A 132,772-nucleotide genomic window follows, 5' to 3' on the forward strand; every position below is an offset into this window, starting at 1 on the left:
CAAATATTAAGGAATTTGATAATCATCAGTTATGGCGCACACTTTTATAATTTTAATTGAGATATTAGTGACAGTGCCCCTTTCAGATATATTTGAACATGCAAGCAGCCCAAATTCAAATCCCATAACAGTGGATAGCTGATGATAGCTAAATAGCTTGAAATAGATGTATACTAGTCTCCCTTTATTTCTTTATCAGAAAAAATTTACCTACACACACACACACACACATTCAATTGCCAAGAGTTATACAGGTAGTCCTCAACTTAGCACAGTTCATTTAGTGACCATTCTGACTGTAGACAAAGTGACTACTGCAATGCTCTCTACATGGGGCTTCCTTTGAAAAGTGTTCGGAAACTTCAGATCGTGCAGAATGCGGCCGCAAGAGCAATCGTGGGGCTTTCAAGATCTGTCCACATTTTGCCGACAATCCGTGGCCTGCACTGGTTGCCAATCAGTTTCTGGTCACAATTCAAAGTGCTAGTAATGACCTATAAAGCCATGACCTACATTGCATCGGACCAGAATCCCAGTGGGGATTGCATCTGTCGCATGAATCCCAGTGGCCAATCAGGTCCCACAGAGTTGGCCTTCTCTGGGTCCTGTTGACCAAACAATGCCATTTGGTGGGACCCAGGGGAAGAGCCTTCTCTGTGGTGGCCCCGACCCTCTGGAATCAACTCCCCCCAAAGATTCGAATTGCCCCTACTTTTCCCGCCTTCCGCAAGATGTTGAAGACCTATCTATGTCACCAGACATGGGGGGAATAACTATCTTGTCCCCCCAGCACCACCTTTTTTCTGACTGTAATATAGGAGAATGATGTGATTGTGTAGTAATGATCGTTTTTTAATATTTATGGGTTTTAAATTGCTTTTAATTTATATTGGATTTAGCAGATCAAAGGAAAAGAGGAGTAGCAATGTATGTTGAGAGTTCTATAAATTCCAAACAATTATTTAGTGATGACGAAGGTAGAATTTTGATTGTCCAAGTTAATATTGAACCTAGACCTCTTGCTATTGTTTCTATATATGCCTCAAATGATGACCAAATCACATTTTATAAAAAATTACATCAAAAAATTATAGATTTAAATTTGGAAAATATGTTAATTATTGGAGATTTTAATGCAATAACAAATAGACAATTAGATCACTCGGGGGAGAGAAAAAATAGTAAACAGAAAAAAAAGAATTTATTACCCTCCACTTTTCAGAAAATGAAAGCAGAATTACTATTGAATGATATCTGGAGGGAAAGACACCCCAAAAAAAGGCAATATACTTTCTATTCAAACCCCCACAAAATTTGGACTAGAATAGATATGGTGTGGGCTCCCAAAATAACGGCAGAATATATACAAGAGGTGGAAATAGATGTTAACACATGGGCGGATCATAACCCAGTTATAGTCTATATGAGAAATAGTAAAAAGCATTACAATTGGCAAATGAATAGAAACATTTTGAAAGAGAAAGAATACAAAGAATGGATTGAGAAGAAATTAAAAACATTCTTTGAAATTAATAAAAATACAGATACTACTCCCCAAAACTTATGGGATGCAACTAAAGCGTACATAAGAGGATTAACAATATCTTACACAGCAAAATACAATAAAGAAAAGAAAAGAAAATATGAACAATTAACTAATGAATTAAAACAACTAGAATTTATATCACAACAAAATATGAAAAATAAGGATTTGGGGAAAAAAATAAATTTAATTAAACATAAAATTAGACTGGAAGAACAGAATCAAATGCTGGAAAAAATAAAAAGAGCTAAGCAACAATATTTTGAACATGCCAGGTAGATGGTTAGCATATAAACTGAGAAAACAGAGACAATCTAAATTAATTAAACAATTAGAAGATAAAGATGGAACAATAAAATATGACACAGAAGGAAAAGCAAATATAGTACAATTTTTTTTTAAAGAATTGTATAAAAATGATAATATAGAGGAAGATGAAGTATTTAAATATCTAGAAAGTTCAGAATTACCCCAATTAACAGAAGAACAACAGGAGAGGATGGAGAGCTCCATAACAATGGAAGAACTCCTTATAACTATTAAGAAGCAAAAAAATAACAAAGCCACAGGACCAGACGCTATTCCGGCAGAGTGGTATAAAATAGAAAATGAAACATTAAGAAATAATATGTTGCAAATCTTTAATGAATGCAGGTTAGATGGCAAAATTCCTAAATCATGGTCTGAATCTTTGATAACTTTAATTCACAAACCGGATACAGCAATGGAAAAAATTAAAAACTATAGACCAATATCATTACTAAACGTTGATTATAAAATATTTATTGCAATATATGCAGATAGGTTGAAAACAGTTATAAATAGTAAAATTCATTCAGACCAGAATGGTTTCCTGCCAGGCAGACAGATTAAAAATAACCTTAGAACAATTATTAATGTATTAGAATATTATGAGCAACATCCAACATGCTCAAAAAGCCTTTGACAACGTTAATTGGATATTTATAAAAATGCAACTAAATAAAATGAGATTTGGCCCTAAATTTGTCAACTTAATAGATGCTATTTATTCAGAGCAAACAACAAAAATCATATTAAACAATGAGCAATTGGAAGCATTTAAAATAAATAAATAAAGGAGTTCCACAAGGATGTCCTATTTCACCCCTCCTGTTCATTATGACCTTAGAAACATTATTAATAAAAATAAGAGCAGATCCAAAGATAAAAGGGTTAACCGTTGGAAAAGAGATATATAAAGTTCAGGCTTTTGCAGATGATCTGACCTTTATAATGGAAGATCCGATAGTTACAGCACCAAGATTAATCCAGACAATAGAACAATATGGTAAGGTAGCAGGTCTGAAAATAAATAAAAATAAAACACAACTTATAACAAAAAACATGAATAAACTACAAGAAGACAGTTTAGAACGTATTTCTGGAATACAAATAGTTAAAAAAGTAAAGTATTTGGGAATATGGTTAACAGCTAAAACGATAACATTAAAAAATGATAATTATATAAAATTAATTAATGAAATTAAAAAAGATTTAGAAATATGGAACAACTTAAAAATATCTTTTCTGGGAAGAATTGCCACAATTAAGATGAACATCCTACCCAAGGTTTTATTTCTATTTCAAGTGATCCCAATAAATCCAGGGGCAAATTTTTTAAAAAATTTAACAAATGTGGTTAGAAAATTTTTATGGCAAGGCAAAAAAGGCTAGAATTAAGATAAATATGTTAGAAGATATAAAAGAGAGGGGAGGTTTTGCCCTCCCAAATTGGAAATTATATTACCAGGCAGCCGCCTTAACATAGATTACAAATTGGATAACCCTAGAGGATAAGAGAACATTAAAATTAGAAGGACATGACCTTATGCTTGGCTGGCATGCCTTTGTATGGTATGATAAAGATAAAAACCATTCTTATTTTAAAAGACATACACTAAGAAAATATTTATTCGATGTATGGAAAGATATAAAGAAAAACCACTTCTTAACAATTCCGGATTGGGTTGCCCCATTAGATGCAATAATACATCCAAACTCTATTAAGGATACAAGAACAATAAGATATAAAGACTTGTTAGATGATCAAATGAAATTAAAAACTAGAATTAAATTACAAGAAGAAGGGATACAAATTGATTGGTGGCACTATGCACAGATTAGATCTAGATACCAGAAAGACAGCATACTTTATATATTTAATAAAAATAAAAATTTGTTAAGTAACTTAATTACTATAAATCAAAACAGAGTAATTGGGAAAATATACAAATACTTGATTGCTCACAAGAATATTGATTTAACTTTAAAAGACAGTATGATACTGTGGTGTAGAAATATAGGCAAAGAAATAGACATAGACACATGGGAGAAAGTTTGGATGCATAACTGGAAAATGACAAAATCAGTTTCTTTAAAAGAAAATCAAATTAAAATGTTCTATAGATGGCATCTCCCACCAAGTAGAATAGCAAAAATGTTTCCCAAGACATCACCTTTGTGTTGGAAATGTAAGAAAGAAATAGGATCCTACTACCACCAATGGTGGACATGTAACAAAGCTAAAATGTATTGGAGAATGATAGAGAAAATGACAAAAGAGATAGTAAAGCAAAACATAGAAATTACCCCGGAGTTCTGCTTACTAGGAATTACTAACCAAAATTACAAAAAAGAAATTTTGTATTTAATTATACATATTTTCACAGCGGCAAGGATTATTTACGCGCAAAACTGGAAAGGGGAAAATATCCCCAAAGAAGAGGAAGTTATTACAAAAATATTAGATTGCGCGGAAACGGATATGATGACAAGACGCTTAAACGATCAAGAAGAAACGAAATTTTATGAAACATGGAACAAAGTTTATGTATGGATAGATAAGGAAAAAAAACAGAAAATTAAAAATAAATATAGATGTTTTGGTTTAAATTTTCCTTTTTCTTTTTAAGAATAATACTAGAATTAGTTTATATACATAGGATTGATAAGACTGTTTGGTTTTATACTAGTTACAACTATTTTTCTTTTTTATAATATCAACTTTTCTATATTAGATATTTTTGTATTAGTAGTATTGAATTATGTATTTAACTAAGTATTCCTTTTTCTGTATCTGCATTTATACTTTTGAGAAAAGCGGGGAAGTTACATCCCCACACTTTATGTTGAATGTTTGTAAGTCTGTGTGTTAATTTTAAGAAAATTAATAAAAAAATATTGAAAAAATAATAATAATTTATATTGGATTTGTACTTTGTATATTGTATTGCCATTGTTGTGAGCCGCCCCGAGTCTTCGGAGAGGGGTGGCATAATAAATCTAATAAAACATAAAACAACATAAAACATTCAAAATTACAATGGCACTGAAAGTTACTTATGACCATGTTTCACACTTACAAACGTTGTAATATGCCCATGATCCTGTGATCAAAATTCAGATGCTTGGCAACTGGTTCATACTTGTTCATACTCCTGTGTCCCAGGATTATGCAACCAGCTTTTGCAACTTTTTGACAAGCAAAAACAATGGAGAAGCCAGATTTACTTAACTACCGTTTTACTAAATGATCAACTGCAATGATTCACTTAAAAACTATGGCAAGAAAGATTATAAAATGGGGCAAAATTCACTTAACAAATGCCTCACTTAACAAAAGAAAGTTTAGCTGAATTGTGGTTGTAAGTTAAGGATGTAAGATGTAACTTTTTTCTGGAGGCATCAATCTTAGCAACATTGATACAAGGTGGAGTTTAACTGGAGCTGTCGCGTGTTAAATATCTGAGCAGGGGTACATACTCACTTCTAAATTCCATCTTAATCCAAAAGGAAATAGCTTTAGAGGCATTGCATTAGATAAATCATGCACTTTATAGGACAAAAAGTAAGAAAATTGAGTTGAGACTAAAGATAAAAATAAATCTGTGTGAATTAAATCTATGAGACTCGTATGATTGATTGATTATATGCCATCAAGTCATTTTTGATTCCTAGCAATTACACAGATAGTATGCCTTATAGGTGCATATATTATTCAGTTTCATCAATTATTCAGCAAATCCATTACAAAAAAAATATTACACATCTGTAGTTAAAGGGATTTGAAGGATTTTTTCTTCAGTATGAACAGTTCTGTATGCTATTTACTAATAAATTACACATTTGTTTTCAAACATTTCAATCTATTTCTTTTGTAACTACTATAGTAATTGGACTGACCTTTCTCACTTTATCAAAGTGCACCTATGAAAAGAAATTAAATTTTCCAACAACTCACCACTCCACAAAATATTCTCAACATAATATTAGTATTTTAAGACTGGGAAACACAGATTCCAAACTGCTAATCTTTCAGTATTGTAAGTACATTTCAGCAAAAGGGAATTTTAGGAAAGAGTACTGAATAGAAGAAAATCATTTTCAAGAGTATTCTACTCAGTTTCTAAGTATGAAAACGATTGTGAGTGGTTTCTATTGTTGTAAGTTACTCTACTAAATTTAGTACTTTTTAAGCAAATAATTCCATAAAGATATTTATCTGAAGCATTTCTCACCAGGTTTTTTTGGACCATCCAATTTCATTTTTAAAATGAAATTTTGTTGCATACAGCTCTCAAAGTGTCTCAATTTCTAATTTACACTACATGCCATATTTTTTTGGATTATAAGATCCACCAGTGTATAAGATGCAGCAGGATTTCAAAAAGGTAAGTAAGAAAAAAAGTTTTTTGTCCTCCCCAGCCCCCAGGGGCAATCTGCAAGCTTTCCAAACCCTCTGCATCCCCCATTTTTTGCATAAATGGGCCTATTTTTCCAAAAACAGGAGCATTTTATTTTATTTGTTTGTTTTGTCAAGTACATTTTGGTGGTATACAAAGATATAATAATATTTATATACATGATACTAGTAAAAGAGAAACATTAGGACAGGGGACGGAAGGCACTCTAGTGCACTTATGCACGCCACTTACTGACCTCTTAGGAATCGGGAGAGGTCAACAGTAGATAGTCTAAGGGTAAAGTTTTGGGGATTAGGTGATGATACTACAGAGCCTGGTAGTGAGTTCCATGCATCAACTACTCAGTTACTAAATCCGTATTTCTTGCAGTCAAGTTTGGAGTGGTTTACTTTAAGTTTGTATCTGTTGTGTGGTTGTGTGTTGTTGTGGTTGAAGCTGAAGTAGTCATTGGCAGGAAGGACATTATAGCAGATGATTTTATGGGCTATGCTTAGGTCATGTTTAAGGTGAGGTAGTTCTAAGCTTTCTAAACCTAGGATTGTACAAATAGTTGTGTAGAGTATTCCCTTGCGAGTGGAGGGCTCTTCTAGTAAAGTATCTCTGGACATTTTCTAGAGTGTTTATGTTTGAAATGTGGTGTGGGTTCCGGACAGATGAGCTGAGGCTTCCCTCGCTGGGAAACCACACCTACAGACTTCTGTTGCCAACGAAGCGCCCGCTTTTGCAATGAGATTCCCCTGCTGGGATTCCCCTGCAGCATCGCAAAAATGTGGAAGTCCGGTGGTGGGGTTTCCCGTGGAGAGGAGCCTCAGGGGAATCCCACCAGTGCAAAAATGGGCGCTTCTGCTGGCAAAAGGGGTGAATTTTGGGCTTGCATGCATTAATCGCTTTTCCATTGATTCCTATGGGAAACATTGTTTCATCTTACGAACTTTTCACCTTACAAACCTCATCCTGGAACCAATTAAGTTTGGAAGAGGAGGTACACTGCAAGAGAAACAAACTTGCGAGTTTACTCCATGGATAGCTTAGGGAACAAAGCTGTTACAGAATCTGAAAGTCCTGCTCGAAATACTTCTAATCCTCTTCCCAGAGGGGAGCAACAGAAACAGACCATGAAGTGGATGTGTTGGATCTCCTACAATCCTTTGAGTTCTAAGCACATAGTGTTATTGCAGTATCCTGGTTGACAGGAAGTGAGCTTTATATAATCTCCTCGGCTGTCCTTACCTCTCTCTGAATGGACTTTCTACCTGAGGCGCTGCTGCTATGAAACCAAACAGTGATGCTGGTTGTTAAAATGCTCTCAATTATGCCTCTGTAAAAAGTGGCCAGGATAGGAGATAGATTTATTTATTAATTTTATTATATTACTATGCTGCCCAACTCCCTAGGGACTCAGGGCTGCTCACAACAAAAATGAACATGAATCAGCATAAAAACATTTCAATTTAAAATAATTACAGCCATTCCATACAGGAGCCGTAAGATGTGCTCTCTTCATCCGACTCAGGAAATGCAGACACTAGTTTGCATGCTTCACAAACATGACGTGTGGAGAGACCAGTTAGATTGTTAGTTATCTGCACCCCCAGATACTTAATACTGAACAAGAAAATGGGAGGGGGGGTGCTTAAGCCATCTTGTAGTTTTAAATCTACAGTACCAATTAAAAGACAAACTGTCTCTCCCAGCATCCAGATAATTAGAGTTTGTGTTCTTATTTGTCAAGAGTCTACTTTGATTAAAGGGCCAATCAGCTGAAAACAAGGACAGATGTGTCTTATATTTCTAAAAAATATGGTAAACATGACTAAATAAATAAATAAATAATGAAGATGCTGCATGAGTTGTCTTCTGCTAGCTGTCAGCGAACAAGAGCATTGCTATTCAAATGATTTATTGGGTGGTGAGATCAGACTCTCACCGGATCACTGAATACATCTGGGCTGGACTGAGAGAAATTATGAAAGGTCCACAAATGTTTTAAGCATGATTCACAAATGCAAGGTCTTGTTTATTGACAGACCATCTATAATAAGTTAAGTAAAACCATCTCAAGACAGAAGGAAGAGTACAGAATTAAAAAATAAAAATAAAACATCATACATACAAGGTACAATGATATAGATTATTCCAAGTGAATGGCCCTTTCTTAACCCAGGTTAAAAGACTGCCATAAGTACTATGATTTTACACTTGCAAAGTCCTCAATAGTTTATTTTCAATATTTAAATCAGTGACATTTTTAATTAATGAAGAGAGTTCAGCTTTCCTCTATCTCTCGGCTTATTTATCTTGGCAGAATACAGCTTTAGTTCTCTCATCCCCATGATGACAAATAGACCTAAGTGGAAATAAAGGGAAACAGGCGAAAGGCAAAATTAATGTGATAAACTTTGGCCTGGTAATGTGAGGGTTAGCCTCATGTCATCATTCAGGATGTTGTGGAAAAATGAAGCATAACATCTCCCATTCACTCCCTTGGTGAGTCTACATGTGCGTTCTCACATGCTTGCTCTTATATGATCAGCATTCAACAATGCATGACTTGGTCAGAACAATAGCTAATGAAAAACATAATATGTGATGCCCTTAATTTAAAAAAGCTGCAGAATAGTCCAACAAAAGCATAGATACTAAAAGGAGTGTGATTTAAATGTGGAAAATTTGTTTATTGTTATTGTTGTTGTTGTTGTTATTATTAATTATTATTATTATTTATTTTACAGAACTAATGTACAACTTGTTTATGAAGATACTCAATTATGGTCATGGTTGTCCCCAGTGGTGGGCTCCTGCCAGCATGCCTAATTGTGCGCAGCTCCGCAGCTCTGGCATGCAAGTGCATATTCGTGGACATTTTTGCTTCTTCCACCTGTGAAGGATGCAAAATCTCACAAGGGGACACGTGTGTGTTTGAGATTTCTGTGAGTTTTTGCTTCTGCATAGAATGTCCCCTTGCAAGATTTTGCTTCCTTCACTGGTCTGTTTCCCCTCTTACTATTCAATTGGGGAAAAACTTGTCTTTTTTAAAAATCAAAAACTATTTTGTCCAATATTCCTTTTTTGTCTTTCTTACCATAATAATAATAAAAAAATATTTAAATTCAGTATCCAACCATCACATCCACAGCTTAGATTTCTTCAGCATCTATTTTCTTCAAGATCTCTAAATATATTTTCCTTCCCAAGATGTCATCCGTGTTTTGCACTGTCAGCCAACCTCCTTCTTTCAATCAATTCCTTTCTCTATCCTTCTCTCTCACATCCTTCTACTATCCTTCTCCAAATCTTTTCTGTAAAATCTTCACTCTTTCTCCTCTTCTTCTTCTTCTCCCTCTTGCACTGTCAAAACACTTTCTCAGTCCCTTCTCGCACCACCCTTTTCTCTAATCATAAAAGTTTACTTTGCTTTTTCCTCTCCCACTATATATTTGCCAATTTTCAATCTTTTCAGAATCTCATTCTTTCACTTGCCTTTCTCAGTTCACTCCCCCCCCCCCCCCCCATCAACACAGAGGATTTTCCCCTTTGAAACTTTCTTTTCCATGGCACGAGCCCTCAATTAAGTTCAAAGATAGGAATTCAGACACACATAGTTGTAAGTCAACAACAATGTTTTTACTGAAAGTAAAAGAGGAGCCACACACACTTTTAGTCAGGCAAAATGCTCACCTTCAAAGCAACCACCTTAAGTGCTGTGAAGAACAATAAACAAACACAAAGCAGATAACAAGCAGCTGTGAAGATGTCACAGCCACTCTCCTTCAAGAATTCGCAAAGTCACAAACTTGACTATGATTTAGTTCAAAAGTCCTGGAAACAGTTCAAAGATAGTCCTTGTAGAATCCTGATACAAAACACACGTCCTCCTTTACTGAATGGATAAACTTCCACACCCAGAGGCCAAAATGCTGACTATTTAACAGCAGCCCCAATTAGTCTCATTACACCCAGCCACAGGTGATCTACTTTATTTCCTGTAGTATTTACGCAGTTGCTCTTTCCTAGACATTGCCCTGTGAATCCAGTGATGATAATGATGATCAACTACCTAAGGGGCTGTCTGCCATTACCCCCTCTGAGGATCCCATTTCACTTCCACTATCTGCTTCAGACACTTCACTGTCAGAAGCAGTCGGCAATAAAACTGGCCTCTGACCCTGGGAGGATTCACCCACATCCACCTCCACAGTCCTTGGGGCAAGAGCTAGCCCAGAGCCAACCACAACACACACCTTGCTGCTTTCTCTCTCTTTTCTTTCTCTTTTACAAGCAGACTTTCATGCCTTCAGATTGGCTATTAACATGCCAATTTCTTTCATGTCTGTTCTGAGGGAACCTCTCACTCTTCCAGAGATCACCTTTCTCCCTTGGCACTGTGAAGTCTCCCATGTCCACCGGTGCTCTCTTCAAGAACTAACTTTTTCCAAACACTACAGATTACATGAAAAACCATGCAAGATGAACAGAGCCTCATCAGCTTGCTCGCACAGGTGTGATGTTACCGCCAGAAGTCTTCAGTTTTTTGTGATGCCTTTATAATTTTTAAAAAGAGCAAACAGATTTGCTATTTTATTTTTGGCTTTTGGTTCAGTATCATACATAATTCCAGGATCATTTTATAGTTTTGGACAAGGACAAGAAAAAAGTTATACTGAACTAAGAATTCAGTTCCAAGAGGGGAAACAGAGCACATTTTACAGCATTTTGGTATATTTGGGAAAGACCCAGTCATTTGTAGGTTGGGGAGAAAAATAATTTAAAAATAAGACCAAGGTTTAGTTGTACATACTTTCCCCCCATTTTTATATTGTTTGTCTTACGACTGTGCCAAAATATTTGTGGTTTTTCAGAAATATCTCTGCAAAAAGAAACTTCTCTATGGTGATTGAAAAATTCTTTCAAATTTCTCTTTAAAGAATGTTTTAGTTTCTTTTATTATTGGAGATGATGCTTACTGATGCTTTTAATGCATCTTCTGTTATTTGAAGCTGCCTTGATCATACATACTCTCCAGCAGTGGTGGGCTCCTGCTGGTATGTCTAATTGCACACAGCTCTGGTGCATGAGTGCATAATCGAGTACAATTTTGCTTCCCACCCCTTTGCAGGTAGCACAATCTCACACGGGGACACACTTGCGCACATTTTTCGGTGAGGTATTTTACTTCCTCATGTGTGCACGTGTCTCCATGTGAGATTTTTCTGCCTGCACAGGTGCAGGAAGCAAAATTACACTCGATCCTGCACTTGTGCGCTAGAGCTGTGGAGCTGCGCGCAATTAGCTATATCGACAGGAGCCACTACTGCTCTCCAGGATGGGGAAGATTGTCTAAAATATGTTTCCTTGGGATTTAGCTTAAGCCAAGGAAACTAAGATTATTATACAGTGAAAAACCTTTCCATCAAATAATACCAATATATCATGGCTGTACTCATATCTGTGAACCTGCTCTCTGAAATGAATTTCAGAAACAAATTCTCTTTCGCATGACAGCAGTATAACAAGTACAGCAGTCAACTTCTTCATGGCACTGGGTTTTTCTAATACAGATTTCTTTTTAAATAATGCATTTTAATTTGTTAGGCTATCCCTATCCCAATTTTCTAGTGACCAGTACAAAAACATATTAAATAAACAGAGTACAGCTTCGCAGGCAAAAGCTTTTAGATTTAATTTTTGACTTTTCTAGTTAAGAAAACAAAGGATCGGGTATTAAGTCATGACATGAAAGATCTTTTCCTCTGACCTTGGCAGTTGACTCTCCTGGGTTGGATAGACAAAATAAGGCCGCTCTTTGTGGTCTGCAATTTTTATTTGCTGGATTATATAGCCTGGGGCAGGTGTGAGGGGTACGGAGAATAGTTAAATTGGTTTCTTGTCTTTTTTGGCAACTTGCCCTAAATGATAATAATTTACAAAAATATAATCAGACAGGTGTGTTTTTAAGATCTCCTGGCAATTTTTACCCTGAAAACAAATTGCCACTTAGTTGATATTATTCCATAAAAGTCTGTCACAGAGTCAATCTAAATATAAAATTGTCAGCTAAAACTCGCATTCTCCTGTTCCAGCTTGTTCTGATATTATTTCCTTTCCTAATATCTTCAGAGGCATTGTGAATTTATGGTTTGTTTTCTTCCACTCCCTTTTTCCCTACCCCAGAAAATAGGAGCCTAGTGAATTTTTTTTAAATTTTAATGGTTCAATGAAGATAGAATAGCCTCATAAGTGTCTCTGATAATGATAAAGAGGGGAAGAGGCTGAGAGGAAGCACAATAATTTTAAAAACATGAAATACACTCGCTCTAAAAATTAGAATCTGCATCTCATATCCTATGTTTAATAGAAAGCTTATCAGAAGATGACTGAGAAAATGGGAATCTTTGAAAAAAAAATCAGTACTAATTGACTATACTGCCTGTAAAATATACATTATGTCTTTATAAGTAATAAAGCAGTGGCTTCTACAGGAACTGCTAAGTTTATGGATTGCTGGAAGGAAATAATAAAACTGTAGGCTACAATCCCTAGGCAGCTGTAACTAAACACACAGCATATTTTGTTGTATTCAAGCAGTTGCCTATCATTAAAACTTACTAATATTGGCTGCATTTCTACACAGCCTATTTAACTCCCATTGAGTTCAACTGAAGCTGTGGTGTTCAGCAGCATTGTGGTTCTGAACTTGTTCCCACAGAGTGGTAAGCATGATCTCATTCCAACCACAGTTAGGATATTCATTCAATGAATATGTTCCGGACTGGGCAGTATTGCAAATGGAGCCAGACATACTGAAATATATCATTTTTTGGACAAAACCTACTGAAATTTGCAGATTATATAACAGTGATTGGTCTCATTTGATGAAACCATATACAGACAGGAGGTTGAACCACTAGCCTTATGGTGCGACCTGAACAATCTGGGCTGAATACTGTTGTAGTTAGCTCTGGCCCAGCTCCTGCCCCAAGGACTGAGGAGGTGGATGAGGGGGAAACATCAACATGTCACAGGCCTGTTTTGCTGTCGACAGAGTCAGACAGTGAAATGTCCTCTCCAGAAGGAAGTGACGGTGAGATGGAGGAGGCCAACTATGTGAGCTCCTATTGGTCCCTGGGAAGTATGCGGTTCCGTAAATAAAGAATTCTGTTCTGTTCTATTCAATATCCCAGCATCTGTAGAACAGCAATATCCCCACCGAGAGGGGAAGCCCTACATGGCATCGGATCAGAATACCTCTGGAACCGCCTGCTGCCGCACGAATCCCAGCAACTGATTAGGTCCCACAGAGTTGGCCTTCTCCGGGTCCCGTCGAGAAAACAATGTCATCTAGTGGGACCCAGGGGAAGAGTCTTCTCTGTGGCTGCCCCAGCCCTCTAGAACCAACTCCTCCCAGAGATTAGGACTTTCCCCACCCTCCTTGCCTTTCGTAAACTCTTGAAAACCCACCTCTGTCGCCACGCATGGGGAAATTGATATACCCCTCAGCTATTATGATTTAAGTATGGTCTATATGGGTTGTATGATTGTTTTTATTATAAGTGTTTTTAAAACTGTTTTAATATTGGATTTATATATGAAGTTTTGCTTGTTGTGAGCCGCTCCGAGTCCTCGGAGAGGGGCGGCATACAAATCTAATAAATAAATAAATATTTGACACTGGTTAGTTCGTCCTGTTATTTACCTATTTCATTCATTAAAAGCCCATGATAGCTGTCAGGACTGAAGCAATCACTTATGAAATAAGAAGAATATAAACAGGCATGGGTTTCCTTCAAGATGTCTGCTTCTCAATTCCTACCCTTGTTTTTGTAAGGTACAGTAGGGGAGGGGAGGGAAAGTAGGGAAGGGAAGGGGAAAATATGCTGTCAAAAATACTAATTTTCTCCCAATTTTTTTATAGAACAATATTGGCATTCTGTAGAACACAAACTAGTATACATTAAATTCCTAGGAATTACCCCGCTTTACTGTTTTTGTCAAAGCTGTCAAAGCAGGGATCATCCGTTCTGTTTACCTTTCATGATATTGCTAATATACATTGTAACATATTGAAGACACTTGTAACAAATGGTATGTTTGCGTGTATGTTTGCTTTTAATAATGGGTTTTTTAGTGTTTTTTAAATTATTAGATTTGTTCTTACATTGTCTTTGTTATTGTTGTGAGCCGCCCCGAGTCTACGGAGAGGGGTGGCATACAAATCTAATAAATAATAATAATAAATAATAATAATAATAAACCCCAGCAACTGCTACAGGATCTAAGCACAGTTGTTATTTTAAAATAATAACCACAACAATAGGTTTGTTAGATTACTACATGCTCACTATATCATTAAAGAGTTTCACAATCTCGAAGCAAGGTACATTTTGATTGTTCCTTCATCTTGAGACTTGATGTCCTAAGACTATGTCGAAGATGAAGATATTATGGAAGACATTGAGTTCTTTGTCTATCTGCAATTCCGATGGTTCAGTCTTAATGTATTTATTTAAAACCAACATAACAAGTATAGGCAAGTCAGAAGCCTGTGGTTTTCAAATGCTTTCCAAGCAGGCAAATGCTTTCCTTTGCAAAAGATGTGTTGTAATAATTCCTCTATCCTGATGTCAGATCAGACAAAGTGCTTCTCTAACTGTTGCTGAACTGAGAGAGTATATATTTTAAAGTGACAGAATTAAAGAGTTGTGGGGTCTTAAATCAAATTAGCAGACAGCTCCTGAGTGGGAGACTCTGTGAAATGAATGGGTTGTCTTTAAAAGGAAAAAAAATATCAACAAGGTAAAGAACAAGTCTAGCATTAACCTAAATGGATGAATAGAGATAAACCCACAAGGTGAAATTTAGGGCTCACTGAAATCTGCAGGGTAGTTGTCACTGATAACAACTGAGTGTTTCATATATACCAACCCTACAGATGGTTCTTTTAAAGCAAAACATCTTAGCATGAAATACAATATGACACAGTTGGGATTAAATTATTATTAACAAAGTCCCAGACAGCCTTAAAAGAAATACAAAAGATTGAGTTTCCAGTGACAAAGTTCAAGCCTGTAAAATTTTGACTGTGTAGATTGAAAAGTATGCATTCATGTCTGTTCACTCTTTTTTGCAATGCAGATGTTCAGTTCAGATCAGTGAGCCTAAAATTTATATGTAGGTATGCATTAACCAGATGTCTGTAAGTAAACAAACTTTAAAACACGAGCTATAAAAATAAAATTTGGATGTTCTGGGATTAAGATAAGTATGTTTATTAAATATATAGCCATAGTCCATTATGCATAATTTACACACAGGAAAATACCAAGCAAGCAAGTTAATCTTCACTATATTACCCAGGATTATTATTATTATTATTTATTAGACTTGTATGCCATCCCTCTCTGGAGGGGATGGTCAGCTTATTATGTGAAATAATGCATTTTAGAATCAATTGCCACACTTTTAGTAGTTGGCTTCAGTGACGGGCTCAGAGAAGGGTTCCACTTACTTTTCCCTACCGGTATGCGATGCTGAGGCTGGCATGAGCATGCATGCACCCGATATGTGTGCATGCGCACCTGTGCAAGATTTCACTGCTGCACATGTGCCCGAAATGATATATCACACGAGGACGCTTGTGCAGCTAAGATTTTGGCAATTTTTGCCCCTATTTTTGCTTCTGCATGTGTGCGCATGCAGTCCTTATGTGAGATTTCGCTTTGGGCACATGCGCAGAAGCAAAATCTCATGCAGAGGCACGCACACACGTCAGGCTGCGCGCAGCTGGCCTGACCTCTGGAACCCATAACCCCCCCCCCCACTGCTAACAGATTGGCGATCCCATCTATAACTGGTGGGACCCATCACTGGACGGGCCGACCACGGTATGAATGGGACTGATGATCCGTTAGGACTTTTTAATGGATTCCAGCTTGGCTGTGTGTGTACCAGAAACTCTTGTACACACACACACACACACACACACACACACATGAGATTTCATTTCTGTGCATGCACCCAAAGTGATATCTCACGCAAGGATGCTCACACGGGTGAGATTTCGGCAATTTTGGTCCTTTTTTTCTTCTGCACAGAAGCAAAAAAGGGGCAAAAATTGCCAAAATCTCCCCTGCATGAGTGTCCTCGCGTGTGATATCACAGAGAAGTGAAATCTGTACCGACCTTGGGATAAAACCGTGATGGTGAACCTTTTTTTCTTCGGGTGCCAAAAAAGCATGGACATGCGCTATCTCATGTGTGAGTGCCCAAACCCATAATTCAATACCTGGGGAGGGTGAAAACTGCTTCCCCACCCCCCAGAGGCCCTCTGGAGGCTGGAAACAGTCCGTTTCCCAACTTCTGGTGATCTCTGTAGTCTCGTGTTTCGTCCTCCCCAGACTCCAAAGGCTTCCTTGGAGCCAGGGGTGTGTAAAAACACCCTCCCCCACCTACCTGGAGGCTCTCTGGAAGCCCAAAACGCCCTCCCAGAGCCTCTGTGCAAGCCAAAAATCAGCTCACTGGCACACATATGCATGTTGGAGCTGAGCTAGGGCAACAGCTCATGTGCCAGCAGATATGGCTCCATGTACTACCTGTGGCACCCGTGCCATAGGTTTGCCATCACTGCACTACAACGTTTCATATCACATCAGGTTAAGCTAAAGTATCTTGCAACTGGGTAGACTTTGTTTTATTTACTACCTAGAACCACAGAATCAAAGTAGTATAAGTTAAGGACCTGAGCTGAGAACAGAAAATTCTGGGTTCAAATCCCCATTTGAACCTTGAGATTGCACGAGTGACTTTCATCAATTAACATACCTTGTGTCCTTTGCCTCCACCTCACAGGTCCTGCTCTGCTCCCATATTATGGTGGGAGAGCAGCTGTTCCTGGGAGGAATGGACAAAGAATGATGAGAGGGCAGTCAAAAGCAGGGTTAGCCAAAGTGTGAGAGTCATCCCAGCTGCCCAATTAAAGCAAGCAGGCACCTACATTGGACAGTAGAGATATAGGAAACTGCCAGAAGCCGATGGTCACTTTAGTAACAATGGCAAAGGCAGAAAGTCATACTGTATGATAGAATACAATGGGAAACTACTTCTGTAATTTCATCAAAAAGAAAAACCCCACATGGATAGAAAATATAAAATGATTGACGATACAGTGCCAGATGATAAGCCCCTCGGGTCAGATGGCACTCAACATGCTACTAAGGAAGAGCTGAGAATCTTTCAGAATGTTATTGATGTTTATGCTAGATTAAAGCCTTCGGGATATCTTGTTGCTGGTGTTGTTATAAAGAAAAACTGAAGCTGCCAAAACAGAATTGCAGTGGGGACATGGAACGTAAGAAGTATGGGAATGTTTAACACCGTAAAAGATGAAATGAAACAACTACCTATTGACATTTTAGGTATTAGCGAATTGAGGTGGCCTGGGATCATACATCTCCAGTCAGAAGACTTCACTTTTCATAAAGCAACATAAAAGTAACATTGCTCCTTCTTTATTTTCCATACCCCAAGTAATGATTCGGATTATGTAAAATAAAGAAGGAGCAAGGTTCCTTTTATAGCATGACAAGACCATACCGGGCTACAGTGCAAACAATGACCAAATATAATTGAATAAACTTTGTGGACAAACCTTTTCTATTTATTATGACAACTATTCAGGTTTCGGCTCCATCTACAACTATTCAGGTTTCGGCTCCATCTACAGATGCAGGAGATTTATGTGTTTTATGATCAAGTTCAATCTAAAATTAACAGAACATACAAGTGTTGCTTGTGGTTGGAGACTAGAATGCTAAACTTGGAAACCTTAAAGATGAAAATGCCATGTGATTTTTCTCTTTTGGGGTACCTTCAAGTTAATGTTGATTCCAGGCAATTGCCAGGACTAATTCCTGTAGATTTCTTGTTAAGATTTCAGAAGTGGTTGCCATTGTTCTCTTCCTACGGCTGAGAGCAAATGACTGGCCTAAGGTTAACCATCCAACTTTTTATGAGGGAGGACTAGAACTCCCAGTCTCCCAGTTCCTAGTCTGTTCTCTTTAATTAGTACACCAAACTGGCTTAGGAATCTGAACCGAAGCAGGAGAATGACTTGTAAATTTCTACTACCACAATCATTTTTTTATTGCTAACTTTGTCTTCCAACAACCAAAATGATGCCTGTATATATAGACATCAACAGATAGAGTACATGGAAATCAAATAGAATATATTATTGCAAAAAGGAGTGGAAAAACTCAATTATGGCATCAAAGACATAGCCGGATGCTGATTGTGGAACATATCATAAATTGCTCATGTGTAAGTTCCAAGTTCCAGATGTTGAAGAAGACTATTAAAAAAGCATGGAATGATATATTGTTGTTGAACAGTTGAGAAAATCAAAGCATACAAAAAGAAAAAAGAAAAGAAAATCCCATCATAAACCAATATGTGTTTCATTGATTACTGTAAGAAAAGGCCTTTGTTTTGATCATGTCAGGCATGGGATATGCTTAGAAGCATCTCCTTTCTCCATGCGAAGCATATACATGATCTTTACTTGTTTATTCATTTTATATGCTGAATATACATTGAAGAAATCTAGATTGGAAGAAGGTTAGTGTGGTTAGTCTGAAAACTCTAGTAGCAGAAATCAAAGAAGATCAGTAGAAAATCAGTAGAAACATAAGACTAAAATGTTCATCAAAGCGGGTGAAATGGCTATGTGCAAAACTATGGTTTTTCTTTATTATAAGGAACCAAATAGAGAAAGATAAATGAAATTTGAATTCAGTGGGAAAAGGTACTTACGAAGTATATGAAATATGAAACAAAAAGAAACAGGATCAAGAATTAATGAGGGATGAATACATATAGAATTGATCCAAAGCAGAGGTGGATTCCTCCCAGTTCAGACCAGTTCGCTCAAACTGGTAATGACCCGTGGAAATGTCACAATGACATCACGGAACTGGTTGATCCATGGGTGCTACCATTTTTTAAAAAAAATTATTAATTTTTTTGAATTTTTTAAATTTATTTTGTCTTCTAAAGCTAAGTTTCTGGAATTCTGCATGTGGTCACTATCTTGTTTTCAGCTCTCTTGGGGGGGATTTTCTGGCATTGTGCATACATGCACACACAAAGTGCATGTGTGCCCATGAGGCATGGCGACATAGAAAAACATGCAATGATATATTGAATGGTGCTGATATACCGCATTTTTCAGATTATAAGGCACACAGGCAGTGAAGGGCTATCAAAATTTTTACTACCACACTGTGGGCGTGGCTTATGCACAATGCCCTGCATTTTCTTTCATCTTTCAAAGCAAATTGGATGCTTTGGAGTGGAGCTCCATTTTCATTACCCCACTGGTTTCCACACCGTCCTGGCAGCAGCCCAACCCTGCACACAGGGGTATAAGAAGCATCAAAAGGGTAATAAGGGGAAAAGGTTTTTGTCCTCCCTGGACCCCAGAAGTACAGTGGTACCTCGTCTTACCAATGCCTCTTCTCACAAACCATTTTCTTTTTACGAACCCTCGCTTCTCTCTCGGCTGATGCAGCTGAAACGGCGTGTCAGAGGAACTTTCCGCAGCCACCCCATCCCGCTGCCAAAATCCCCCTCACCTACTGCTTCCTTCACCCCATCTTGCTTTCAAAATCACGTCTCTAACCACCTCCATTTCCCTTCATTTGGTCCTCTATTCCCAACTTCTCCTCACTGCCTGTGTCCATTCCGTTTGCCTTCGTTTGGTCCTCCATTCCTCTCTATGTGTCATCCAGCCATCACAGAGGATTTCTAAGCTTCCCTCTTCCCCATTTGCTCTCTATGTGTCCTCCAGCTTTCATGGAGAATGGGGAGGAGGAAAGCTTAGAAACCCTCCATGAAAGCTAGATGACACATAGAGAGCAAATGGGTAAGAGGAAAGCTTCCTTCACTTCCTTCGCTGCTCTGGCTTGATGGTGGGCTGGGGTTAAAGGAGCCTTAACCCCGTTAAGGCAGGATTACGGGTAAAGCCGTCCCAGCAGCCTGCTTTGGCTCTTAAGCCCCAGTGGAGTCCGTCAAGGAGGGCAGACCTGTCAATCCCCGCATGTGTCAATCTCCCCATGAGGCAGCCTCCACTGTCTTCTGCCCCCCACCCACTTCCTCCACCCACCCCTGAACAAGAATCAGAATGCCAGCGTTGCTTAAATACAATTCATAGATGGGTTTGTATGCATTATTCGCTTTTACATTGATTCCTATGGGAAAAAATTGCTTCTTCTTACAAACTTTTCTACTTACAAACCTGGTCAGGACACGAATTCAGTTCATAAGACAAGGCACCACTGTACTCTACAATCCTCCCCAACCCTTTGTGGAGGATTTGGGTGGCCTGCAAAGTGCTACTGGCTGGGGGAAGGCAAAAACACTGTTTTTTGCAAAAAAAATTGGGCATTTTCTTTGCAAAAACAGGGATGTTTTTGCTTTCCCCAGCCTCCAGGAGCACTCTGCATGCCTTCCAAACCCTCTGTGCATGCTGGGTTTTTTGCAAAAATGATCCATTTTTCACCCATTGTTTTGCAAAAATGGGGTGTGCAGAGGGTCTGGGAAGTCTGGAGAGTGCTTCCTGGGGCTGAGAAAAGCAAAATACCCCAATTTTTGCAAAAAGAAAAAAAGGCCCATTTTTCACCTTTTTTGCAAAAATGAGGTGTGCAGAGTGCCTGGGAAGTCTGCAGAATGCTTTTAGGGGCTGGAGAAATGCAAAAATACCCATATTTTTGCCAAAAAATGTATGTTTTCACCCTTTTTTGCAAAAACAGGTATGTTTTTGTCTTCCCCCAGCCAAAAGGAGCCCACTGCAGGCCACCCAAATCCTCTGTGCACCCTATTTTGTGAAAAGTGGCCCCATTTTTCACAAGAATGGGATGCAGGAGCGGGGCTATGTTCGGCATATAAGATGCACCGACATTTCCACCCTCTTTTTATGGGGGAAAAGGGTGCATTTTATAGTCTGAAAAATACAGTGTATTAGGCAGCAGTAATTCTTTTGCTTTTAAAATGTTTCAATTTCTTTCATTTCATCTTCCTCTCTGCATAATATGACCCTCGCAAGAAAGAATGCTGTGGGTTGTTCTGCATTGATGTTCTTTCATATTATTAAACTATTTGCCTAGCTCAGTCTATGCTGTTTTCATGGAATATTGTTTGCCTACATTGTAAATAAGAAAAAGGAGTAGTAACAAGTAGCCTGAAAGCTTGAATTAGTTTATACAAGTTTATAATAATATCATTCCCATCTGGACAGCCTGTAAATGTTCTTGCTTTTCTTGCAATTTGTGATTTTACTGAATGGCACCTGAATGTAGTTTTAATTCTCCCTACAAAAAAAATATCCCTGCTTTTCTGCATGCAAAAATGAGAATACGGACACAGCTTTCTCCAGTCTCAAAGATAAACAGAGTATAATGTTTCATGCCCAGCATGGCATATTTTAATCTTAACAAAGATAATTTTGTTAACAAGCTGTGTGAAGCTTTGTGTAAACCTGTAATTGTTTTCCTGATCTAACAATTAAATGAGAAAGATTTACTGCAAGACCTTAAAGTATTTATCTTCGGAAATACCATAGCATGTAAACACCATTTATTCTTATGTCTGTGAAGAAGCAGAACGAACTTTAGGTAATGCAAGATTTGCTTACATTATCAACAAATTCACTTTTCATAGAAGTTGATGATTAATATTTATCGTGAGCAAATAACAGTTTAAGTGTGGCACTTAGAAATTAAATTAACTTACAGTTAAATATACTTACAGTTTAAAACAAACTCAGATTGTGAGTGGTCAAGATAAGATTATTTTATTCTATCAATTATGCTAACAGTTCAACTACAACTTATTTGCAATATGAAAAATTATGAACTGAGTAAAAATTATGGATAAATTATTCTCTGGACAGAAAAAATGATCAGTTCCTAGAAACATAGAAACATAGAAGACTGACGGCAGAAAAAGACCTCATGGTCCATCTAGTCTGCCCTTATACTATTTCCTGTATTTTATCTTACAATGGATATATGTTTATCCCAGGCATGTTTAAATTCAGTTACTGTGGATTTACCAACCACGTGTGCTGGAAGTTTGTTCCAAGGATCTACTACTCTTTCAGTAAAATAATATTTTCTCATGTTGCCTTTGATAGTTCCTGATATATAAATTGAATTTATGCACAAATATTGATTTATTGGATTCTTATTGTAATTGTTAATTAAGCATATCTGTGGTATTACATCATCCACCATTTACCTCAGGCTGCCAATATTTGCTGTCATTCTTGCAGATTCATTGGCCTTAATTCTTCTAGAATTTTCAATAAATCCGGCAACTGAAAGATACTTAGTCCCTGATTCAGGTATTTATTTATTTATTTATTATTTAGATTTGTATGCCGCCCCTCTCCGTGGACTCGGGACGGCTGACAGCAAAATATAACAATCGTAACAAATCCAAATAAATTTAAAATATTTTTAAAAGTTTTTTTAAAAAGAACCCCATTTGGTAACAAGCACACACACAAACATACCATGCATAAATTGTACATGCCCGGGGGAGGTGTATCTTCTCTTAGTTCTTTAGGAAAAGTACAAGTGGGTTAAAGAGCATACCAGGAAATCTAACATAAGAAGTAAAATGAGATCAGCAATCTACTCCTATCAAAAGAAAATGGCAAAACCATACCAGTATAATTGGAGACTGTCTCTGCTCTATCTAGTACCACAGCTCAGACTTTCCCAGTTTTCAGCCTGATGTCTTAACCAATATACCAAACTGGCTCTTTATTTCCATGGTATTGTTGCAACAATTTCAGCAGCAATTGGGAGATGCCAAATTAAGGCTGTCAGAGTTATAATAAACAACTTGAGATTGTGCTGTGCGATAGGGTTGATATTCCTGGAGGCGTCTGTAATATGGTAAGTGATTTAGCTTTACTAGATAAATGGTCAAAGCAATGGAAACTGCAGTTTAATGTTTCCAAATGTAAAATAATGCACTTGGGGAAAAGGAATCCTCAATCTGAGTATTGTATTGGCAGTTCTGTGTTAGCAAAAACTTCAGAAGAAAAGGATTTAGGGGTAGTGATTTCTGACAGTCTCAAAATGGGTGAACAGTGCAGTCAGGTGGTAGGGAAAGCAAGTAGGATGCTTGGCTGCATAGCTAGAGGTATAACAAGCAGGAAGAGGGAGATTATGATCCCGCTATATAGAGTGCTGGTGAGACCACATTTGGAATACTGTGTTCAGTTCTGGAGACCTCACCTACAAAAAGATATTGACAAAATTGAACGGTGTCCAAAGGCGGGCTACAAGAATGGTGGAATGTCTTAAGCATAAAACGTGTCAGGAAAGACTTAATGAACTCCATCTATATAGTCTGGAGGACAGAAAGAAAAGGGGGGACATGATCAAAACATTTAAATATGTTAAAGGGTTAAATAAGGTCCAGGAGGGAAGTGTTTTTAATAGGAAAGTGAACACAAGAACAAGGGGACACAATCTGAAGTTAGTTGGGGGAAAGATCAAAAGCAACATGAGAAAATATTATTTTACTGAAAGAGTAGTAGTTCCTTTGAACAAACTTCCGGCAGACGTGGTAGATAAATCCACAATAACTGAATTTAAACATGCCTGGAATAAACATATATCCATCCTAAGATAAAATACAGAAAATAGTATAAGGGCAGACTAGATGGACCATGAGGTCTTTTTCTGCCATCAGACTTCTATGTTTCTATTGAGAAAACCTAGTGCCATAGTCATATTATATTAAGATTTTGAGTCATTATGTCATACAAGCAGAGAGCTTGAGTTTTGAAGGAAGCTACATGGTAACAAAATAAGTGTTGGTACCAATGAAGGGCTACCAAAATTTTTACTACCACACTGTGGGTGTGGCTTATGCAGGACGCCCTGCATTTTTCTTTCAACATCTTTCAGTGCAAATTGGGTGCTCTGGGGTGGAGCTCCATTTTCGCTACCCCACTGCATTCCCCCTGTCCACCCCTGGTTGGAACACAGGTTGGAGGTCTTCCACTCCAACCCCTGCTCAGGCAGTAGGAGATTCTATAGCAGTGATGGCGACTCTATGGCATGCGTGCCACAAGTGGTACATGGAGCCACATCTGAGGTCACGTGAGGCATTGTTCTATGTCAGATCAAGCATGCATGTGCTGGCCAGCTGATTTTCAGCTGCTTTTGCTGTCCCTAGGCTTCAGGAAAGCCCCCTGAAACCTGGAGACAGCAAAAAAAATGGCTTAAGTTCATTTCTGAACTTCCAGTTGGGCTGTTTTTCATTCTCTCCAGCTTTCCCCTGAGGACAGCGAAAAACGGCCCAACTGACCTACCAGAAGTCTGGAGGCTTCAGTGAGGCCTGAGCACATGCATAGAGGGGCAGTGCAGGGGTTGTGAGCATGCGTGGGGGAGAGGGCATTGCATTATGGGTGTGGGCACGCGGGCTCACTCGCACATGCACCCTTATGGCAAAAAGATTCACCTTCACTGCTCTATAGCATTTTAGACAAGTTGCCCAATCTCTTCTTAAAAATCTCCGGTGATGAAACATCCACAACTACAATCCAAGTGATTGCATTCCATTAATTGTTTTGTCAGGAAATGTTTCTAGGTTGGTCCTCTCCTTAATTGGTTTCCATCCATTATTTCTTGTTCTGCCTTTAAGTGCTTTGGAGAATAGGTTGACACCACCCTTCTTTGTGGCAACACCTTAGTTACTGGGACATTGCTATCATGTCACCCCTAGTCCTTTTTTTCATTAAATTTGATGCATGCAATTACAAACTATAAAGTTTTGTTTGGTGGCCAGGAATGCACCAATACAATTTGAACAGCTTGAAATGAGTTTCAACCTTTTCAAATTTAATTTCAGAGCAGATAGCTGAAACACGTTGATCAGTCTTTTCCAGCTGTGATACTTACTTACTTACTTACTTACTTACTTACTTACTTACTTACTTACTTACTTACTTACTTACTTACTTACTTACTTCTATGCTGCCTAATCCTGAAGGACTCGGGGGGGATTACAATAAACAATATAAATACAAAAACAATTTTAAAAAAGAAGTCGAATATAAAATCTAAAACAATAAAACCCTCATTAAAAACCCATTATAGAACATGCATAGATACTATTAATATGATTTGGCCATGATGGCTGTTAGTTTATGGTCCCCAGGCCTGCCGGTAAAGCCAGGTCTTTGTGGCCTTACGGAAGGCCAGTAGGGTGGGAGCAGTACGGACATGGGGGGGAGTTGATTCCATAGAGCCAGGATGGCAATAGAGAAGGCCCTCCCCCGTGGTCCCGCCAACCTGCATTGCTTAGTTGACGGGACCTGGAGGAGGCCAACTCTTTGTGCTATTATTGATCTCTGGGAGGTATGTGGCAAGAGGCGGTCCCGTAAATAGTCTTGCCTTGAGCCATATAGGGCTTAATAGGTAATAACCAACACCTTGAATTGTGACCGGAGACTAACAGGAAGCCAGTGCTGTTCACGGAGCGTAGGTGTTGGACAAACTATTAGTAAAAGTCTGCACTGGGAAGCACAGATAGATAAGTAGAAAAATCAAATAGATAACTGGATTTTTTTTCCCTTACAGTGCAACACATGTGACTAGAGGTTCAACTATAGCAGAAGTAGCATTTACAGCTGAATGTCTATGGAAATTCTTAATCATCCAGGTCATGGTTGTCCCAAAGGTGCTTATTCAAGAGGCATCTGGACTTTCTTATTTTTCTTTGAAGATGTTTCATTTCTCATCCAAGAAACTTTGGGATTTACCCCTGAAGTAGACATACAAGCAGTTGCTCCACAGCAAGGAATACAATCAAACATATCACACATTCCGGTTTGTAATAACAAATGATATCCAATTTATACAGAAAAAACCATGGCCGTATTTGTAAATACAATGAAAGCTGTGTCTTGGTGGGCAAGGCTATGGCATTATTTGGTGTCTATAAAAAAGTAAGAACAGAAGAAAATCAAGGAAATGCATATATTCCAAGGCCTATAATTGCTCAATCTAAACACATTAGAGATAGGTTGTGTAATGTTCAAATCTACTACCAAATACTTTTAATCTTAGACATCCCTAATGTTTACTTACTAATGGTTGCATATTATTCAGAAGAAACAGACACCTACCCATAAATCTTCAATTTTACATTGCATAATTATTTTTGTTGAATAAGAATTATCCTTGTGAATAGACATAATATTCCACTCCTCTTACATTCAAGGTGTGAGGTAACCAAATATGGAAAGATGTTAAAGGAATTATCACAGCCTTTACATACACCTTTTTTGACCAAATTAAAAGACATATTTTCACTCAGTGACTCAGTAATATCAAGTGACCCTGAAAGGGGGGGGGGAGCTAGAATGCATCTTCCACACTAGCTGTTAGTCATACTGCCTTTCTCCCAAAGAAATATAACTATGAACAATTACAACTAAAATTAACATATGAAGAAATCTCTCTTTGCTTTACTGACAGCCATTACTATAAGTGACATCTGAATTTAATTAAGTGCTGTACACACAGAGAGATACATATTTCATTATTACGTTGTAGCCATTGCTCTCATTTATATCCATGTTTTCTAAAACTACAAAATTAGTTCATCTGTGCTGATACCCTCACAACACTTAATATTATTATTCTGTGTTGGATGCAGTCTCTGTAGCACATCCCGAAGTTGCCTCCAAAATATAATTTTAAAGAAGGGAAAGTGTTACATATGATATGGAAATATTTTGTTGCTACTTTTGAGTGCTGTAAAATGATAATTTAATAATTATCAGGGTAAATTAAACTCACCTGCATACCAGTTCATGATTTGGTATGTGAGTGAACCTGAGCACCCTATTGAAAGTCCACATACTATTTCAGAAAGAGAAACATGTTTCCATTTCAGAACTTGAAAGTAAATGAATTACTTTGGATTATTTTTAAAAAGACAGGAATCTGCCTTTTTTTCATTTACAGTGATACCTTGTCTTACAATCTTAATTGGTTCCGGGACGAGGTTCTTAAGGTGAAAAGTTTGTAAGATGAAACAATGTTTCCCATAGGAATCAATGGAAAAGTGATTAATGAGTGCAAGCCCAAAGTTCACCCATTTTGCCAGCCGAAACGCCCATTTTTGCACTGCTGGCATTCCCCTGAGGCTCCCCTCCATGGGAAACCCCACCTCCGGACTTCCATGTTTTTGCGATGCTGCAGGGGAATCCCAGCAGGAGAATCCCAGCAGTGCAAAAACAGGTGCTTCGCTGGCAACGGAAGTCCGGAGGCGGGGCATTCCAGCAGCGGCAGTGGGTTTGTAAGGTGACAATAGTTTGTAAGAAGAAGCAAAAAAATCTTAAACCCCGGGTTTGTATCTCAAAAAGTTTGTATGACAAGGCGTTTGTAAGACGAGGTATCACTGTACTTAAGAATCATTCTTCTTATCCAAGTTTGACCCTTGTCATGCAGATGCTGGGACTGAATTTCTATACATTTTATCCAGGGATTATCAAATTTCTAACACAGAGAGAGAGATCTCAAATGGTAAAAAACCCTTTCTTCTGGCCACATTCAAATTCCAGTGACTCAAGAGTCATGGAGTTACTAGGATGTGACCAAGTGATGAGTGCCTGGCTAACTCTCTACAGGCTAATTTTCTATGAAACAGCCTCAGATAGCTGAATGGCATTGAGCAACGTTCTGCATCTTTTACTTCAGCAATTCATTGCAAAGAACTATAAAAGGACATGAAAGAGACATGAAGTCTAGGATTTTCTTTCCTAAGAATGTTGTCATTGTAAGAAAGGAATTCTGTTTAGTTATGATGATACTGCTAATTCCAAGTTTTTACTACTGATTTACCAATCTTTCGTTGTCATAGCAGACTTAAATATGCTTGCCTGATTCATGAATACTCATGAAGAACAGTGGATTGGTGAAATATACAGGAAGTAATCTCTCTGATTTTCCAAAAATTTAAATCCTTTCGCCCTTCATCAGACTTCTCGTGGGAAGGTTGCAAAATATGTCTGGTGCAGAAATAGATCCAACAGAATAAAATAATGATGCCAATCCTGAATAATAGGTAAACAGAATCACATACAGTATAAATGCATTAGTCAGAGATCAGCAGGGGGCAGGGGACATGTTTTGGAATTCTGCCTGGTCTCAGATTGAATTTTTGAATTTCTTCAAGTTCATGACTTCAGAATTTCTAGTTTAAATTTGTATGTTAATTTTTGACTCGATGCTGTCATTGCTTTACTTTTTGGTGTTCAACTACTGTACAGCTTGATGAAATTATAGCTAACAGATCTGGATTACAAAAATACAGGTGGCAGCAGACAGACACAAAAAACTGCATTGCTTTGCTCACAGGCAGATTTTTGCTGTCAAAATATGATAGCCCTAAAAGTATAAAATTGTTCTTTATTTCACTGTTCTTTTCTAGGTCTGATTTTAATCTTATTTCTAGAGGGGGAAGCTAAATTAAACAAAAGGCAAAAAAAAGTACATTATGCTTTTGCCAAGTAGATCGTAGGGTTCAGGGGTGGATTCTGGTTTCTCCCGCTGCCGATTCACTCAGGGGTGCACAACTTGTGTGCATAAGTAGTACATTTAAAAAGTACTTTTAAAAAAACAAGGTGGTGGTACCTATGGCACCACCAAGACAACCATCTTGAGGGCATGACAGGCCTGGGTTTCTGCCAGTTCCAGTGACCCAGGCTGCCAAGTTACTACCGGTTCCATAGAACCAGTCCAAACCAGGATGAACCTACCTCTAATAGGGGTGGGAAAAAATAAAAACCAGAAGTAGTCCTACAGTTTGCCGATGTTTGAAATTATGAGGTTACTAATTTTTATATTTTACTCCTTTTTTAAAACACAAATATCTAAATGCAATTACAACCCTTCATAAGGCATACTTATAAAGATCATTGCTCAGTATTTGATTCATTTTTGGAAACTGTAGAACACAACAATTATGTACAAACACATGTCATAAAAATAAATCATGGAGTTCAAGTTAGTTGTGACGACATGCTGAATGAGTACAACTCAAAGGGATTAGCAATATAATCCAAAGAAGCTCAAATATTTGAAACATATTGCTCTGAATCATACAAATGACCATATCTGGAAACACAGAGCAGACTACACTGGTGTGTAGAAAGCACACAATAGTTTGGATATGTGAAATGGTCATCACATGGTGATTCATGACAGTCTTTTAAATGAAAGAATACTTTTGTTTCACAACACTATAATTCATGTGCAATTTTATTTTCAAAGTATTATTTCCCAATTTTGCAAACTTGATAGCCATGTTGAGCTAAAATCTATAACTAATTGAAATATATTATCAAATCAAAGTACTCAGTCTCCCCAGCAAACACCATTTAATTTTGCTTAAACTGTACAATGTTTGAAATTGAGCAATTTTTGTCCTCCCTTTTAAAATGCACTATCCTTTCCTGTAAACTGTTCAGGCCCAGTCTAAAATGAAGTGACCTATAAATCATTTAAATGGATGAACAAATGGATGGCTGGATGGAATAATATTTCTTAACACTGGACCCTAAATTGACTCTTTCAGTGATTAGAGATTAGAATTGCACAAATTATTTAAAAAGGTGCTTCACATTTATAAATGAAAGATCACTTGGATCTGTCCTTCAAACCAATAAAGAAACCACAGCAGCTGTGCAGAGTAGTAAATTGCAGTTTAATTATGTTTACTCAAAACTAAAGTCTTCTAATTTCAATGAGACACTTAGCACAATCTATTGCATGCTTCTTAGAAACATCACAATGGGCAGTACAAAATGTGCTTCACTGTATGTTTATGATCATAGCTTATTTATTAAAATATTGATTTAGTACTTTCCCCATTGTTAAAGTACTTACAATAAAACTGTCAACTGTATACAAAGTATAATTGCTTTAAAAAAAATTAATCAAACTTTTTTTCCTTCCAGGAAAGAGCATTTTGGAGGTAGCTGCCTATATAACAGCCAGAGAATTAACAAATGATCTACTCTTTAATTCTTGGTGATGATGCTCCTCAGTAAAAAATTCCTACAGTAATCTCAAACAAAATTATCCCACTGAAAGTGTATATGTCATACTGTGACCTCTGTGTTACTTTTGTGTGGACATCGGAAGCTCCTGACATGAGAAGCAAGCTGGACTGGTCCTCTTCACAGATCACAAAGACACTATAGATTTCCTATAGAAAAAAATATATTTTCTCAGAAAAAATTGTCCCATATTACTTATAACTTCATAAACCAATCATAATATCTTGAACATGGTTCAGTAGCTAATTAAACATTGCAATGTAGGTATTGTATGTGCATCACTGAGCAATCCAAATGCTTCATCTTTGGATGGCTATAATATCTGAGTTACTCTGTAAAGCAGCAGAGTTCAAACCATCTTATAGTTATCAGCCTTTAGGTTTCCAATGCATAGATCACTCTGGGAAGGCAATCTCCATTTAAAATAATTACTGTATCTACCCTAACCTGTTTTGGAAAATAGTTTGACCCACTCGACTTTGTAGGATCTCCTCAAATATTGGGATGATTACACAATTTCAATATTTTAGAGTCTCCTACAAAGATGAAGGGGTCAAACTGTTTTCCAAAGTACCAACAGGCAAGTCAAGAAACGATGAAAACCAACCAAGGAGAGAAGCAACCTAGAACTAAGAAGAAATTTCCTAATGGTGAGAGAAATTAACTAATGGGATAACTTGCTTTCAGAAGTTGTAGGTGCTCCATCAATGAAGGCTTTTTTAAAAAGACTGGACAACCATTTGTCTGAAAAGATACAGGGTCTCTTGCTCAAGGAGGGTGTTGGACTAGAAGACCACCGAGGTCCCTTTCAACTCTATTCTAACCTCCAAAGCTCACTTAGGCATCTAGTAATGTGTCTTATCAATATCTCCAGGTTGCACACTTATTCGTAACACATGTAGAATGCTGTTATCTGATTCCCAGATTCCAGGAATCGTAGTCTTCAGAACTGTAGTCTTCACTTCAATACAACTATTGTCAAGCGGGTGCAGAAGTTGGTGATAAATCAATGGCTTGCCACACTATCTATAGAAGGCCTGAAGTTTATGGGAACATGGGAGGGGTGATTTTCATGAGGAAACAGATGCAGCCACAAAGCATTCTTTTGAGTGGTTCAAGGCCATCCTATGCCCACCCACCTAGGTGGAAGCGGAAGGACTTGCCACACTGGCACAATCTGATTGGGCAACATGACAAATTTGTGGGTGGGGGACAAGAGATGTGAACTTTCAACTGGGAGGGAAACTCAGATTCAGATTTCCTAGTGTAGGGGCCAGAATAGCTACGGCAATATATTGGAATTTTGAAGAGTACTTTGACTAGGACTCTGATTTAGTTTGGATGCTACCTGGAACCTCGACAACTATCTTCAGTCAATGTGTTATTGTTTTGGGCACTGATCCTAACCATGCTCACTCATAACTGATTGAGCTGGGTTCCACCAGTGCATTGTGAGCAATTCTTCCATCTTGTCTAAAGAGCACATAAAGGCTTTACATAGCTATTAAAACTCTACAGTGATTTGCCTCGCCCAAAGAGAATTTGAGCTATTTTTTTGCTGTCACTATCTTCTTTCCCTCCCTCAACCAGGTTATAGAAGTGATGACAAACCTTTTTTGGTTTGTGTACCAAAGGGGGAGAGTGCAGCGGGATCACATGCACATGTGCCCATACCCATAATTCCATGTGCCTCCGATGCATGCATGACTCCTCCTGCGCACGCCTGTTTGACCCCCCCCCCACCATTCCTGGCACACAATGGCGTGCCTGTTTTTAGCTCTCCCCAGTCTTCAGAGCCTTTGTAGAAGGAGAAGCAGAAAATGGGCTGTTTGCCAACTGTTTGCCAGGTTGGACCGGAAGGACTGTTTCCCCCCCCCCCCCAAGCTTCAGAACTTTGTAGAAGCCTGGGGAGGTCAAAAAGAGCCTCCCCGCCGGAGGCCCTCCAGAGGCCAGAAATGGCCCATTTCCCAACTCCCAAATGGGCCATTTGTGGCCTCCATAAGGCCTCACAGGTGGGGGAAAGGCCGTTTTCACCCTCCCCGGGTTGAGAGGGTTTTGGAGTTTGGGGAGAGCAAAAAAACAGGCCTTCCTCACCCCTCCGGAAGCTGACTCCCAGTGGGCCCTGAAGGCCTTAAAATCAGCACACCCTGGACTTGAACTCGCATGCCCACCGATATGGCTCCTCATGCCAGTTGTGGCACACGTGCCATAGGTTTGCCATCACTGGTTATAGCAACAAGGCTAAGCAATCGAAAATGCCTCCTGTCCTGAGAGACCCAAAGACCCAAACTCAGTATCTAGTAGTGAGGACCATTAAAACTTCTGAAGCCTTCTAATAAACCATAACCTGTATTACTGGAGCTATTCATTCCAGTATGGAATAGCACTGGGGATATTGGAATTAGCATTCTTCCTATTATATATCCTATTTTTTTAGTCCATTCCCATAATTCAGAGGTCCAATAAATGGTCTAACCATCCAAACTCGGAGAGCATCATGGATCCCCCCTATGTTCAACCAATCTATAAATACTGTAAATTTACGAATGGGGGGAAGCTCTGCTACTGCCACCACAATCCTCTCTTGGGGAACAGCCAACAACATGCTGCATCCCATTTTCACAACTCTCTGGATTGATCTGGATAGTCCCTCCCCAGGTCTAAGTAAATCCTGCCAAAACATCCTGTGCCTTGCTAGGTTGCTGCAAGATCAGATAAAATTTAAAAAATATTTCCACAAAACTGGGAAAGACAATTTTGTATATACCGGTACTTCATTATAATCTATATCTCTTGGACTGTTTCCTAGAAACTTATTTAAAACAGGTTAGGAACAAAATGCCACCTTTTATGAAGCTATTTAAACAAATGGAAGGGAGGTGGGGGGGGGGAAATTGGTCTCTTATGTTTTTTTCTCATCCACATGTGAAAGAAATTTGAGAAGGCCCAAACCATGTATTAAAAAGAGAAAATAGTGGGTTTGAGTTAGGGCCTTTCCTTAAAAACATTAATACATAGGCTAGAGATTAGGAAAATAAATTTGTTATCCTGGATTCTGTCCCACCTTTAAAATTTTTAGAAACAAAATGTGTTTTGACTTCATTTTTTCCACCAGAGATAATTGGGATGGGGAATTGTTTATTTAAACAAAAAGAAACAAGTCAATTTGTGGTCTTGGTTACAACATTAAAACATCACTCAACGGAAGTTAATATAAATATCTACAGTCTCCTCTGACCTTTCATTTTAAGATCACAATGATACAAGCTAGTGATTTCAAAATCAGACCTTTTTCCAATTCTTCCTCTGCTTTGTAATGTTCAAATCAATATTCTGAAAAGTTTTACATGTTTGAATTCTGCCAAAATAGACTCCAATGCAATAAGGTTGGCAACCATTCTATTGGCCTTTTAGAAGATCTTTAAAACATGGTTCTATAACTGGTTTGAGGAACCCTTGATGGAGTAGAGTGGGGGTGTAAAACTCAAAGTTCAGGGGCAGGATCTGACCTTTGGGGTTGCCCTGGAAACAGCAAAGGACTGTCGCGTGGCCTTCCTGAGCTCTGTTTGTGCTGGCACAGGGCTGCAGGATGCTGTTGCAGCCAAAAATAAAGCCTGGGATGGCTCTGCCTGCCCCTCCTGAGTTCCATTTTTGATGAAAGAGTGCTAGCAAAACAAACTACTAGCAAAAGTGGCATTTGATAACACAAGTGATATTGAGCTGGCTATGCCCAACCTGGCTTCCCCAGGTCAAAAACAGCCTGTGGTCCTTAATGAAATTGAGCTTAGCACTCCTGGAGTAGAGCCTACTAGATAGCTTTAGGATAGTTAATTAAACACCCTCTCTTCTATGTGTTCCTGCCCTACAGCTTTTTAAATATTCTATCTTATTTAATAGCAGTAGCACTTACATTTATATATTGCTTCATATTGCTTTACAGCCTGCTCTAAGCAGTTTACAGAGTCAGCCTATTGTCCTCAACAATCTGGATCTTCATTTTACGGACCTCGGAAGGATGGAAGGCTGAATCAACCTTGAGCTGGTGAGAATCGAACTGGCGGCAGATAAGCAGAAGTACTGCACTCTAACCACTGCGCCACTACGGCTCTTCTTTAAATTACATTTTTAACTGTTTTTACTTCTATGTGATATAAATAGATAGGCAGATTCCTTGGACAGAACAGGTGACCAATAAGTAAGTACTGTAGCACATTATTCCAAACATATGACTGTCTCTCACTTATTTTGGCCATGTCATTCAGGCGAAGTCACTGCAAAAAGCAAACTATTGTTGGGAAGTGGTAGCGGTAAAACGAATCCAGACCACCAAAGAACACAATGGCAGGACATCATCAAAGCTGACATCAGCCAGAACATAAAGAAACTCAAGCAGTGAAAGTTCAAAAGATGTGGAGAAACCAGACCTATAAAATCACCAAGAGCTGGACCTGACTGAATGGATAACGTCAAGATAGAAAGAAAGACAGATTTTACTTATAATCCACAGAGCTACTTGGGAGCAAGGAAATGTCTGAAAATATTTAAAAATGGCTGCTCTGCAGAGAAAAAAAGAGGATATTTTCCACCTCACGTTGACACTTTATTCTCAGCAAAAGCTAAAAAGCATTCCCATGGCCATGTGATCAAAATTCAGATGCTTGGCAACTGGCTCACATTTTTGATGGTTGTTGCAGTGTCCTGGAATCATGCGAACACGTTTTGCAACCGTCTGACAAGCAAAATCAGTGGGGAAGCCAGATTCACTTAACAACTGCAGTATGTTGTTAATTTGACAATTGCAGAGATTCACTTAATAACTCCGGCAAGAAGAGTCATAAAGTGGGGCAAAACTCATTTAATCAATGTCTTGCTTAGCAACATAAATTTTGGGCTCAATTGCAGTCGTAAATCAAGGACTACTGTAGTTTTTGATGTTTTAATTGTTAAATGACAAGTGTTAACTTGTAACTTTTAAATATGAACAGTCTGTGAGATGGACAGCTATTAAATAAATACATTAGACATTTATTCTCAATAGAAATGATGATTTATTACTATCTGCCTTGCCTCAGCTGTCCTAAATACAGGAATCATTTCATAAATCCTAAGTGCAGGACATTTTATCTGTATAACTTCTCTGCCAAATTCACTTGGCTGAAATATTTGAAAATATTTATATTTTAGCCTAAATATTTTATCTGTAACCACGTACAGATTTACCAAATGAAAACTACACCACGCACGGGATGAAATAGGATGTATAATCTGCATTTCCTACCAGTGTCTCTTAATCCTTCAAAGGCCAAAGGCCCCCTTTCTATTTTTTGCTGCAACAGTCCAAGCATAGCTCCACTTATGGCATAATTCCTGACCAAATATTTTAATGATTTCCCCAAATCATAGATCATCCTTACCCAAACAAGCTTTCCTCAGGCTATTTCCTCCAGTTCCCACTTCGGACGTTTTCTTTTCCCTTTGCATTTTGTTTACCAAAAAGAAAATATGTTACCATGGCTTAAAAATATTTTGGGATTAGATAAAACGTTTGATTAATTCAATGACTTCATCAGTTCCATCGAGATATGGATTTATTTTTGGATTTCAAGATCTAATAATATCCCCAGGTCCGCTCCGCCCCCAGCCCCTTTGCTCTGAATGAATGAACTTGGCTGCTTTAGCACACTATGGTCTCCTGGCCTCCCTTGTGAAAGGCGAAATGGGGATGCGGGAACTTTCGCCCCCCGTGTTCAGACACCACGTGAAACAGATGTAGCAGACGCCTTCCCCAGCTGGAACGCAGCACCACCCCAGCGAGGGTTTTAAAGCAAGCCTTAAGGACCTGAGGCGAATGCTTCTCTTCTCATTGGCTGGAAAAGTTGGAGCCGCTCTCCCGATTGGCTGCGGCGCTGTAAGAGGGAGTTATGGGCTCCAATTATAAAAGGGACTTCGTTCAGGGCGGCGAGGACATTAGCGCTCCTGAGCAGAAAGCAGGATTCGCGGTGTTTGCTGACACCCCGCCAACAGACAAGTTGCTTGTTAATCGCTGCAGCGAGGCGCTATTGCTGGCGGCGGTCCGATTCGGCTCGAAGGAGGGAAGCAAGGAAGTAAGCGAAACCATGGATCTGAGTTCAGGGATTCAAAAAGTAGGTACCTTCCTTGCACCGTTTCTTCTCTCTCTTGCAGCTGGACCTTTCTTGGGGAATTGCCACTACAGAGAAGCGAGATGTACATATTTCGGTTTTTATTTTTCTTTATTTGTCTGTCAAACGTACAAGATAGATAATAGGTATAAGCATAAACCTAAATAGTAAATACCGATGAATGAAGACAGGGATGGTAGGCATGCTGGTGCACTTATGTACGCCCCTTCTAGACCTATTAGGAATGGGGTGAGGTCGTAGTAGACAGTCTAAGGTTAAAGTTTTTGAGTTTTGGGGAAGAAACCACAGAGTCACGTATTCCAGGCACTCTGGCTGAAGTTGTATTTTCTGAAGTCGAGTTTGGAGCGAGTTACATTAAGTTTGTATCTGTTGTGTGCTTGTATATTGTTGTGGTTGAAGCTGAAGTAGTCATTGACAGATAGGACCTTCTGGCAGATAATGTTATGAATTACATTTAGATTGTTTGGAAGGTGAAGTAATTCTAAATTGACTAAGCCCAACATTTCAAGTCTGATGGCATAAGGTATTCTGCTGGGAGTGGATAATTTGTATAATGCACTGTCTTAGATTTTATCTGGAAGATTCAACATGGGTAACCTTAGCTGGTATCTATTCTGCCAGTGTTTTCTTCAAGTTAACTTTTAAAACAACTACCTGAGTTTGTTAGTATAAAACAGTTACCCATGAGTAGATAGAAGCTTGCTAGTCTGCTTACTTCTGGAATTTTGATCTGGTTCCTGGACTCTCGGAGTGCATGTAGAATGTGATCAAGATTACAAACTGTATTATGCAAACAAGCACTTTGGATTATTTCAATATCTCAAGGTCTGTTTTCCTTTGCCATTTATAGGAATAGAATAGTATAGTATGGGGAATAGGAACCCATGAATTTAAACATGGCACAATTATATGCACCCATATATTCACTTTCCCTTTTAAGCAACAATCATCTTTAGGGAAATTCTGCAGGAATGGGCTGCAATGCTGTACACTTTTTAAGTAAATCTCAAACCTTTGGTCTTACTATGATTATTAAGATTTCATTTCTAGGAAATGTGAAGAGAGGGTTTAAGTTTCACACAGGAAATTAATATATGAAAGGCTTTGCAGCTCACTGCTGTGCTTCCTACTTCCTTTTCCTGAGAAATTTCATTTAACACAGCTGATATGTGGAGCGAGAGAGCCTTGACCCCATAGTTCACTTTTTGTAACCACACCCAATAAGAAGCTGTATAAGAGGCATATAAGAGTGTGGGAATGGGGGAAAGTGAAGTGATAGCTGATGAAAGAAAGTTGAGGTTGGTTTGGAACAGTAGTGTGACAGGTGTGGGATAAAATCCAGTAGTGGAATAGGGTATGGTGACAGAAATATCAACTGGGTGGTAAGAGATGGTAATGTAATGGTGGATTAGTGGGAGTTTTAGTGAATAGCCCAAGTCTGTTTCCCAAATAGACAATAAGCTATGGTTCTTGAGAGGACAGAAGCTGATACTAAATAGACCAAAGGACAATGACCCATAACTTGATTTTCTCAAGCAGATTGTAAAAACTAATTCAGCTCAACACTTTTCCCCTGGGAGTTAAAAAGTAACTGCAAAAAAGGAATTTACTTCAAAGTAAATGTGCTTTCTAAAAACACATTCTCAAAGCAGAGAGATTGTAGAGAAGCTTAACTTTTACCAGGGCTCCAATGGAAAAAATAAAAATAAAATTCAAGTAGAGTGAATTTAGTACTCAAAGGAGCTCCAACTTATATTATTGCAAATAATTTTGCCTGGATCACAGTCCAAAAGTCTAGGGCTTGAACTCAAAGGGTAGTAATAGAAATCCAGGGATACAAAATTGTAACATTCAAGAAAAATAGAGTTAGGTTTAGGATGATATTGATAGATGTGAATAAAGATAGAACTAGGCAACAGAAACAAGTTTCCTTGCTAAACCCAAGACTCCTTTTTATATAATAAAACACTCTGCAGTTGAGCAAAATGCAATAAAGTGTCTGTGATTTGTGCCAACTCGAGTTTCTCACAAATGGTGTTAGTATTAGGAATAGGAATGTGTGCATGAAAAAAGCTGTTTCCCAGAGAAATAGCATTTCCTTACTTTAGATAGAAAAAAAATTATAGAATAAAGATACAGTGATCTCTCGATTAGCGCGGGGGTTACGTTCCAAGACCTCCCGCGCTAACCGATTTCCGCGTTATACTGGATGCGGAAGTAAAACCACCATCTGCGCATGTGCGCCATTTTTTTCATGGCCGCACATGCGCAGATGGTGGAGTTTGCGTGTGGGCGGCGGGGAAGACCAAGGGAAGATTCCTTCAGCCGCCCAACAGCTGATCTGCTCCGCAGCGCGGAAGCAGCGAGGAGCCGAAGATGGGGTAAAGGCAAAGGGGAAACCCCATCTTCGGCTCCTCGCTGCTGCCGCGCTGCGGAGCGGATCAGGTGTTGGGCGGCTGAAGGAACCTTCCCTTGGTCTTCCCGCCAGATCACTTGCCGCTTGCCAGTCCACGCCCCCCTGGATGAGCGGCCCCGCATGGCCCCAGCGCCGGACTCCGTTGCCGAACGCCGAAACCGGAAGGGGCGAGGTGGGGGAGAACGGGAGGCTCAGCATTCCGTCAGTCGCAGCGCTGGCTGTCAACTTTTCTTTTTAGCACTGGGGAGGCAAGTCAGCTCCTGCCCAGTTTTAAAAAGAAAAGTTGACAGCCAGCGATTGTTCCACTGCCGCCAGCATGGCCTGGCTGGCAGCGGAAGATGTAACCTTCGCAACCTCGGAGAGCTTCCTGGGCATGAAAGCTCACGAAAACCAGGAAGCTCTCTGAGGTTGCGAAGGAGCCCACGATCACTCGGCTGCAAGCGGGAGGAAGGCGAATCCCACGGGGCTGGGCTCGGTTATCCCCCCGGCTCCCCTCCTACCAGCCCCGCCGCGGAAGGCTCCATTCTGTTCCCTGAATGGAGACCGCGGGCCGCTCAATCGGGTGGCAGGAAAGCGAATGTCACGGGGCTGGGCTCGGCTCCCCCAGCCCCGCCGCGGAACGCTCCATTCTGTTCCCTGCCGGCCCGATTGAGCGGCCCGCGGTCTCCATTCAGGGAACAGAATGGAGCCTTCCGCGGCGGGGCTGGTAGGAGGGGAGCCGGGGGGATAACCGAGCCCAGCCCCGTGGGATTCGCCTTCCTCCTGCTTGCAGCCGAGTGATCGTGGGCTCCTTCGCAACCTCAGAGAGCTTCCTGGTTTTCGTGAGCTTTCATGCCCAGGAAGCTCTCCGAGGTTGCGAAGGAGCCCAGGATCACTCGGCTGCCGGCGGCAGGAAAACGAATGTCACGGGGCTGGGCTCGTCTCCCCCCCCATAGCAGCCCCGCCGCGGAACGCTCCATTCTGTTCCCTGCCGGCCCGATTGAGCGGCCGGCGGTCTCCATTCAGGGAACAGAATGGAGCCTTCCGCGGCGGGGCTGGGGGAGCCGAGCCCAGCCCCGTGACATTCGCTTTCCTGCAGCCGAGTGATCCTGGGCTCCTTCGCAACCTCGGAGAGCTTCCTGGGCATGAAAGCTCACGAAAACCAGGAAGCTCTCTGAGGTTGCGAAGGAGCCCACGATCACTCGGCTGCGGGTGGCAGGAAAGCGAATGTCACGGGGCTGGGCTCGGCTCCCCCAGCCCCGCCGCGGAAGGCTCCATTCTGTTCCCTGCTGGCCCGATTGAGGGAACAGAATAAAAAAAAAAAATTTTTTTTTAATATTTTATAAAAATTTTTTTTTTTTTAATATTTTATTTTTTAAATAATATTTTTTGAAAAACCGCGTTGCAGCGTTTCGCGCTAATCGAGAACGCGCAAGTCGAGGGACCACTGTACTTAAAATAGTGAAGCGTTATATCCAGGCATTATTTATAATATTCTTATTGAAGAGTATAATTACCAGAATAAAAACTAATGCAAACTAAAAAATGAGAAACTGGAAGAAAAGGTGTAGGACAATAGAAAAAAAGAAAAGGGGGAAATATTAAAAAAAGATGTAATCTTCATACTCTTTATACAAATATAAGTAAGTTTAAATTTAATAACTTATCACCTTTTAAAAAACAACAACGTCTTTTTCCCATTTCTTTTATGTATAAATAAATCCAAAATGTACCATTTCAACACAAGTGATGTCATCAAAACTTCTTGTAAGAGTTATAAGAAATAACATCTATTTTAACCTTGATCAAATAAACCAATATTATATCCCTTCCTTTTACTGTTAATCTTAATTTTTAGTCACTTCTAATAATGTATAACTTGACCTCTCTCCATTTTTTCTTTATTCTCACATAATTTTTTTTAAAATTTAACAAGCTGCATTTGTAAATGCAACATAGGAAAATTATCCGGGCCACTCTTTTGTTACTTAAATTATCTGTTTTCATTGTTAAAACAGCCAGTTTTCTTTGTGTCCAATGTAAAAACGTTTATCATTCATGAGGCAAACCAGTTGGTTCCAATCTTATGAAAAAGAATTTGTTTCTTTTCATACCATCTTTTAGACACGGGGTATCTATAAAGGCATCTATAAATTAATTTCAGGATCCAGTGATCAAAAATATCCTTTAATATGTCCAATATTGAAATTTTACTTCATTCTGTAATTGTAAGTTGAATGCAATTGTTCTTTTTAGTTGTAATTTTTGGTTCCTTCCAGTGACCTAATTGTTAATAGAATAGAATCTTATTGGCCAAATGTGATTGGACACACAAGAAATTTGTCTTCTTGCGTATACTCTCAGCGTACATGAAAGATATGTTCATCAAGAATCATAAGGTACAACACTTGATGATAGTCTATGTATGTACAAATAAGCAATCAAGTCATATTAGGAACCAATCAATATAAATTATAAGGAAACAAGCAACAAATTTACAACATACAGTCATTAGTGGCAGGAGATGGGTGATGGGAATGATGAGAAGATTAATAGTGCAGACTTGGTAAATAGTTTTACAGTGTTGAGGGTAATTATTTGTTTAGCAGGGTGATGGCTTCAGGGGAAAATGTTCTTGTGTCTAATTGTTCTAGTTGTTCTAGTGTGCAGTGCTCTATAGCATCATTTTGAAGATAGGAGTTGAAACAGTTTATGTCCAGGATGTGAGGGGGTCTGTAAATATTTTCAAATTTTATTTTTAAAGCACACACACACACACACCACAATTTCCCCACAGGAATGATTCTTTATAAGCAATTTCAAAATCTTATTTCAAATTTATTTGGACTCTTAATCAATTTGTAACTTTCTAAAATCAAAAGTTTTAATCATTTTTATAAATTCTAAGATAAGCCATTAAAGGCCATTATTTTGCAGTCTCCTCACAAGCAGCTGTATGGAAGATTTGTGGGCAATCTCAAGTTTTCTCCTTCTCCTGAGAAGGGTTATCAGAGAGCCTGTCTACTTGTTTGCTCTTTATTCTGCTATCATTGGCTCTTATCTTCACAGAACTGTCTTCATTCTGTTATTTCTTCCCAGAAGTCAACAAGCATAGCTGCATTATTTATAATAATCAAAATGATGTTTTCATCCTGTAACTGGATAAAATATACATGCATGGCCAGGGTAATTCCCTGTTTGATCACCAGAAGGATAACAGTCTCTTTGCATTTGTTATCCATAGTTGTAAGGGGTGGAGGAAACAAAACTTACACCATTATGAGAATAAAATATAAAATCCACAGCCATTTCAAGATTGCATCCACAACTCTCAGGAAGTAAATTGAATGGGTTTAACCTTCAGACGTAAGGAAAAAATGGTCAAGCCAGGTGAAAGCACCCAGGAGAAGATGATAGAAGAATATGGTACTTTATGCAAATACTGTGAGGTCCAATATATTTTTGTATGCATTAACATCGCTCCGAAACAGCTACAAAAATAGTTTCCAGTAGTTTCTGAGGATGATTTACTGCTGGGAAAAGGAAGGAGATACAAGATCCCTACCAGGAACAGCAACATCTAGATTTGTCACCACCTGGTGAAATCTGCAACTCCCAAGGTCACTTTTTAATGGTTCTCCTAAAACCATCAATGTGGAAGAAAGTATAGTGCAAAGATAGCAAACCTTGTTTAGCTTGGGGGCCAAAAGGGGGAGTGAGGACATGCCCTCATAATTCAATGCTCTCCTGCCACGCATAAATGCACAACCTTCCTGCGCTGCTCCCCCCCATGCTTGTGCGTAGGCCTCATTGAAGCCTCTGGACGTCCGATAGGCCTGTTAGGCTGTTTTTGTTCCAGGCTCCCCAGGCTTCAGGAAAGCCCCCAGAGCCTGTGAATGTTGAAAATGTGACCAATGGACCTACCAGAAGTTCATTTCCAAATTTCCAGTAATCCTGTTGGGTCTGTTTTTTCCCATCTACAGGCTCCGGAGGCTTTCCTGAAGCCTAGGGAGAACGAAAGCAGACTCCCCTGCCCTACGGAAGGCTGAAAATCGCCTGGTTTGTGTGCACATGCGTGCTGGAACTCAATGCCTCATGTGCCCTCAGATATGGCTCTGCGTTTGCCATTATGAGTATACAGTAGTCCCTCGATTTTCGTGGGGGATGCGTTCCAAGACCGCCCGCGAAAGTCGAATTTCCCAAAGTAGAGATGCGGAAGTAAATACACTATTTTTGGCTATGAACAGTATCCCAAGCCTTCCCTTAACACTTTAAACCCCTAAATTACAATTTCCCATTCCCTTAGCAACCATTTAGATTATTACTCACCATGTTTATTTATTAAAGTTTATTTTAAAAAATGGTTTTTAAAGGCAGACGAAAGTTTGGCAATGACATATAACGTCATCGGGCGGGAAAACCCGTGGTATAGGGGGGGAAAACGCAAAGTATTTTTTAATTAATATTTTTGAAAAACCGTGGTATAGACGTTCCGTGAAGTTCGAACCCGTGAAAATTGAGGGAACACTGTAGTGTAAAATGTGGCAATTAATGGGGAGGAGGTAAAAATGACCTTTGGACCAAAATACTATACTTTTGTTCTCAGGCAGAGAAAGAAACACTCCTCTAGGGAAGAAGCTCTTAACCCATGAAGGTCACAGCAGAAGCAATGGTTCAAGGCAGAGAAGCATATGAACAGAGCTATTCTAACTCCCTGGGAATTTACTATAGTAATAAATGCTGACTTCATAGCCTGCTGGGAATTCTTAAGTGGAAAGAAACTCCTGTAATAAAAACAACTGAAATAATGAGCAGAATAGTTGAAAAGTGACAGGAAAAAGAAACAGTAACAGTGGATGAGAAGACTGATGTTCAAACTCCCCCCTCTGTATTAAAAGGAATAAACTCATGAAGTAATTTTAAATAGTAGTTTAGTTTTATAGGCACGGAATTGTTTTTTCATCAACATGTGAAAGAAATTTGCGAAAGACAAAACCATGTATTAAAAACTGAAAATAGCTTATTTGGTTTAAGCTTTTTCATATAAACATGATTAATTATAGGCTAGAGAAAAGGAAAAATAGTCATTATCCTGATCTATCTTTAAAGGTCTTTGAAAAACCTATTTTAACTTCATAATAGAAATCCTTACTCTTTATTGTTTGAATTGAGTTCTGTTTCATTGTTTTCTCAGTGTGGTTTCATATTTATTGTAACTTTTATTTATTTTACAAGCCTTGTATGCCGCTCCCATTGAAATCAACACTGAATGTTTTACATACTTAAATGTCTAAAAAAGGATTAAACAATGGAAGAAAAACAAAACAATATACCGTATTTTTCAGTGTATAAGATGCACCTTTATCCTCCCCAAAACAGGCTGACAATTTGCGTCTTATAGGAGAGTGTATAATTACCAATACAGGATTATGTAGCATACATCAAAATGAAGCTGGTCCTCTGTGGATCACATCCCTACTTCTCAATATAGTCACCGTTTCTCTCAATAGCAATGTTCCACCTTTATTTATTTATTTATTTTATTTATTTATTAGATTTGTATGCCGCCCCTCTCCGTAGACTTCGGGGCGGCTCACAGCAATAATAAACAATATATAACAAATCTAATAATTTAAAAGAAACACTAAAAGCCCCATTATTAAAAACAAAGATACACACAAGCATACCATACATAAACTGTATAGGCCCGGGGGAGATGTTTCAATTCCCCATGCCTGACGGCAAAGGTGGGTTTTAAGGAGTTTACGAAAGGCGAGGAGGGTGGGGGCAGTTCTAATCTCAGGGGGGAGCTGGTTCCAGAGGGTCGGGGCCGCCACAGAGAAGGCTCTTCCCCTGGGTCCCGCCAAATGGCATTGTTTAGTTGACGGGACACGGAGAAGGTCAACTCTGTGGGACCTAATCAGTCGCTGGGATTCGTGCAGCAGAGCACGTACTGTATCCCCACCTCGTAAAATTTTGTTGATTGTTCTTTGAGCCACTTCTTCACTGCAGATTTCACTTCCTCATCATTGGAATAACCTTTTCATCATTCAGATGACAGACCCACCTGCATACATTGCTATAATCTAAAGTATTGTCCCCAAACACATTTTGTAATTGTCTGTGAATGTTCACAGGGGTTTCCTCCTTAGCAACAAGGAATTCAATCTCTGCTCTTTGTTTTTGACACAACTCTAAGAGGGAAGCCATTTTGAATTTTCCTTGCAAGTCTATAAACCTGAAAAGTAAGAAACAAAATATTTCAGAACGTAAATGTTATAATCATTCATAACTGGGAAAAACTTCAGGTATTTTTTTTATCAAAAACTTCACCTGAAATAAATAAATGACATTACTTTTTGACTCACCCTCATACTCTGAATTTTTTTGAAGCTTTTTTTAAGCCCTAACTAGGTGCTAACGATCTTCCCAGCTCTTACCTTGAAAATTCTTTCACTGTTACTCTCTGCAAAGAGTGTTTTCCCAGCCCTAAGTCTTTGCAGGCTTTTTTTACTGCTCTACTTGCTCCAACTGTTTCTTTCTAGCCCTAACCAGGTTCTAACGATGTTTCCAGCTCTTACCGGCTTGCAAGGTCTTTCATTGTTACTCTCCCCAAATAACGTTTTCTAAGCCCTAACCAGGAGATAAAATAATGTGCTGAAGCTTACCAGACTAAGGATGTTAGCCAAGTGAATACCTGGTAGGCAGATTTTCTTCCTTATTTTCCTCCACAAACATTAAGGTGTGTGTTATACAGTGATACCTCATCTTACGAACCCCTCGTCATATGAAATTTTAGAGACAGAAAACCGGGGTTAAAGATTTTTTTGCCTCTTCTTCCGAACTATTTTTACCTTACGAACTAACTGAATGAATGAATGAATGAATGAATGAATGAATGAATGAATAAATAAATAGGAAACCCCACCTCTGGATTTTGCGATGCTACAGGGGAATCCCAGCAGGGGAATCCCAGCATCGCGAAAACGGGCACTTCGGCTGGCAACGGAAGTCCGGAAGTGGGGTTTCCCAGCGAAATCGCAGCATTGCAAGCATATTGTAAGGTCAGTGAATTCTCCGGTGTTCAAATGACCTTTTTTTATTTTTGGTACAATTTTCTAAGCATAGCTGCACTCATGTCATAATTCTGGCCAGGTATTTTAATGATTTCTCCAAATCATAAACCATCCTTAGCCAATCTAGGATTAGTCATGCTAGTTCCTCCAGTTCCCATCTCTTGTTCTTTTCTTCTCTTTTTCTTTTCTTGTTACCATGGCTTCATTTTTTTTATTACATAAAACATTTGATTAAAGCAATGACTTCATCTGTTCCACCGATAATAATTTATTTTTGGAATTAAAGATCTAATAATGTTTCTGGCTCCCCATCCACTTTCTTCCCCTTAGACTTAATGAATGAACTTAGCTGTTTCAGCATGTTTATCAGCCAGGTCATGAAAGGTGAAATAGGGATGTGGAAGTTTCAGCCTCCACATTCAGACACTATGTGAAACAGATTTTATTTATTTATTAAATTTATATACTAACCATCTCACTGATAAAATCATTCTAGACACCAGATGTGATAAATGTGTTGCTCATCTGGAATCTAGCATGACCCTGACACCTGCTCAAAAGGATTAAAACAACTCTAAGGACTTGACGATTTGCTTGTCATTGGCTGAAAAAGTTAGACCTACTCATTTGATTGGCTGTGGACTTGTGAGAGGAAGTTCTGGCCTCAAATTTAAAAGGAGTTAACTCAGGTCGTAATATTTTCCAGCACTCACAAGTTGGAAGTGGCTGAATAAGAAAGGGAAACAGAAACATGGATCTAAGCTCAGGGATTCAAAATGTAGGTACCCTGTTCCATTTCTTCCTCCCCTCCCAAGTTTCTCTTTCATTTTCCCTCAAAGCCTCCAAAACTGGTTTTGTCCTTGGAACCTGCTCTTTTATACAGGAAGACCTCTATTTATTATCACAACAGAACCTGGAATTTGGGGTTGTACACCAAATCACCTTATGTTTGGCCTCTATTCTACACCCATTGTTAAAGTGGTTTTTAAGTGAATCAGATAGTCGTAAGTCCAAGTCCAGCTTATCCACTGGGTATTTTTTCCAGCAAACTGCAAAATAGTCAGAAAACATGATATTGAGACCCTGCATAGAGTCATCAATGTAATCCAGTTATCAAGTGTCCAAAAAGCAGTCACATGATCTTGAGGATGGTGGAGTTGTAACTTTTTTCAGTCCATCATAACTTCAAATGATCGTTATGCAACTGGTTTTAGGTCACGCATTGATGTTTGGACATTATGTAACTTAGATACCAAATTTACATAACTACTATAAAACAGTGTTGATGCTTAGAATGCATATTTATATACAGTGTTTAAGTCCTTGGTTTTAACAATATAATTTCATATTTCTTCCATTAATAGCTCATTTTACATTGGCCTAGTACTGTTTTGGAAAGTGGGCATCTTATACATCTGATATTTAGAGGAGGACAATACAAGGTCATCCGTGTGGAAAATAGAACTAGTGTAACCAAAGTGGAAGCTAAGTTGGAATTTTGCTTCCAAAGAGAAGGTGATGATGCCGTAAAATACTGTCTAGAATGTAAATGTAATAGGAGTGTACAACCTTCTTTATCCAAATAAAATGAGAAGCATCCTAAACATCAAATGGCTAGAAAACAGTAATGGGAGTACTTATAAATGTTGGGTTAAAATAAACTGGACTCCACCATAATGGAATGAGAAGCATGGTGAGAGTTGGCTCAATATACTTGTCACAAGGAGTTCTTAAAGTCACTAGCCCGATAGCCAGACTGGAAATGATTATGTCGTAAAATCAGTTCCACAGCTGGCCTTGTGTTGCCTCTTGGACTCATACAAACCCAGCCACAGTCTGAATTTATAACACAGTGGGCTAAAACAGGCACTTTGTGACTCAATGTGTTGTACAGATCATTGTAATTCAGTGAAGCAGGTGTAGGTAACTTTGATTAGTCTGTTGTGCAAGCAGAATGTTGAACTCGGTTTATGAGCTTTAACTATCAACTTGCAAACTGTAATACTTTCAAGGACAATGTGATGTGGTCTGTATGCAGTTAGCTTTAGGAATAGGCTAATTATGTGGCTGCTCTTCATGTCAGCATAACTTTGTGGGTACATTCACTGCAGGAAAGGTTGGCTTATTTCAGCAAAGGAACATTAATATGTATGTCCTAGGGAGGAGAAACCAGATGCTCATCTCCCCTCCCAATCCTTCCATTTGTTCTAATGCCAGTTATTATACCACTATCAATTTGCTTGCCTATGAATATAAAATAGCTTGCATCTTCAAATGGACCCTATTCACATCTTAAAACAGAATTGGTGTGAATCAATAGAGATTGAATCTACTTATTTGGAATGCTAAACGTTTTCCTGGTTGAGAGTAGGTTGGACGTCCAAGTTCCCTTCCAACTCTGTTATTCTATTGTTCTGTTACTCATTAACAAGAGATTGAGGCTTCTTAAATTGTTACTGCAGGAATAGCAACAGAGGAGTGCTATCAATGGCATAGTCTGTTAAAGAAGTTACTGAGAGACATTCCAAATTTAATGGCAAAATTTTCTATATGAATCAAATGTAATAAAATTTGGATTTTCTGCAAAATGCCATGGAATAAAGCTCTGTGGAGTTATTGGTGTAATTGTCAAAATATGTATGTGATTATTAGCCGAGGAAATTCCAAGGCTGTTGGGTACCCTGGAAAGCCAAATGCACATTCAGGATGAAGACAGTACAAACCACTTCATTAATACTTCTAAGAATATTGCATGGTTTTTCGACTCTTCACTTGCAGGAGTCAAGCTTAACTAGTGAATGTGTTTGTCTTTTTTTAGAGATCTGAAGAACATTAAGCACTATAAATAAGTTTTACATGACAGAATAGAGTGAAATAATATGTACTTCACCACAGTGAATGAGACACATAGATAGCATATAAAGTTGTTATGGGGTGTTCCATAGTCAATATGACACCTGTCATTTCAGTAGAGAGGGTTAAGAAAAGTGTCATATCTAAGTGGAGGATTATGAGAAGAAAGAAAAATAACAGATCTCTTCAGCCTTCAGGAGAGTTTTAAATTCTGTCTGCTTCCTCCACTTCCACAAATACCATCCTATTCTAGTTTTCAAATGGTTTTTTTTTTTTTGCTTACTATTCTTGGGAGAGAAGGTTCTTAAATTGAAGATATTCCTTTCAGGTAACTATTACAAACATAATAGTTCTTGCATAGATATACTGAGTACTGGCAGTTACGGTCATAGCTTCAAGAATGAAGTTAGAGTTAGGTGTCATCTGAATAAACACGATGCCCCATTCCAGATTGGTTAACAAAACTATTATTTTAAAGACATTTGGGATTTCCTTTGTGCCTCATTGCCTTTTTCCCTTCTTGTGGGCTATTTTCTCCATGCAGGAGTAAAACAAATAAGCACTATTTGAAGTTCACATGTTAACAGCTCCTTTATCAAGTTATGTAGCAATGTTTAAATTTAGCTAATCCAGCAAGAGAAAACTGAAGTACCAATGGAAGCAAAATATTTGATCTTAACATGTCTTAAACCTACAGGCAAGTTGGGTTTGGGTAGGTCAAGTGTTAGATATGTGCAGAGGCCAAGAAGATATGTTTTATTTAGAAACATAGAAACATAGAAGTCTGACGGCAGAAAAAGACCTCATGGTCCATCTAGTCTGCCCTTATACTATTTCCTGTATTTTATTTTAGGATGGATATATGTTTATCCCAGGCATGTTTAAATTCAGTTACTGTGGATTTACTAACGTCTGCTGGAAGTTTGTCTACTACTATCTACTACTCTTTCAGTAAAATAATATTTTATCACGTTACTTCTAATATTTCCCCCAACTAACCTCAGATTGTGCCCCCCTGTTCTTGTGTTCACTTTCCTATTGTGTTCTTGTGTTTCCTATTGTGTTCTTTCCTATTGTGTTCTTGTGTTCACTTTCCTCTATTCTGTCATGTAAAACTTTCCTATTCATCACTTCCCTCCTGAACGTTATTTAACCCTTTAACATATTTAAATGTTTTTATCATGTCCCCCCTTTCCCTTCTGTCCTCCAGACTATACAGATTGAGTTCATTAAGTCTTTCCTGATAAGTTTTATGCTTAAGACCTTCCACCATTTTTGCAGCCAGTCTTTGGACCTGTTCAATTTTGTCAATATCTTTTTGTAGGTGAGGTCTCCAGAACTGAACACAGTACAGTGGAACCCCGACATAAGAGCTGCTCTACTTAAGAGCAACTCGAGATAAGAGCTGGGAGGGGAGAGATATTTTTGTTCTACTTACAAGCCCAAATTCGAGATACAAGCGCCAAGGAGCTGTCTCCTGAAGCCAAACGCTAACTTCCGCGTTCGGCTTCAGGAGACAGCTGCGAAGCGGCGCGCGTGTTTTAAAAGGTTGCAGCCGGCATGGGGGGCTCGGGGGGGTGCTTGCAGCTTTCTTTCTTGCTCTTTTTCTTTCTCTCTTTTACCTTCCCTTCCTCTATTTCTTCTTTTCTTTCTCCTTCCCACCTTCTTCCCTCCCTCCCTCCCTTCACTCATTCCTCTCTTACTCTCCCCTTTCATAAGTTTCCTTGCTTCCTTCCTCTGTTCCTGTCCCTTCCCCCTTTCTTTCTTTCTTTCTTTCTTTCTTTCTTTCTTTCTTTCTTTCTTGCTCTTTTTCTTTCTCTCTTTTACCTTCCCTTCCTCTATTTCTTCTTTTCTTTCTCCTTCCCACCTTCTTCCCTCCCTCCCTCCCTTCACTCATTCCTCTCTTACTCTCCCCTTTCATAAGTTTCCTTGCTTCCTTCCTCTGTTCCTGTCCCTTCCCTCTTTCCTTCCTTCCTTCCCACCCTCCGTCCATTCATTCACCCATTCCTCTCTTGATCGCTTAAAGCCGGTCCCTGGTGCAAAAAGGGTTGGGGACCTCTGTCCTACAAGATTGGGTGGCAGAGAAGTTGAACATATGTAAATTTAAAAGTTTAAGAAAGTTTACAAGTTAAGTGAAAGAAACTTCATTATTCATTTATATGTACATGTACATTTCTTCATTAAAAACATGTCTTTCTGCATAGTTTAGACTAACTTTGTGAGTTTTTTGAGGGCTGGAACCAATTAAAATTATTTACATTAATTCCTATGGGGAAAAGTCGTTCGAGATAAGAGCTGCTCGACTTAAGAGCCCAGGTCCGGAACGAATTAAACTCGTATCTCGAGGTACCACTGTATTCCAATGGGGTCTCACCAGTGCTCTATGCAGCAGGATCACAATCTCCCTCTTCCTGCTTGCTATACCTCTAGCTATGCAGCCAAGCATTCTACTTGCTTTCCCTACCATCTGACCACATTGTTCACCCATTTTGGGACTGTCAGAAATCACTACCCCTAAATCCTTCTCTTCTGAAGTTTTTGCTAATACAGATTTACCAAACATAGAAGACTGACGGGAGAAAAAGATCTCATGGTCCATCTAGTCTGCCCTTATATTATTTCCTGTATTTTATCTTAGGAGGGATATATGTTTATCCAAGACATGTTTAAATTCAGTTACTGTGGATTACCAACCACGTCTGCTGGAAATTTGTTCCACGGATCTACTACTCTTTCAGTAAATGTGTCACTATGTCACTCACAAATATATTAAAAAGAATAGGACCCAGAACAGACCTTTGTGGCCCTTTCAATGCTTGTGTAGATTGAGCAGTTTTCAGGTTTAGTACATTTCTAAGGATTTTGGTTTTTTAAGTTTGGAAAAATATTTCTTAGTTTAGGTGAGGTTTATTCTTGTGTAATGCCCAGATCAGCTGTGCTAAATAACTCCAAATTATTTCGCAGCATTTTTTAATCCTTATCACTTTGATTTCCTTAGGGTTTATGGGATTACTGCCTGGCTACTTCAAAAGCACCCACCTCAATGAGAGAATTTTAAATTACCTGGTATCTCTAATTTGAGCATTCAATGAAGTAGAGCAGTTCCCAACCTTTGTACAGTGGTACCTCAAGATACGAACCTAATTGGTTCCAGGGGGAGGTTCGTAACACGAAAGGTTCGTAAGACGAAACATTGTTTCCCATAGGAAACAATGTAAAGTCAATTAATCCGTGCAACAACAACAAAAAACGCAAAAAAATGCTGCCACCCGGCTGTCACCTTTTAAAACAGCCCGGGGGCTGTTTTAAAAGGTGACAGCCGGGCGGGGGGGCTTCCCAGCAGCCTCCCGAACCCCGAACCCGGACGTTCGGCAAAAGTTCAGGGTTCGGGAGGCTCCGGGCCGCATTTGCCTTCCTCCGCCACCACCAGCATCCAGCTCTTCCTCCGCTTCTCGCTTCTCTACAAAATGACAGCCGGGCGGAGGCTGGCGGCGGCGGAGGAAGACAAATGCGGCTTGGAAACTGGGAGGGGGCGGAATATGGGAGGAGAGAGGCAGCCTCCACGCTTTCCTTTCGGAGGAAGAGCTAAGTGGCCAAAGACGTTCCGCCCCCTCCCAGCTTCTAAGCCGCATCTGTCTTCCTCCGCCGCCGCCAGGCTCCGCCCGGCTGTCATTTTGTAGAGAAGCGAGAAGTGGAGGAAGAGCTGGATGCTGGCGGCGGCGGAGGAAGGCGAATGCGGCTTGGAAGCTGCCAGGGGGGCGGAACGTCTTTGGCCACTTAGCTCTTCCTCCGAAAGGAAAGCGTGGAGGCTGCCTCTCTCCTCCCATATTCCGCCCCCCTCCCAGCTTCCAAGCCGCATTCGCCTTCCTCCGCCGCCGCCAGCATCCAGCTCTTCCTCCGCTTCTCGCTTCTCTACAAAATGACAGCCGGGCGGAGGCTGGCGGCGGCGGAGGAAGACAAATGCGGCTTGGAAACTGGGAGGGGGCGGAATATGGGAGGAGAGAGGCAGCCTCCACGCTTTCCTTTCGGAGGAAGAGCTAAGTGGCCAAAGACGTTCCGCCCCCTCCCAGCTTCTAAGCCGCATCTGTCTTCCTCCGCCGCCGCCAGGCTCCGCCCGGCTGTCATTTTGTAGAGAAGCGAGAAGTGGAGGAAGAGCTGGATGCTGGCGGCGGCGGAGGAAGGCGAATGCGGCTTGGAAGCTGCCAGGGGGGCGGAACGTCTTTGGCCACTTAGCTCTTCCTCCGAAAGGAAAGCGTGGAGGCTGCCTCTCTCCTCCCATATTCCGCCCCCCTCCCAGCTTCCAAGCCGCATTCGCCTTCCTCCGCCGCCGCCAGCATCCAGCTCTTCCTCCGCTTCTCGCTTCTCTACAAAATGACAGCCGGGCAGAGGCTGGCGGCGGCAGAGGAAGGCGAATGCGGCTTGGAAGCTGGGAGGGGGGCGGAACGTCTTTGGCCAATTAGCTCTTCCTCCGAAAGGAAAGCGTGGAGGCTGCCTCTCTCCTCCCATATTCCGTCCCCTCCCAGCTTCTAAGCCGCATTTGCCTTCCTCCGCTGCCACCAGGCTCCGCCCGGCTGTCATTTTGTAGAGAAGCGAGAAGCGGAGGAAGAGCTGGATGCTGGCGGCGGCGGAGGAAGGCGAATGCGGCTTGGAAGCTGGGAGGGGGGCGGAATATGGGAGGAGAGAGGCAGCCTCCACGCTTTCCTTTCGGAGGAAGAGCTAAGTGGCCAAAGACGTTCCGCCCCCCTCCCAGCTTCCAAGCCGCATTCGCCTTCCTCCGCCGCCGCCAGCATCCAGCTCCTCGTCCTCTTCTCGCTTCTCTACAAAATGACAGCCAGGCGGCGGCGCGGAGGCTGGCGGCGGCAGGGTTGCATGGAAGAGGTCTGTGGGAGAACTGGGGGGAGCCACAGCCACCGCCCCGTGGAAGGGACCTGGCTGGGAAGCTCCCAAAGGTGATCTTTGTGGGGGGCCCCAGGAGAGCAAGCAGCAGGCGCCGCCTCCAGCCTCCGTGCCGCTGCCCAGCTGTCATCTTGTAAAGAAGCAAGAAGAGGAGGAGCTGGATGCCGCTGGTGGTGGAGGAAGGCGAATGTGGCTGGGGGAAAGGCAGGTGGTCCAGCGCTTCACCTGCCTCCCAGCCAAAAGGCAAAGCCGCGCAGTTCCACAGCCGCCGAAGAACTGCCTCCTGCCTGCCCCCGCTCTTCTGCCGACCACAGGCGATGGGTGGGACAGAGGGGTGGGGTTAAGCCTCCTTCGGCAGCTGTGGAGCTGCACGGCTTTGCCTTTTGGCTGGGAGGGCAGGCGAAGCACCGGAACTCCTGCCTTTCCCCCAGTCAAAACCCCAAATGTCTCCGCCACAGGAGGCACCCTCGCCCCTCGCCCGTGGCCGGCAGAAGGCTGTTTTAAAAGGTCACCGTCGGGCTGGGGGGCTTCCCAGCACCCCCCCGAACCCGGAAGTTCGGCAAAAGTTCGGGGTTTGGGAGCCTCCGAACACTGAACGCGGAAGTTCGGGTTTGGCGTTCGGCTTCGGGAGGCTCCTAGAAAGCCGCGCGGCTATTTTAAAAGGTGACAGCCGGGCTGGGGGGCTTCCCAGCACCCCCCCGAACCCCGAACTTTTGCCAAACTTCCGGGTTCGGGGAAGCCCCCCAGCCCGGCTGTCACCTTTTAAAATAGCCACGCGGCTTCACAGGAGCCTCCGAACGCCGAACCCGGAAGTTCGGGTTTGGCGTTCATAACTCGAAAAACGTTTGTAAGAAGAGGCAAATTTTTTCTGAACCCCGGGTTCGTATCACGAGTTGTTCGTAAGACGAGGGGTTCGTATCTTGAGGTACCACTGTATTACATTTTGGGAAAGGAAAATGTCCTTACTGGTTGACTCCTGCTTAAGTCAAGTGTTTGTTTTGTTTATTTTTAATTATGAAAATCCCTGATAAAAATAGAAGTGATTCTTCCAATACCTGCTACTAAAAAGAAGTCCACTTCTCCTCTCCAAAAGAACAAGATCAAACAAGATCATAAACACAACATTCCCTTATGCTGCCAACTTCCATGCTTTCTTATCTAGGGGTTTACTGCCACTAAAATGTATACAAGATAGAATTGTGTGCATTTTTGCATATTTATGTTATAGATAAATGTTACAGAACAGGGGCCATATTTTAAACAAACACCCACAGGACCAAAGAAATAAGGAACTACGCGTCTATTTCTCCCATAGGGATGCATTTTTATTTTTTTTTACATTTGTAGACTCTACGCACATCTGGTTTATTTTTCAAGTCAATGTTTCTTCTGTAATAAATTTTGTCTGTTCAGTTTTCAAAGAGTTCCATCCAGATTAATGGTCTACATTATTTCTTTCCAACATTCTGTTGGCTTGGAAGGAATAAAATAATTAACAACAGTTTTCCCCCCAAACGCCATCACTCTGCTAAACAAATAATTCCATCTCCACTGTCTATTCTCTAAGGCTGCATTACTATTAGTCTTTTAATCATTCCTATCACTCATCTCCTCCCACTTACGACTGTATGACTGTAACTCATTGCTTGTATCCTTACTATTAATATTGATTCGTTCCTGATTTTTACCCTATGACAATCATTAAATGTTGTATCTCATGATTCTTGACAAATGTATCTTTTCTTTTATGTACACTGAGAGCATATGCACCAAAGACAAATTCCTTGTGTGTCCAATCACATTTGGCCAATAAAGAATTCTATTCTATTCTAAATTAGTTGTAACTACTGATTAAAATAAACTGCCTTGAAAATAAGGTATTGTTTTCTAAAAACATTTGATCTCTCCAATGGGTATCTAGATACAACCATTCTGTTTTATATAAGAGTAATCTCTTACATAGGCAAAGATGTGTATATTTAGAAGTTTATTATTATTGAGATTTATAGGCTCCCTGCTAGGTTGTAGGAATCTGTTTTCAGCAAGTATGCACTTATGTATACTTTTCTGTATTAAGGCCTAATGTAAGGTAACAAGACGTACCGATTTCCCTGGGACAGTCCCATTTTTTACCAATTTATCCCGCATCTCGCTGGGTTTTATAAAAGTCCCGCTTTTTTGACATACCAACTGGTGGCTTGAAAATACCTATTTCAAATTATGGTGGAAAATACTTATTTTCTACCATAATTTGGAAATAAATTCATTAAAAATCAGACAATATGATTTTCTGGATGTGTTTTCTCATGTTGTCTCTCATGGTTGAGGTCTACTTATGATGTCAATTACAGGCCTGTCTCATCTTTTTAAGTGGGAGAACTTGCACAACTGGTGTCTGACTAAATACTTCCCCCACACACACACACACACACTGTACATTGGGTTGCTCAGAGACTATGGGAATCTAAACTCATATATGTTATTGTTCTTAGAATGTGGAATCTACATGTTCTTACTCTGATAAAAGCACTTCGGAAAAGAATTGTAGCTCAATAAATTTGTTTAAATGCGACCTTGATTGCAGCCAGTTAATGAGCCAGATAGCAGTTTGAAATTTTGCTTAGCAGTGCCACACAGGCATTTGGGCAAACATGAATATAGAATCTGGAATTCATTAAAGACTATTTTCAGGGTCCTCACATTTCCACTGTTTGCTCATTTTAGGCTTAAATATTGTTGATGTTTAAGCGGAAAGAATATTCTGTGAGTAAAACAAAATGAGTGGAGTGGATAGAATAGGATTCTTAATACTAGACTGATCTGATTTAAAAATGAGATAGAAAGAGCCTTAAAGCAAAATTTAAAATTTGTTGGCTTCTTCAGGGGGAAAGTGTTTTTTTTTCTTAAGCAAAATTCAAGACATTTGGTTTCAAAATTGGATTTTAAAAAAGTAAAATGTTGCCTTTTTTCCTTTAAGTGTAGAAAATTGAACAAATTGTAATTCTAAAGAGTTAAATTGCTAAAGTGCATCACAGTTGCTAATGCATAATATTGCAATGCATAATATTTATTAGTAAAAATATATAGAATAGAATAGAATAGAATGACAGAGTTGGAAGGGACCTTGGAGGTCTTCTAGTCCAACCCCCTGCTCAGGTAGGAAACACTATATCAGTGATGGCAAACCTGTGGCACACGAAGCCATATCTGTTGGCACGCGATCTGTTGACCTAGTTCAGCTCCATCATTCATGTGGGTGCCAGCCAACTGATTTTTAGCTCACATAGAGGCTATGGGAGGGCATTTTTTGCTTCCAGAGAGCGTTCAGGGAAATGGGGGAGGATGTTTTTACCCTCACCCAGCTCCAGAAAAGCCTTTGCAGCCCGGGGAGAGCAAAAAATGAGCCTACTGGACCCACCAGAAGTTGGGAAACAGGCCAGTTCTGGCCTCCAGAGGACCTCCGGTGGGGAAGGGAAGCTTCTTTTTGCCCTCCCCAGGCATTGGATTATGGGTGTGGGCATTCACTCATGTACGATAGCATGTGTGCACGCTCTTTTGGCACCCAAAGAAAAAAAGGTTCGCCATCACTTCCCTCTACCATTTCAGATAAATAGCTGTCCAATCTCTTCTTTAAAACTTCCAGTGTTAGAGCATTCAAAACTTCTGGAAGCAAGTTGTTCCACTTATTAATTGTTCTAATTGTCAGGAAATTTCTGCTTAGTTCTAGTTAATTTTCATCCATTGCTTCTTGTCCTTCCCTCAGGTGCTTTGAATAATAGCTTGACTCCCTCTTCTTTGTGGCATGTCTCCCCTAGTCCTTCTTTTCATTAAGCTAGACATACCCAGTTCTAGCAACTGTTCTTCATATGTTTTAGCCTCCAGTCCCTTATCTATGTTGCTCTTCATTCAGTGAAGGGCTACCAAAATTTTTACTACCACACTGTGGGTGTGGCTTATACAGGACACCTCCATTTTCTTTCAACATCTTTCAGGTCAAATTGGGTGCTTTGAGGTAGAGCTCCATTTTTGCTACACCACTGTGTTCCCCACTGTCTGGGCAGTAGCCCACCCCTGTCTTCATTGCACTTTTTCTAGAGTTTCAAAAGAGTGTAGTATAATAGTACTAAAGTAGCATAGTATAGTCAGCAATGACTAGCCGAGTAAAATAATAATAATAATAATAATAATAATAATAATAATTATTATTATTATTATTATTATTATTATTATTATTATTATTATTATTATTTATTAGATTTATATGCCACCCCTCTCCAGAGACTCAGGGCGGCATACAAATCTAATAAATAATATCTGTAGGGACTCCTTTATCTTTTTTTTTAACTTTCATTTTTTAAAAATATATAAATTTTAATATATATATTTGTGACCACTATATAGAGTCACCTGCTCTGTACTATAGGACCACAAATCTTGGATGGCACAAAGGTTCTTTATCAGGAGGCAACTTGATTTTTTTTTTCTTTTGAAGACATTTCACTTCTCATCCAAGAAACATCTTAAAAGAAACAAACAAAGTCCAGTTGCCTCCTGAAAAAGCCCCTTTGGGACAACCGTGGCCTGGATGACTGAAAATCTCTACAGACTTTCTCAAATCTTGGACAAATTGATTTCTTGCCAGTACCTCCTTCCTTCCAGTTACAAGATGAAAGTGAACATTTGTAGCAGCAAATGTTGCTGAAAAATGCATAAAGAAAGGTTTTCTTTCCGCATTTTCGAAAAAATGGATTGAGCTAAATTTTTAAACTAAGTTAAAGGCCAGCTATTAAATGTTTAGACTTGCTTATCACTTGAAATGATAATATAGTGTTCCCTCGATTTTCACGGGTTCGAACTTCGCGGATAGCCTATACCACGGTTTTTCAAAAAATATTAATTAAAAAATACATTGCAGGTTTTTTTCTATACCATGGTTTTTCCCGCCCGATGATGTCATACGTCATCGCCAAACTAATAATTTTTGCAAATAAATAACAAAAAAATTAATTATTGTTAATAAATAATTATGTTTATAAATTTATTTATTTTATTTATTTATTAGTTGGACTTGTATGCCGCCCCTCTCCAAAGACTCGGGGCGGCTCACAACAAGTAAAAACAGTCACAACAATCCAATAAATTAAAATATTTAACGATTTAAGAAAAACCCCATGTAATAGCAAACACACACACAAGCATACCATGTATAAATTAACATGCCCAGGGGAGATGTTTAGTTTCCCCATGCCTGACGGCAAAGGTGAGTCTTAAGGAGTTTTCGGAAGGCAGGAAGAGTAGGGGCAGTTCTAATCTCCGGGGGGAGTTGGTTCCAGAGAGCCGGCGCTGCCACAGAGAAGGCTCTTCCCCTGGGACCCGCCAACCGGTATTGTTTAGTTGACGGGACCCGGAGAAGGCCCACTCTGTGGGACCTAATCGGTCGCTGGGATTCGTGCGGCAGGAGGCGGTCTCGGAGATATTCTGGTCCGATGCCATGAAGGGCTTTAAAGGTCATAACCAACACTTTGAATTGTGACCAGAAATTGATCGGCAGCCAATGCAGACTGCGGAGTGATGGTGAAACATGGGCGTACCTAGGTAAGCCCATGACTGCTCTCGCAGCTGCATTCTGCATGATCTGAAGTTTCCGAACACTTTTCAAAGGTAGCCCCATGTAGAGAGCATTACAGTAGTCGAACCTCGAGGTGATGAGGGCATGAGTGACTGTGAGCAATGAGTCCCGGTCCAGATAGGGCCGCAACTGGTGCACCAGGCGAACCTGGGCAAACGCCCCCCTCGCCACAGCTGAGAGATGGTTTTCTAATGTGAGCTGTGGATCGAGGAGGATGCCCAAGTTGCGGACCCTCTCTGAGGGGGTCAATAATCCCCCCCCCAGGGTAATGGACGGACAGATGGAATTGTCCTTGGGAGGCAAAACCCACAGCCACTCCGTCTTATCCGGGTTGAGTTTGAGTCTGTTGACACCCATCCAGGCCCCAACAGCCTCCAGGCACCAGCACATCACTTCCACTGCTTCGTTGACTGGGCATGGGGTGGAGATGTAAAGCTGGGTATCATCGGTATATTGATGATACCTCACCCCATGTCCTTGGATGATCTCACCCAGCGGTTTCATGTAGATGTTAAATAGCAAGGGGGAGAGGACCGACCCCTGAGGCACCCCACAAGGGAGAGACCTCGGAGCCGACCTCTGACCCCCCACTAACACCGACTGTGACCGGCCAGAGAGGTAGGAGGAGAACCACTGAAGAACAGTGCCTCCCACCCCCAGCCCCTCCAACCGGCGCAGAAGGATACCATGGTCGATAGTATCGAAAGCCGCTGAGAGATCGAGGAGCACCAGGACAGAGGATAAACCCCTGTCCCGGGCCCGCCAGAGATCATCCATCAACGCGACCAAAGCGGTTTCCGTGCTGTAACCAGGCCTGAAACCCGACTGCTGGGGACCTAGATAATCAGCTTCTTCCAAGGACCGCTGGAGCTGGAGTGCCACCACCTTCTCGACAACCTTCCCCATAAAGGGAAGGTTGGAGACTGGACGATAGTTGTTAAGTACGGCTGGGTCCAGGGAGGGCTTCTTGAGGAGGGGGCGCACAAGCGCTTCTTTATAGAGTGATGGAAAAACTCCCCTCCCCAAGGAAGCGTTGGTAATCTCCTGGGCCCAGCTCCGTGTCACCTCCCTGCTGGCTGAGACCAACCAGGAGGGACACGGATCCAGTAAGCAGGTGGCAGAACTCACAGCTCCGATGGCCTTGTCCACTTCATCAGGTGTCACCAGATCAAACTCTTCCCAGACAGGTGGACAAGTACGTGCCCCAGTCACCTCGACTGACTCGTTGTCAGTCGACTCTGTTTTACAATTGGAGTCGAGGTCGGCCTGGATCTGAGTGACTTTATCAGCGAAAAACGTGTTAAACTCCTCGGCACTACTCTGCAAGGGCTCCCCAACTCCCCCCTGATTAAGAAGGGAGTGGGTCACCCTAAACAGAGCAGCCGGGCGGGATTCCGCTGATGCAATCAAGGCGGCATGGTACACGCATCTTGCCGCCTTGAGCGCCACTTTGTAAGTCTTAATAAAAGCTCTTACAAGTGTTCGATCAGATTCGGACCTACTCTTCCTCCATCGCTTCTCTAGATGTCTCTTTTGGCGTTTCAACACCCGGAGCTCCTCGTTGAACCCTGGGGCTCTACGGGGTCTAGCGCCACGGAGAGGTCGCAAAGGCGCAATCCGGTCAAGAGCCCCTGCCACAGCCCTGTTCCAGGCCTCAGCGAGGGACTCCGCCGAACTGTGGACGAGTGCCTCTGGAATAACCCCAAGCGCCGTCTGAAAGCCCTCTGGGTCCATCAGGTGTCTGGGGCGGAACATCTTCATTGGTTCCGCCTCCCTGCGGGGAAGGATTGGAGCCAGGAAGTCAAGCCGTAGCAGAAAATGGTCTGACCATGACAAAGGCAACGCTTCTAAGCCCCTTAGTCTCGGACCATTGCTCAATTGCTCGGAAAGGAATACCATGTCAGGTGCGTGCCCTCCCTCGTGAGTCGGACCCTGTACTACTTGAGTCAGGTCCATGGCTGTCATGGTGGCCATGAACTCCTGTGCCAGCCCAGAGGTTTCGCCGAGTGATGGCAGGTTGAAGTCCCCCAGGACAATGAGTCCGGGGAACTCCACCGCCAACCCGGCTACCTCCTCGAGTAGCACAGGCAGGGCTTTTGACACGCAGCTGGGTGGCAGGTACATGAGAAATAAGCCCACCTGAACCCCTAAGTCCAACTTCAGCAAGAGAGACTCGCAACCTGCAATTTCCGGAGCAATGAGTCTACGCAGGCAAAGGCTCTCCCTGGCTATAATAGCCACTCCTCCCCTCCTTCCCTGGGGTCGAGGTTGATGCCATATCTGAAACCCGGCTGGGCAAATTTCAGAGAGAGGGACACCTCCCTCCGGGCCCAGCCAGGTTTCAGTAATACAAGCCAGGTCGGCCTCCTCATCCAGGATCAGATCCCGGATGAGGAGAGCTTTATTTACCACCGACCTGACATTGAGCAGCAGCAACCTGAGTCCAGGGCCAGAGTATCAGGATCACTAAGTGTCTTATTCAATGGTGAGTACCAGTAATAATGGTGAGTAAATGGTTGTTAAGAGAATGGGAAATGGTAATTTAGGGGTTTAAAGTGTTAAGGGAAGGCTTGTAATACTGTCCATAGCCCAAAATGGTGTATTTACTTCCGCATCTCTACTTCTCGGAAATTCGACTTTCGCGGGCGGTATCGGAACACATCCCCCGCAAAAATCGAGGGAACACTGTAGTAGCTATGCTTTTATTGAGGGACGGGGAATCACCCCAAATATTGGTTTCTGTGAATTAATACTGAGGCTTCAGATAGGGTATATAGGCTCCTTCATGGACTATTGTACTAAAAAAGCCCTGATGCTTTCCAGCTCTTCTGAAGTTCAACTCTTAGAATTCCCAGGCAACATGCTCACTTGAAGTTCTGGAAGTTACAGATCTAATATATCTGGAAACCTTGTTGGCAAATGCTATCCTGAACTAATAGTTAACACTAAACCAAAACTTCTTATTAAAAGATGTACTTGGTTGCTGAATTTTTCATTATAGGCAGGTTATTCAAAATTCAAGACAATTTTTTTTGTTGAAGACTGAATTACAAATAATATCCTGCTCCAAATGTCTGGTACATAAGTGGTACATAAGTTCTACTTGGGAGAAAAAGCCTCCAGAGCCAGACTTTTTAAAAAACAATAGTGTTATACATTTATTAGTTATACATTACCCTTAGTAAGTTAGGCATTGTTAAATAATCATTACACACAGAACCTAGTCCAATATACATAGCTTCAAGGGGGGAAAAGTAAGAGATAAAATCCCCTTGGGAAGATGGAAGAGGTGTGGTGAGCAATCTGACACTTTTACTGTCTTGGCATCACAAGCCCGAACATGTTTTCAAAATTCAAAGTGTGCCCCCTGGCCTGAAACACTACATACAGCAACAAAAGAAATTATTGGTGTAGAACTTCCTGATACTAGGTAATGCAATTACAGCTATCAACCAAGAAAAAGAAAGAATTCACTCCGTCCAATTAGAATTTTTAAAAGTAGCAATGCCTGCATCACTGAAGTGCATTTAAAAAAACAAAACTGAATGCAGCATGCTTAGAAGTGTTCACAAAAAAACTGGTGAGTTCTTATTTTTTAAAACACACACACATCACTTGAGAAACACATTGCTACCAGCAAGTTGAAACCTATCCTGAATTAACTTTGTTTTCTGCTTAGTGCCTGGGATTCTTTTTCAAAATATCCATTTAAATCCAGTTACTGGAAAATTCTTCCAGCTCTATTTTTAAAAGCTGCTTTTCTCCCTTATCGTGAATTCACACATTGTAGTTGGAAAGGGCATCCTGCCAAGTATTTGCACTTTGAAGAGTACAGTATTTGCAGAGACTCTTGCATTGTTATGACTTTGTGACACAGGAGGACATTTGGCAGCTATCTGAGCTTTGGTTTTCTTGTGGTAGCAATGTATACGAGTGGCCAGATTTACTGTGGTGACCAAATTATAATTTGTTTTGCTTCCTAGTACTGTTAACCAATAAAATGCTCCTAAACAATATTTATGGCAGTATAAGGTAGTCCTCGACTTACAACAATTAATTTAGCGACTGTTGAAAGTAACAACAGCACTAAAAAAAGTGATTTATGACAATTTTTTACACTTGTGGCCACAGCAGTAGCCCCATGATCATGTGATTTACATTCAATGATTGACAAGTGGTTTACATTTATGACGGTTGCAGTGTCCAGGAATTATGTGATCCCCTTTTGTCATTAGGGAAGCCAGATTCACATAACCGTGTTACAAATTTAAGAATTGTAGTAATTCACTTAACAAATGTGGTGAGAAAAATCGTAAAATGGGGCAAAACTCACGTAACAAATTTCTCACTTAAAAATTTGGGCTCAATTGTCATAAGTTGAGGACTACTAGTAAACCATATTTTGTGTTTCTATCTAAAATTGTTCCAGTTGGAGTATATGTTTTTGTTCCCTGTAGGGTTTGCTGTAACATAGCTATCATATCAGCTCATTACATTTATTTGTCATTAAGAAATCATTTATGAATTTCATTTACAGTTGTCCATGGTGAGGAAGATTAGTGTTATCAGTGCATAAACATTTATCTGGAGGATTTAATGGGCTAAAAATTAATTTGGAGTAGAAGTGATTCTAAGCATTCGTATATTCCCCACAAAATTATAAGAACTAATACTGAAAATTTGTGGTACTTGCGTAGATATTTAAGATTAACTGGAATTTATCTGTTCTGCTCTCAGGTTTAAATGGTTTCTGTCTGCAACGTGTAGCAAAAATAGGCTGTGGAACAATTTTCAGAGAACAATATAACAATTTAATAAAGTATTATATTTTAATTCTTGGGAATAAATTGCCTTATCAGAAATTTATACAAAAATATTGGCGATTGTACAGGGTAAATATTGCTATAACATACAAAATATAACATGCCACATGTATCACAATCTGTAGAGATAAAATGTGATTTCATAAGTTTTGTCAATTTTTCTTTTAATATCCAGAGGTCAGAAGTTTTGAATTTGCTTAAGTACGTACTGTATATTTAACAGATTTCAGTTGACTAATCCGTTGAATTTTAAGAGATACAGTGATCCCTCGAGTTTCGCGATCTCGATCTTCGCGAAACACTATATCGCGATTTTTCCACCCGATGACATCACTCTCTTCCTTCCTTTCTCATCTTTCTTTCTCTCTCTCTTTCTCTATCTTGCTTCTTCCTCTCTCACACTCTCTTCCTCCCTCTCTCATCTCTTTCTTTCCTTCTCTCTCTTTCTCTATCTCTCCCCCTCTTGCTGGCGGGCAGCGGGCGGCGGGCGGGCGAGCGGGGGCATCAGCGAGGAGCCGGGGTTTCCCCTTTGTGTGGGCGGCCGGGAAGACCCAGGGAAGGTTCCTTCGGCCGCCCAGCAGCTGATCTGCTCGGTAGCGCAGCAGCAGCGAGGAGCCGAATCGGGGTTTCCCCGCACGCAAAGGGGAAACCCCGATTCGGCTCCTCGCTGCTGCTGCGCTACCGAGCAGATCAGCTGCTGGGCGGCTGAAGGAACCTTCCCTGGGTCTTCCCGGCCGCCCACGCAAAGGGGAAACCCCGGCTCCTTGCTGATGCCCGCCGCTCGCCCGCCCGCCAGCAAGAGGGGGAAGACCCAGGGAAGGTTCCTTCGGCCGCCCAGCAGCTGATCTGCTCGGTAGCGCAGCAGCAGTGAGGAGCCGAATCGGGGTTTCCCCTTTGCGTGGGCGGCGGGGAACGCAAACTCCACCATCTACGCATGCGCGGCCATAGAAAAAAAGGGCGCGCATGCGCAGATGGTGTTTTTACTTCCGCAACCCTACATCGTGAAAAATCGATTATCGCGAGGGGTCTTGGAACGGAACCCTCGCGATAATAGAGGGATCACTGTATTTGATTAGTGCAAGTAACAAGAATTTGATTATATTAAAAATAAAATGCTTCTGGTATAAAAATTAAAATGTCTCTGGTAAGGGAACTTTTAATTGTTATTAAGAGAATTGAGAGTATTAAACAAAACAAAAAGACTTAGTTTAAAATCAGTAATTGAATCAAATCAGTTTTTTTCTTGGATAGGCTTAACAAAGATGGGGTTGGGGGCTGGAAAGTTTTAGTGGCTTGAGATAATAAATGGTAGATTTTCAAAGGACTGCAGAAGAACCATGATGAACCAAAATTTATTCAGCTGGTTGTTGGGGCTCCACAAATTAAGTGTAATTTAGTTTTTTTAAATTAATAAATGAGTTAATTTAATTTTAATAATTTAAAAGTTAATTTAATTTTAATAATTTAAATGTTGCTCACTCTTAGCATTGGCAATATTTACTTCTATACTTTCAGTATAGAATACTGATTATTAGGGAGAAAATAAGGCTCATTACTTGAAATGTTCTCTTAATCCTATCCTACCGTGCAGAGTGAAAGATCTTAATACAGTATATCATACCTATATGGTATGATATGAGCCCACAAGGTTTTTGATATTCAGAATAAGGCAACTACTTAGTAAATAATGCATGTCAATTTGTGAAATAACTTGGAAGAAGTGTCAAATAATCATTCAGCACAATGAGATTGATAAATGGAGTACAGTATTTCAAAACATAGTGAGTTAGAGATATCAGGGTAAAACTTTCATTAGTTAAACTTGGGAGTGGGATTTGTTGTCTCACACACTGGAAAAGAAGTATCAATAATCAGAATGTTTCTAAAATGATACCTTCATAGATTACCAGCCCATTTTTACTGTGCTATCTTTTAGCATGTCTATGGTGATTCTCAGTCATCCAGATCATGGTTGTCCCAAAGATGCTTTTTCAGGAGGCAACTGGACTTTCTGTTTTTTCTTTGAAGACGTTTCTCTTCTCATCCAAGAAGCTTCTTCAGCTCTGACTGGATGGTGGATTGAATCCTGCCATTCCAGTCAGAGCTTTTTGGATGAGAAGTAAAACATCTTCAAAGAAAAACAAGGAAGTCCACTTGCCTCCTGAAAAAGCACCTTTGGGGATATCTTTTAGCATACGCTAATTCCAAACATTTGTTTGAAGATTGTCTTCTTCCTTTCCCCTCTATCATCAATACTATTTCTTTCTTTAATTTAATCCTGCCAGCTCATCACTGATAATTTTTTTTATTGGCGTAACTGATCTATTAAAATAGACTGGATAACACAGTTTAGTTGGTAAAAAAAATCAAATGTAATTTATTGGAGCTTTGTTAATCAAGAAGCTTCTTTATTTACACATAGCAAGTTTCTATAAAGAGCACAAAAAAGGCCTCGAACCTGGGTATCAAGCTCAGTGTTTTAACCACTGAACCATATCCCTCCCATTCTTTAATTTAATCCATTTAAGGTCCAATAGAGAGCACCCAAGATGCAGAACTGTGTTTGGGCGTTGCATCTGTTACTACTTTTGATGTAGCTAGAGAAAGAGACTAGCTACAGTATATTCAAGTTTCAAATAGTGCTACACATAAAAATTTCCTGTGTGTACCTATCAATGGGATGGAAAATTTTAGAATGGCATTTTAAAATGCTGTTTTCACATATTTGTTCTATGAAAATAGAAACATAGAAACATAGAAGACTGACGGCAGAAAAAGACCTCATGGTCCATCTAATCTGCCCTTATACTATTTCCTGTATTTTATCTTAGGATGGATATATGTTTATCCCAGGCATGTTTAAATTCAGTTACTGTGGATTTACCAACCACTTCTGCTGGAAGTTTGTTCCAAGCATCTACTACTCTTTCAGTGAAATAATATTTCCTCACATTACTTCTAATCTTTCCCCCAACTAACTTCAGATTGTGTCCCCTTGTTCTTGTGTTCACTTTCCTATTAAAAACACTACATGTTTTTCTCCTGAGTTGAAAAAAGAGAGAGAGGAGGGTTATACTAAGAGGTATATTTTCCTCCAGTATTCCCACAGTGTTTTCAGCCCTATTCACAATATTCTCTGCAGGTTTTGCCAGGGTGAAGCTCTAGGACTGAATGAAATTATTGTATGTTGAAACTGTTTGTACCTCCAATATTTGCTCTGGTTTTGTTCCTCCCAGTGAGTGAGGCTTTGAGCAAGCTGTTGGCTTTTTATCCAGACTTGGTCTGCCATATTTTTCACCTTGGAATCAAAGTAAACTTTAGAACACTGTGCCCTGTATTCATTAATACAGGGAGAAGTTCAAGCAAGGATAGACTCTAGACAAAGATCTCCTGTTTCTAGTATAGGACAACAGACGTAGCTGTTTCAGGAATGTCCTAACTTGCCATGGAGTCATTGAAAGTCTAGTAACTTTTCTTTTGCTTAAGGGATTCGATTTTGTGAGCTTCCTAATCCTGCCAGCTGATCACTGATATTTTTTTTATTGGCGTAACTGATTTACTGAAATAGGCTGGATAACTCAGTTTAGTCTTTAAAAAAAACCAACTGTAGTCTATTGGAGCTTTATTAATCAAGAAGCTACTTTATTTGCACATAGCAAATTGCTATAAAGAAGAAAACAAGGGGACAAACTATTTGTTTTTATTTAATTGTTTTTATTAATTTCCCCCCCTGTGAACATACCTCAGGCTTCCTCATTCCCCCCCACAACCCTGTGAGGTGAATTGGGCCAATAGTCACTCAGCCAACTTTCAGGCCTAAGGCAGGACTAAAACTCAGTCTCCTGGTTTCTTCACCACTTGACCAAACTATGTTTTAATCCTTGCATTAACACCAAAATATCAATAGATGCAGCACAAGCAGAACTGCTGGTACTGTATTTATGTTGAATAGAAGATCTGTCTTTAAATGTAGAGTCTATGGAGATTCTCAGCCATCTAGGTCATGGTTGTCCCAAAGGTGCTTTTTGAAAAGGCAACTGGACTCGTTTTCTCCTTGAAAATGTTTTGCTTCTCATCTAAGAAACTTCTTCAGTTCTGAAGGATGGAAGGTGGAGGATGGAAGGATGGATGCAAAATGTCTTCTAGGAGAAACAAGTCCGCTTGTCTTTTTAAAAAGTACCATTAAAGATAAAGTTTTCCCTGTCCAGTTGTGTCTCACTGTAAGGCAGTGATGGTGAACCTTTTCAGCACTGAGTGCCGGAAACGGTTCACGCACGGCACCAAGTGCCATAGTGCCATAGTTTCGCCATCATGGCTCTAGGCCATGATGCTCATCTCCATTTCTTACCCAAGGGAGCCACATAGTTTGAAGTCAGTTCCATAGTCATATGGCCAGCATAGCTATACCCCAGTGTTGGCAAACTCTTTTTTCCTTGGATGCCGAAAGAGCGTGGGTGTGCAGTATCGCACAGGCATGAGTGCCCACACCCATAATTCAATGCCTGGAGAGGACGAAAACAGCTTCTCTTGCCCTCTGTAGGCCCTTTGGAGGTCAGAAATAGCCTGTTTCCCAACTTCTGGTGAGCCCAATAGGCTCGTGTTTCATCCTCCCTAGGCTCCAAAGGCTTCCCTTGGTCAGGGAAGGGTAAAAATGCCCTCCCCGTCCCCCCAGAGGCTCTCTGGAAGCCTAAAACACCCTCCCAGAGCCTCTGTGTGAGCCAAAAATCAGCTGCTTGGCACACACATGCACGTGGAAACTGAGCTAGGGCAACAGCTTGTGTGCCAGCAGATATGACTCTGTGTGCCACCTGTGGCACCCGTGCCATAGGTCTGCCATCACTGCTATACATCAAAGACACACAAAATGCTGCTACCTTCCCACTGAAGTGGTATTTGCATGCTTTTGAAGTGCTGTCTGGGCTGGAGCTGGGGCAAGAAACAGGAGTTCACCCTATGATGCGGGTCTCAGGTCTCGAACCTGGGCTATCAAGCTCAACGTTTTAACCATTGAGCCCCCACCCCCAATCTTAATTTATCTTTCTTTAATTTAATCTATTTAAGGTTCAATAGAGAGCACCCAAAATGCAGCACTTGGGTGGGGCATTGCATCTGCTATTACTTTTGGCACAGCTAGAAAAAGAGACTGTAGGTATATTCAAGTTTCAAATAGTGCTACACATAAAAATAAAATGGAATTTTATTGAGTATTCTCTTGAAACAAATGCCCATGGTCCAGTTGCCAAAGTGGAGGGGGAAAAAACCCATGTTTCCGAGGCTTTCCTTGGGCTCTGAAAAGCTACAGCGCACAAACCTGTTTGAGTGATTGCCCTTTCCTTTTATTGCCCTTGTATTTTATGCCTGAGTTGCCTTAGTCTGTCAGCAGGATTTTGATGGACTGGCTGTGCGTAATGGTGAGCATTGGAACAAATTCATCTGCCTGAGATAGGTGCCTTGGGAATCCTTTCAGTCGAGAGGATTAGCGATTGAATGGGGCAAGCCGTTCATCAAAAGAAACTCCCAACTGGATTTAGAGATTCTAGAAAATCATGATTATAATAACAACACGCTCTGAATCTGTTTCACGTCAATTGCTTCATGTTAGGAATAATATATTTATTCATTCAAACTGCCACAGGGGGTGGAGTAACTTTGTCTGTGGGGGGTCTTCGTTGGTTTCTGCTAATGTGTTCAGCAGTTGGGAGCTGATAGAGTTCAGACCTCTCTGTAACTCTTTGAAAAACCTGGGAAAAAACCCTTTTATTTTGCAAAAACCTCTAGTATTACATTGCTTTTGACATTATGAGTCCAATTGGTTATGGTAGCAATTAAGTTCTAAGGAATGGAAGTCCTAACAGCTGTATGTCAAAACACACAGAACAAATTTGATCTTATTCTTTCTAAGATGGTTTTGAAAGCAGTGTTTAAATCAGCTTCCCCTCCCTTTTCTTGTATTTTTTTTTAAATTTGCAAATGAACGGTTTAAATTGACTTGTGCAGTCTTATCTGTCTGATGTTATCCAGATATGCTGAAATGACAGTTCCAAAAAATTCCTGGCCAGAATGGCATAAAATTCTGGAAGTTGCAATCCTCAAACAATCGGAAAGTAGATTGAGGGTGTTTCTTCTATATTGCACTTCTGATGTTCAATTAAATAGGTTAAAAATAAGAAACAACTGTCAGGGACCACTGAAATACATTTACAATGAGCTGCAGTCATGTACATAAGTACTAGATGAGGACAATAATTGTTTCTTGCTTATGTTCCATCCCAGAAATATACAGCCATCTTGGCTAATAGCCACTGATAGCCTCATCCTTCATTAATTTTCCTCCTCCAGGACTTTGTCTGGTACATTTTTAAAAGCCAGCCAAGTTGGAACCACTAACAAGACATTCCACATGTGTTGTGCGAAAATGCATTCCCCTTTTTGTTCTGATTCTCCCACAATTCAGTTTCATTGGGTGACTCTGGGTTCAAATATAATGAAGGGGGATTTTTTTTTCCTTTTCCATTTGCTTTGCATCATGCCTAATTTGACATTTTTATAATGTCCCGACTTACTCATCATCTTATTCCCAACCAAAATCTCTCTCTCTTTCTTGTTTTTTTTTACTTCTGAGCTACAGATAAATGAACACTTCTGTCAAAAGCATTTGTCTAGGGGCCGATTACACTTTTAAGTTCTAGGCTGATCAGAAAGCCAGCAAAACTAGTATAATAGAAGCAACCATGGCCAATAATAATAATAATTATTATTATTATAATTATAATTATTATAATTATTATAATTATAATAATAATTATTATTATTATATAATAAGTCCTAGGTGCTTGGGAAGCATAGTGATTTTGTTTGCTGTGTTATACTGTTGATAACAACAACAGCAACAACAACAAAACAGAGCTGTAAGGAACCTTGCAGGTCTTCTAGTCCATCCCCCTGCTTAGGTAGGAAACCCTACACTACTTCAGACACATGGTTATCCAACATCTGCTTAAAAATGTCCAGTGTCCAGCATTCACAACTTCTGGAGGCAAGCTGTTCCACTGATCATCTGTTCTGACTGTCAGGAAATTTTTCCTTAGTTCTAAGTTACTTCTCTCCTTGTTTAGTTTCCACCTATTGCTTCTTGTTCTACCCTCAGTGTTATGCCGGGCCCTTGGCAATTAGCCCCCAGTGACTTTGGAATGAATTTCAAACACACACACACAGTCACAAAGAAATTAAAGCAAGTTTATCAAGCAATCTTGAAAACACAAGCTCAGAGAGAAGTCAAAATTACTCTCACCCGAAAAGTCCTTGAATGTGGCAGTGTGCCAAAACAAAAAAGCAGATAAGACAGCTGTAAATCTCCACAGCGACCTATGCCAAAAAGTCCTAAAGAGTTCTTTAACTATGAAGTGTTCAAAATTCAGTAGAAGTCCTTGAATAATACGAGCCGTAACAATATTCTTTCAGAAGTCTCTTTCTTGAACGGATAAATGCCCACAGCTCACACTTCCCAACGCCTGTAATTTATCACAAAACACATTAACATAATTACCCCTTGAACAGGTGTGCTCACTTATCTTCTGAGACGCCTGAGCAACTGATCCTTTCTTGCCATAAGCCTGCGCACATGGGCATCCACAAGTGGGTCCTCCTCTGATTCTGATGACTCACTAATTGGAGCACTGACTGGTTGGCTGGCTGCACTCATCTACTCATCTGATTCCTCTCCCCCACTGTCTGTCCCTGGCTGTGAGTCAAATTCACTGTCTGATTCTGCTGGCAATAAACCAGGTCTCTGATAAAATGAGGATTCCCCTAAGTCAACATCCAAATTCCCCGCTGCAGGAGCTGGCCCAGAGCCAGCCACAACATTCAGGAGCTTTGGAGACTAGGTTGACTCGCTCTTTTTTGTGGCAACCCCTGAGATATTGGAATACTGCTATCATGTCTCTCCTGGTCCTTTTCATTAAACTAGCCATGCACAGCAATGTTTCCTCTAATTTTTTTTCGGTGTGGGCAGAAAAGTATAGTGTCTGAGCGACAGTCCCTTTGGGACTGGGCGGCATAGAAGTATAAATAAATAAATAAATAAATAAATAAATAAATAAATAAATAAATAAATAAATAAATAAGAAAAAAATTCCCTTCTTTTTTTATTAAAAGAAATTAATAATAAAACAAAACCAAAATCTATTACTATTATTACTATCTTCTCTTTTTCCATCCCTGTCCCTCCCCCCTGGTGTGTGTGTGTGTGTGTGTGAACTCTTGAACCATTTCCAATAACAGGTGAGCTATTAGAAATGGTTCAAGAGTTCACACACACACATACACAAACGGCTGGGTTTTTTTTTCTCTGTTATTATTTGGGTGCTTTTTACCATATGCTTTAAATCAAGAGTCATTTCTCTCTTTCTCTCTCCCCCTCTTGCTTTCTCTCTCTTTTTCTCACTTTCTCTCTCCCTCTCTTTCTCCCCCTCTTGCTCTCTCTCTCTCTTTCTCTCTCGTTTACTTTCTCTCTTTCTATTGTTTTCTTTCTTTCTCTCTCTCTTTCTTTCTATCTCTCTCCCCTCCTTTCTCTCTCTCTCTCTTTCTCACTTACTTTCTCTCTCCCTCTTTCTCTGTCAGCGAGGGGGCTGCGAGAGCGCTTTCTCCGAGCACTTCGGGAACGCCTGCCCTGCCTCTACTGCAGCCCCCTTGCTGAAAGTCCGGGACGAAAATGCTCCCAGCAAAGGGGCTGCGAGAGGGGTGGGGCGGTCAGTCTCCTCCTCCAGGATCAATTCCCGGATGAGGAGAGCTTTATTTACCACCGACCTGGCATTGAGTAGCAGTAGCCTGAGCCCAGGGCCAGAATTACACTCGTCACCAGTACCCTGGGTTGAGCTCACAGAGCCGGAACCAGGGATCGCTATTAAGCAGCGATCCCTCCTTCCCCTGGAACGGCTAGCTCTATGGCTCCCACCATATCTGCCTCTCCCCAGCAAGACCGGAATATTCTGACCCTCAGCCACCCCAGAGAAAGGTGCCCCCTCTCCTCCTGCCTCTCTAACGTCAGGTGGGCCATTTCTCATCCTCATCTCATCCATACCATAATCCCACCCCCACCACCCATCTCTCCCATACCAATCATTAATTCCAAACATATCATTACATCCACCCCAGTTATCCATCAATTAAAAGACCCCCCCAATAATTTAATAAAATGGATTAAATTAATATTATTTAAACACTAATAGGAATAAGTGAAATATATATATAATATAAAACTAAAGGATATAGATAAATTAATTAGATAGGATTAAAAACTCTTATGAGACAGTACAAGCAATCTCTGCCACACCAGTGTCCCTCTAGTGAAGTATTATCATTTATTTTACCTCTAGGGGTTCAAATTCTGACCAACAAAGATCTTAATCTATACCTGAATGTGTAGGATTCATGTTGTATGCATACTATTGATGTGCACCACTATGCTTTCCAGGTTATAATGTGAACATTCAATGTGCCTGGAGTTTTAGCAACGGCTGACCTATATTTGGGTATCTGGTCACTACTATATTGTCAGAAATAGCACAAGAAATATTGATTTGTAAAATAAGGAAAATACATGTTCCAATTTTTTGTCTTCCTCCCATCTTCCAGATACCAAATATCAAAATTTATCTCAGAGGATAAATGCTCTGCAGGATTTTTTTATTTTTAGTTTGTGTGTAAAACTGAACTTGATATTTCATTCAGTTAGACTTCAATGAGTATTTTTACATTGGCAGAGCTGGCAAAACTCAAAGGATAAGAATCCCAATTTCTTCTTTATTTGTCTTCTGAATTGTGTTTTCCCTGGGTCAAATTTATCTTTTCAGTTACTCCCTCATTTCCTTAAAGTTTGCCAACAACAATTCTGAGATTTCAGAACACAGTTTAGATATCTGTACTTCTGCACAGCAGGTTTTTATAAAACACTGTAAATGTAGACAAGGCCTTGTTTGCAAAGAGAATATTTGCCAGATAGCACTGACAGCAGGGCTTGATTTTAAATCCAGGTTTTGTAATATTTGCCAACTCCTTAAACCATCCTCTCTGCTGTATTTGGTGTGCAAGCATTCAATTAAGATAATATTTATCATCTGTGAAAAATTCATATTCTAGATAATAAGTAAGAACATGTTTGTGTCTATTGTAGTGAGTCCTAGACTATGTCCAAAGATATTTTTTCTTATCCAGTTGTCAAGACATATTTGATTCTTCATGATCCCATGGACCACAGCATGCTACCACCACCCCAATCTTCCACTATCTCCCAGAGCTTGTCGAAATCCAAATCTATTGTGTTGATGACACTATCAAAACATCCATCGCTTTTCCTTTTGCCTTCCACTTTTCCCAACAGAAGGGTCTTTTCTATTGAGTTCTCTCTTCTCATTTGATGTCCAAAGTATTTGAATTTCAGCTTCAATATCTCTGTTTCCAAAGATCAGTCAGTGTTGAGTTTCATTAGGATTGACTAATTTGATCTCCTTTCAGTCTTCTCCAAAACCACAATTCTAAAGTATGAATTATTTGCTGCTCAATCTTCCTCATGGTCCTACTCTTACAGCTGTACATTACTACTGGGGAAATCTTAGCTTTGTCAGCAGTCTCTGTTGTCAAAAAATATAGCAAATGAATATTTTCTATAAAGAACTGGTAGTAGTGTCTACCTATGTTGTACAAATGTTTCAGAAAAACCACGTCGAAGTGCCTCTGTGGTTTGGTGGTACTACAGTACTACAAGTTACTTCTGCTGATCACCGGCTGCCAGCAGTTTGGCAGATCGAATCTCAGTAGGCTAAAGGTTGACTCAGCCTTCCATCGTTCCAACGTCGATAAAATAAGGACCCTGATTGTTGGGGGCAATAGGCTTACTCTCTGTAAACCGCTTAGAGAGGGCTATAAAGCACTGTGAAGCAGTGTATAAGTCTAAATGCTTTTGCTATTGCTACTGCTACAGGTACAGTATTAAAAAGAATATATCAGTAGAATGAACCAGAATGAAGAATGAACCATAATCATGACCATAATCTAAAAGCAAAATAGGTTTGATCTTTAGTTTACCCAATATTTATCAATGATGTGACAAATGTTTAGGATTATTCATTGTAAGCAGGAAAACACAGAATCATAATGTTGGAAGGGACCTTAGAAATCTTCTAGTCCAACTCCCTATCCAGGCCAGGAATTTCAACCTATGCCAGACAAATAGTTTTCCTCACTTTGTGTGAAAACCTGCAATGGTGATGCACCCATGACTCCAGGAAGCTCCTCCACAATCTAATAAGCTCTTGTGATCAGGACATGTCTAGTTTAAAATGAGGAGGAATTTCCTGACCAAATCCTTGGAAAGGAACATGATTACTAGATTGACACTTACACTGAACTTTGTGTTTATTAACATTCCTGTGGACACTTGATTTTTATGTAATGATGGGAAATTAAAAATAAGAGAACATTCAGCTAAAGTTCATACAGTAATGAGAATTCCATTCAGCTCTGTTCTTCTGCCCAAGTGTCACCAAACTATATTATTTATTATATCCTGTGCTAAGCACATTGGGCTACAAGCATACTCCATAATTGTCAGTCCGCAGCTACAATCGCTGCATCCTTCCATTTAAGATTAATGGGGGTTTTTAGGTTGTAAGACAGCAATTGCTTTGCCTATTCAGCATTTCACATCTGCTTCTATTCCCCCATCTGTATCCAAGTTAGATGCTTGATAGATGCTTCTACCAAGATAGTTGAATTGTTCTACAGATGTTAAGGCCTGTCCTCCTAATGTTATCAGAGTATTGTCTTGAATAATGCCAACTTGCATCTGCAACTAGATTACTGCATTTGCTCTTTTTTTGTGCTTCATCAAAAGTACATACCATATTTTTTGGAGCATGAGCCGGGGTGGCACAGCAGGTAGAGTGCAGTACTGCAGGTCACTGAAGCTGACTGTAGATCTGAAGGTCAGCAGTTCAAATCTCATCACCGGCTCAAGGTTGACTCAGCCTTCCATCCTTCCGAGGTGGGTAAAATGAGGATCCGGATTGTGGGGGCAATAGGCTGGCTCTGTTAAAAAAGTGCTATTGCTAACATGTTGTAAGCCGCCCTGAGTCTAAGGAGAAGGGCAGCATAAAAATTGAATGAATGAATGAATGAATGAATGAATAAGACACGCCTTTATACCTCCTAAAAGAGGCTGAAAATTTGGGTGTGTCTTATATTCCAAATGTAGCTTTCTCGAAGCTTTTTTCCCAATTCCAATGAGGTGCCGACCATCTTTCCGAGTCTACGGAGTGGGGCGGCATACAAATCCAATAAATTATTTTATTATTATTATTATTATTATTATTATTATTATTATTATTATTATTATTACAGGATTTTTTCATTGCTACTCCCTCTTTTTTCCAGCCCTAAGTCTTTCCAGGCTTGTTTTCATTGCTACTCTCTCCGAAAAAGATTTTTTTCAGCTCTAACTAGGAGATAAAATAATGTCTCGAAGCTGACCAGACTAAAGTCACTAGACAGATAAATACCTGGTCGGTAGATTTTTCCCCCCTATTTCCTTCTCCAAAAACTAAAATGCGTCTTATACTCCAGTGCGTCTTATATTCAGAAAAATACAGTAAACCGTGTTATGCTAAGCCACAATGGATGAATTAGGCTACCAGTGACAAACTGTTGTTAAATAAGCCTTGGTTTAGCTCTATATGCAAAACCATTTATTTGTAAATCCTGGACTGCATCATTTGAGCGCAAAGTGAAAGGTCCGAAGAGTGATGATATACAAGCTATTTAGAACCATATGCCATTAAGATTCAGTCATCTAGTTTTTTAAAAGGAAAATTCAATAAAAATATTGGGGGGAAAAGATTCAAAAGCCATGCAGAAAATAATCTCCCTTGGAATTGTGGACATTGGCTGAGTCTCCATCACAATGAGCTTTTGTAATATCCGAATTGGGGTGGGTGGGTTTTGAGTATGCATGCTGACTGGTATATATATTGGCAATCTCTACAGAAATATAAATGCATAATACTTATTTTGCTGGTTTTCTTTAAAAAAAGAATAGATACAGCAAAAACTATAGGGAAAACCCCCCATTAAACTGGCACCTTTCTGGTTAGATCTTGAACAAGCAGAGTTACTTGCCATATCTGAAGATTTAATCTTTAAATTTTTGGCCCTACAAAAATTCCTTGGGCTAGGGAATAAGGTGATGAAAAGACTGATGATTATGGGATCTTTCCATGTTATCCTTTTCTCTACAGTGTTTCCTTTTGGTACAGCTTAACTTTTGGCTCTTCCCATACATTTTTGCCTTTCTTTGACTCCATTGTCATATTTAATCTGCAGAAAATGATCAAAGGCAAGAATGCCTTCCAATTTAGAGACAATAGTCAAAACACTTGGGCGAGGTAAACTCAAAGCAGCCTCTGTTCTTCAACAAGTTAAAATTAATTTCAACTCAAATTGCTTTTATTGATTTCTTTATAGGACAAATCACCTATCATCCCATCAACAAAAAATGGAACAGTGCTATAAAACTAATGTTTAGGACATGTTAAACAATTGGCAATCAGGGAGTGGATGTGAACACTTGATATTTCTCAATGAACACTTGTGGATCTGTTTCGAAATCTAAACATTACTACTTTTATAACTCAAAGTAATATAAATAATGGAGTGGATTTTGGATTTTCAATCACCTGTTTCAAACATTAAAAATGAAAACATTCCATAACCATTGATAGGACATTTAACCTTCGACTTTTGAGCTCTCTGTCTGCTTTTTTCCAGATGCAATTTTATAAAATGTATGGAATAGTACTGTAAGCTCGAGCATATCCCATGTTTTTGCTATTTTCAGATATAATTTATGAGAATAATTAAAGGAGGAGGTGAACATTTAGTAGATTTAGATTCATGGATATTTTCCATGAATTTCAAGAAATTTTGTTCTACAGCTACATTCATACATTTGTTTCATTCAAATGATATTTCAGGTAAAGATATATATCTTTTTGGCATATACAAGAATAAACAATAGAGAGAGAATTAATTCAGTTACTAGTACAACATCCCTTAGTCTAAACTTTTTTCAAAACCTTTATAAAGGTATAGGATGATTCTTGCATCTGGAACATGTTAATTTTGGGTTTAAGATGCAAGATAATGTAAACCCAGAAAGCCTAAAATGTATCTACTCTTGACCCAAAGCAGCTGTTTAGTTTTTGCTACATTTTAATAAATCCTTCTGTGTGCTCAGAATATATATGGCCCATTAAGAAAGACATTTTCTTACTGAAGAATGGAAAGTCTATTGAGTATCTCATAGTAAAAGTTCTACTTGGAAAGGGTGATGGAAAGGGTAAATCCACATGAAGCTGTCTCTCTTTAACCACAGTTGATGGCTTTATGGATAAACAGAGTATGCAAATCCACAACAATCCCCATTTCTAACTAAGAGTAACTGAAATTTTAAAATAAATTTATTTATTTATTTACTTACTTACTTACTTACTTACTTACTTACTTACTTACTTACTTACTTACTTACCTTACTTAAATTTATAAGCCGCCCTTCTCCAGTGGAGATCCGATTTTGTCAGATCATGGTTCATATTCATCAATAATCGTATCTCCTTGGGTTCAGACATCATGCATACGTATAGACATTCTATCCACCATGGTTAAGGAATTAAAAAGTGTAAAGATAAAGTGGTGCTCAAGTTACCATTAAGCAGCCAAAGCAGCAAAAATTGTTGTCCAGACTTACCCAGTAGGTTTCACGGAAGGAGAATATAGTCTTTGCAAAGGGTTTGAATTCATCATTTACAGAGAATTTTGAAATAAGACTAAGGGATGTGTATGGCCTAGTAGCAACAGTTTGTATACCTCTGATTAACTATGTTGAGTTAAACTGCCTCTTCACTGGATCTGTTACAGCTGCTTTTTCTCATTATGTTTTTAATGTTATATATTAATTGAATAAAAATAGATTTAACAAAATATTCTTCTCTTTAGGTCTCAATTACCCATCAACCATCAGGAAGAGGTGTGCCTTGTTCGAAATGCAGAGAAAAATGTGCTGGTTTTGAACCACATTCTTGGAGGTAAATATTTTACTATTTCTTTTGCTCTTATTTTCTGCTATCATTTACTTTGCATTCTTTTGGACAACTATTTTTTGTTTGGTTTTTTGCAAATGTTTTTTAATTGTTTACACGCTCCACACAAACATCAATACATATATCATAATATCTTATCAAGTATTGATATAGATTATATATTATTATCCAGTAAACAATAAACAAGCACAATAATCTTGCATCTACTGTTATGGGTAGCTCTAGTCCTCCAGCTCTATGACTAGGTTGTAACATTTAGGACCTCCTCTTTTCTAATGGTCCAGTTCTTCAACTCAGTCCTAGCTCTGAAGATGCTCTAGAGATTTCCCCTTAGCTTGTTTGGTTAGAATTGTTTATTGTGAAGAAAACTATCTGCTATTTAGTGAGGATTAGCTAGATTCTAATACATTGGATAAAGCTGTTAGAAACTCGATCAGCTGTTTGGTGGTGCTCTCCATGGTGGCAGATAGAGCGGAGAGCAGCTGCCCTCACTGCTTTGGTCATTGGACAAGGAGGAGGCTAGTTCTGGGCTCAGGGATAGCCTCATTGGACCCCGCTGACCAGGCTTCAATGCTGGTAGTCCAGCCATGCCTCCTTGGCTCTCTGCAGATGCAAATTGCAGCTTTGAGGTGGCGGTCAGCCATTTTGAATCGATCCATTGATCAGAAAAAAAGGGGTAATTTTACATTTCAAGCCTCTGGTGCCTGAGATCTTCTTGCCTGATTGTACTGGTCTTATTTATCTATCTATCTATCTATCTATCTATCTATCTATCTATCTATCTATCTATCTATCTATCATGCTTATAGGCTTTTGTTTTTTACTGTCTTAGTGAACTCTGGTGAGAGTCTGGCCAAGTTTCCCTTGGCTCCCTACCCTGGGCAGTTGGTAGCCTTGAGGAGCGACCATCTTTGTCAGTTGGTTTTGGTGCCAAACCTCATCTGCCAACTTCCCTCAGTTTTTCCCATGGGATTGCCTTGGCTTGATCGCAAGACTGAATAAAGGGACCATGCACTATCTTTATGTGGACCCTGATGCCACTTTCCCCCCGTGGTTTTCCCTATGGATCAAACTTGGAGGGGGTTGCCATCTGAGCCCAATCACTGGCTCCATTGTCCTGGTGGCCATTTTGAATTCTTTCCCTCTCATCTCATTGGGCCTACAGTGACTTTATAGAAAGAGCCTAGGGTCACCCCCTTGTTCATGTTCCTCTGTTCCTTATCACTGCGGCAGCGGCAATATCCATAAGACTGTCTGTCTTTTGCAATGGGGCCAATGCTCATAACCATCCACTCTGGTTACTCTCTCTGTATCAAGGTCATAAGCTGCAATAAGCCCTGGGAGTTTAAGATGCTGAGCCAGCAGTGGTGTTTGATAGCATGTCTGCCCATCATCTTCTGTCCACAATTGAAAACTCCAGCGCAGGACCAAATTGCTTAGAGAGGACACTTGGTTTCCTCAGTCTTCTGGCAGAGCTGGCAAGGCTTCGACCAAACCATGATCAGCCAGCTTAATGGCTGCTACTACCAAAATAAAAGTGAAGACCAAAGCAAAAAAGAAGGCATACAGGGCAGATGAAAAGGCTGCAAGACAGTGCCAGAGACCACGCCAAGAAAGCAGCCAAAGAATAGGGTCTGTCATCTGTTCAACCCTCGGCCAAACCAGGCAACCTCATCAGGCTGGGCCTACATAGCAGCACATGGACCTTTGCACTCTACTTGCCAGATCCTGATCTCCCTCTACAGGAAGCGACCAGGTTTCCACTCAAGTGAACGCATCCACCTAGCTGGTGGCTCAGCTTCAGGGCTCTCTCATAGAAAAGGGAGCAACTTTGGGGGTACATAGGTGAGCTCCGGAGGCATCTTTCATTCCGATGGTCACAGGACTTCATCGGGGAGGGGGTGTCTCTAGAGCAGGAGGTCCCTCCTTCCTCAGGCAGTGGATCATCTAGGCAGTAAGGATGGAGGTTTCCCAGGGTCTCCAACAGGCTCATCTGCTCCTGTGCCAGGGGCAGGCCTTAGGGGCCACGAGAGATTTTTGGGTTCCCCCAGGGAGGCCCCTTATCAACATCCCAACACCACCATCCAGTCCAAGCAGGATAAATCCTCCCTTTCAGAAGAGGAACTGCTGAAGGAGGGGCATCTATCTGACTGTAACATTGAGTTCTCAGATAGACAGGAGTTCAAGGGCCTCTATAATCTGGCTCTTTTTAAGTCCCTTCTTTTAAAGGCCTGCGGTGTGACTACTTAAGGAGTCTACCCAGTTGGACTCACTGTCTGAAGTGGCTGAAAAGGAAGATTATCTAATCATGGAAGAGGCTTTGGAACAAACGCAAAATATGGCATGTTATAATGCCATTAAGAACACATTAATCCCATGTCTACAGTTCAAATCATACATACCCACATTCAAATCTAATGCATTTCATTTCCATTAAGTCAAAAACTAGAGAGGTTTACTGGATCCACATTAACAATAAGTGATAAGTACAATCTCTAACTTTTAAAAAATACTATTATAAGCAGTGTAGACAGTATGTGTATAAAAATATCTTTATTATCAATCACTGAAATAGAATAAAGCAGCCTCTATTCAAGATGCAGATTTGCATTGAAATTTTCTTTCACTTTTACCATTCAGGTAATGGAAAGAAACTTCTACGCTGTAGAACAGACTGAAAGTAGTATAGTTTCCTCCCCACCACCTTCACTCTAGATCAATGTAGCAGGGCTACAAAACTGCATTGTGACCTTTGTCAATTTTCCAGATCAGTAGTATTTTGCTGCTAATTTTTCATTCACTGCATTTGAGTTGTTACATTTTTTGTTAAAAGGCCAGCTTATATACAGTAATTGTGTATGTCTGACTTCTGGCATTTTCAAAAGTGGGTAGAAGCTCAGATAATTCTGTCAATGGATGCCAGGCTTTTAGTAGTGATGTCATCTTTATATAAATGTCACATTCCCTGAAGCCTTCGCTCCCACGGGAATAATTTAGAAATATTCTAGTGGCTTGGTTGAATACAAATATTTGAACGTTTTGGCTATATTGATTCACTTTGCATTATGTGAATGCTGTTGGGCATGTTATGATTTAAATTTGCTTTGGTTTCAATGGAAAAAAATATTCTTGGAAGAGTTATCCAAAATACGCATAAATGCACAGTACCATTCCTACCTATATTTTAATCTTACATAATCAGCAATGGGATTTCTTTCACAATAATGGCATCTTTGTAGCTTCTAAGAACTCTTCGAATAATCCTTCCTCTGCATTTTATCGTCATGATCTCTATTAACATATTGTTCTTGCTAAATGCCAGTTTCCTCCTACTTTTCATCCAGATTACTATGTTCTGAGCACACGTTTCTGCCTCAGACTAAAATAAAATGGAAGGCTCTACCTCCTCTCTATTTGAATACTTCCTCAAGATTTCTAGTAATGCTTGCCCTGGATTTTATGTCTCCTTTTTAAGACTTACCAGATCCTTTTTCTTATTTTCTCTATATGTGAGTTATGTAATAATTCTTGTATTTCAACTTCCAGGTTTATTTCAAACATTTCAAAAATGAATTTAGAGATCATTTGAAGAAAGAAGAAGAAAGATTACAAAATTGGTTTATTTGATCAAGGTTAAAATAATGAATTGGTATTTCCAGGGGTTTTTTTTTAAAGGGACTATTTGGAAATAAATAAATTGGGGGGGGTTATCTTTAAACAGAAATGGAAATACAAATATTAAATATTAAAGGAAAGATTCAAATTGAGTGTGAATCTTTTTTGTGTGTAGTTTTTCTGTATTACGTATAATTACTTTTATCTTTCTAATGTAATTTTTAATAAAATTATTGGGGGGAAAACATTTTCATTCAAATTGAATCATGATTGTTTTTCAGTGAGAGTTATTTGGATAAAGATTCCTCCAGATTTCAGTTGTACCAACAAGAAATCATGAAAAAATAACACCCTAAAATTTGGATTTATTCCATGTGAGCCCATCATTGAAAAAATATGAGCTTCATTTCATATTAAATTATTCCCATTCTGTGGATGAGATTAAAATATGGTTTCAGTAAAGCTTCTAAGGAAACTAAAATCTAGATTAGAGTCATTGGACATGTTGATTTCATTTGCAGCTAGCTATACTGCCAATATATTATTCTTCCCATAGCAAAACACATGTTCCGCAGTACCAATATTATGGTTATAATGAACCCAAAATAATTTTTAATGATATTAACATCTGTTAATCAAATGAACTACCAGGTAGAAACTCTAAAAAGTAATGCTCTTTTCTTTATGAGTTTGCAAAAGATACAAAACATAGACTGTGTGGATCTCAGTTTTCTGTAAATTTGCAGCTGCTTAAAATATTTTCATCTCAGACACTTTATTTTGAGATAATCATAGCTCAGAGTAGAACATAATGTTCAGCATCCAGATTTTGAGTCAGCCCTTCTTTCTAAAAGAGTTTTGTCTTTCTGTTTATTAATCTAATTTATCGGCCACCCATCTTTTGATAGGGTATCTCTGGTGCAGTCCATAATTATTATGATGTATATGATAATTGTATATGATAATTAGCATTGCAAATAACTCTGACCTAGACTTGAGATAGAATAGCTCTTTGAATTAATAGCTTTGTAAATATTTGGGGGCATAGTCTGTGGTCTACAACTAGCTTTTCTGAAGAGCCATAGTACACAAAACAAACTAAAGCAGACAAATAGCCATTCCATTCTAAATCATATTCATTCATTCATTCAATTCATATATCCAGCTGCCCATCTCCTCTGGGGAATGAACATTATTTAAAGGAAAGGTTAATATAGTTACAATCATAAAGAAATACAGCAATCAGTAACACAATCAGGAAACCGTTATTTCAGATTAGCCTAATTACAGGACTATCTTTTTCACATAAAATCAACCCATGGCCTCTCTGGGATGTACTTCAAATCCATAGTTCATGCAAGCTTAGTGGAATAGTGGTCAGAAGTGATGATTTTCTATGGTGGCCCACACCTGTGGAGTAGCTTCAACCCTAAAATTAGATCATCACCATCATTACTGATTTTCAGACAATGGTTAAGACTAAAGTCTTAACCCTTCATTGTTCATAGTTGTAAACACTGGGAACACATGCTGATTTAGTAGTACAGTATATAAAATAAATTAGCAAATTAAGTATTCTCTGGATAAGTGTTTCTCAATTTCAGTGACTTTTGTGTAGAACTTCTATGAGATATGTGTTCATTTCAGTTACCAGAATTCCCCGAGCTAGTCTATTTAGCTTCCAAATTCAAACAAAAATCAGCCAGATGCTGCCACTTGCTATAAAATATTTAAATGGATGTTCTCAAATTAGCCTTGTCTGTATTGTGATATAGATCTAAATCTAGAACTATTTAGAGCTGTGCCATCAATCCATACCTTAACAGTTCCATCATTTCCTTATTTACACAGAGAACTAATAAAATGTTTGATAATAATAATCGTTCATGTAATCTGAAATTGAGATAAAGTATTAATGAATGAAATCTTTGTTCTTTTAGAAGCATAGCAATAGCACTTAGACTTATATACCATTTTACAGTGCTTCACAGCCTTCTCTAAGTTCTTTACAGGGTCAGCATATTGCCTCCAACAATTTGGATCCTCAATTTACCAATCTCAGAAGGATGGAAGGCTCAGTCAGCCTTAAGCCTGATAAGATTTGAATTGCAAATTGCAATCAGCCGGTGGTCAGCAGAAGTAGCCTGCGGCACTGCACTCTAACTATTGCACCACCATGGTGCGTAGACATCACATTGCTCCTTTATGGAGCATTAGCCATCTCTGACACTAAAAAATCATGTTGAAAAAAGCAGATTTAATTATTTAAGAAATAAAATACATGAAGAATTCAAGCGTTGGGGCTTAACTTATATAAATTAAATGAGATTTATGTTTTAATTAATGCTTCTTGTTTTTCTCATTCCCTAGCTGGCATCCCATCACATATTATTTTCCACACTGCACAATATTTTGTATTGTTTGACTGTATATATATATATATATTTCTTACCAGGACTAGTCTGATCAAGATTTGTCAGACATTTTCTTTGAAATTTGAGCTTTGATCCAAGCAATCTTTTGCAGCTGGTGGCTATATTAAAAAACCCTGATTTCTGAGAACTACAGAGGGTGTGTCAGTGAAATGCAAAGATGAAATTTAATTTGGGGGTGGGTGGTTAATGGAAGTGTGTGATGAACCTAGCAGAGTATACATACTTTATTTCTTTCAATGAAAAAAATCAGTGCTGAATTACTGTGTTTTGCCTCCAAATTTTTAGCTGTGACCCAGAGTGACCTTCCATATTTTAGAACATAAAACAGCATCAAGTATTTTTCTTTGGTTTTATTTGGGATTTGCTATTAATCTGTTAGGATTTGGATATTTTGCGCTTACAATTGAAAGATATAAATTCTGACAACTTGAGTAAATACATTTTTGCCAGGTATTCTTCTAAGCCAAAAGAGATCCTGGAAATAGCTCTACCTTATTACTGGGGCAATCCTTTGTAGCCAGTTTTAGGAATTAGGAATAGTGCCTTACTGTGGCAGCTGCAGAAAACAAAAATACATATCCCGTTGCATTATAATGAATATAATTTTGTCCCTTTCTATCCTATTCTATTCTCACATTTCTATTCTTATCCTATTTCTCACATTTCCATTTTGGATGAGGAACCAATTTGTACAATGGCATTTGTGAAATGACACTGAAATTATTTATTGGTCTTCAACAGTGTTTTCCCAAAAATCTCTGTATACTATTTTTACCTCATAAATGAAATGTAATCACTCCGACTTGATGTACTTTGGAAGGGCGCAGGAAAACAGAAATCCAAAAAAAGAGAAGTTCTTGCACTTCTTTTGTAATACTAGAACTCATTCTGCATTGTGGTTTGGCAAATATATATATGGGGCTTAAGTGAAGTGTCCACATAGGGAACATTTCAGTATTAAAATGCTGTAATGAAACTAGTGGCTTTTAGGAATACAGTGATACCTCGTCTTACAAACGCCTCGTCATACAAACTTTTCGAGATACAAATCTGGGGTTTAAGATTTTTTTGCCTCTTCTTACAAACTATTTTCATCTTACAAACCCACCGCCACTGCTGGGATGCCCCACCTCCAGACTTCTGTTGCCACCGAAGCACCCGTTTTTGTGCTGCTGGGATTCTCCTTAGGCTCCCCTCCATGGGAAACCCCACCTCCGGACTTCCGTGTTTTTGTGATGCTGCAGGGGAATCCCAGCAGGGGAATCCCAGCAGCGCAAAAATGGGCACTTCGCTGGCAACAGAAATCTGGAGGTGGGGTTTCCCAGCGAGGAGAGCCTCAGTGAAATTGCAGCATCGCAAAAACACAGAAGTCTGGAGGTGGGATTTCCCATGGAGGGGAGCCTCAGGGAAATCCCAGCAGTGCGAAAACAGACGCTTCAGCTTGCAAAAGGGGTGAATTTTGGGCTTGCACGCATTAATCGCTTTTCCATTGATTCCTATGGGAAACATTGTTTCGTCTTACAAACTTTTCACCTTAAGAACCTCGTCCCGGAACCAATTAAGTTTGTAAGACAAGGTATCACTGTACATATATTCCTATTGTTCTACCGGGCTCTCTGGTATGAGCCTCCCAAAAATTCAAGGGTACAAATTTCAGACACACACATGTTTGAAAATTCAGAACAATCGTCTTTATCGCAAAATTCAAAAGAAAACAAAGCACCCTTTTTGTATTGCAAAGAGCACTCGTCCCAAAACAACCTTGTAGGCTGTACAATTCCCTTAATCAGTCCTTAAGTACTTAGCTAGCAACTGTGAAGAAACGTCACAGCCCTTCTTCCAATGAAGTGAGACACACACACTTTGCTCTGCTTTGGTTTCAAAGACGTGAAAAATCAACAAAGTCCGGAAAACAGCAAGGCACGATCCTGAAGAACTGCGATCAGATAATCTTTCACAACGGCCAAACCCACACGCTGCTATTTGTATCAGCAGCTCTAATTACTGGAGCCCAACCCAAACACAGGTGGCCTCTCTTATCTCCTGTAATATGTCAAGAGACCTCAATTGGTCTCTTCTACGCATAACACTGTGCCTGCGTGGGTCCAAGACTTCCACATCCGAATCGACTGAAGATAATGGAGATTGACTTCCTGGGTTGTGTGCCAAGCCCCCCCTCTTCCAAGTCACTCTCATCTTCTTTTTCGTCTGAGGAAACTGCACTACCTGACTCTGTCGGCAATAAAATAGGCCTATGATATGTTGAAGTTTCCCCTGCATCCACCTCCACTATATATGTATAAAGCCACTAGTTTCATTACAGCATTTTAATACTGAAATGTTCACTATGTGGACACTTCACTTAAGCCTCATTTGCCTTTATCAATGTTAGCTAAAAGCATAGGCCTCTGTGTAGGCTGATGTTTATAACCTTACCAATTTTAAGATGTGTGGACTTCATCTCCCAGAATTTCATAGCTGGTGTGCTCTGTTATAGCCATTAAGACTGCAAAAAGGGTCCATTGACACCAATCTGTTTTTACAATTGGAAACACAACAAAAAACTCCCCCATTTTGTTTATTTAATTAGACTGCTGCAAAATTCTGCATTTCCATATTGCCTGTGTGCCAGTGAGTAATTAATACAGATACTGAAGTTAAATCACTTGAATGTTTTCCATTATGTAAATCTCAGAGCTTCAGTCATTGAAGGCTTTTCATCCAAGGTTTTGACAGGGTGGCTTTTTATAGTCTTATGTTCTACACCATTGCAAATTCTGTTAATCCTCGGTACAGATTTTTCTCTCTGGATAGCATTTGACCAAAAAGATCTTTTGTTATGTGTCATAATCCATTTTGATTTATATCCTTGGCTGTTTATTCTAAGGTTCACCCTTGAGCCACCAAAAGAGCACATACCTATGAGGGCCCAAGCGTATATCAAAATATGACCTCATTTGTCTTCCACAGGAAAATATGCAAGTCATGCAAATGCAGCCAGGAAGATCACAGCCTGAGCTCTGATGCAGAAGATGATCGGAAAATTGGCCGCTTGCTTGCTGATTCAAAATATTCTTCACTTACTGCTCGGGTAAAAGGAGGCGATGGAATCCGCATCTATAAAAGGAACCGCATGATTATCACTAATCCCATAGTATCTCGGAAAGATCCCACTTTTGACACCATTACATATGAATGGGCTCCCCCTGGATTGACTCAGAAACTGGTAAGAAAATGTACCCAAGAGCGGGAAGAGAATGTGATGCCTTTTCAGATAGAGTAACGCGGTGATAGCAAAACTTTTTTTCCCCTCCTGGTGCCAAAAGGCCGTATGCAATAGCATATGCATGGGTACCTGCCCACACCCATAATGCAATTCTCTTCTCCACATATGTGCACACAACTCCCCCTGCGCATGTGCACAAGGCTTACTGAAGCCTCCGGTGTCTGTGGATGGCAAAAAATGGATTCCAGTTGATTTCCGGCCTTTCGGTGGGCGGGCGAGAGGTTGTTTTTGCCTTCCCCAAACTTCAGGAAAATCAGTATGATTGGTAAAGTTTCATTCACATGACATCCTTAACCAACTAAACCAAAGGTTAATTGAATGCCTAGCAGCTACATTCAGGCTGTATGCTAAACCTTACTTCTCTTTGTTCTTGGTTCCTTTTGCTTGGAATGTTAAGTGAATCCAGCTTGATTCATTAAGATCCAGTATTTTATACAAGCCTAGGAATTGGGTTAATTCAATAACCAAGCTAAACGTGTTGTGCAAACATAGTCATTTTGGAAGAAATGTGATATTTAGTATCATATAATTAGGACTTTTCAAAGACCCAAATATGTTTGCATTGAAATTGAATAGTTTTTCCAAAGGAATGCATTATTTAAAAATCACTAAAACCAAGTAAAGCCAAACATATTTGAGTGTGGTAAATATCTCTATTCTTTGGGAAAGCTGCTTTAGACAGTAAAATAAACTTACAGTAAAATAAACTTGTTATTGAAGAATAAAGTTAAAAATTAAAAAAAGTAAAAATAGTTGGCAACATAGTTTTGCAAAGAAAAATGATTAATGTAGATTGTTCACCTATTTGAAAAAACACCAGTTAATCTGTATTCTCTGTTTAGTAGCAGAGATTTTATTTATATGAAAACTTGAGTCCGTGGTGTCCTATGCTTCAGTCATCCAAATACAAACACTAAAAGGTACAAAAACTCTTTTTTATCCATTTTCACACAAATAGGTTTAACCATAGATTTTAAGATCTGATCCTTGTGTTGATGCAAATTAAGTCTGAACTTGCTCTTGCTCTTTCTAAAGTCTGCTTAAGGAACTGAAAGGGGGATTATATTACACACCATATTGTGCTGACTAGATTAAATAACTAAAATGGTAGTACTTGGCTTCTATTATTACAACACCCATTATGCTCACAGTAAGCAGCAATAAGCTGGCAGAAACCTACTGCAGTGATATCAAGTAACCAGTGCCTTGTAATTTGTAGAACAAAGAAAATGCTTAGTGTTGTGTTTATAGTCTGTAAATTAAACAGAACAGTGCAAGCCTGGTCACCTTTATGCTCATTTCAATGGAGAATTAAACACACAAAATGGAAATTATGCTAAGGCTGATAACTTTTCTCCCAATTACTATTATTATTATTATTAAGGTGCAATACCAGCCATTTTAGCTATATTTACTAAATCCCAAAGCCTTTTTCCATATTTCTCTAAAATGTTGTACACCATCTTTACATTAAATTGACCACTATAAGAAGAGACTCGTGGCTGATTCTTGTTTCCTACAAGGGGAAGCTGGTACACCCAGCTGAATATTATTTCAAAGCTATTGGGCCATTCAGTAATCCTAATCTTGACCTTAAACTAAAGTGACCAGATTTTTACATTGCTAAAGCGGGACACCATTGATGGTGATGGGGCTCAGTAATGGGTTGCCACAGCCAGATCCCCTCACTTGAGGCCTACTCTGAGCTGGGAGACACAGGAAGTACAACCCCCCCCCCAGGATGACCCCAAGACACTTCACCATTTCATTCTGCCGTCACCATAGAGGGGAGAGAGAGAGGGGGAGGGGGAGGGAGGAAGGAAGAAAATCAGGACATTTTTGAAATAGTGCAGGACGCAGGACAGATTATTAAAAAGTGTGACTGTCCCGCAGAAAGCAGGACGTCTGGCCACCTTACCTTAAACCAGTAAACTGAGTTTATCATCTTGGCAGCATGTAACAATAGAACAACTACTGACTATATTCTCTTAGAAATCATTAATGTGTGAACCATGGTATATATTAGGTGGGGTTTCCTACTAACCGCTGCTAGTGGTGCACTCTGCATGCAGCTCTGGGTGACCGGCGGACGCACACAGCTCCTCAAAACCCACCTCTGCCGTCAGGCATGGGGAAACTAAGATAATCTTTCCCCCTAGGCTTCTACAATTTATACATGGTATGTTTGTATGCATGATTGGTTTTATAACAAAGGTTTTTAGCTGTTGTAGTATTGGATTTTTACATTCTGTTTTTGTCACTGTTGTTAGCTGCCCCGAGTCCACGGAGAGGGGCAGCATACAAATCCAATTAATAATAATAATAATAATAATAATAATAATAATAATAATAATAATAATAATAATGCGCAGCACCATTTTTGCTACCGGAATTATGGCCCGTAGCAGTAGCAACCTGCCACTGGTATGCATGCATCCTAAACTTAAATGAGAACTATATTAAACAGCTGCGTTAAACAATACAAAAAGTGAAGTCTAAAATTCAGATTTAGCAAACTACACGAATTGGACAAGTTTAACTGTATTTTAGATTTCAAAATATCCTTTCTTAAAGGATAAGGAGAAACGGGGTCTTAACTTCCTTGGGTTTTTAAGACAGCTGTGTCTTTTATGAGTCTCATTTGAAAGAATAATGTGATTTGGAACTATCTCCGAGACTGCCTTCTGCCGCACCAATCCCAGCGACCAGTGAGGTCCCACAGAGTTGGCCTCTTTAGGGTCCCGTCGACCAAACAATGTTGGCTGGCAGGACCTAGGGCGGCCCCTGTGGGAGCCCCAACCCTCTGGAATCAGCTCCCCCCAGAGATTCGCATTGCCCCCACCCTCCTCGCCTTCAGAAAGAGCTTAGAAACTCATCTTTGCCCCCAGGCTTGGGACTTTTAGATCTTCCCCCTGATTAATGAATGTTTAAGTATGAGTGTTGAATGATTGGTTTGATAGGTTTTACTTTCTTTTAATTGAATTTAATTGTTGTCTTTAATGTAGTATTAATTGGATTTATATTATTGTTCTGCTTTTGTATATGCTGTGAGCCGCTCCGAGTCTTCGGAGAGGGGCAGCATACAAATCCAAACAAACAAACAAACAAACAAACAAATAAATAAATCAAACAAACTAAAGTTTGATATTTTGTTTAATCGCCTATTTGGTAGAGTGACCTCTACCTCTTGTAAATTAGCAAATTAGCCTATTGCAAACCTCCATTCTCTTATATACTCCTCCAAAGTCTCCTCATTGCTTGATACTCCTTCAAATGTGAGTGGCAAAAAAATTGGCCCATGAACTGATAGAATCCTTCCTTTCCATTGTGATGAATGAAAGTAAAATGTGTGTTATAAAAAAAAAGAAACCTCCAATTTCCCATTAAGAACATCAGGGCATAAGATGTGATTGCTCATTTATCATAGTTTCTGTGTCTAGTAGATTGCCCTGCCATTTATTGAAAGCATTACCTACCTTTTTGACTTTCTTCATTAATCATTGAAATGACTTTAAGAAAAACTGTTCCAACTGATTATTAAATTTATCATTTTATGTTGAAGTCACACAATGGTAAAAATCATGTGTCTTCTGTTACAGTGCTTTTAAAATTTGGAAGTTAACCTAGGGTGGAGTTTTATAGACTTCTTTAGACTTAAGTTTTTAATCACTGCTCTTCTGTCATGTAATTTGTTCATAGATCAATTTGATGTCGGGGACACAATACTTACCCATGACCAGTTTTCTTATGTGGGTAATGTCAAGGGGCCATAGTATCAATTGTACAAAGATGGTGATCACTAAACAACACCTTATATAAGAAAGATAATTCTAGAGTTGCTTTGAATGACCTTATAAAATTACAGTTCATTTCTACTCTGCATGTTCATTGTCACTTGAAAGGAATGATACTGGGATTCTTGAGATACCTGTCAGCCTCTGGTAGCATGTCCTCATCCTGAGTATTTCCACTGCACTTGGGGGGAGGTGGGACGATGGGATTGCACTGTGACATTAGTCCAAGATTCAAGTAATATAATTCAGGGACTCTATGCTACATGAAATAGTTGAAATATTATGGATATTAAGTCATTCAACAATAGAATATTCAAAATTGTCCTACTTCCTAGTTAATGCTATTGATAGTACTCACACCACAGGTCATGAAACTACACTGTATGTACAATGTTGATACAAAGCAACAGAAAACAGTTCTTTCTGCCTGGGACTAATGTTCTTAAATGCTCATATATTTATTTATGGACATCTGATTTAAATAGAATAGTGGTAATACAATTGGCGATAACAAGGAAATTTAATGTAAGACTTCAGCTTTGTTATCTACTTGAAATATCGACTGGCATAATTCTTGTGTGCATCTTCAGATCTGATTATATTTGTTTCCTAAAAAGTGTAAAGGCTTGTATCTGATTCAGAATAAAATTAAAAAGCAAAAAAAAGATGTCCAGCACAAAAACTAATCTGTTCACATTAATGAGGACCATATCATTTAGCAACAAAGGCTTCCTTTTGGATTTAAAATTAGAGAATTTAGAATTCATTGGAAAATGATCTATATGTACTATTGGAACCATCATTTTTCAAAATGCTACATTGACTACTACAGAATGCTAAAGCAGCATTACAGATCTATTATTCAATTAAAGCTTCATTCTCTTCCTTCTTTCTGGTAGCAAGCAAATGGTTTCCCCCCCAAAAAAATCTTATAGGTTGCTGCCTTTATATTTCTCTGTGTTCTCCTATCCATTTACTAACAAGACCTTAGTTTTCATTCTTCATTACCAAGCCTAAATTCAACCTCTCACATTTCTGTTCAGTTGGAACAGAATATTCCCAGTAGCTAATGGAATAACTTTTTAAAGAATTTATTTGTTTATTTGTTTGTTTGTCAAACATGTACAAGATAGCAGGCATGTGTATAAACATAAACGAAGTAAATACAGATAAATGAGGACAGTAGGACAGGGACAGTAGACACACTGGTGCGTTTATGCATGCCCCTTACAGACCACATAGGAATGGGGTAAGGTTGGCAGTAGACTGTTTAAGGTTAAAGTTTTAGGGGTTTGGGGAAGAAACCACAAAGCCAGGTAGAAAATTCCAGGCATTGATCACTCTGTTGCTGAATCATGTATTCTGCAGTCGAATTTGAAGCAGTTTACATTAAGTTTGCATCTATTGTGTGCTCGTGTATTGTGGTTGAAGCTAAAGTAGTCATTGACAATTAGGACCTTATGGCAGATAATTTTTGAACTACATTTAGATCGGTTCTAAGGTGGCATAGTTCTACCTGTAAGTTGACTAATTGTCTCATGTTTATTATAAACATTGTTATCATATCTTTCTGCCCTTATAATGGTAGGTAAATTATTGAATAGATTGATTTTCATGTGAGTGAACTTCAACGATCAAGTAACACTGCAGTTATATTAATTGTTGAAACTTTTTATTCTCAAAATGTTGATTTACATTAGCTATTGGTAATATTTCATAAGAAAGCAACATACAGTTGTCTTGATTCTTAATAGTGATCTCGAAGCCCAGAAGGATAGGACGCTTTTCTTTTTAGTCTTTTTGTAAGAAACACCTGTGATCTCCCAGATGGAAGAATTGAAATAAAGTTGCTAGGCGTTTCTCAAATCTTTCCTTGCCTTCTTTGAAGGAGGGGGGGGGGGGGTCGAGAAACACCCCGAGAAACTTGCCACCATCTTACTTTCCCAATGGAAAAACGTTCCCCACACACACCGCATGCGCCCATCCTCCTTCCGACGTCAAAGGGGAGGGGGGCGCTGGCAGGCAGAGGGGAATCCCCTGCCCCCACTCTCCCAGCTTCCCCATGCTGGGATTCCGGGGGCAGGGCTTTGATGTCACAGAGACGTCACTTCCTGGCCAGCCAAGGCGACCGAACGCCGAAAACGACCCAAACTTTGTCCAAAGTTTTAAAAAAGTTCAGGTTTGTGTTCAGCATGCCGAACATTGCAAAATCCGCACGGACCTGAATTGTGCGAGTTCGGTTCGCCCAACACTAATTCTTAACAGAGCAAGATATAACTTTTTTTTAAAATTTCATGGCAATGAAAATTTGAGGTGGGAGGAGGTTACTCTTTTCCCCAGTATTCTCAACCTGGTATCTTTCAGTTATTTTGGATTTTAATTCATGGCTTGGGACTTTGGGAATTAACATCTGACTCATTTGAAGAGCATCAATCAAGCTCTTTGTCTTTCATACCATCAGACAGGAGCTTAATAGGACAAGTATCCCTTTCCATGTCATAAGTCAATTTATTGGAAATCTCTTTTTCATGACTGAGAGAGAAACTGCCTTCTGCTGAGTATTTTCCAGATGTGTTGGACCATGACTCTTATAAATATTATGTCTCATAAATATTCTGGCTAGGAAATATGGGAATGTAGTCCAACATCTGGAAGGCACCAAGATGGGAAAGACTGTCTGAGCTAATAATTAATATATGTATCTAATGAAGGAAGTATTGAGAATGTAAACATAAAATAAACAGGCATAAACTTGCAAACAAATGTTGTATTTATAAAATTATTGTCTAAATCAGGAATCCCTGAACTGTGGGCCGTGGCCCACTACTGAGTCATGGCCTAATTGGGCTATATGAGTAGCTGTTCACATGCCCGTCCACACGGCCCCACTTGCATGAGCATTGCAGACAGGCATTTGCAGTCCCAATAGCATGAGTTCCATAGGTGCTTGTGGCCCCACTTATGTGTCATTATGAGTAGTGCAGGCAGTTGCTGTCCCACTCCCGCAAGCCTCATTGTGGGCCCTTGCAATCTAACTCATGCAAGCCTCGTGCTCCCTTGTGCAAGTGTCATCATGGCCCCACTTGCATGAGCATTGTTGCCCTTGTGGCACCACTCATGCACATGAACCTGTCCCTCCCAAAAAAGCTTCCCCTCTTTGCCCCTACTCCGGGCTGCCAAACCGGAAATGTTAGGGAACTCTGGTCTAAATGTCAGGGACATTAAAATAAACAAACCAAAACGTGACCAAAATAGTTTACTTTTCAGATATCGTTTTGCATTTTTGTCATTCTTGCCTGCAATCTTTTAGTGAAAGGTATTGTGTAATTGATTTGAATTAGTATTGCACAGAAATTTGTTTTTGCCATAGAATGATTTTATGACCTGTAAAGGAACTCTTGGTTTGAGTATATAACAAAGCAGTGCAACATTAGTATATTCAAAAGTAAGTCCTATATTTTATGGACCACCAAGCCTACTAAATCTGTGTAGGAATTCAGCCTAGAGCACATAGATTTAACTGTAATAAATCAGTATTAGAATACATTTACAAATATATTTGCAAGTATAATACTTGGAAATAAAAATCTGTACAAGATCTATAATATATTGTACAGCCAAAGTGAAAGCGACAAGAGTAGATAAACTATAAGATTTCTGTATGAACTGTATTGCAAGTCAAGTAATTGATATTCCAAGAGTAGCTGAAGAAAAATATGTTCAATAAAATAAAGAAAGAACTGTTTGTTCATGCATGAGGAAGCCAACATTTTAGAAGAAAAATATGTTTTATGTTCCATATTTTCAGTAGGATTCAAGTGTGATGCAACTTAGTAGAAAAATCAACAGACATCACATCCATCTTCCAAGTTGTAGCTACTGTACTTGGATCAAATAATTGGTCTTAGGAGTTATAATACTGTGTTGTTTTTGTCATATAGCCCAGGGTTTTTCAAATTGTTTCATGGAATTCTGTACTGCAGGAACTTGATAGGATTATTTGAGAAACTGAGAGCAAACATTTTAAAAGTTTGCTCAAACCTTTCCAATTTTCAATTGCTAAAAGTTTATTTCTTGATGTGAATTCAGGATTTTTTCTCTTCACTAAAAGATTCCATGACTTGAAAAAAGTGAAAAATTCTAGTTTAGCCTATTTAACAGTTGGTTACATAGAAATCTTACATAAAGAAAATTTCTTAAACAGTATTTTAGTGAAACATGCTTTATAACAGTGTTTCCCAACCTTTGCAACTTGAAGATATTTGGACTTCAACTCCCAGGAAGGTAGATCTTTAATGGGAATGGTGTGTGGCAGGGGTGGATTCTAACTTACCTTGCTGTGAGTTTGCTTCCTCCCACTTGCATGAGCAAGCATGCTTCGTGCATGCATGCATATTGCATGCTGCATGAGTACAGTGACAAATGCATATGCAGAAGCAAAAACCAGCTTCTGCACATGCCCAGAAGCCAAAAATAAGAAGCTGCCGATTAGAGCCAGTTAGAGCATGGCCAACTGATGATCACTCCCAGATCGGCAAACAGACAGAACTTCCTGCTACCGGTTCTATAGAAGTGGTCTGAACCAAGAACAATCCACCTCTGATGTGTGGGTGTTCATGTGTGCTTGCTTGCTGGTGAAAGACCTATTATTTCACAAAAATAAAATGGCTACATTATAATTTGCTGTAATTGAGTTTTGTTCAGGAAAGAAACGTTTAGTATGCCAACATCTGTTTAAAACTTTCCTATCTATGCAGTTAATAGCTAAAACAATGTCATTAGTTATTTGTGTTTAGGAAAAACTTTATCCAGATTTTTTTTGGGGGGAGGTATCCAGTTTGACTTGACTATTTTCAGAACTTTTAATGGTTGCAGAATATTCTGACTATTGTCCTACTTGCATCAACACAGTTCCTATGAAGCTATCAACCCCTGTGAACTTTACCACATCTCCCAAAAATCTAGGGCAGTGGTGAAAATATCCAGATGTTGCTAAATTACACCACCTCATATCTTCATGAGCTATGCTAACCATGCTAGCTAACAGGCAGTTGGCTTTATACTTTGCTATAGTGCACAATATAATAATAATAATAATAATAATAATAATAATTATTATTATTATTATTATTATTATTATTATTATTATTATTATTATTATTTATTGGATTTGTATGCCGCCCCTCTCCGTAGACTCGGGGCGGTTAACAACAATAATAAACAGCATGTGACAATCCAATAATAAAACAACTAAAAACCCTTATAATAAAACCAAACATACAAACAAACATACCATGCATAACTTGTAATGGCCTAGGGGGAAGGAATATCTCAACTCGCCCATGCCTGGCGGCATAAATGAGTCTTGAGTAGTTTACGAAAGACAGGGAGGGTGGGGGCAATTCTAATCTCTGGGGGGAGTTGGTTCCAGAGGGGCGGGGCCACCACAGAGAAGGCTCTTCCCCTGGGGCCCACCAAACGACATTGTTTAGTTGACGGGACCCAGAGAAGGCCAACTCTGTGGGTCCTTATCAGTCGCTGGGATTCGTGCGGTAGCAGGGGGTTCCGGAGGTATAATAACTAGTAAGGGTCAAAGAGTCATTAAAATAACTTTTAATTACTATAATGTTCTGATTAAACAAGAGCTGAGAAGCTTTGCCTATAATCACAATCACAATAAGCCCTAGTGCAGTGATGGCGAACCTTTTCAACACCAAGTGCTGAAAAGGTCATGCAGAAATATCATGCATACACACGCTGATTGGGGCTGTGCTCCAGAAAAGCCAAACTTCGGGGTTCTGGCGTAGGGCAACGATGAGCTGGCCAGTGTGTATATGCAGGCTGGTTTTCGGCACTGCCACATATACGAAAGGATCACACTTTGGAAAAGTTGAACTTCTGGGTTTTGGCACACATGTACATATGACAATCAGCTGGCCAGCACTTATGCACTCACTAATTTTTGGCACTGTCGTGTACATGAAGGACAGTTGATTTCCCCATTTACATGTGTGCCATAAACCTGGAAGATAAACAGGCAAGACTTTGCGTGCTGAGCAACATGGCTTCATGTGCTACTTTGGGCATACATACCATAGGTTTGCCATCACGGCCCTCGAATGTAACGACAGATGCACAGAGTCTTCTGAGTCCGAACCATGGTTTGCAAAGTACTATGGCTGGACTTGCACACCATGCTAAACTGAAAACACTCAAGTCATCATAGTTTATATTTTCTGTGAACCTAGTCTAAATATGTGCCGCATACATTTATTCTGCCGCATAAATCCCAGTGACCGATCAGGTCCCACAGAGTTGGCCTTCTCCAGGTCCCGTCAACCAGACAATGTCGTATGGCGGGTCCTAGGGGAAGAGCCTTCTCTGTGGCTCTGGAATCAGCTCCCTCCAGAGATTCATACTTCCCCCACCCTTCTCACCTTCTGCAAAAGCCTTAAGACCCATCTATGTCACCAGGCATGGGGCAACTAGTATATGCCTCCCCTTCTGTTCTAACCATTAATGTTATGTGTGGGTGTGATTGAGTCAATTGACTGTTTTTTAGCTTAATGGGTTTTTAGTCTGTATTTTTAACTATTACATTTGTATACTTATTGTTTGTTGTGAGCCTCCCCGGGTCCCCGGAGCGGGACGGCATACAAGTCTAATAAGTAAGTAAGTAAGTAAGTAAGTAAGTAAGTAAGTAAGTAAGTAAGTAAGTAAGTTGTTTATTAGAAATTTCAAAATGCTAAACTAAATCTAACCATATTATTATTATTATTATTATTATTATTATTATTATTATTATTATTATTATTATTATTATTTTATTTTATTTTATTATTTTATTTTATTTTATTTATTTTATACTAGAGCCTTCATTTATATAGGGGAATTATAGTGGATTCAGGCATATCCTTTTCATACCAAACTTTCAAAAGCTTTGTTTCTTACAATTCTAGGCAGAAGCAAGGAAAAATTATGGTTGAAGCTGCTATAAGAACCACTCAGTGTTTATGCATAGGTAGTACTGAGTTGCTTGGAAATACTTTTTAAACATTGTATCAAAAGCGCTAAAAATGTTGGGGTTGTATTACAATATTGTTTTAAAGCTGAATAGCTTGACTTTTCTAAGAGGTTGACGGCAGCTTTAGAATCCGATGGTCTCTCTCAGACAATTTCGACTTTCAACCAGACCTGTGCTTGGCTGAGGACATTTTCCCTTCTCTTTCAAAAGCAGTCATTACTTTTAAGACATTACCTCTTGAAATGCCAAACATTCGGGCACGTTCTGTTACACTAGCGCCTGTCATTCGAGCACCAACAATATGGCCTCTTTGAAAGTGTGAGAGGTCTGCCATTTCTACAAGGTTATAACCAATTCCCTTAAATTTCTGTAAAAAAAATGTAGTTTAAAAAAACATATCAAATAACAGAATTTAAAAAAACAACAACATTAAAATATGTCAAGTTTTGATTGATTTGAACATGTTCAAACATTATAATGCCAAAAAGGCAAGCATTTCCAATTTTTTGTCCACCCCCTGGAACTCGCAATATATTATATTATTATATTATATGTATATTGTAGATCTCTGATTTAAAGGCTTGAACTTCACATATAGCGAAACCTCAGGCAAGTATATATTAAAAATCTTCCTACAGTTCATTGACAATTTGCTGAACAAAATGGAAATAAATTGAATTAATACAGCTGGCAACCTTTCTTCTAAAAGCACTGATTGGCCAACTGGTTGCCTCTGAAGAATTCTCACTGCAAAACAGAAATGTCCCTGTTTTTTCCATCCTGATCCATCAGCTGTGCCAACAACAGCTTCTCCTTAAATGTTAATTTAGAATTAATCACCCTGTTATCTCTGTGAATTAATCTGCAGTGTCATTCAGTTGTTGCTACTGAATGCCAGGTCACACTATAATAAGGCTTCTCTTAATTTAATAACAGATGAGGGCTGACTTGGCATGTATTACTAGGTTCAGATGGGGATGTTCTCCCCTTATTAATATATCTACCTGGGTTTCAGGTGTGGCATCAATCAAGATTCCAGATTACCAGAAGGGTTACCATCTGGGAACCTCTAATGGTTCTCAAGAGTAATTCCACAGGTCACCAGATGTGAGACAGGGTTTATTAAGCTGGACTCTAGGGATCAGTTGAGATGGTGCTGGAAGCCTCCCTGCTTCATGTAGTGACTTCTCTGACTCAACTCCTTGACTCAAGCTATGGGTTGCCCATAGAATTTCTCAGTTCTAGCAGACTTCAGTCTGACTTCTGTTGGTCTAAGACTACTCATAAGTTCATGACCACCATGGACTTGTCCTAGGTCATCTAGGGCCTGACTCATGACAGTGATCACCCACCTGATCTGGTTCTTTTGTTCAAGCGATCATAAGATAATCTAGGTAATTGGGGCAGCTATCTGAGATCTGCTTACATGATCAGACTACACTCTGGTAACCACGAGATTGTCTTGCACTGCACCTCATTACAGAGAGGTGGGACCTTTTCAATTGCCCACCCTCAGCAATTGATGGACATAGATGTGTTCCAAGGGAAATGAAGATAGTTCCTGAGGGTCTGCCAAGGTTAGTTGACACCCACTCTGGAATGGGAGGGTGGTTGGGGCTTTGGATTAGTTCATGCCAATGCAGCTTTTTCTTTCCCATGGATCCCACAATTCCCACAAAATGAGGAAAATAAAAAGAAGCAGATTATTTGGACCCTTTCAGACAGTTTTCAGATTTGCACGTATACACCGCACATACCCATGAGATTAGGTTCATCTAAATGTTGCTGGCCCTCAGGAAGTCTCTTAGGTCTTGGAGATCCAGTGATGGTGTCAAGCTGGTTGGTTGCACTGTTGCATTGTTAGTAATTTATTGTTTTAATTAACTGCTTTAATTGGTTTAAATGGGATTTATCTTTGTTTATTCCCAATTGTTGTCATGTAAGTCACCCAAAGTCACTTAGATAAGATGGGTGGCGATATAAATAACCAACTAAATAAATCATGTTTACTGATAAACTGTTCTTGTTATAACCGAAAGTGTATCCAAATAAAATATTAATGTTATTCTTTTCTCTTGTAGCACTTGACTGAATGCTTGATTTTTTAAAAATTGCCTTTTATTGTGGGTAACCGTCCTCCACTTCAAGTTTTTCCATTAATTTGCATTAAAAAAGGAAGTTGTGCTGGAAAAGAAAGGATGAGTTAGCCCTTTCCAACTTAGCCCTCTTTAGGGACTTCATTTCCCAGAATTATTAGGCTTCAAGGGAGGACAGGTTGGTGTACATTTTCTATCCTGCCCTTATTAGAAGGCAGAACAAGAAGCATTTTGGACACTACACAAGTCTGATACTGTTTCTGTTTTTCCTTAAGTATTAAGTGAGAATCATTAATATCTCACCAGTATTATTTGTGCACCGCAGGGAATTTATAAGGCATAGCAGCTGGTGATTAACTATTACAGCAAGCTTGCTTTTTAATAGTTTTTAGCCAACTAAATGTTGGCAACCACTTGAAAGCAATCTATCATAAATAGGAAGCATGTCCCCAGGCTCATAATTAATATTTGCTAGACGCTAGAGATTCCAAAAATGTAAAAGCGACTGAGATTTTTACTGTTTTCCCCCCCCCTCATTTTTGTAGTACTGGGTCTTTCAGAAATGTGTTGTGTTTCTACCGTGTCATGCAAATTGAGACTGAACAAGGCAGAGACAAACTATTTGCATTTTCAACAACCAGCAGGAGAATGATATGTTACCCTCAGATGGAGAATAGCAAGTGAAGTAGCCTTAAGTGGTTGTTGTTCATGTTTCTATTTTGTTCCAGAAAAATATCACACACTCAAACTTTATCACACATTGGTTGCTTTTGGTAAACAGCTACTTAAATGCTTATTACCATTTTAAATATTTGAGTTTAATTATAAATATTAAATACATTCTCAGAGGAGCATTTAGCTTCAACTTTTTGGTAGCCAAAGCTTAGTTTCCCAGATTCAGTGGTCCCTGTATCTGAATCGAACTCATTCCATGATTCTGTCTCTGCTTTAGAGGAAAGATCTTATTCAACATCTGTATCAAAGTATTTGGTTCCTTGTGGCGAGGTAACAAAGAATATGCCAAGCCTTCCTTTGTCTTCACTTACCTGAACACCAAGACTCAATATATAATATTCATATGACAGTTGCAATGTCCCAGGGTCACCTTTTGTGACCTTCTGACAAGCAAAGTTAATGGAGAAGCCACCCATGATACGATTCATCTAGCAACTGTGGCAAGAATGGTGGTAAAATGGACCAAAATTCACTTTGTAGCTGTCCTACTTAGCAATAGAAATGTAGGGCCCAAATGTGGTCCTAAGTCAAGGGCTACCTGTACTGTAGTTCCATGTTTTATTATGTACTGCAGTGTTTTTCAACCAATGTGCCACGAGACATGGTCAGGTGTGCCGCGAAGCTCAGAGAGAGAAAGAAAACAAGAGAGAAAGAAAGAGAGAAAGAAAGAGCAAGAGAGAGAGAAAGCAAGCAAGAGAGAAAGAAAGCAAGAGAGAGAGAAAGAAAGCAAGAGAGAAAGAGAAAGAAAGCAAGAGAGAAAGCAAGCAAGAGAGAAAGAAAGCAATAGAGAGAAAGAGAACAAGAGAGAAAGAAAGCAAGAGAGAAAGAAAGCAAGAGAGAAAGAGAGGGAGGGAAGGTGGGGGAGAGAAAGACATAGAGGGAGGGAGGGAGGGAGAAAGAGCAAAGAGGAAAGAAGGAAGAGAGAAAGAAAGAGGGATGGGGAGAGAAAAGAAGAGGGAGAGAGAAATAGAGCGAAAGGGAGGAAGAGAGAGAGAGAGAATTTTTTTGTCCAAACTTTTTTTAGCCACACACCCCCCTCAATGTGCCCCATGGTTTTGTAAATGTAAAAAATGTACCGCAGCTCAAAAAAGGTTGAAAATCACTGATGTACTGTATATGGTAGAAATTAAAATATTTATGCTGTAAGTATCAACTCCATTGTTAATACTATTTTCCCCAAAATATGACTTCCTCTGAGAATAAGACCAATCAGGCTTTTGAGTGCATGGCAATAAGGCCAGACACTTATTTCAAGGTTCAAAAAGTATAAGACAGGGTCTTATTTTAGGGGAACCATGGTATGGTTGTTTTCATTAAAAAAAACCCCAATTCTGATATTGTTTCTGTTCTGAATAAGCATGAACAGAGTACTTATTGTTAGGTTAATGCCCTGTGGTTGGACAGCAGGGAAGAAACCCCAGGTATTTGGGCTGCTGAACAGAAAATTACTGCTAAAACCACAGCTTTTGCACTCAACGTGAGAGGATGAAGACTTGCTGTGCTTTTTCAAAGCTGTGATTGTGTGCCTCTTTATGCTGAATTTGTATTTCTCCCAATTTTTTCAGGCAACCCAATATATGAGCTTGATTTCAAAGGAAATGCAACCCGTGGCTGGCACAGAAGGTGCTTATTACCGTCGTAGAAGGTTGATGAGACAACTTCCTCTTTATGATCAGGACCCTTCCCAATGTCGGGGCCTTTCGGAGAATGAAGTCAAGCTGATGGAAGACTTTATAAAGCAGTATAAAGACAATGCTCTTGGAGTCGGAGAAGTTGCACTGCTGGGTCAAGGGGGAGCTACCAAAGAAGAAGGGAAGCAATCTGATAAAAACACTCCAGCAAGTAAGGAAGCATCTTCAACCAATGGCACGTTGGGCCATCTATCAAAAGGGCAGGACTTGGTAAGTCCTCAACACAGTGTTGCAGAGTAGGGAGAAATGCATTTTAATTTTTTTTAAAAGTATATAATGAATGGATGTAACGTGGGTATTCAAATATGAAAAACACAAATACGATCAAATTTTATTTGATTGAAAGATGGTGAATGGGGGAAAGATGAAATGACTCCAAATAGCTTTAGGGAATACAGAAGATATGCTACAAAGCTGCTACCAAATTATTCTAGATACATGTAATTGCACCCAAAAGTTTAAGCCTAATAATTAGTTCACAAACATAATTGCCATGAACAATGAAGTCAATCATGCTGCCAATATAAATGGTAAAAATCCAGCAGCAGATGTATTGTATTAGACATGAACTGCTTGCCAGAAGTGCTGAAATAAACAAAGTAAAAATATTATAGTTCAGCCTTGGGAAGGCATTCTATGAAATCCCTTCCTTGCATGGAGACAAGTTATTTGGAAGACTGCCTATTCCTGCTCAGGTCTGGCAGAAAAGGTATGTTGTGGTTCATTTTCTGCCCTGAACCCACCCTGTGGAATATAAACCCCACTCCTTCAGGGTGAGATTGACCTCGTCCTTGCTAAACTTCCTGTAGTCCCTCAAAACTTAACGGAATGGTGAGATGATGAGGAATCTCCATTGTTTGTAATAGTACCTAACCTATACAGTACAGATTTTTTATGATTGTTAGAGAGTTAGAGTCATATTTTGGACAGATGGATGGATGGATGGAAGGATGGAAGGATGGATGGATAGATAGATAGGATAGATAGGATAGATAGATAGATAGATAGATAGATAGATAGATAGATAGATAGATAGATAGATAGATAGATAGATAGATAGATAGATAGATAGGATAGATAGATACCCTAAAACACCCATGTAGAAGAAAGTCATACAGAGATATGCTTTTAGATCTTCAGTGTTGGTGTTAAAATTATAACTGGCAATCTGTATAGGTTAGGTACTCAGTTCTAAAAACAGCAGTATGTAAGAGGATTCTTTTTTCCCTTGTCATTTAAATCAGTGTTTCAGTCTTGAGCAACTTTAACTTATGTGGACTTCATCTCCCAGAATTCTCCCAACACCATTTAAAAGCCACGAGCAGGAAGACAAATAGGAAAGTCATGATTGCGATCTGTTGCATAGATGTTGGCATTGCTTCCTCAAAACACAAAGATTTGTTTTTGCTTGGTTGTTGGTTTGGAGAAATGTATTTTTCTTAGCCTGCATTATATGTTGTTATAGCAGCACCTCAGTTTAAGAAGGGAGTGTCACCTGAGGAAATAAAAACTTACTTGTGACAACAGAGGCTTTTATTAAAGATGTTTGTGAATACCATCATGGCATGATGAAATAATTTTGACTACAAGATCATCCCTCAAGTAAATATGTGTTTGTGGTGTTTACTTTCTGGGAGATTTAAAACTTTACTTACTATTCTACAAGCATCAGTGGAAAGCCTAACTTCATTTAAAAAATAATAATCCTTCCACTGAAGGGTTTTTGTATTCAAAGAAAAAAACATTAAGCATATTGAGACTTGTTTCATGCATTCATTTAGACTTTTAAGGCTGCATGTATTTTTATTGGCATTCATTTCATCTTTGTTACTATATCAAAATATAATCCAGTGATGGCGAACCTATGGCATGGGTGCCAAAGGTGGCACATGAAGCCATATCTGCTGGCATGCAAGCTGTTGCCGTAGCTCAGCTCCAACATGCATATGTGTGCTGATCAGCTGGTTTTTGGTTCACACTGATGCTTTGGGAGGGCATTTTTGGCTTCCAGAAAGCCTCCAGGGGGATGGGGGGGAGGGCGTTTTTACCCTCCCCAGACTCCAGGGAAGACTTTGGAACCTGTGGAGGGCAAAACACGAACCTACTGGGATCACCAGAAGTTGGGAAACAGGCCTCCAGAGGGCTTCCAGGGGACGGGTGAAGCTGTTTTTGCCCTCCCAAGGCATTGAATTACGGGTGTGGGCACTCACACATGCACAATAGTGCATGTCCACGCTTTTTCGGCGCCCAAAGAAAAAAAGATTCGCCATCACTGGTATAATCTGATTCATAATTAACAGCAGAATTCTACAAGGATCCTTATATTTTTGTAATTATTTAAATCATTTGAGATTCTTAGTAGAAAACATCACAGTATTAAATTTTCCATTATTTTCTGAAACTTGTTTATATTTCTCTTTATCTATCAGAACAACATTGGAATTTTGTGCAAAGTGCCAAACTTTTATAGCACAAAGTTCTGTTATTACTGTACCATCACTGTCTAAAGCTACAGACAACATAGTTCTTGTTTTTGATGAAAAGGGCTTTAAATTCCAAAACATCCTTAATGAAGCCCATGCTATCGTCTGGATTTTAACCCCAGTGCAGGACACCACATAAATTCCGCACAGTGTCTCATTTTAATGATAGATGAGGAATTTCAAGGGTAATGCTTGAAGTAAGAGCTGAATCCCTAATTCATTCATTTGTTTAAAACATTTGTATAGCCACCCATCTTATGATCAACTCTGGGTGGTTCCTAGTCAGTGGGTTATGTACTGTATGTAAATAACAAATAATTATTGTTGCTGAAGGAACAAAAGAGACTGAGTTCTTAAAGAGAGAAATGGTATCCTACTAATGCTTCAATTTTAAGCAACCCCAAATTCTTAGTTTTCTAGTTTGGCTAAGGCAGCTCTTCTTCTGCCCTCCTCCAATACAGTAATGTGGAAGATAAAAGTAAAGCCTCCTTCAATTTGAGCTCAACTCCAGATGACTTTATTAGTGTAACTTTCTTGGCAGTAATACAAAAGCATTTAGCTATTCTTGTTTCAAGCTGTTTTTTCAACGCCCCAGTCTAGCCTACAAGTCTGGACTTGATAGTTGTTTGCCAATCTCCTCTACATTTCCAATAACTGTTAGAGTATAAGTTGAGGTAAAAGTTATATTCTAAGCCATATATTAAAGCTGTTTATTTATTTGTTCATACGTACATACATTCCAGGCATAATTTAAAAGATTTATATTCTGTCTATCAGACGTTTCAAGGATTACTCGGGGCAACTTTCCAGAAGAGTGCTACCTCTACTTAAGAACGCCTCTACTTAAGAACTTTTCTAGATAAGAACCGGGTGTTCAAGATTTTTTTGCCTCTTAAGAACCATTTTCTACTTAAGAACCCGAGCCCGGAAAATTTTCCAGGAAATTTGAGAGCGGCACAAAGACCCGGCCAGTTTCCTGCCATTCCCCCTGGGTTTTTCTCTCTCTGGCGTAGTGTATGGGAAGCAGTCCCCCGCGCCGGGTGCATGGGAAGTGCGTACTCCTCTTCGCCGCCTCAGAGTCCCTTTCTTTTTTTAAGCCTTAAAGTTTTGGATTTTTTTGATTCCCCTCACCTCACGTTCTTCCTTTGGCAGTGACTGTCCTCCTCCTCTTCTTCCTCCTCCTCCTCCCCCCACCCAAATTCCCAGCTTTTATTTCTTTCCTAATGGGTTTGCACGCATTATTTGCTTTTACATTGACTCCTATGGGAAAAATTGCTTCTACTTACAAACTTTTCTACTTAAGAACCTGGGTCACGGAACGAATTAAGTTCTTAAGTAGAGGTACCACTATATTTAAAATAATACCCAAATTTAAAATGTATAAAAGACAAAAACAAAATTAAACAAAAAATACACACGCAAAAATTCCTTATGCAAATTATAAAGCAGTTGGAAGCAGTATGTTTATATTTTCTAACAGTTGATCTGTCTGGAGGAAAGTCGCTCATTGGCAGAAAAGCAATTGAGATGGTATAAATGTGGCCACCTCCTTTAGGGAGGTTCAGCTTTTAATGTCAATACTAAGAAGGCTGTTCTGAGTGGGGACAATAAAATGCTCTTTCTATTGTGCTAAACCCATGATGAGCCCAAGAGAAGGACTTTCTATCCATTCTTAAGAAGCAGGGAAGCTGATATAAGAGGAGACACCTCCTGAAGCTTCCTGTACATAATCTGAACTACTTGGGATTGTTTGTTTGTTCATTTGTTTATAAAATGTATATAGCCAGGCAATTACAAGAATAAAAGCCCAATACAAACCCCAATAAATTCACATTCCCCTGGTAACAACAATCAAAGCAACTTAGCTCCATATTACCCTGGGATCCTCAGGCCCATTGGCAAAACTCTAACATGTTTTCAGAGTTTCAAAAGAGCTTCAAATGAGGCACAATCTTATTTCCTCAGGTATGATGTCCCACAGGGAGGGAGCCATTATCGAGAAGGCCCTTTTTGGTCCTATCAGATGGACCCCCTTAAGAGAGGGAACCAGTAACATACCTCTGGTGGGTGTGATAGATATAACTTGGAAAAGATGCTCCTTCAAATAATCTGGCCCGAGGACATACAAGGCTTCTAAGTGACAAACAGCTTCCATGTAGAGAGCATTATGGGGTATGCCTGGAACCTTAAATCAGTATACAATCAGATATTAAACTATCTTGATTCAATTGTTTGTCAAAAACATGAAGTTTAATCATTATTGTCTTGAATAAATAGTGTTGCTTTCTACTCCGGTACATTTTTGAAGCCAGCAGCCATCCAGTAAAAAGTAACTCTAAAAATGTCAGCACTTGCTTGACCACAATGTCTTAAGTTTTCCTGGCATAACAAAGTAAATCCTAATTCCAGATCTTGAAATCATAGGTTGTCCTTCCCTATGTGTATCTTTTAAAAACCGAAAACCAATCATAATCTTTAAAATGGAAAATAGTCACTCAGGTTAAGCCTAATTTAATAACTTACAGGACAACGTTCAAGTATTTCCTGTCTAACGTGACAAAAAAGTAATTAAAGGGCCCCCCAGCAATTGACTACTTTTTGAAATTGTGCTCTGAAGTTGTACACTCCACATATAAATTGCATTGTACCTGTAATATTGTCTTTTCTCTTTCCTTTTCTCTTTCTCTCTCTCTCCCTCCCCCTCCCCCTCTCTCTCTCCCCTAATCATTCTGTTATTGTCCTTTCCCCTTTTCTTGTATTCAGAATAAAAATTTAGTGGAAAATATTAGTTGGAGTCTGGGGATAAAGCTCAGAGGTGAGCACATGGAGTCTGGGATATGTGCTTCTACATGACTCCATTAATCTTCTTGAAATGTGGATCTTGATTTAACACTGCAAGGAGATAAAGTACCCAAATAACTTTTATATCTGTTGTCACCATCTGCTCACTGACAGGATAAATTTTTCTAATTTATTTTAAAGTTTTTCTTTCTGAAGTAGTAACGATACAAATCATTACTCGAAGCCTTGCTGTGGTGTAAAAGAAAAACGTGTATTTGGCCACCCTGGTATTTTCCTGGAGAAATTTATTCTGGGCTTTAACAACAAAAAGAACAACAAATTGACCAAGACATTCTATCATGGGCCAAGTTTAATTTCCTATGCAAAAAAGGATGTCATGGGCAGAAGGTTTTTCTGAGGAAAACATTTTCATTTCCCCTGAAACAAAATGAAACTCTTGTCAGTACTGACTAATGCCCATGTCTCTTCAGCACTCCGTGAGCTGCACTGGTTCCGAACACAATTCAAAGTGTAGGTTATGACTAGTGTTAGGCGACCCCAACGAAGTTCGGGTTTGGCGAGTTCGGTCGAACTTTGCTGTGAAGTTCAGGTGAGTTCGCCGAACCCAAACAGCAGCAGTGCAGAATTCCCCACCTCCTTTTGCTTAGGTTTAGGTTAGGTTTAGGTTTATTGGATTTATATGCCGCCCCTCTCCGCAAACTCGGGGCGGCTCACAACAATAATTAAAAAACAGTACGGTACACAATACCAAATCCAATGCCCACCCATCCAGTTACAATTTAAATTAATAATCTCATAAAAACAGTATATATAAAAAACAGGCACACAGTCAATCAATCAACAGAACAACATGGGCAAGGGGGAGGTGTTTTAGTTTCCCCATGCCTGACGGCAAAGGTGGGTCTTAAGGAGTTTACGAAAGGCAGGGAGGGTGGGGGCAATCCTAATCTCAGGGGGGAGCTGGTTCCAGAGGGTTGGGGCCCCCACAGAGAAGGCTCTTCCCCTGGGTCCCGCCAGACGACATTGTTTAGTCGACGGGACCCGGAGAAGGCCAACTCTGTGGGACCTAACCGGTCGCTGGGATTCGTGCGGCAGGAGGCGGTCCCGAAGATATTCTGGTCCGGTGCCATGAAGGGCTTTATAGGTCATAACCAACACTTTGAATTGTGACCGGAAACTGATCGGCAGCCAATGCAGACTGTGGAGTGTTGGAGTGATATGGGCATACTTGGAGAAGCCCATAATTGCTCTCGCAGCTGCATTCTGCACGATCTGAAGTTTCCGAACACTTTTCAAAGGTAGCCCCATGTAGAGAGCGTTACAGTAGTCGAGCCTCGAGGTGATGAGGGCATGAGTGACTGTGAGCAATGACTCCCGGTCCAAATAGGGCCGCAACTGGCGCACCAGGCGAACCTGGGCAAACACCCCCCTTGCCACAGCTGAAAGGTGTTTTTCTAATGTGAGCTGTGGATTGAGGAGAACGCCCGAGTTGCAGACCCTCTCTGAGGGGGTCAATAATTCCCCCCCCAGGGTAATGGACGGACAGATAGGATTGTCCTTGGGAGGCAAAACCCACAGCCACTCCGTCTTGTCTGGGTTGAGTTTGAGTTTGTTGACACCCATCCAGGCCCCAACAGCCTCCAGGCACCGGCACATCACTTCCACTGCTTCATTGATTGGACATGGGGTGGAGATGTACACCTGGGTATCATCGGCATATTGATGATACCTCACCCCATGCCCTTGGATGATCTCACCCAGCGGTTTCATGTAGATATTAAATAGCAGGGGGGAGAGGACCGACCCCTGAGGCACCCCACAAGGGAGAAACCTCAGGGTCGACCTCTGACCCCCCACTAACACCGAATGCGACTCACTGGAGAGGTAGGAGGAGAACCACTGAAGAACAGTGCCTCCCACTCCCAACCCCTCCAGCCGGCGCAGAAGGATACCATGGTCGATGGTATCGAAAGCCGCTGAGAGGTCAAGGAGCACCAGGACAGAGGACAAGCCCCTGTCCCGGGCCCACCAGAGATCATCCATCAACGCGACCAAAGCAGTTTCCATGCTGTAGCCGGGCCTGAATCCAGACTGCTGAGGACCTAGATAATCGGCTTCATCCAAGGACCGCTGGAGTTGAAGTGCCACCACCTTCTCGACAACCTTCCCCATGAAGGGAAGGTTGGAGACTGGACGGTAGTTATTAAGCACGGCTGGGTCCAGGGAAGGCTTCTTGAGGAGGGGGCGCACAACCACCTCCTTATAAAGGGGCGGAAAGGACCCCCTCCCCAAGGAGGCGTTGACAATCTCCTGGACCCAGCTCCGTGTCACCCCTCGACTGGCCGAAACCAGCCAAGAGGGACACGGATCCAGTAAACAGGTGGCGGAACTCACAGCTCCAATGGCCTTGTCCACTTCATCAGGTGTCACCAAGTCAAACTCCTCCAAGACAGATGGACAAAGACGTTTAGCCCCAGTCACCTCGACTGACTCATTGTCAGTCGACTCTGTTTCACAATTGGAGTCGAGGTCCGCTCGGATCCGGATGATTTTATCAGCGAAAAACGTGTTAAAATCCTCGGCACTACTCTGCAAGGGCTCCCCAACTCCCCTCTGATTAAGAAGGGAGCGGGTTACCCTAAACAGAGCGGCCGGGCGGGATTCCGCTGATGCAATCAAGGTGGCATGATACGCGCATCTTGCCGCCTTGAGCGCCACTTTGTAAGTCTTAATATGAGCTCTTACAAGCATAGTTCCCTCTAAGCTGAGCAGTGAACAATCGCTCACTTAAAAATCATCATCAACTCAGAGTTTTCCAAACCTGCCCAGAAGCCGAGAGGGAAAGAGTGAGAGGGAAGGAGAGAGAGAGGAAGAGAGGAAGAGAGAGAAACAGATAGAAAAAAGAGAGGAAGGAAAAGAGAAAGAAAAAGAATGGGAGTAAGGAAGAGAGAAAGAAAATCAAAATCTAGTTTGAAACTAGCTCAACTATTTCAGTGGCATTTTGATATTGATAGAGTTGCCCTATTATGAGCTCATTGTTATAGACACACAGTACAGTATTTTATTTTGAAATACTCTGAGGCAAAACAGGGTGGGTTTTTTATTTGTTTGTTTATTTATTTATTTATTATTTCTGTGCCGCCCAGTCCCGAAGGGACTGCCACTCAGACACTATACTTTTCCGCCCACCCCAAAAAATAATTAGAGGGAACACTGCTTACAAGTGTTCGATCGGATTCGGACTTACTCTTCCTCCATCGCTTCTCCAGACGTCTCTTCTGGCGCTTCAACACCCGGAGCTCCTCTTTGAAGCATGGAGCTCTACGGGGTCTAGTGCCGCGGAGAGGTCGCAACGGCGCAATCCGGTCAAGAGCCTCCCCTGCAGCCTTGTTCCAGGCCTCAGCAAGAGACTCTGCCGAACTGTGGACAAGTGTATCTGGAATAACCCCAAGCGCCATCTGGAAGCCTTCTGGATCCATCAGGCGTCTGGGGCGGAACCTCCTAATTGGTTCCGCCTCCCTGCGGGGAAGGATTGGAGCCAGGAAGTTAAGCCGCAGTAGGAAATGATCTGACCACGACAAAGGCAACACTTCTAAGCCCCTTAATTTCAGATCATTACTCAGTTGCTCAGAGAGGAATATCATATCGGATGCGTGCCCACCCTCGTGAGTCGGACCCTGAACTACTTGAGTTAGGTCCATGGCTGTCATGGTGGCCATGAACTCCTGTGCCAGTCCAGAGGAACCGCCAAGCGACGGCAGATTGAAGTCCCCCAGGACGATAAGTCGGGGGAACTCCACCGCCAGCCCGGCCACCTCCTCGAGTAGCACAGGCAGGGCTGTTGACACGCAGCTGGGAGGCAGGTACGTGAGTAACAGGCCCACCTGAACCCCTAAGTCCAACTTCACCAGGAGGGACTCGCAACCCGCAACCTCTGGAGCAATGAGCCTACGCAGGCCAAGACTCTCCCTGGCTATAATAGCCACTCCTCCCCCTCTTCCATGGGGTCGAGGTTGGTGCCATACCCGAAACCCAGCTGGGCAAATTTCAGAGAGAGGAACTCCTCCCTCCTCGCTTCCTTTAATTTTTATGGAAAAGGATGCCGCAGCGGCGCTGCAAGCAAAAGGAGGTAGGGAATCCCACAATGGGATTCTGGGGCTGGAGATTTGACATCACGGAGACTCCTTCCTCCCCATTTCGGCCAGCCAGGAAGGAGTCTCCGTGACGTCAAAGCCCCACCCCCGGAATCCCATTGTGGGATTCCCCACCTCCTTTTGCTTGCAGCGCCGCAAGCAAAAGGAGGTGGGGAATCCCACAATGGGATTCCCCACTCTCCTACCGGGCGGCGGCGCTTCACAGCATTCGAACGAACGCCGAACCCAAACTTTTAAAAGAGTTCGGGTTCAGCATGCCATCTTCTGCCTCATACATCCCAGTGGCCAGTCAGGTCCCACAGAGTTGACCTTCTCCAGGTCCCATCAGCTAGACAATGTCATCTGGCGGAGCCTAGGGGAAGAGCCTTCTCTGAGGTGGCTCCGGCCCTCTGGAATCAGCTCCCCCTCAGAGATCCATACTGTCCCCAATCTTTCTGTCTTCTATAAAGTTTTAAAGACCCATGTCTGATGGCAGGCTTGGGGCCATTGAAAGTTTAATATCTTGCCCTGCCCAATGAATGAATGTATGGTGTATGGATCTGTTTGTTTAACTTTTAATTATAACTTTTAATTATGGGAATTTTAGATTGTAATTTTACTTAGATTTCAAACATGTTATATTACTTTTGTTGTAAGCTACCCTGAGCATAGAAATCAAACAAACAAAGGGTTGGCATGTGGAGAGAACAGTATAGCCTTCCCATGCAATTTTGATACAAGCTTACTTTGACTTGATTTTTTTGCCTAAGAAGAAAGTATTTGTCCTTCATAATATCTGATCTAGACTCTTCTCCTTTAGTAACCATGCTTTTTCATTCTCAATTCTATAGCAAAAGATTTTGACTGTATGAAAAGGTTTCAAATATGTGACATTTCTTGAGGCCTTATGGGAAGTTTTGATTGGGCCAAAGTAAAAAAATGTGAATGAAATGTAGACCAAGGAGTGGACAATTTGTGATCCTTATTCTTAATTCAATGCAACTGTTCCCAAAAGCTACTTCAATCATTCTGTTCAGACATTGGAGAACAGAAAAGGCAAGCATGCATGAGAAGGCAATGTCAGAATGGAGGATAAGGGAGAAAAGGAAGAGCTATGAGGTGCTGCCACTAAATTTGCCTGCCATAACTATTGTAAACTATGGTTGTGTTGCTCCCAAAGGTGTATCTGTGCTGAAAGATGGCCTTGGTTGGAAAATCACTCTAGTTCACTGTTTCTCAATCTTAATAACTTTAAGACTTGCTGACTTTAATTCCCCAAATCCCCACCCCCAATATGGCTGGCTAGGGAATTCTGGGAGCTGAAGCCAACACATTTTAAAGGTTATAAAGTTAGGAAACTGCAGGGAAAATTGGGGCACTGAACTCCAAATGCATCTCTAGGCTGTCATAGAATAGTTATAGATTAGCAAGACAACCGGCCTGTATGAAGTAGGACTGTGGTACATTGTATAAGCCCTGCCAAAAGGAAATAAAATTACATAATCTTTCATTTTCCTTTGAGTTATTACAGATAAATAATTTTGAATCATTCAATAGGAAGGAAGGTGAAAATCCTAATAATAAGTAGGGTTTTTTAAAAAGAAATTTGACAATGTCATGAATTGTATTTTGATAGAACTCTCTCTACATGAGAGTTCTACATAATGCTCTCTACATGGGGCTACCTTTGAAGAGTGTTCGGGAGCTTCAGATCGTGCAGAATGCAGCTGTGAGAGCAATCATGGGCTTCCATAGGTATGCCCATGTTACACCAACACTCTGCAGTCTGCATTGAAAAGGAATTGAGACTATACACACACACATGCATATCATTTGGAAATGCCTGGAGAAGAGCAAATGGTAGTGTGTTTGGATGTAAGCTGATTGAGAGAAATTCATTATTATGTGACTTTTTTTCCCCCCAGTGTTGTGACTTCTGCAAGCAGGTGTTACCTGCTGAGTCTCCGGTAGTGTATGCAGACCGAGCCGGCTACAATCACCAATGGCATCCCGCATGTTTTATGTGCTCTAAGTGCTCTGAACCACTTGTTGACTTGATCTACTTCTGGAACAATGGAGCCATCTGGTGTGGACGCCATTACTGTGACAGCATAAGGCCACGCTGTGCAGCTTGTGATGAGGTATGGTTACTGTGAAAGTGGGTAGTCTTTTCTTGTCTATATTGGACCCCAAATGTGAGATGGTCTAAACAGCTGCAAGGAGTCAAGATGTTTATCCAACATCTTTCCTCTCTTTTCCCTTTTAAGCAGGACTTGCCAAAAAGGAATTCAAAATATGCATAGTGCTTTTATATATGGTGATCAATGGGACAATCTTTTGTTCATTTCTTCTGGGAATGTTTTTAAATTATAAGTGAACTTTCCAGAGAATACTGCATATTTATTTTATACCATGATGTTGAGTGCATATATTTTTGTTTGAACTTAAGCTTTAAAAGGCTAAAATGGCCTTCATTTTTACAAGGATAGAGAAACACTATAATCTGCTGCCATTCAGAAGTAAGCTACCCCTGGAGCTGCTTAGAAGTAGCAAACAGACAATTCCATGCCATTTGATTTCTATTCCTTGTCTTATCCTATTTCCAAAAGGACTGCTCTTAGCTTATGATAGAATTAGCTTACTTCTCCCCTGTCCCCTTAAAACTAATATGTGCACATAGGCTATTTAGTTTGTATTGATCTTACTAAAAACAATTCCCGAGATAAATATATTATTCCTTCCAAATTGGTCCCTTGAGCCTGATATTAAGTACATATACAGTTAAATGTTTTACAGCAATATATTTCCAATAAGCATTCTTGTACCTCTCCGATCTGTCACCATAAATGTTATTTAGCACATAAACACATCCTTCAGAAAATGCCCCAGCTGAGTTTATAGTTCTTCCATCTCTGTTTTTTATTTTTAAACAATTTATCAAAATCTAGGTTTGCAAATAGGGCTCGGTTTCTCATGCTTTGGAAACCTCTGAGGATTCCTGCTTTTCTATAAAGGAACAGCCATCCAGAATCCAAGCTTAGTTTTTGCCAGAGCTCACAATCATGGTGTATATTTTCAGAGCCAGAATTATATGAAGAAAAGTGGGATATGGGAAATAAGCAAAAATGAACAAATGAAACATCTTTCATATTACTCAATATATACCATAGACTAGATTGTAGGGAATATTTTTTTTAAAAAAAAACTAGTTACAAAAAGATAAATTTGTACTAATTAAAATTATAATACAATTAACTACAATTTTAATATCCTTTCTGCACTCTATTTCCTCTGCCAGTTGACCCATTATAGAGTTGAAAAGATCTTGGAAATCAATCAAATATCTGCTTAGTATAATAAGCAACCTTTGGCTATGTTTATTCATTGTGGGGTTTTTCCCCTCATAGCAGCTGATGTTTCCTTTTCCTTAGACATAATTTCCTTTCTTGACACCTGTGTAGCATACATGCATGAGACTAGCCATTTTTTTTACATGTTAACCATTACACTGTGATAGGGTTGGATAAGATTTAGTGTTAACCATGTTCGAGGGATTTGGCTCAGTTCCATGCTATAAAGCTCACTAACATAACAGCATGGACTACTGTAGATAGAAGGAAATAGAATTTGGGGAAAGCATAAAGTACGTATGAGACTAGATTTTCCTGGAATTTAAATTACTTAAGGAACTCCTGTTTTAGATACATATTGTATAAAGAACACAATCTATTTCACTGTGTTCAAAAAGTCTCCTAACCAAAGGTATTTTTCAAGCATTTGTTTTCAAACAATGCTTAGAACTAAATGTAAACTTCTCTGCAGCTTGGTTAGTCTAGAACTCTGTTCTTTATAGGAATGTGTAAATATTTATTTTCTGCGCAAAGCTAAGTAGCATGGATGCACTCTTTACACTGTTGGCTTGTCAACAGCATTGTGTTTGTATCTTTCTCTGTGTGTGATGCTTTCATAATGAGGACATTCAGGAAAGGAATGATAAATGGACCTGTTTACTTTCACAGATCATATTTTCTGAAGACTACCTGCAAACTGAAGGCCTTACCTGGCACAAACAGCATTTCACCTGCCTGGAATGTGAGAACTTGCTGGCTGGCAAACCCTTTATCCTGGACGCAGCCAGCTTGAGGTGTACTTCTTGCAGTAAAAACAAGCTCTCTTAAACTGGCTGTCATTTCAATGCTGACGTTTTTGTGTGTTCTGACTTGGAACGGACTAATTGGTGGGGAGATTTTAAGCCAAAGAAGTTGCATCCTAAGGATTTAGATCACTAAGGTTATTTGCAATCAAGAAATTACAGGAAATGAGATGGGAAATGATAATGCAGTAGGAAAAGAATAGAGGAATGGAATGTTCTAGGCCTTTCAGGAAAGACTTTAAACGTAACCAAATGTACTGAAAACTAGGCCCCATTATGTTAAATTATTTCAACTTTTCCACATTACAAAAACAACTGCGCCAGGAAGTTTAGAAATATATACATACAATTATCATTGTGCTGCTGGGTTTTGCTGCTTTTTCTTTTTTTTCTTTTTCTTTTTTGGTAACCAAAGGGCTATATTTCTAAACTAAATATCACAACACCATTGCCCACAAATGAGTAGTTTTAGAAATATACATAGAATAATATAGTAGGGAAACAAAACCACCAATATCTGCAAGAAAAAGGGTTTCCTTTCCCCTATGTCAGTGTTTCCCAACCTTGGCAACTTGAAGATATTTGGAATGCTGGCTGGGGAATTCTGGGAGTTGAAGTCCAAATATCTTCAAGTTGCCAAGGTTGGGAAACACTGCCCTATGTATTATAACACATTGCCTCCAAAAACATGATTATGTTTTATGTGGAAAAAAAGATTACATAAGAAATGGTTTGGCATCTTAAAAACCTGAAAGCAGAGTTGCTCGTGAACGATCACTGGAAAAATACAGATTATAATGGATTATTTTTCTTTTTTTAAAATGCTACCTAGAAGTAGAATTAAAGCAAAATATATATTTGATGAGCTTTCTGGATTATACATGTATTCAATGTTTTGATGGTTTTATTCTGTCCCATCTTTTTTTCACAGCAAACAAATGAAAATACTTCCCCTTAGTGCATTTAGAAATCTATGTGCAGTAGTCTTTTTTCCAACAGCCACATGGAGGGGGTAAAGGCTAATAAATCTCAGCATATTAGTTCTTGATCTCTGGAGGGTCTGCTTATACAATGTTGCTTTCATAGACTAGGGAGAAGTAATCACATAAAATCAGCTTAGATAATTTTGATAAGTTCTCCCTACCCCATTGTTGAGCAGTCATGGCAATAGGATTGATTCATATAGGTGACTTTGAAGCACATGAATACCAGCATAGTTTTATGTAGCTCCTAAAAAAGACTGCTTGCTAGTGCTTGAAGGTTTTCTTAAGAGATTGGATTTTGTTCTTGCCACCCCAGCCAGCTAATGGTCAACAAAGTGGAGTTGTGTTTGTATAAATGTATTACATCTGGAAGGAGGAAAGAATATAACATGTATATAGAGACTACTAATATTAAATTCTCAATTGCATCCCATCATGGATTTTGAAATGGGCAGCAAAACTCATTCTTTCTAACATTTGTGATAGGGCATTTTTTGGCTTTAATAGTAAGAAATTTTAAGAACAAAAAAATAGCAAGTGAGTGCATGCAAAGGGATATTGGTTTTCTTGGTAAGAGTTCTTTGAAATTCTAAAAGCTAGCCAATTAATTCTGCTAGGATTAGCAACGAGGTTTATATTGGCTAGATTTGCTATTTCAACTAATACCAAGGCTCTTTACTATAAATAATGGATACTTCATTAGCAAACAGAGAAAATATTCGTGGTTGAATAACATTAGATTTGGTCAATTAGTAATGACAATTTATAGAAATCTTTAATGCGATACAAGGAATTGCCTTAACAGAAACTGGAAAATATTTTTTGATTTTAGACACAATATGTATTAAACATTTTTTGTGTTTGAAAACAAATTAGAACTTAATCTTTTATGGGAATTAGAGATTTGTCCCATTTGTTCTATACTGTTCATCTAATATAAGCAGTTCTGAAGACATCTCTTACATACACAAAACTGTTGTATCTTTCTTCATACATAGTATATACAACAGAACTCCATGGGCATTTATGAAGTGTGTCTTTCGTTATGGAAGTGTGTTCAGTTCAGTTACATAGGCATCTCATACATGTTAACAGAATTGCATCTCAATGTCTATTAAGTCTGTATTTGACACACAGGCAATAAATTACTAGGGTGTCAATGTGGCAGGATCATCTACAAGAAGTTAACTTAAGTGTGTTCCTGTAAATTGAAAGAGAGGGCCTATGAGCAGTGTGCCTCAGTTAACCAGAAGTAGCTTAGATCAATTTGACCTTCATTTCCTATAAAGGAGGCAGTCGTTCAGGTACATACCATATTTTTTGAGGTGCTGTTTATCATGGATCATTATTAATAGTCATTGACCACCATTAGTGGCTGGTAAAATGATTCTCAAGATACAGGAGAATCTGATTATGATTCTTCTTTATTTCTTCTATGTTTTACTTTAGGTAACATTATGTATATGTAGTTGATATGCAGCTGTTCTACTTCTGATCGTTGGTCATGCTGATGATTTGTGAGAGTGGAGACTCCAGATTGCCTTCCAACATACTATAAGGATCAGCCAGACTATCAATTCCCCTAGTTATAGTGTTTGTAATTTATCTTCTCCAACCTAAGGTCTCTGGAAGTACTAAAATTATAGTTCTCCTCATCCTCAAGCATGTGGGGATAACAATAATTAATAGTCCAATGGAGTTGGAAAATATCACCATTGAAAAGGTTGCTATTAGACTTTATTGATTTTTTTAAAAATCTAATTGTCAGTGGGATGCTGGGAACTGCATAATTCAATATATGGCTTTTATTTTATTTTGGTGGAATACAAAATGCATTCTGGACTGGACTATGCCTAATGGCTTTTGTATGTTGATGAGACTTAAGTTTTATAATAAATTTTCAGAAATTTAAGTATTTGCGGCAGGGGAACTTTGCAGCTGTGTATGTTTGGTGGAGTGAACTTTTCTTCTATCACATATTAGAAACTACATTTGTGATTAATTTCCAAAGGGAATCAGATTACTATAATACTCATTGGAGTTCTATCTTCCACTCAGCTGTTTCCATGACTAGCATTCATCCTGATGCCTATGCAATATTTTTCCAGTCATGGTTTCGTGGATACGGAAGGTCTACCTATATAAATACAAAGAATTTGCAAGCCATTGTTTAGTTTGAATGAGAACAAGGAAGCACACAGGGCATGGATAATCAGGTTGCTTCTGTAATCATGGACCTAAATATCTCTTGCATATAGGGCATATTAATCTGTATTACCGCGAGCAGGTTGCAACATTAATGCAAAGGCAATTTCATTAAAGTCATCTCCTTTTTTTTTTTTGCATCGCTGCAGGTTTTAAAGGTAAATAAATGTTTTTTCTAATGTGGATCCAGACAGATCACAAAGGTTGCTTTGGCATCATGTTCTAGGAATTTCACTCTATGACATTGTGCATATATGCAAGAGATATTAAGGTCCATGATTCCAGAAGCAACCTGATTATCCATCTTGATATCATTTCAGTTTTGATTCCCTGGGAACATTGAGAGTCTTGGAATCTATCAGTAATGGAATAGAGTGTGCTTAGCTTTGTTTCCTACAAAACAACACTTCCTTTCCCCCCCCCCCTTTCATTGGGAAATGCAGGTGGAATGAGACTGGGAGATGGCTTGTTGCCCCAGCATTTATATGGATATATATATATATATACCTTGTGTTGTTTAAATTGTAGAGCTTAATGTATCTAATACTTTCCCCAAGAGATGAACTGACAAGCCATGGAAATGTATCTAAATACTTCAAAATAAAGTGTTCAATAAATAAAATATTAAAATGAAAGTTGTTTGTAATACTGTCATTTAATTAATCAACAAACTTATTCCTAGGAAAGCTTCAGTGGATAGGACAGAAGTAAATATATAGGTAAATTATAATTAAGTAATGAGTGAGGTACTTTAAATTGCCCTTTACATTCTGACTTTTCTGTTGCTAACATTGTTACATGCTTTGCTCATAAAGTCACTTTGGTTTTCAACCAAAAGTTGAAAAGTGATTTTGCTCATAAAGTCACTTTTGTTTTCAATCAACATTCATTCTTACCTATTCTTGCTATCCATGTTTTTTTTTTTTTTATTATTATTATTATTATTATTATTATTATTATTATTATTTATTGGATTTGTATGCCGCCCCTCTCCGAAGACTTCCACATACTTAAAATCCTAATCCCATTTCATTCAATTTAGTTTTATGTCTCTCTAGATGTATCCCTCACTTTCAAGTAACAATCTACTGTTCAGGAAGTCTTCAACTTACAACAAGAATTGGGACCAGAATTTTGATCGGTAAATGATGCAGACATTAAGCGAGTTCATCATAACTGATTTTATGATCCTTTTATGGGATCATTAAGTGAATCACATTATTGTTAAGTAAATCTGGCTTGGCTTCCCTGATTGACTTTGTTTGTTGGAAGCTGGCTGGGAAGGTCATAAATTGCAATGATGTGATCACAAGATACTACAACCATTAAAATTGCAAGTTGGTTGCCAAGCATCCAAATTATGAACACTTCTAGTGTATTTCTGCAAGTGGCCAGCTGCGTCTCCAGGGCACAGGCCTGCAGCTTGCATATCTTTGTTGATGGTGTCGTGCCAACTCTGTTTGGGATGCCCACAAAGTTGCTGGCCATTGACTTCTAGTTGGTAAGCAGACTTGGCAACAGTGGAAGGTGCTGCTTTTAAGACATGTCCATACTAGTCAAGCCAGCCTTCTCTCCTCTTCTCTATAATTGGTGCCACACCAAAATGCTGTCTAATGGTGTCATTTGTGATGTGGTCAAGAAGGGAAATGCCCAATATCCAAATGACCATTTGCATGTCCATGGCATGTAGACCTTTTGGTCCCTACTGTTGCTGCCCATCATTCAGTGGAATACAGTGCAACAGAGCAGATGGTTGTCTTGTAAATTTAAAACGAGTTGGCATTCATCTGTCACATAACACACCAATGAGTTCTCGCCAACGCATCCAGGCTTCATTCACCCATGCTCGTACCTCACCATTGATGTTGCCATTGCCTTGAAGATGGGATCCCAGATACTGAGAAATAACCACCTTCTTGTTCTGACTTAGACCTCCTGATTAAATAAAATGGCCCAAACTGCAGCTCACAAGCTTCCTTTTATTTGTAACGGCTGCTAATTATGTTCATTAGCAGTCATCATAAGTCCAAATAAAGTAAAAAAGTCTGACTAAAGTCTTTTAGAGAAAAGCAGATAATACACACAAACCTTGCTCTTCTTTGGCAAACTACCGCAGACCAAATTGAAGGAAAACTTGGCAAGTTCAAACAGGAGCAAAACTGAGTCTAGAGTTGCAATTATGAGATTTAGGGATTAACTGAGTTGCTTCCTGCAATGAACCCTTTTGTGTTCTCCGCTTATACAGCCTATGGGAGGGGCCAATTATCCCCAAGCCTTACTCCTGATTAGTCCTCCTCTGGACCTGTTCTTGCTTTCTGGCAGCTCTGTGCATGCGCATATTGAGAACAGGCTCCCATTCTTCCTCACTCATGTCAGCCTCTGGAGGTTCTGGGGGCAGGACAGACCTCCCCGATGGCCCTGGCTGAATCCCTGCTTCCAGGCCTAGCCCAGATTCCTCCCCAGCCTCCTTGCTGTCCGACTCTGCTGCCAGGTGCACAGGCCGTTGGCAGACCACAACATTTCTTTAGTTTCTCTCCATTGATTTTAAGTGTTTCAGTGGTGGTTCTATAGGATGCACTATAAATGTATGTAAATTTGAGGGTGAGTTGTAAGTCATTTTTTCTGAGCAGTCATAAGTTTCAACCATCATTAAATGAATGGTTATAAGTTGCAGACTACCTAGAGAAAACAGGGACTTGTACCCATTTTCTCTTTTTAACAAAGATTCATTCCTCTCAAATGCTAACATTCTACCAATATTTGCACAATTTATTATTATTATTATTATTTATTTATTAGATTTGTATGCCGCCCCTCTCCGAAGAAATTTAATTTTTCCATCTATTTTTTTCATATTTAATAATTTTTTCACCAAAGTGAACAAATAATTTACAGTTCTACTTTTTCCAACACTTATATATAACTTGTAATAATTCATTTCCATGTCACAATAACCTTGATCTGGTAGATTGTTATGATCCATACCCTTCACTGAATCATATGGCCTGACACTTCCTGCAAATCATTTATGATCTCAGCCATCGGCACATCATGTCTAAAAGAAGTGCTTGTACATCCAGGTTTCCAGCTGTCATACATCCAACATCAACATAATATTCATAATATTACATATATATTCAGAAAGTTATTCATAAACTAAGTGAGAACTTAAAAGGCAAGTACACACGTCAGTTCCATAATCTTGTTGAATTATATAAATCAGAGTACATCTAATGAAGATAACGTACATACCTTGCTAGCTTACACATTCTCTTATATTGTAAAATGTGCTTGGTACCTGAACAAGATAAATTCTCTCCCTAGCATCTAACTTGTTGATTTGGATTGCACTTTGTGGTAAATCAAATTTTCTTAATTGTGATTGGAATAAGCTAGAGTTGGCTCAACTGACACAATATGACATTGTTAAGCCATAGCAGAGGATGAGTTCACATAACATCCTAAAAAGTTGCTAAATCCAGGTTTATAGTAGATACTAAACCAATTTGGAAAAGAAAAATGTTTTAATGATTTTTTTAAAAAAACTGTTAATTAGGCATATTCACGCTGTGACCTATTTAATTCAGTAGCTAGTAAAAAATATGACTGCAACATTATTTCTGGAAGTGTAAAATTTTCACACATATTAGCCAAATATATTTCTCCTGGAACATACTCATGAGCTACTGGTAAAATTACAACTACAATGGAGACCAGAATTTCTATTGCTAAACAAAACAATTTAAGTTTGTTAAGTGAGTCACACCCTACTTTACAACCCTCTTCTGCCATGGTTGTTAAATAAATTACTGTAGTTAAGTGAGTCATTAAGTCATTAAGTAAATCCAGCCTATCCCATTGTTGAAAGCCAGCTGAGAAGGCTTCAAATGGCAATCGTGATCTGAGTTTCCAAGAATCCAAATTTTGATGACATGACTGTAGGGATGCTGCAATGGTCATAAATGTGAGCAGTGGTGGATTGCTCCTGGTTCAGCTTAGTTCTATGAACTGGTTGCAGCAGGAGACTCCGCCTACCTATCATTGCGCAGAAGCGTCACATGAGAGAGAGAGAGAACCAGTAGCAACGGCATTTAGAACCCACTACTGAATGTGAGGGCTGGTTGTAAGTCATTTTGTTTTCAGTCAATACCATTCTAACTTCAAACAGTAGCTAAATAAATGGTTTTAAGTTGAGGACTACCTGTTCTTCATTTTGGGGACCTATATTCCACCTACCTTTGATTAGGATAGCCAACATTTCCTGATGTGATTCAGTTTTAAGGAAAAAAAGAAAGTCTGATTGAGATCAGAACCAACAGTGAAGAAATGAACTCATGGTAGAGAGGGAGAGAGAGAGATGAAAAAATGGAAGCAATAGTGATAGTCCTCCTGGAGTGATTTCATTTTACAATCTCTAATGGTTCTGTCATTCTATGGCAGAAAAGGAGATTATCCCTACATTCAATATATCATTTTGTCCACCCTTATACTTTGCAGATAACTAAAAGCTAGAAACAAATGTAAAAAGACAAGCACAATCTCTGAGGAATTTTTTCTCCCGGGCTAGACATTTACAAATAACAAGTACTGTAGAAACTTGCATCGTATTTCTTTTTTTTTTTTTTAAGAAAAGAAACATGAACTCTAGAAACAGAAACCGGTTTACATTTCATCAAATGCCTAACCTTTTACAACCAATATATAACTCCTCCTGTGTTTCACTTTCTATATCAGATGTTAAATACATTGGGCACTGAAACTGAGGTCATAAGTGTTTGGGATCTTTTTCATTGTTTTAGGCATCTCCAAATATTTTAATAAAAGGAATATTATGGATTGGGTTTTTGTAGCCTCTGGAGGTCAAGCAAGGTTTGAAAACTAAAAACATATCAAAAGGCACTTTGCTTTAAAAAGTAGCAAGAGAGATTAGAGGATGCTGCTGACATTACTTCTAGAAAAACGCTTCCCCAAATATTCTGAACATATAGAGGCATAGAAAATATACTTTTTGTTATGATTGGCAAAATAAAGATTTGAAGATTTATTTCATTATGTGCTTTCTTTCAAAACTTGGAAATGCCACAACTATCATCCCTTTAAGGATGTTCCAGTAAAGTATTCAGCCTCAAATCTCATATTATATTCTTAAAAGAGTTGGTTACTTCCATCAGATAACTAAAAGATATTCCTTTATAGATTTAAAATAATTAGCACAAATTAAACAGAATTGTCTTTATTTGAAGCAGCATATGAAATTTAATGCTTGGTATTTTGGTATTAGATTACAAAAATAATCTGTTAGAATATTAGAATAGGTTGGTGCTAAGCTATATTTAAATGTGGCTTGCCCAAAAGCTATAGTTTCAGTTGGCAGAAGAAATAAGGTGAAGATATAATAAGGTAAGTTGAAAGAAACTATATAAGCCCCTTATAAGTCCCATTCTTTATTTCTTTCCAAAATGTTGCTTGTCTCTTGTCTTTTATTGTATGCTTTCTGGATGGAGTGGCTGTAAGAATGGAAAGCCATGTGTTCAGTGGACTGCCCTACACAAGGCCTTGTTGTCCCACAAACATAACCAGTAGAGCAAACTTCTGGCCCACAGGTCAGATGCATAATGCACCAGCCATGCCCACTGATGGCTTAGCAAAGGGGAAGGGGAGTCATTGTACGTCATGTGATGCTGCTGTGATGACGAGTTTGACACCCCCACAGTAGAGGTTGAGTAGAGGAGCATTGCAAAACTTTAGGCAACAGGGTGACTGAAATCCCTTCCATTCTATAATTAGTAAAGGGGCTATTTTTTTCATTAAGAAGCCCTACCATATGCTGCCACATTGTTCACCCTGGGTCATCTTGAAAAAAACTATCATATTTTTGGAGTATAAGATGCACCCTTTCCCCACCTAAAAGAAGCTGAAAATTTGGGTGCATCTTATAGTCCAAATGTAGCTTTTTCTAAGCTTTTTTTCTCCAGCCCTAACAAGCTTGCAGGTTTGTTTTCATTGCTACTCCCTCCGAAAAAAGGTTTTTTCAGCCCTAACAAGGTGCCAACAATCTTCCAGGCTTGCAAAAAAAATGTCATTGCTACTCCCAAAAAGTTTTTTTCCAGCCCCAAGTCTTTGCAGACTTATTTTATTTTCTACTCCCTCCAAAAAGATTTTTTTTCCAGCCCTAACAACTTACTAACAATGTTCCAGGCTTGCAGGATTTTTTCATTGCTACTTCGAAGAAATTATTTCTAGTTCTAAGTTTTTGCAGGCTTGTTTTCATTGCTACTCCCTCTAAAGAGGTTTTTTTCAGCCCTAACCAGGGGATAAAATAATGTGCTGAAGCTGACCAGATTAAGGACACTCTTCAGATCAATACCTGGTAGTTAGATTCCCCCCCCTATTTTCCTCTCCCCCCCCCCAAAAAAATAAGTTGTGTCTTATACTCCAGTGCGTCTTATACTCCAAAAATCTGGTAAGTTGGCTAGTACTGAAATGTAAGATCACTTGGAAGCCCCAAGGCTCAGGCTAGACTTGAGGTTCAAAAGCATTCCAGGGGAAAAGACACAGTGGCAAGGAAGAGTTATCTAGGCATCAGTTAAGAATAACTTGAAAGGGATTTTATTTCCTGCACCCCCTGTTTAATATTTTATCCGGTTGAATAAAAAGCAATAGCATTTGACCATTCACCACGCACCTAAACATAGAAACAGAAGATTGAGGGCAGAAAAAGACTTCATGGTCCATCTAGTCTGCCCTTGTCCTATTTCCTGTATTTTATCTTAAAATGGATATATGTTTATCCCAGGCATGTTTAAATTCAGTTACTGTGGATTACCAACCATGTCTGCTGGAAGTTTGTTCCAAGCATCTACTACTCTTTCAGGAAAATAATATTTTCTCATGTTGCTTCTGATCTTTCCTCCAGCGAACTTCAGATTGTGGCCCCTTATTCTTGTGTTCACTTTCCTATTAAAAGCACTTCCCTCCTGAACCTTATTTAACCCTTTAACATATTTAAATGTTTCAATTTAACATATTTAAATGTTTCTTATAAAGACATGTAAGATGTAGCAGCAATGGAGGATTCTGAAGTTTAGGCGCTGTTTATTAATGATAAGAGAGGTGGGGTTCATAATTAACAAAAGCTTGATGTGCGTGCATTAACAGCTCTATATTTCTGAAACAGGTGACACTCCTTATACAACTATGGAACGAAAGCATTTAGATTCCTTTAGTCTCATATTATGACAGTTCCCAGGCATTACTTTTCATGCAGCACTTCCAGAGGCGGGCTCTCAAAATTATTGCCAGCTTTTATGGCACTAGAAGAGACGTCAGACTAACATTTGCTCTCTTCCGCTGGGGTTTTTCCTTTTAATTCATTCAAGTGCAGGGTGGAGGACATTAAATGACCCAGTGCACTTGCCTTTCTCAAGACATCTGGAGATTGTTATTGTACTGCTCTGAATTTAAAAGAAAAGGAGACAAGGGTTTTTGTTTTAAGAAAAGACATGGTGGTCCCAGTCAATCGAAATGGAGTATGTCCAAACAATCTGATACCTAATGGCGCACACATGGGGAAAGGCAATTATGAGACAAAAAGTATTGACACATATGTGTTGCCATAATATGCCAGCTGTTCCCACCCTTCCAGAGACAGAGGAGAGTTTGTGTGCTTCCTGCCATTTAATACTACGACTAACTATTGCTTTTAAGAAAATTAATGGTTGCTTTTAGAAAATTGATCTGCCATATAATACAAGCAGACACCATGCAAAAAATGGTTTACATGTGATTCTGCTGCTTTTCCCAGACACAGCTGTGTTCATTTCACTATTCAGAGATCACTGGCTCAGGCCATGCAAGTTACATTGGTTAAATCATGATATGTAATTTGTGCCACTATTGACACCTAAACGCATGTCCAGAAATAGCCAGTTGTCCCCTTGTCCTCATGGGCCAAGAATGCTCGCCTGAATTTACGGCACAAGTATTGTTGGCATTTTAGGGCTTTCTTCAGGTTTGGGGTTCAAATATGGCTAATCTCCAAAGTGCTAATCCGCTTACAACTCAAAGATAGGAATCCAATTGATTCCGAGAGTAACCACCAAACTGCAAAATGCCAGTGGGCAAAGCTTCCAAATAAAGCATTACTACAAAGATACCACTCTTTTCTTTCTCAGTGATGAAGAAATCAAGAGATGATTGCTTGCTACCTTCTGCGGGAAGAAAAGTACCTTGCCTTTTCAGCACTAGGCAAGAAACTTTCAGAGTTGTTATTTATTTTTATTTATTTATTTATTTTGTCCAATACACAATGAGTGTTTTAGTGGGTATATATCTATATACACATAGTAAAATACATGATGAAGGTTATAGAGGAGATACTCATAGTAATATATATCTAAGAAATAATAGAAAAGAAGATAAAGTAATAGAACATATCAATGAAAGAATAGAAGAAGAGATATAGGAATAGAAGAAAGGTATAGGACATATAGGAGAGCAATAGGACAGGGGAAGGAAGGCACTCTAGTGCACTTGTACCCGCCCCTTACTGACCTCTTAGGAATCTGGATAGGTCAACCGTAAATAATCTAAGGGTAAAGTGTTGGGGGTTTGGGGATGACACTATGGAGTCCGGTAATGAGTTCCACGCTTCGACAACTCGGTTACTGAAGTCATATTTTTTACAGTCAAGTTTGGAGCGGTTAATATTAAGTTTAAATCTGTTGTGTGCTCTTGTGTTGTGGTTGAAGCTGAAGTAGTCACCGACAGGCAGGACATTGCAGCATATGATCTTGTGGGCAATACTTAGATCTTGTTTAAGGCATCTTAGTTCTAAACTTTCTAGGCCCATGATTGAAAGTCTAGCCTCGTAGGGTATTCTATTTCGAGTGGAGGAGTGAAGGGCTCTTCTGGTGAAGTATCTTTGGACATTTTCAAGGGTGTTAATGTCTGAGATGCGATATGGGTTCCAAACAGATGAGCTGTATTCGAGGATGGATCTGGCAAAAGTTTTGTAAGCTCTGGTAAGTAGTGTGAGATTGCCAGAGCAGAAGCTACGTAGGATTAGGTTTACAACTCTTGAAGCCTTTTTTGCTATACTGTTGCAGTGGGCTTTGGCACTTAAATCTTTTGTTATTAGTATACCAAGGTCTTTAACCGAGAGAGGATTATCTGTGATAATTTGATTATTCAGTTCGTATTTGGAGTTCAGATTCTTCTTACCAATGTGTAGGACATCCTCTTCTCATTTGTAACATTTCAGTGGATAGCTTAAACATCTACTTAGGCTGAGGCAGCCTTCACTTCCCAGATGTTCCCCAAGGATTTCAACTTCCATGATGCTTATGCTCTACTGTAGTCAAGGCTAGTTGTAAGATAATGGCAGTTGAAATGTAATAAGGAAGAAAGAAGAAGGAGGAAACAGAATCTCAGAGATAAATACAAAATAGCAAATCAAAGCTAAGTCAATGGCACATCTCAAATGTGGAGTACCTTCTCACCAAAATATTGAGCTGAAGTTTAGGAAGGGAATGTGATAGGGGATAAACAAGAGTAATCTATACAGTGGGGTCATTCTCTGGATTAGTTCATAATCTATCTTGATTTCTTTTAATTTCTTGTCACAATATCAAAAAAAGAAGAAAAAACAAGATCTATAAAATAATTGGTGATCCTAACACTGTACATACCAATACAACTTTTAAAAAATATTTCTTTTAACAAAGATGAAGCCATCATCTCCCTTGATCATCTCTGTTCTCACTAAATCCAGGACAAGAATCCCTACTTTGAAGACAAATGATTGAGGGACATAGCCTTCTAGTATTTTAGAAAAACTAGCACAATATTATGATGTAAATTCTAGCTTCTTGTACTATTGTTTATACTCCACAGCATCCATCCCCATCCCCATCCATTTCGTGTTTGCCTAGTTTTTTCGTCTTTTTCATTCTCTTTGTTTTCGTCAAAATCCAACTTGACGGGGGGATGTTTATCTGCCCTCAGGCTTCTTCAGCATATTGCCAACAGGTGAAAAATATTAATAATGCCAATATATATGCAACAATACCTACACCATGTCAGTACCATATTTAAGTAGAATGCAATGAGGTTGATAAGTACATTCTTGTAGTTCTAAATTTTTATTTACCAACAAAGAAATAAAGGAAAATTGGCATAGATCTATTTCAAGCTATTTAGCTCTTGTCAGCTAGCCAGACCCTTTGTGGATTTGAACCCAGGCTATTTATATACAGTAGTACCTCGTGATATGAACCCCTCATCATACAAACTTTTCGAGATATGAACCTGGGGTTCGGAAAAATTTTGTCTCTTCTTATGAACTTTTTTCATCTTACGAACCCGCTGCCTGAACGTCGAACCCAGAAGTTCAGCAAAAGTTCGGGTTTGGAGTTCGGGTTCGTAAGGCCGCCGAGAAGCATCGCCGCCTGGCTGTCGCCTTTTGAAACAGCGGGGGAGGCTTCTCAGCGTTCTCCCAAATGCCGAACCCGGAAGTTCGGCATAAGTTTCGGTTCGGCATTCAGGTTCAGGAGGCTGCCGAGAAGCCCCGCCATCTGGCTGTCACCTTGCCAGAAGATCCACAGAGCTGTCGGCCAGTCGGGAGGCTCAAACGGAGGTGGGGAATCCCAATAGGGAATTCCATGGGCAGAGCTTTGATGTCATGAAGACGTCCTTCCTGGCCGGTCAAAACGTGGACTCCAGGAGGACGTCTCCATGACATCAAAGCTCTGCCCATGGAATTCCCTATTGGGATTCCCCACCTCCTTTTCAGTCTCCCGATTGGCTGACAGCTCCGTGACTCTTCTGGCAAGGTGACAGCCAGGAGGCGGGGCTTCTCAGTGGCCTCCTGAACCCGAACATTTGCCGAACATCCGGGTTTGGCATTTGGGAGAACACTGAGAAGCGCATGGCTGTTTCAAAAGGTGACAGCCGGGCGGCAGCGCCTAACAGAGCGCCGTTTTTGTGATTTTTTTTTTTGCTTGCACGCATTAATTGATTTTACATTGTTTCCTATGGGGAACATTGTTTCGTCTTATGAACCTTTCGCCTTACGAACCTCCTCCCAGAACCAATTAAATTCGTAAGACGAGGTATTACTGTATTAGGTAGATATATTATCAGAGTTTGTTGCAGAAAATTAAATCCAGAAAGCACACACGGGCAGATTGGTTGAGATTGATTTAAATAAGAAACTTCTTTATATACAAGAATATTTATATATTCTTATATACAAGTATTGTATATAACAATATTGTCATCCTCACTATGGTTCTACATTTCTAATACGCTTCGGTTGCCATGAGAAACGGGGGGCGGGCTTGGATAATTAGGAGGGGAAGGATGCAGGAGGCCCTGTTAAGTTTTGTTTTCCTAACATAGAGTGGGATAGCTTTCGTTTTCCTGGAAAGCAGGTGACCAGGAGGAGACTGTTAGAAGCTGCATTCCATCAGTGTGATGTGGTTGTGAAGATGCATCCACCTGACAGTTATGGACACTAGGGATTGGCTATTCTCCAAAGGGAGGTCAAATGAGTACATTGATATGTGCTTGTATCATGCCTTTTCCTTAGTCTTTGCTTCACCTTTGTTGCTTTCAGTTCTGATTTTTGATAAATTAACTTTCGAAGTTAAAATGGACTCTGAGTTTTATTTTTCTTAAATTCTGATTGAAGCAGCTGACAAATATATTGTATATAAAAGTATTGTATATAAAAAGTATTGTATATAAAAATATATACAAGTATTGTACATAACAATATATACAAGGTACTTATCAGCCTCATTGCATTCTACAAGAATACACACACACACACACACACATACACAATACCAACATATTTTCTTCTTCAATGTAATAGCAGTTACAGGCAGGAGAAACCAGTTAGTTTCATTTCAGCAATTCAGAGAGAGACAGAGAGGG

General features: G+C 39.6%; 1 protein-coding gene across 1 annotated transcript; it reads left to right on the forward strand.

Annotated features, from left to right (window-relative positions):
- Nucleotides 1-36,310: 36,310 nt before the first annotated feature.
- Nucleotides 36,311-121,467, forward strand: LMCD1 (LIM and cysteine rich domains 1). The gene is made up of 7 exons (XM_070738274.1): nt 36,311-36,555; nt 79,294-79,382; nt 88,418-88,673; nt 103,948-104,283; nt 115,417-115,632; nt 117,511-118,137; nt 118,286-121,467. The coding sequence occupies exons 1-6, from the start codon at nt 36,334-36,336 to the stop codon at nt 117,667-117,669; spliced, it is 1,278 nt and encodes a 425-aa protein (XP_070594375.1). The 5' UTR covers nt 36,311-36,333; the 3' UTR covers nt 117,670-118,137; nt 118,286-121,467.
- Nucleotides 121,468-132,772: the final 11,305 nt, after the last annotated feature.

The sequence above is a fragment of the Erythrolamprus reginae genome, chromosome 2 (assembly GCF_031021105.1).
Source record: "Erythrolamprus reginae isolate rEryReg1 chromosome 2, rEryReg1.hap1, whole genome shotgun sequence".
Lineage (NCBI taxonomy): Eukaryota > Metazoa > Chordata > Lepidosauria > Squamata > Dipsadidae > Erythrolamprus > Erythrolamprus reginae.

Coding starts and splice junctions, on each gene's coding strand:
- LMCD1 (XM_070738274.1), top strand. CDS start 36,334: ATGGGCTCCAATTATAAAAGGGACTTCGTTCAGGGCGGCGAGGACATT. Junction 36,556..79,293: donor TGAGTTCAGGGATTCAAAAA/GTAGGTACCTTC, acceptor TCTTCTCTTTAG/GTCTCAATTACCCATCAACC. Junction 88,674..103,947: donor CTGGATTGACTCAGAAACTG/GTAAGAAAATGT, acceptor CAATTTTTTCAG/GCAACCCAATATATGAGCTT.